The sequence below is a fragment of the Taudactylus pleione genome, unplaced genomic scaffold (genome assembly GCF_031769625.1).
Source record: "Taudactylus pleione unplaced genomic scaffold, aTauple2 ptg000762l, whole genome shotgun sequence".
In the NCBI taxonomy this organism is placed as follows: Eukaryota; Metazoa; Chordata; class Amphibia; order Anura; family Myobatrachidae; genus Taudactylus; species Taudactylus pleione.
Window position 1 is genome coordinate 414,744 of NW_028285164.1, and position 144,179 is coordinate 558,922.

The 144,179-nt window shown below is 47.2% G+C and overlaps 4 protein-coding genes across 6 annotated transcripts; 2 read left to right on the plus strand and 2 right to left on the minus strand.

Annotated features, from left to right (window-relative positions):
* Positions 1-11,393: 11,393 nt before the first annotated feature.
* SGF29 (SAGA complex associated factor 29) lies at positions 11,394-18,393 on the plus strand. 2 transcript variants are annotated; one of them, XM_088457440.1, is made up of 10 exons: positions 11,394-11,492; positions 11,854-11,947; positions 14,257-14,332; positions 14,740-14,812; positions 15,211-15,275; positions 15,363-15,492; positions 15,605-15,751; positions 15,834-15,869; positions 16,158-16,320; positions 17,045-18,393. In XM_088457440.1, the coding sequence occupies exons 2-10, from the start codon at positions 11,873-11,875 to the stop codon at positions 17,159-17,161; spliced, it is 882 nt and encodes a 293-aa protein (XP_088313566.1). In that variant the 5' UTR covers positions 11,394-11,492; positions 11,854-11,872; the 3' UTR covers positions 17,162-18,393. The 2 variants fall into 2 exon arrangements, with proteins under 2 accessions (XP_088313566.1, XP_088313565.1); XM_088457439.1 differs by lacking the exon at positions 11,394-11,492 and adding an exon at positions 11,585-11,680.
* Positions 18,394-19,766: 1,373 nt separating this feature from the next.
* LOC148476873 (structure-specific endonuclease subunit slx1-like) lies at positions 19,767-43,008 on the minus strand. 2 transcript variants are annotated; one of them, XM_088457447.1, is made up of 7 exons: positions 42,936-43,008; positions 30,106-30,314; positions 27,441-27,492; positions 24,335-24,694; positions 23,787-23,914; positions 21,935-22,019; positions 19,767-20,094 (listed from the first exon to the last, which is right to left on the minus strand). In XM_088457447.1, the coding sequence occupies exons 2-7, from the start codon at positions 30,276-30,278 to the stop codon at positions 20,065-20,067; spliced, it is 828 nt and encodes a 275-aa protein (XP_088313573.1). In that variant the 5' UTR covers positions 30,279-30,314; positions 42,936-43,008; the 3' UTR covers positions 19,767-20,064. The 2 variants fall into 2 exon arrangements, with proteins under 2 accessions (XP_088313573.1, XP_088313572.1); XM_088457446.1 differs by lacking the exon at positions 42,936-43,008 and adding an exon at positions 42,884-42,918.
* Positions 43,009-43,301: 293 nt separating this feature from the next.
* BOLA2B (bolA family member 2B) lies at positions 43,302-49,987 on the plus strand. The gene is made up of 3 exons (XM_088457477.1): positions 43,302-43,529; positions 49,371-49,468; positions 49,690-49,987. Exons 1-3 carry the CDS (start codon positions 43,326-43,328, stop codon positions 49,787-49,789), a joined length of 402 nt encoding a protein of 133 aa, XP_088313603.1. The 5' UTR covers positions 43,302-43,325; the 3' UTR covers positions 49,790-49,987.
* Positions 49,988-50,505: 518 nt separating this feature from the next.
* On the minus strand, positions 50,506-119,481 carry CORO1A (coronin 1A). The gene is made up of 11 exons (XM_088457530.1): positions 119,407-119,481; positions 117,909-118,117; positions 109,380-109,502; positions 108,683-108,812; positions 53,289-53,470; positions 52,861-52,980; positions 52,503-52,607; positions 52,123-52,268; positions 51,432-51,489; positions 51,125-51,340; positions 50,506-50,822 (listed from the first exon to the last, which is right to left on the minus strand). Exons 2-11 carry the CDS (start codon positions 118,104-118,106, stop codon positions 50,721-50,723), a joined length of 1,380 nt encoding a protein of 459 aa, XP_088313656.1. The 5' UTR covers positions 118,107-118,117; positions 119,407-119,481; the 3' UTR covers positions 50,506-50,720.
* Between the last annotated feature and the right edge of the window lie 24,698 nt (positions 119,482-144,179).

The following is a 144,179-nucleotide window of genomic DNA, read 5'->3' on the forward strand; positions in this document are numbered from 1 at the left end:
CCGAAACGGCCCGTCGGGATGGCCGGTTCTCATCTCTTGTTACACTGTCTGAAGTCTCCAGTTTTGGGTGAGTACTAATGACTATTTTCTGATGATGGCTTTCTATGCGTTTTTTCTATTAAAATTCAATATGCTTGATTGAAATGTACATGGTGGTGTGCTGGTTCCTTTAGTTTATCCTGGTGGGCAAACTTTTGGTTCTGTTGCTATACAGATATATAGATATATATATTAAAAAATGAGGCCCTGTTCGAAATTAGATCATTACATCTGCATGATAATGTAATTTCGGCTGTGGCGCGGCATGTCTGCACTTAATTCAGGTGAAAGATGATATCCTTCTTTTAAAAATCCTGCACTTCCCACTGATGAAAGCCGCACTCGCTCTCCGCTTTAACCTCTTCACTGCTGGGAAGCTATAGGGTGATGTAAACAAACCTAACAATGACTCTTTCCTTGAAAGCGGTGTCATCACAGTGTCACATCCTGCTCCCGCTCATTAACGAGCGATCCTTTCCACACGTGGGACTGCCAGTACACAGAGTGTGTCACTAATGAGCCTGTCCCTATGGAACTGTGATAGCAGCCTGGTACCCCCTGGAGACCCCAGTACAGAGCCAGTGCCCCTGCTCCTCCACTCAGGGCTGGCTCACACATTTACGCTGGGAAACCGGGTATAACTACCAGAAAACTAACTCTAGATTCAGGCATTGCTACGTGCTGTTGGTGGTTTGCGTAGCTGCGCTTCACCTGTATATTCTGTTGTAGTGCTAGTGCGCGGTAACACATGAGAAATTACAGGCTGTGTTTCAAGAAAATGACAGGAGCTGATTGGTTGGTACTTTATCACCATCCACTTTATCTCTCTCTCTCCAAGCTTTGATAAATCTCCACCTTAGTGCACCTCCAGGGATTGCAAAGATGTGAATGAGCCCCCTCCACAGCTGCGCCGTAATGACTGCAGAAAGCGGATTCAGTGCCTGGGGAATTGCAGGGGATTCTGCTGTAATTTTCCAGAGCGTTCCCTGGCTGCCATCCACTGCAAACAGACGGGCAGAAAAACATCACAAGGTGGTGAGAGGACGGAGCGGGCGTGACTAAGGCGCCGCCTTCCATGTGTAATGTTTGCTGCTGAGGTACTAAAAGTGACTGTAAGAGGCAGCCGTTATACAGACAGCACACGTGGGAAGTGTTTGTGTACTGGATGGTATTATAGGCTGATGTCATACAACAAAGGCAGCCAAGGGACCGTGAAACAGGATTCATTTGGGGACCAGTTATATCTTCCCAGTATGTCATCCAATATCCCAAACAGAAGCATTACCCCCATATAATGTTACCCCACTACAAAATCCAGGCAGTGTTATGTCCCTACCAATTACTCTTCATTAGCAGCGGGTTGCAGCCATGGTTAGCTTGTTCCCAGAGGTCTTTAGTTTAATCGCCAACAAGGCACTGTGTGGAGTTTGCATGTTCTCTCCACGTTTGGGTGGCGGTACTCAAGTTTCCACCCAAAAACATACTGGCAGGTTAATTGGCTTCTGTATCTGCGTACGTGTGGTAGAGAAAACAGATTGTAAGCTTCACTGTGTGCGCTATATAGGTAACTGGTAATAACTAATAATAAATTACATTTCCAGAGACTCGAGTACTTAAAATGATTGCTCCTGAAAATTATTATTACCAGTTATTTATATAGCACACACATATTCCGCAGCGCTTTACAGAGAATATCTTACCAATCACATCTGTCCCTGCCCCAGTGGAGCTTACAATCTATATTCCCTACCACATGCTCACACACAATGGTCAATTTTGTGGGGAGCCAATTAACCTACCAGTATATTTTTGGAGTGTGGGAGGAAACCGGAGCACCCGGAGGAAACCAACACAAGCACAGGGAGAATATACAAACTCCACACAGTTAGGGCAGTAGTGTGAATCGAACCCATGACCTCAGTGCTGTGAGGCAGTAATGCTAACCATTACACAGTCTGTGCTTTCCACATACAGGGTGCATTTCTCTGTATTATTAACGGGGGTTCTAAGTTAACATTTATCGATGAGCAGTGTCTTTAATACAAGGTAAGGTCGCCATAACCTAGTTGAGTAAACATGTTTATGTGGGGACGGCTGTGCAAAGTATAACCGATCCCCGGGCGCTGATCCAGCTCTTTTATCTGTGTTTGCTGAGTGAAAACCGGCCCCAAGGTCCTCATATGACACTTGAACAAACACAGAGGTTTAACCCTACAGAACATATTGTACTTACCTCATCGCCGAAGGATATAACTTTCTATAGGTACACGTGCTGATTGTTTTTGTATACAAACGTGTCCTGCAGCCCTGCATACCCAGCTGCTGAGTGTACACATCACACCATATGAATCATATACAGGGATCTTGTGTGACTCAGACAGGGTGTGACTGCAGATAATCTGTATAGAGGGAGCAGTATCTCCCAAATCCCCCTTCTCCTGTCCCTTTCTCCCTCAGAAGTGTCTGTCGGATAGATTTGTTTTGGACAAGCTCTTGCAATGTCAGTTTTGCTCCTAAGATTATAATAGAAGACCCTCCTCCTCCTCCTTATTGTTTGTAGTCTGATTTTTAGTCCAAAAGTTTTGCCAGGCCTCTAAATTTGCAGCATTCTTAATTTTGGCATCCAAATAACGCTCAGCTGTCCTGTTTCATGGACTTTATCCACTAAAAACAAGAGGAATGTTGGGAAAAGAGGAACATATGGGAACCCAGCTAACGGCCACCTCCTCTCCCCCGCCCAGATCACATCCCACTCTCACTACTTAGGATTTCTTCTGTGCCGCCCCCAATCTTAGGAATGCCGTCCCATGCCTCCAACCTCCCAGCCATGTCCCCGTAAGATTCATCTCTTTACTGAAACCTAACAACCCTCCTCCTAATTGCCCAATCTCTGCTTTCCCTATCTCCCCTCTCCATGACCGCCCATCCCCTGGAATGTAAGCTCTGGTGGACACGGACTCTCCCCATTGTATACACTACATTATTATGTATACTGTACTGTGCAAAAGTCTTAGGCAGGTGGGGAAAAAATGCTGCAGAGTAAGAATGCTTTCAAAATATTTTTATCAATTAAAATGCAAAGTGAATGAACAGAAGATAAATCTAAATCTAATCAGTATTTGGTGTGACCACCCTTTGCCTTCAAAACAGAATAAATTCTTCTAGGTACACTTGCAGAGAGTTTTTGAAGGAACCCGGCAGGGAGATTGTTCCAAACATCTTGGAGAACTAACCACAGATCTTCTGTGTATGTAGCTTCCTCACATCCTTCTGTCTCTTCATGTAATCCCAGACAGACTCCATGATGGTGAGATCAGGGCTCTGTGGGGGCCATATCATCATTTCGGGTTTTGGATTGCATAAATTACATGATTTTAGCTGTTTTTAAAACTTTTTATCTATTTTTTATTCAAAAAAATCCAGATCCAACACCAAAACACTTGAGGGTGGTTTGCAAAACCAAATCCAGATCCAAAACCTTGAAGGAGATACAGATCCAAAACCAAAACACTGGGGTCGGCGCACATCATCCCTAGTTTTTAATGCTATTAGCTGTGTGTTTGGGGTCATTGTCCTGCTGCAGAATACATTTGGAGCCAACCAGACGCCTCCCTGATGGTATTGCATGATGGATAAGTACCTGCATGTATGTCTCAGCATTGAGGACACCATTAATCCTGACCAAATCCCCATCTCCATCTGCTGAAATGTCGCACCAAACTTGACGAGGCAAGGCCAATTGCAAGTGGGTCATATGTAAGTGACCCCCCCTCTGTGGATTCCAAGTGTCAAATTTGTTGCCCAAGGCTAGTTAACCCTTGCACATCTACAGCTACTTATTCATATGTACAAAATCTGGTCCCTGTGCCCACTTTACCACCCTATTTCATGCACAAAACCTGTGTGGGCCAAGCAAAATACAATTAAAATTAGTGTAATAGATACCATATTTTGTTTATTCAATGTAAGGTTATTGATTCTATTTGATAAAAATGTTTTAATATAACATGTTCTGAATAAGAAGCTGGAAACTGAATAAGAAGCTAACTTCAGCCTTGTCCAAACTTGCAAGGAACCTCCACCCTGCGTCACTGTTGCCTGCAGTCACTCGCTCTCGTTGTGAATGATAATACTTGTTGATCAATGGGCCCCATTGTGTGACAGATATGGAGGAGGAAGTGTGTCCTGGTGCAAACAAAACTAGCAAAGGTAAAATATGAGATATGGTAAGAACTTACCCTTGTTATCTCTATTTCTACGAAGTCCATAGGGTTCCACAGGATACCTTGGGGTATAGGCGATGGCGGCAGACATCCAGGCACCACAGAGTTAAATTTTCAGCCTCCCAGGATGCACTGGAGTCCCTCTCCTATACCCCGCCCCCGAGCCTCAGGCCACTCAGTTTCGTAACAAGCCATAGGCCGGAGCAGGAGCAAAAAAGAGAGAGAAGACAGTCTGGAACACACAAGAATCACATTCTCACCAGAAGGAGACTGAGAAACCGGTGACCAGATCAAAGCCCATCTGCAGTACAGGTGCGACAGGGCGGGAGTCCTGTGGAACCCTATGGACTTCGTAGAAATAGAAATAACAAGGGTAAGTTCTTACCATATCTCATATTTTCTACTTCAGGGTCCATAGGGTATCCACAGGATACCTTGGGGATGTCCCAAAGCAGTATCCTTTAAGGGTGGGGACGCTCCTGTGCTGTAAGGAGAATCCGCCGCCGAAAGAAAGCATCCTGAGAGGCGAAGGTATCAAAAGTATAATACCTTACAAAAATATGGACAGATGACCACGTGGCTGCCAATCACCGCTGAGGCGCCACGTCGAGCTGCCCACGAAGGACCCACAGACCTAGTGGAAGAGCTTTAATAGAGGATGGAACAGGAAGACCTGTGAATCCATCCTGCCAAAGTTAGCGTAGTGGCAGGCCAACCCTTTTTATGGAAACCAGAAAGGACAAAACCGAGAGTCTGATTTCCTAAATGGACTGGTACGGTCAACTTAAATTCTTAGCGCCCGTACCACAGCCAAATAGGCCTCACCAGCAGACAGGACTGGGGAAGTAAAGGCAAGCACTGCCCTGTTCCTAGGAAAGATGAGAAAAAGGGAGGTCTACATGACAGAGCCTCCCATTCTGAGATCCTACTGGCCCAATTAAGAGCCAGAAGGAATACAGTCCTAGCCGTAAGCCATTTGAAATCCACTGAGCCCAGTGGATCAAATGGCGGTCCTCAGAGAGCCCTAAGGACCACAGCCAAATCCCAAGGAGCCACAGGTGGAACAAAGGGATGCTGAATATAACGTACACCCTGCACAAAGGTGCGGACATCAGGAAGAGTAGCAATCCTACACTGAAACCATACTAACAGGGCAGAAACCTGCACCTTCAGGTAAGCAAGGCGAAGACCGTTATCTAAGCCCACCTGTAGGAAAGCCAACCTCTGGATATCCGGAATACCCGAGGAGCCTAGCCTCTAGGGCGACACCTGAAAGAAAGTATACCATACCTAATGGTAAATTCTTGCAGATAAAAACTTCCGAGCTCTTAGCATGGACAGAGCCCCTGTTAACTATAGAGCTGGAAAAACTCCTAGACCTTAAGAGGGCAGTCTCCACCGCCACACCGTCAAGGACAGACAACCCAGGTCTGGGTATCAGCCAGGATCCTGAGACAACAGGTCTGGGCGTAGAGGCAACAGCTTCGGAGTGTCAACTGAGAGGCTCCGAAGATCTGAGTAATAGTGCCATCTGGCCTACGCTGGAGCTATCAGCAGGAGCGTGCCTCCTTCTTGCTATTACTGGAGGAAGAAGGGATAACGGAGGGATGAGGTACACAACTTGGAAGGTCCACTGGACCTACCTACGTCTATCAGAAGAGTCATCTCTGAAAGGCTCCACTTGTTCACCAGAAGATTGAACACCTCCTGATAAAGAGGACATTTCCCTGAATGCACGTCTTGACAGCTGAGAAAGCCTGCTTTCCATCTAAGGATTCCTGAATGAACACTGCCGATGACGGCAGGGATATAGCCTTCCACCCAAGCCAGAATTCGGGACACCACTGTTAGTGTCGCCTGACTTCGGGAACCTCCTAGGTGGTTTACATAAGCCATCATGATGGCGTTGTCAGACTGTACCTGCACGGTATTTCCGTGGAGGACCTGTCCTGCATGCTGGATAACCTTGAATACTGCTCAGAGTGCTCAGATGTCTATGGGAAGCGCAAAAACTACTGGTGTCCACCTTCCCTGGAACAAGTGTGGACCAGTCACTGCTTCCCAGCCACGGATACTGCCGTCCGTCGTCAGAAGGACCCTGTCCGCAATCTCAAAGGGGGTGCCCCTTGTTTAGGTGAGCTTTCTGCAGCCACCAGGCCAGAGAGAGACAAACCTCCGGGGAAAGCCTATTGACTTTATCCTATGGGGCAACCCATCCCATCCGGAGAGGATCAAGTTCTTTAGAGTGAAGCTGGGTACTCTCCACCATGTCGAACAGCGACATCCTGGAACCCAGGAACCACATTGCCAAGTGAATAGACACTCGGCGACTCTGTAGGCAACTGCGTACCTTTGCCTGTAATGCAGAGATCTTTTCCTCAATCACAAAGATCCTCAGATGTTGGGATATGGAGCATCCTCTGTGAAGAATCAGAGAGGACCATTTCCAGTTTATCAGTCAGCCCTAACGTAGCAACACAGATATTGTCTGTTGCATATGGCACTAAAGTATCTCTGGAGACCGTGGTAACAACAGGAGGTCACTCGGATAGGGTAACAAGCGGACCCCCTGCATCCGCAGGTGGGCTGCCATAACTACCATGACCCTGGTAAACCGTGAGGTGCGGAGGCCAGACCAAGGGGCAATGCCAGAAACTGGAAATGCTTATCGACCACTGCAAACCTGAGGAAAACACTGGTGTGCTAAGAAAAGAGGGATATTCAGGTAGTCACCCTGAATATATCCAACGACACCACAAAATTCCCAGGCTCCATTGAATGATGGAATGCAGGGTCCCCCTCCCGAACCGAGGAACCCTTAAGAATCTGTTGAAGGATTCGAGGTTGAGAATGTCCTGGTAAGACCCATTGGGTGTCTGTACCAGAAAGAGGATGGAGTAATACCTCGTTCCCCTTTGGGGCAACAGAATAGGTACTATAACTCCTGCCTGGAGCATAGAGTGTAACACCCTCAAAAATTACAGGGCCTTGTCCTGAATTGACAGAAGACCTGTAACGAAAAACCGTCTGTGAGGCTTTTACCGGGAGGAGAGGACATACCTTCAAGAAAATACTTCTCTTACCCCAGTGTCCGTGGTGGTCAGACACCAGCACTGGGCGAACTGGAGAAGCCGGCCTCCAACTCTGGGGGCTCCCGAGAGGAGGCCCGTCCCGTGAGGCTGAAGGCTTATAGTCCAACTTGGGAGTAGGACGTCTTGTACTCCAAGCCTGTTCTTATGGCTGAGCAGATTTCCTGGCTACTGGCTGTCTTGGAAAGCTGTATTTTAGACTTACCCTGGCCTCACAGGGCCGAAAAGACAAAGCCCCAGACCCTGATGGGACTGTAGCCGATGGCAGACACGCAGACGTAGCTGCTGCCTGCAGGGCCACAATTGCGTCCAGACGAGGGCCAAACAGGACTTGTCCCGTAAAAGGCAAAGCATTCCAAATGGAATCTGCGTCCGCTTTCCAAGAGAACAACCACAGGGAGCGGCAAGCCGCTACTGCTGCCGAGGAGATTCTGGAAAGGAGTAGGCTATATGTAAGACCGTCTCATTATGAATGTGGCAAAGTCTCTGAGATTTTGCCACTATCCACCTGCTCTGCTGGAGAGTCAGTGTGCAGAGATCCAGTTACCTACTCAGTGTTCCATGGCTCTGGCCCCCCAGCACACGGCCATAGCCGGCCTGGAAGCCCCTCCAGCAAGGGAATATTGGATTTTAGATATATTTGCACCTTGCAATCTGGAACCTCCTTCAAAGAGGACCTGGAGGGCATGGGCAATGTAGCACTCCTCACTAGGCGTGTAACATGAGAATCTACCAGTAAAGGTAACTGCCATTCGGAAATGTATTTATCCGCAAAAGGGGTATGCAAAAGGTCAACCGTTTTTAAGGCTGGAACCGCTTACCCGGATTTTCCACGCCTCCTCTAAATGATCCACCTGACCAGATAGAGGAATTACAGTGGCAACACCCTTATCCTTAAAGAAGGCATATTTGGATTTAGCCACGGGGGATATGTAATAACCAAAGCCGCACGGACTGCCCGTAGAAGGCCAGGTATATAGACTTTAGACCCAGACTACGCCTCCTTTGCACTAAGGGGCTCGTGTCTGAAAAAGTCAATAATGTCACCGTCATCAGACGTCATGTCTTTACCCGTCTGAGACCCGAAAGGCCGTTTAGAAGGCCGAAATGGTGACTCCCCCAGTAAAACGTCCATCAGGTGCTATACCATTTGGACAATAAATTCACCCACACAGGCTCCTGTGAGACCTGGGGGGGCGAAAAACAGGATACACTGGGGTACCATCAACTGTCCAGGGATCCCTGCATGTGATGAGACCACCACAGGCTGCGATAACCCCTAAGGGGAAACGCAGGGGGCGTTGCCCACAAAGGCTGTAAGCATCTTAGCCAGCCGAGGGCGGTCTCCTTTTTTTGTGCAGACACAGAGACAGAAATGGGGATATATAATACAACATGCCCTCCATAAACCCTCAGCGTCTACATATCCCTCCGCTAACTGCACATGATATCAGTACATTATAGCTGGAAGAGGATATCCTCGTTCATGTTTCCGACATGAGTAGTGTGAACGGAGCGTATGTGACCTCCCACACAGAAAAACCACGTTTACTGTGAGGTAATAAACACCCTGCGACACCGCAACGCAAGGGCTGTAGCAGAACAGGGATAGGAAAAGGCTGACAGTCAGAAATGAAAGTACAGGCAAACAGCGCTAGCATTTAAGTCACATACAATGCACAGATAACATCCTGCATTACAAGCACTGCGATCAACTACACAGACCAGAGCCTGGTAGGAAACAGTGCTGCATACACTGACCTTAATTGAAGGAGAGGTATGCGGGGGACCCGGACCGCAATGGCATCTGTATCAGCTTCCAGCAGCGTTTGCCATCCCCAGCACATGTAGTGAGAAAATGGCCACCGAGGAGCAGAGAGAAGGCAGGGCCCGGGGGAGGAGCGCTGACACAGCCCGCTCAGACCGCTGTGGAATGGCACTGTGCAGCGGGGGAGACGCCGGCTGTGAGACAGGGAAGGCGTTCTCCCCTGGCGTACTATTAACCCCTGGGACGCCGCGCTGTACCGCACATGCTGCAGCCCGCTGTCCCTGGTGGTCTAGTGGAAGGCGCAGGATCAGTACCTGGCCCCACGCGCAGCCGGTCCCCAGGGAGCCCCCTGCCTGGGAACCAAACAGGACTGTGTTACCGGCGGGTGCCCACCGCGGGACCCCGCCGCTTACCTTGTTCCCCGTGCATCCGGCCACAGTCCAGGTAGCCGGGGATCACCGCTAGCTGTGACCCCAGCTACCTACCAGCATCCCCGGATCGGTACCGGCGTTCTGGTACCGGCGGGGTGTAGGAGTGACAGCATGGACGTCAATACTGACTGTCCTATGCTGGAGCACTCTAGTTGTGCAGCCACAGCTGCGAACAAATATTCAGGGGCCTTAAAAAGACCCCCCTCTGTACAGTGCGACTGGTCCGGCCAGGCACCTACGAAAACTGAGTGGCCTGAGGCTCGGGGTATAGGAGAGGGACCCCAGTGCATCCTGGGAGGCTGAAAATGTAACTCTGTGGTGCCTGGATGTCTGCCGCCATCGCCTATACCCCAAGGTATCCTGTGGATACCCTATGGACCCTGAAGTAGAAAATGAAGTTGCCCAGTACGTATGTACTACATGCAACAGGCTGTGGGCCTGATTCAGAGCCGCTCGTAAGCGGCCACTCGTTCGCTCCGAGCGATGTTCGCACAACTGCGCATGCGTATGGGTCGTAATGCACATGCGCCAACCAGTCAGTACGATCGGGAATCGAGCGCTCGCAAAACAGCGAGTGCTTGCTAATTTGAGTGACAGGATGAGGCGTTTGTGGGTGATAACAGGGGAAGGTGCTTGAAAACGGGGAGTGGAGATCCGAACGCAGGCGTGCCTAACGGTCAAAAGGGGGGTTTTAAGGGTGTGTATAATTAACAAAGCAGCGTCATCGACCACGTCACTTGGTTGTTTCTTAGCCTGAACTGTTCGCATGATTGCGGTAGGATAAACCTACCACAAGCACTGCGAGCAGTTCAGATGCCTTTCGATGTACTCGATTAATCAAATAAATAGCGGAGATGACGTTGGATGCGAGCGGCCAGGGGGCGTCCTTACAAAATAGCGAGCGCATGTTTTGTTCGCTCGCTCAGACATAGAGGCGTCAACAGACTGCAAAGAGCGAGCGCTCAATTTAAATAGCCGGCCCCTTTTCCTGACCGAGCGAGCGCAAATAGCGTCCGGCTCTGAATCAGGCCCTGTATTTCCTCTGCATGCAGACATAACATGGCATTGCACTGTGCCTTTAGCTGGATCCTGAGAACCATCACGGAGATTTAGAACTAAAAATAACAAAGTATTACATTAAATCTAATCTTACATGTAACTTCTCTAAAATATAATATTAACCAAAAAGAAGCCTCCATAACAATCATAAGTGGAAATGTTCTGTACAGAGGGGTCAGCTCTAGAAAATTTGGGACATCTCCTAATTTGGATCACTAAATTGGAAGCATAGGGTTCAGAATTTCCGACACGCCGTTCACCCGCTACCAAAGGCTCTGCCCCTTCATGCAGTGGAACTATAAGTTTCAGCATGCCCTGCACCCCATCCACCCGCTACTAAAGACTCTGCCATTTCATGGAGTTGAACTATAAGTCTCAGCATGCCCTGCACCCCATCCACCCGCTACTAAAGACTCTGCCCCTTCATGGAGTGGAACTATAAGTCTCAGCATGCCCTGCACCCCATCCACCCGCTACTAAAGACTCTGCCCCTTCATGGAGTGGAACTATAAGTCTCAGCATGCCCTGCACCCCATCCACCCGCTACTAAACACTCTGTCCCTTCATGGAGTGGAACTATAAGTCTCAGCATGCCCTGCACCCCATCTACAACACTACCAAAGATTCTGCCCCTAAATGCAGTAGAACTATACTGTGTAATCTGGGTGGCCCTGGCTATGTATATCGGTCAACGTTGCTCTTCAACGCGCATGCGCCCTGACGAAGTGACGTCACCCCAGAACTACATACCCGAACCACAAGCCCCGGCATGCACCGCGAGCGCCTGCCCACCCGCCGTTCCCCTGGCAACGGTGACGTCACTGCTCCGCGACGACCGGAGAACCCTGGCTTTGGTCGCTTTCCTGCTCGGTTGCTGGTCACGGTAAGAGGCCGCGTCTCCATCGCGGTGATTCCGGCGCGATATTTCGTGCGCAGCGTCTGTCACGACATAGGGGGAAGTCCTTCCCACTGCTGGCTATATAGCTGCTGCCTCTGTCGCGATATGGGTGTGGGGGAAGCTTTGCTGCTCTGTGGTTGGTGTAGGCTGCGAGCAATTTCCGCCATGGTGCTGTATGTATCGCGATATATCACGTGGGGTGCTGGATATGAATGTGTATTATATTGGGACATATGTATCTGTGTGTGTACATACACTATATTGGGGCTGCTGCTCTGTGAGTGCTGAGGAACTACACGTCCCAGCATACCCTGTTACTCATAACTCTCTTCTCATTCCCACCCAGGACTGTACAGGAGGTGAAGATGGCGCTGGTCTCTGCGGACACCCGGGTGTCAGAGTTACTCAATGAGCTGCACCAACTCATCAAACAGACGCAGGTACCGCCATACGTTCTCCTGCGCTACCCGGGGAGACGCGTTATAGCAGGGACACCTCTCATACAGCCATACGTACTGCTGCGCTACCCGGGGAGACGCGTTATAGCAGGGACACCTCTCATACAGCCATACGTACTGCTGCGCTACCCGGGGAGACGCGTTATACCAGGGACACCTCTCATACAGCCATACGTACTGCTGCGCTACCCGGGGAGACGCGTTATAGCAGGGACACCTCTCATACAGCCATACGTACTGCTGCGCTGCCCGGGGAGAGGCGTTATACCAGGGACATCTCTCATACAGCCATACGTTCTCCTGCGCAGCCCGGGGAGAGGCGTTATACCAGGGACACCTCTCATACAGCCATACGTACTGCTGCGCTACCCGGGGAGACGCGTTATAGCAGGGACACCTCTCATACAGCCATACGTACTGCTGCGCTGCCCGGGGAGAGGCGTTATACCAGGGACATCTCTCATACAGCCATACGTTCTCCTGCGCAGCCCGGGGAGAGGCGTTATACCAGGGACACCTCTCATACAGCCATACGTTCTCCTGCGCTACCCGGGGAGACGCGTTATAGCAGGGACACCTCTCATACAGCCATACGTTCTCCTGCGCTACCCGGGGAGACGCGTTATACCAGGGACACCTCTCATACAGCCATACGTACTGCTGCACTGCCCGGGGAGACGCGTTATAGCAGGGACACCTCTCATACAGCCATACGTACTGCTGCGCTGCCCGGGGAGAGGTGTTATACCAGGGACACCTCTCATACAGCCATACGTTCTCCTGCGCTACCCGGGGAGACGCGTTATAGCAGGGACACCTCTCATACAGCCATACGTTCTCCTGCGCTGCCCGGGGAGACGCGTTATAGCAGGGACACCTCTCATACAGCCATACGTTCTCCTGCGCTACCCGGGGAGACGCGTTATAGCAGGGACACCTCTCATACAGCCATACGTACTGCTGCGCTACCCGGGGAGACGCGTTATACCAGGGACACCTCTCATACAGCCATACGTACTGCTGCGCTGCCCGGGGAGACGCGTTATAGCAGGGACATCTCTCATACAGCCATACGTTCTCCTGCGCAGCCCGGGGAGAGGCGTTATACCAGGGACACCTCTCATACAGCCATACGTTCTCCTGCGCTACCCGGGGAGACGCGTTATAGCAGGGACACCTCTCATACAGCCATACGTTCTCCTGCGCTACCCGGGGAGACGCGTTATACCAGGGACACCTCTCATACAGCCATACGTACTGCTGCACTGCCCGGGGAGACGCGTTATAGCAGGGACACCTCTCATACAGCCATACGTACTGCTGCGCTGCCCGGGGAGAGGTGTTATACCAGGGACACCTCTCATACAGCCATACGTTCTCCTGCGCTACCCGGGGAGACGCGTTATAGCAGGGACACCTCTCATACAGCCATACGTTCTCCTGCGCTACCCGGGGAGACGCGTTATACCAGGGACACCTCTCATACAGCCATACGTACTGCTGCACTGCCCGGGGAGACGCGTTATAGCAGGGACACCTCTCATACAGCCATACGTACTGCTGCGCTGCCCGGGGAGAGGTGTTATACCAGGGACACCTCTCATACAGCCATACGTTCTCCTGCGCAGCCCGGGGAGAGGCGTTATAGCAGGGACACCTCTCATACAGCCATACGTACTGCTGCGCTGCCCGGGAAGACGCGTTACAGCAGGGACACCTCTCATACAGCCATACGTTCTCCTGCGCTGCCCAGGGAGAGGCGTTATAGCAGGGACACCTCTCATACAGCCATACGTTCTCCTGCGCTGCCCGGGGTGACGCGTTATAGCAGGGACACCTCTCATACAGCCATACGTTCTGCTACGCTGCCCGGGGAGAGGCGTTATACCAGGGACACCTCTCATACAGCCATACTATTCAGTTATAGGTGGAGGTCAGTATATTAAACAATAGCTAAATCTTACTTAGGGGAGGCCCTAAGATATCGGGTGGGGCCCCTGATATCACTGGGGACACAGCAATGCTGTTATCGCTCCATGTAGAGTAGGCCTTTCTTCACACTTCATCGGTGCTCCTCCGAGCTTCCTATATACGGAGAGGGGCTAAAGTGTCATCTGACCCTGGGTAAATAATATTCAATATTTAATGCCAACGAAAACTGAAGTGTTTATTGGTGTCCTCTTAACAATAATCAGGGTGATGGGTGCAGGGGTCACATGTTATCGAGGCCAAGGTAATGTCATTGCACTTTATAGTTTTGTTGTAGAGGTGACTTTATCCTGTGTTCTCAGGAGGAGCGATCGAGAAGTGAGCACAACCTGGTGAACATCCAGAAAACTCACGAGCGGATGCAGACTGAGAACAAGAGTAAGTGTGACTAGCCGTGCGCCTGCCTGTCCCACACTGTAACGCACTTTACCTGGGAATTCTCACACCTTGCTAATTACAGATTATGGTGAGAATGGAGTGTGTATGCACTTGCCGATGCCGGTACCCCCCGCTGGTCTCGTCGCTAACCAGATCGTGCTGGGTACACCTCGTTAAATGTGTCCCCAGCAATAACCCTCCTGTTTGTCTCTGGTGTATACCACAAGCTGATAGCTCTTTTCTACTGACCAGCCCTATTAAGGGAGAAATAGTTTTTATAGTTGGAATTGTCACCGTCCTGGCGCTCTACACAGTGGGTATCCTATTGAGCTGCCATATACGTGGCCTCTTCCACAAGCCTCGCCTCCTGTTGTAGCTGACTCTGCAAATGTCTCATCTCTCCTCAGTCTCTCCGTATTACCGCACCAAACTGCGCGGTCTCTACACAACCGCCAAGGCCGACGCTGAAGCAGAATGCAAGTGAGTGCTGGGGTAGATGCATAGGCTGGTAATGAGGTGTCACAGGCACAACACTGCATCCCAATACTGTCTCTCTCTAGTGCTCATTCTAGCACCTGTCACAACCCATGCAGTTCCTCTGTCCTCCCTGGGGTGTGTGTCTCTGCTCTGGTGCTTCTAGCACACTCAGCTGATGCATCAAACAGCTGAGTTAGTGTGTGCTAGAAGCACCAGAGCAGTGAGCGACGCCCCAGGCAGGAAAGAGGAACTCCACAGGTCGTGACTGGTGCAGGGTGCTAGAATGAACACTAGAATTGTGTAGGGATCTGTGGAAGCAGTGATGGAGCAGAGGTAGGCAATCTGCTGGGTCCTGGTTTCCTCCACGTGTGGCTCTTATTCCTGGTGTCTGTTCTCTCCAGCATCCTGCGCAGATCGCTGGATAAAATCGCTGAGATAAAGTCCCTTCTGGAGGAGAGACGTATAGGTGAGTGTCCCAGCATGTCCAACACGTAGGGATTCATGGCTATATTACCAGTCTGTGCTCACCCCATCACTCTTCCTCCTCCTCCAGCTGCAAAGATTGCCGGCCTTTACCATGACTCTGAGCCCCCCAGGAAGACCATGAGACGGGGCGTGCTGATGACGCTGCTCCAGCAGTCCGCCATGACGCTCCCTTTGTGGATTGGAAAACCTGGAGAGAAGTGAGTGAGGGCTTTGGGGGAGTGATCAGACCGCTAAATTCCATGGCGGTTATGCAGAGCGCGAGTGGCTGGCGCGCCTTCTCACCTGTGCTTTATGGCTTTCTCCAAACAGGCCGCCTCCATTATGTGGAGCCATCCCAGCATCCAGCGATTACGTGGCCAAGCCCGGAGACAAGGTGGCGGCTCGGGTGAAAGCTGTGGATGGAGACGAGCAGTGGATACTGGCCGAGGTGGTCAGTTACAGCCATGCCGCAAACAAGTAGGTCCCTGGTGTGGTGGTTTAGCCCTCGCCGGACGTCGCTTCCTGTGGCTCAGGCTGACCTCTCGCTCTTCTCTTCTAGGTATGAAGTGGACGACATTGATGAGGAAGGAAAAGAGTAAGTGTCAGCCAGTCTCTACATCCCTATTATCCCACCTTCAAGAACAGGTTTCCTATTGGGTAAATCAGTGGCTGAAACGTAGTCACTTGGAAGTTTAATCAGTGGTCAAACTGAGGCCACCAGCCAGGTCCTATATTTCAGCATGATCTGGCCTCTTACCCACTTGGCCAACTCCCTTTCAGTCCGTTATTTACCGTAAGCAGTGCCCTGGTGGCATTATGGTGGCGCAGATTCTGCTTGGCAGCCTATAAAAAGATTACAGCGTGTGACATCTCTCATTACTAGGCGCCACACGCTCAGTCGCCGGAGGATCATCCCCCTGCCCCAGTGGAAAGCCAACCCCGAAACTGACCCCGAGGCTCTGTTCCAGAAAGATCAACTCGTGCTGGCGCTCTACCCCCAGACCACCTGCTTCTACCGGGCTCTCATCCACACCCCGCCACAACGGGTAAGAGCAACATTCATATCTGCTTGTTCTAGGTAGCAGTCCACCTCCTATGAGACTACACCTCCCAGCATGCCTTGCAACAGTTTTAGCATACTGTAACATAACTTTGGCAGGGCATGCTGGGATGTATAGTTCCTCAGCAGCTGGAGTGCTACAGGTTGTCCTACTTCGTCAATTTAATTATCCCTGCCACACACAGTGGGAGATGGAGCGGGATATTATCATGTTTATACAGGACCAGGATTACTCGCAGGCTGCAGCTAAGGTGTTGGTGAGCCAGTAGGTGTTTAGTGGAGAGTTATGGCATAGGTAGGAGGACGCCTGATGTAACCTTAAATCTGTTATCAGCCAGCTTGGTCATGTGTAGACAGTATGGTCTCTGTCAGTCAGTGACCGTCCTCCTGTAAATGTACGATGCAGCATGCCGTATACTAGTACCCCCCCGCTCTGTCTCTCAGCGCCAGGACGATTACTCCTCCCCGCAGTTTATTCTGACACCCCCCCCCCCCCCCCACTGCTCTGTCTCTCAGCCCCAGGACAAATACTCCTCCCCTGCTCTGTCTCTCAGCCCCAGGACAAATACTCCTCCCTGCAGTTTATGCTGACCCTCCCCCTGCTCTGTCTCTCAGCCCCAGGACATATACTCCTCCCTGCTCTGTCTCTCAGCCCCAGGACATATACTCCTCCCTGCAGTTTATGGTGACCTCTCTGCTGTCTCTCTCAGCCCCAGGACGATTACTCCGTGCTCTTTGAGGACACGTCTTATGCGGATGGTTACTCTCCTCCGCTGAACGTGGCACAGAGATACGTGGTGGCCTGCAAGGAGCCAAAGAAAAAGTGAAGGAATGTTTCTACTCATTGCAGTACGGTGATGGAGCTGGTACAGCAAGGTCTGAAGTCTGTTTAGGGGTTTTTACGTTTTCATTTAATTCTTTCCGTGTAAAATCCCTGTTGTGTGACACTCGTTTTTCCCGTTTCTGTCCTCTGTGGAACTGTCAGCGATATATATACTGTAAATTATAATTTTTTTTATCCCCCCAAATCGCCCGGACATCTAGCTGCTGCGTCCATGTATTGGGGTTACCCCCAGCCCTGCGTGAGAGAGCAGGACCCTCAGCCCGCTGTTTTCGGGGTTCTGGATCTTATACCTACCAAAAATGCTGCCCTGTACGGTCCACTGTCACCCCTCACCCACATTTATTTTCCTGACCTGTCCCTTTAGTTCTCCTCTGCTTCTAGACTTACAGAAGGATCTAAGATGTGACAGGACAGTATCTGTGTATATATAATTTTTTTTCTTTGCTGCTTTTTAACTTTGTTTTATCTGTAAATATATTGATGTGAGAAGTCACTGTCACTCGTCATCACTACGGTACTGTAGGACGACTCTACAAGTCTTTGTGCAGCGAGGTGCAGAATGGGGAGTATATAAAAGGTCTCCCTGGGCCTGGACACATTCTTAAAACTCACCAAACAACTGCTGGAGCTTAAACCACTGGACCCCCCCCCCCTATCTTTGTTCCACCATCACTGTTGAGAGACTGGCTGTGGCTGATGGGGGGGCTCCGATTCCTGCCCCATCATGAAATTCTGGTACAAGGCAGGAACCAGCACTATCGGCCTAATTGTAACCAAACCAGGCAGAAGGAAAAGGGCTTGTGTGCACCCAGGACCTGCTGCTTGCACTGGATACTACAGAACTATGTACAGTTCAGCGTTACACTTGGTATAGAATACGGCTCAGTATGCTGAGGCCGAGTATAACGTCTCATAGTATACTGGGCACTACAGATGATTCAGCCCAGGAAAGTCCCCCTGTACGCTTGTCGCTGTGTTACATACTCTACAATGTGTCCACTTATCAGCCATCAGAAAAAAGGTTTTGTATGCTGTCGACTAATAGTCACTTAGGGGGGGGGGGATTGGCTTCATTGTACAATAGTTCCGCAAGGGCTGAAATGTGTATATATAGAATCAGAAGTCCTATACCTGGATGTATGGTCTAAATGTAAATTTGTTTTTTGCACATTGCTATATAAAAATCTGTCTGCAATAAAAAACATAAATACTCAACCATGACACATGCAGGATGTGTGTTTCCATCTCGCCGTATTATGTTAGGTCGGATATTTGCACAGCTTTGTCCTCTATCTCCAGCAGCGATGGTCTTGTCTGTGCCCTGGTCAGAGGCTGCTGTACTTAGTGTAAGTGGCCGGAGCCTATTTGTTTGATATGAGACAGCCTAAATTGCATGCAGCTCCCTGGCTGCAAGTGGGGTATTAATGTGACCTAGGTTTCAGCCATGGACTATCTTCTAGGCACTACCCATCGCCAAAACTAGCATAAGCACCCTGCAGCAGGAGAGCACTTAGCCTGTACTTATTAATCATATAGGCAAAGTATTGGAAATTACGTCCAGGGGCACTGCTGTGACTGGAGTGAGGACTTGTATAGATTGCTGTGCTTCCAGGTGGGATGTGTTGTAATTGATGGGAAGGGAATTCTGTGTCCACAATGTGATATATCTTCTACTTTGCCTTAGTAATGGATGTTTGTGGTGGGCAGGGATTGATGGTACAATCAGTGACCTGTATTGTCTGTTCCAGACTAGGCAAAATGCAGTTACCCCCTCACTGTACTGTAGCCACAAGTCTGCCCCTTTAAATTCAGTGGTGGCAGATTGCAGGGGGGGGGTCGTCCTAGAATATGCGGTCAGTGCAGCCACACAACAACACAAGTGTTGGGATTCTATGGCAAATGGGACATTTGTTTCCCTTATGCCGGGCATACAATTACTGGGCTGATCTTCCCGATATTGGAGGATCGCTCCGATAGCTGCACTGTGTGCGCGGTTGACCGATGTTACAATATCGGTCAGTCGGACATGCCGGATTGTCCAGCACGTCTGTCTGATGCAATATTTTGTAAGCTAAAAGTCGACCGCATCAGGTATGTGCGACCGACCAACATTTCCCGTTCCTTCCCAGGGATGGAACGTGGAAATGTCTCCTCCCCATGGGCGGAGTGCAGATTATTGGGGCCAATACACTGAGATATCTCAGTGTATGCCTCCGATATCTGCTGGGTGTCAGGCTGCCAGATAAATGGTGGTCAGACAGACGGACGTTTTATGTATCACCTGTACAGTACATTATATTAATTTCTGCACACATGCAAAACACCACTTACCATCACTGATCAATGAGACAGATCTGTGATGCTTTCATTGCCCTGGAACGATCATGAATTCATCTCACTTTCAGATATGTGCTTAAAACGTATGTATTGCCTAGGCACAGCGGAGGATGCTGGGAGGTAAGTCATTGAGAATGCAGGCTCGGAATGTAATACCCAGGGCAGGGGGTCAGCCCATACTCTCAGGTGGGTACACAAGGGTCCACTTTATACCCAGGAATAGATCCAGCTCCGAGCAGCAGAAATGACAGCACCCAACATCTATAAAATGTGACTTTATTTACTGATCACTCATTCATTAGCAGCATTATAAATAAATAGTAGCGGGAGCACATCCATACACGAGTTCTCAGCCATAATTTTTGCTTTAGTGTTTCCGGGAAGGATAAAATCTCATCCATATTGTCCTTTTAGGGAGCTGAAATCCTTATTCATCTTAAAAAAATCTATATATATTTTCTAAAAAGTTTGCTAAAAGGCCTGGTGGCCATCTTTGCTTCCCGGCAGGTGATCTGCAATCTTCCTGTAGTAGATCCACCTCTCCAGGCATCAGCTGTGTAACTCATCCACCCAGTGAGCCTGTGGGAAATAGGACAGATGGTGAGTGCTGGGTCGGCCACTAGAGGGCAGTGATACTGAATAAGAGGATTCTGCAGATTACTGCTGCAGGTTTCTGTGCAGCAATAAAACTATAACACTGTCCTTATTAATACCCAACTAGGGGCCTGATTTAGAGATGGACGCAGATCTCACAGCGCTGTATAATAATATGCTAATGCTGCAAGAGGCGGCATGTAGACGCCTCCTGCCGGCTTCTCTTGATTCGCTGCGGCATCAGTGGACGCAGCATTGTGAACATCGGTCATCTGAGTCACCCTCAGGATGGCCGGGAAATTCACGCTAGAGAAGCCGCGTTTAAGAATGCAGACACCAACTTCAGTACGCCCAGAAAATGGGGCCGACACCCCCATTTTCTGTAAGACTGCCCGTCTCCGCCTCTAACATGTCAATTATGCTGCAGCGTTTGGGGCACTGCAAGCGACATCGCAACCTCAGATCTAAAAACATTGAAGATGTACTTAAACCCGATGTTTACATACATCTCCAATTATCCATAGATTACTGGTCTGAACTGCTGTTTTAGCTAAAGGTCCGTGCCCCAAAGAGGGTGTGAGATGGGCTTCCTGGCATCCCTGCCTATACACGTACAGAGGGGCCTGATTCAGAGCCGGATGCTCTGACAAGAGCGCTCGCTCTGAATCAGGGCCGTCCCAGCTAAATTTGGAGCGGCCTCCTGGCCGCTCGCATAGCTGTGGGTGACCACCCACAGCTTATGCGAGCGGCCAAAAAGATGGTCGCGATGGTCAAGACCATCGCGACCATCGGGCTTGCGACGAGACCCTTGTGGTAGGGTCTCGTCTGCCGCAAGCCGGAGTGCTTTTGGCTCTATCAGAGCCAAAAGCACTCCCACTGACATCACTAGTGATGTCAGTGGGGCCGGCCCCAGACGGTAGGCGTTCCCATGGGAACGCCTCCGTCTGGGCAGCCACGCCCCTGGCACGCCCACCAAAGGGGGCGTGCTGTCACTCACCATTGACAGCACGCCCCCTTTGGTGCAAGACCCCGAGCGACGGCATCCCCGTCGCTCGCCGGGTCTCGCGCATGCGCACGACGGAGCAGCATCGACCATCTTGCGAGCGTACAGCGCTCGCGAGCGGGTCTGATTGAGACCCAGAGCTAGATTCACAATCTACTATTGGAGATTTCTCATCTTTAAAAGTGTCTTAAGGCCCCCATACATCAGCAATTGATTGCAGCAATCGTGCAATTTGCAATCGATTGTGTATAAAAATCTTTCCCTTTTTCAATCGATTGCAAATTGCACGATTGCTGCAATCAATTGCTGATGTATGGGGGCCTTTAGGCTGAGCTTCTCTATCTTGTAACACTATTGACGGGTTGAGCGATAAGCTTGCAGTCTCCTAGGTCACAGGTTCTCAAACTCGGTCCTCAGGACCCCAAACAGCGCATGTTTTGCAGGTCTCCTCACATAATTACTAGTGAAATAATTAGCTGCACCTGTAGATCTTTTAAAATGTGTCAGTGAGTAATGAATACACCTGTGCACCTGCTGGGTGACCTGGAAAAAATGAACTGTGTGGGGTCCTGAGGACCGAGTTTGTGAACCACTGTCCTAGGTAATGGATGTGACATGTATTGATTTATACATAAGACCATCATCAGAGATAGTACAGCTAACATAGGCCACATAGCTCTGATGTTACCTAGAACTGACCTAGAACATGGACCAGAAGATAGAACAGTTCGGTACCCAGATCTGATCTAGAACCCTGCTGTAATATGTACCAGGGACCAAAACGGAGCTACAATCTGGCTGTGGGGAGGGGGAGGTACATACCTGGGAGTTAGAGACCTCCTCCAAATCTCCATAACAGCCCTTCTTGTATCGGATCAGATCCCCCCACAGTACAGAATTCCCACAGCTGGAAGACAGGAGAGAGGAAAGATCAGTCTCCACATACTGTATACGGCCACACACAGAGATTACGCTGCCCACAGTCTGCAAGTAGATGGGACATATAAGTTGTCCACAGTCCGTCAGTGGATGGAACAGTAATGCAGTATATTAATAATGAGTAGTGACTACTTCCTACAGACTTCTAGCAAATGTTGTTGGAAAAATGTCAGTAAATGAATGGAGACCTGCTTGGGATAACCGTAGGTTTATTATACAGATTAGTATAACGGGGTAACTCAGAGCCGCTACTGCCACAAGACACTGTGTACTGAAGACTTCCCCTTAAGTAAAACACATTAGAAAGCGAATAGAAGACTTATTATAGCACTTTTTAGTTTGGTTATTAGGAAATATTTTCCCATTTCAGATATTTTATATCTGCTGCCTGACATTAAGAGCTCAATGGGGCAAATTCAATTCACCAGGGTCTGTTTCCCGGGTAACGAGCCTGGCGATATTCTAATACAGACCCGCAAATAACCTACGTACAGCCCAGAGGCAGCAGTTATTGCTCATTTCCCCAGGCTCCTACTTCATTTATAGGCTGCATTCCCATGAATACTGGTTACCTCCGCTATGTGTACAGTGTGCCTCAATGAGGTTCCAAGTTATTTGCATTCTCCGCAATATCTGATCACCTCCACTATGTGCAGAGTGCCTCATGCCTCAGCGAGATTCCTAGTTAACTGACGGGCTGCATTCTCAGCAATATCGGCTCACCTTCGCTGTGTGTATAGAGTGCCTCATACCTCAGTGATGTTCCTAGTTAACTGACAGGCTGCATTCTCAGCAATATCAGATCACATCGGCTGTGTGTACAGTGTGCCTCATGCCTCAGCGAGGTTCCTAGTTAATTGACAGGCAGCAATATTGGCTCACCTTCGCTGTATGTACAGAGGGCCTGATTCAGAGCCGGACGCTCTGAACGAGCGCCCGCTCTAAAATCATGGCGTTTTTTTTTTTTTTTATGTTGCGGCTTCTTGGCCGCTCGCATAGCTGTGGGTTACCACCCACAGCTTATGCGAGCGTCCATGATGATGGTCGCGATGGTCAAGACCATCGCGACCATCGGGCTTGCGACGAGACCCTTGCGGTAGGGTCTTGTTGCCGGAGTGCTTTTGGCTCTATCAGAGCCAAAAGCACTCCCACTGACATCACTTGTGATGTCACTCCCACTGACATCACTTGTGATGTCAGTGGGGCCGGCCCCAGACGGTAGGCGTTCCCATGGGAACGCCTCTGTCTGTGCAGCAACGCCCCTGGCACGCCCACCAAAGGGGGCGTGCTGTCACTCACCATCGACAGCACGCCCCCTTTGGTGCGAGACCCATAACGACGGCTTGGCCGTCGTTATTCGGTTCTCGCGCATGCACACAACGGAGCCGCCTCCGTCGTGCGCATGCGCTCTTGGCCAACATCGACCCGCTTCCGAGCGCTCAGCGCTCGCGAGCGGGTCTGAATCAGGCCCAGAGTGTCTCATACCTCAGTGATGTTCCTAATTAATTGACGAGCTGCATTATCAGCAATATCGGCTCACCTCCGCTGTGTGTACAGACTGCCTCATGCCTCAGTGAGGTTCTTATAGGCTGCATTCCCAGGAATATCAGTTTACCTCCACTGTTTGTACTTTACAGGTCATAAAGCATCATTAGATAGAACCGGGTTTCCTGCAATCCACTTATATGCAGGTTTTCCTGTACAGCAGCTCCTGGGCAGATTGGCAGCCCCTTACCTGGGACACAGACCCTCCACCGGGATGAGGTGTCCGGGCTCATGCTGGAGGAAGAGTTTAGCCAGACACAGGATGTGGGCGGTCAGGGAACAGCCAGGGTGGAAGCAGTGAATGGTGTCGTCTTCGCTCTGCACACGCGGAAACAGAATCGCACAATCAGTGCGCCCATTTGTTTGAGAGAAATATATTAGTAATAAGCCATCAGCAGCCGCATGTTTATTCTAAATGACCAATTGAAGCAGTTCCATCGCCTGCACAGCCAGAACTAGGAATCAGCCTATCCATTCACTAGGAAGACAGTGCCACGGGGAGGTCTCTAGTGAACCAATAGGCTTCCTCCTCTGTACGTGATTGGTCTACTTATATCAAGTTATCAGCGTGCCACAGTCTGCGTTATACTGCCCCTATCTAACATCAGGGTACCTTCTGATTGGCTGCCATGGGTAATACTACAATTTCCCTTACACTGGTTTCCATAAAGCCCCACCCATTACCACCCCCCAGCACTTCGATATATTGTACCCCTCCCCTATTGCACAGAGACCCACCTGTACTTTATTAAAGCAGACCCTGCATCGCTGGGAGGCGCTCAGTCTGTGGAGGACTTGCTCCTCGGCCGCCCCTCCCTCTCCATGACCCTTCTCTCCTTGCGGTTTAGCGATTGGCCTGGCCCTGACCTGCCCAAATGCCAGGGGCATGTGCAGGGGAGGCTGGAGCAGCGGGGGCAGCTCTCGGTGGTACTCTTGCCGAAGCCATCGCAGGGTGAGGGGCAGACGGTTCCACGGAGCCACCCGCAACATGTGATAGAGGATGGTCAGGTGGAAATCGAAGCTGGATTGTTTCTTTGTCTTGCGTGGTACGTGAGTGAGGCGGCGAGATACGTGTGGGTGCTGCCATGCCCACTCAAACTGCGGGGAGATAGAGAGAGGGGTAACCGGGCAATGGATGAAAAGCACAAGGGATGCTCTGGTTATACATAATACAACAGGGGAACACAGGTGGTTCAGGATAAATAACCGTTTTAAAAGAGGATTAAGGGCTGTATTCAATTAGTTTTGCACCCGCGGAAAAGTTTCGCCTGCCCGACTTTCATCGCATGTTTCGGATGCGGAAATTTATCGTGCGCATCCCCACTATTCGCCGTATTCAATTACAAGCCATACGAAAACGGCAAGCGGTGAATTCAGAACAGGCGAAAAGTGCTGTCAGAATTGGGGAAATCAGCCTGAACCCCCAAAAAGATGCAGAAACATTGGGGAAAAATATAGATGTGTCCGAATAGCCCTAATAAAACTGGGGTACTTAAGTTGTTTCAATAGCTTCTTATTAGAGTATTTGCACAAGTGGTGAAGAATGGCATAAAGCTGTATTTTTTGGTGAAACTAAGTAGTCCTGTCACATTTGGGGTACATGAAAATGGGTACTAGCTTATTTTAAAGTCTCTAAAGTGAAATTCTAAAAAAACTTGAAAAACGCACCTGTTACAAGCACCTGCAATCATAAAACCACCTGACCCATCCTTGCAGACCCCCAAAAAGTCTATTTTGCTAGTTTTTATGCTTGTCGCCCCAATTTGTGCTTTTTCACCCCCCAAATGAAAGTACTTTTTTGGGGTGTTCTCAAATTTTTCCCTGGGATTTTTTGACACAGTTGTCCTTTGGGGGGCTGTCCCAAGGGTTCTGAGTGGTTTCCCCACGTTTGCACCCCAAAATACAAATTTTGAACTTCTTTTCTCCTGCTATTCTTGGGCGAATCTTTTTCGCCTACTACAATGTATTGAGTTTCTGCGTAGGCGAAAACCGTCTGGAATTGAATACGGAGATAAATTCCGACCACGCCAAAAGCTGTGATCAGCGATACTTTTACGCAGAAAATGGCTTTTTGCTTCTGATTGAATATGGCCCTAAGTCTCTCCCTGTGGGCCGTATTCAATTAGAAGCGAAAAGCCAAAAGTATCGCTGATCACGGCTTTTTTCGCGTGGCCGGAACTTCTCTCCGTATTCAATTCCAGCTGGTTTTCGCCTACGCGGAAAGGCAATACAATGTAATAGGCGAAAGAGATTTGCCTAAGAATAGAAGTTCAAAATTTGTATTTTGGGGTGCAAAGGTGGGGAAAACACTCAGAACCCCTGGGACAGCCCCCCAAAGGACAACGGTTTCAAAAAATCCCGGGGAAAAATTTGAGAACACCCCAAAAAGTACTTTCAGTTTGGGGGCGAATAAGCTCAAAGTGGGGGACAAGCATCAAAACTAGCAAAATAGACTTCTTGGGGGTCTGTAAGATTGCAGGTGCATGTAACAGGTGAGTTATTCAAGTTTTTTTTAAACTTCACTTTTGAGACTTTATAATAAGCTAGCACCCATTTTCATGTACCCCAAATGTGACAAGACTACTTATTTACACCAAAATATACGGCTTTATGCCATTCTTCACCACTTGTACAAAGACTCTAATAAGAAGCTATTGAAACAACTTAAGTACCCCAAACTGTTTTATTAGGGCTATTCGGGCACATCTATATTTATCCCCAATATTAGTGCATCTTTTTGGGGGGGTTCAGGCTGATTTCCCCAATTCTGACAGCACTTTCCGCCTGTTCTGAATTTGACGCTTGCCGTTTTTGCGTGGTTTGTAATTGAATACGGCGAATAGCGGGGACACGCACGATAGGTTTCCGCGTCCAAAACACGCAATATTGGCGAAAAGTCAGGCAGGCAAAACTTTTCCACAGGTGCGAAACTAGTATCGGAGAAAGATTAAAAAGTGCGTTTTCCCGTGATCAAATTGATCTCGTGTTAAAAACGCCTATTGATCGATTCCAATTGAGCTTTTAATGTATTTTTCATTATGTTGCTGTACTACTATATTTGAAATGCATCTGCCACTCATCATTGTGACTTTGTGATTATGTTCTGTATGTGTGGGTTGCCTGTCTCACCTGTAACACTTACATAGGTATTCCAGGAATATGCACTATTTTTTTTTTTTTTTTTAAAGTGCATTTAAGCCAATAAAGTGAGTGTAGGGCTTTCAAATTAAACATCAAATGTCATATGAAACGGAGGAGCAGAGGGGAGATAAGTCCCGTAAAGATGACCCGCGCCTCTAACCCCACTGTGTGCTACATTTATGTGCAAAGGATCTAATTATTATTTCTATGTGAGGTAGGGCAGTGCCTCACACCTCAAACAGCAACCTTGCACCACTGAACCAGGTTTAATACAAATGTATAAGTCATTATCTCAATTTGCTGTCATTATGATTAGAGTCCAGTCTCTCAGGGTGGAGGGGGGGGGTATTTATTTATCATACTGTGTTTGCGCTACCTGTACTCATTGGCTACTGTGACGATTCGCCAGAATTGTTTTCTCAGGACTTGGTTATCAGTATCATCAAATTATCTCTCTGTTATTGGACTAGAAGTACTGAAGAGAAATATGGCCCTTATCTTGCAGCATTAATGCGCCATAGCTAACACACAAGACAACAGAGCGCAGATAGTATTTCCTGACATCGTTCCATCCCAAATACACCAATTACAGTGTAAGCACCAATATTACCAGCCGGGGTTCTGTGTTATGCTAATAAGATGGCAGCTACTGAGAAGAGAGCGCAGGGTTAGTGCCGCCGTCTGTACGGGCTGATTATCTTACCCGCAGGGCTGCGATGTCATTGGGAAATCCATGGACTATCATCACCATGTCCCTGTATGGGGAAGAAATGGAGATAAAGGCTGATTAAAGGGAAACTATGTTACATGTCCACATGGGCTCGCTGTGTGCTTCAATAAATGTTCTAGAAAATATTTATCTCTCCATTTACTTTCTAAAGGTGAGTACACACACATTTAACGATTTTTTTGAACGATTTAACTATAACGACGTTGTTATCGTTAAATCGTTTATAAAATCGGTCATCTTTTTGAGGTGAACGATAATCGTTCATGCGTGTTCACGTTTGTAGTTTATCGTCCATTCTGACTGTGAAACAAACGATTTTCGTTCAGAAAATCGTTCATGCTGTACAGAATGAACGATGTCCATTCACTGTATGCATGATTAAAAAATCGTTCATTAATGTAGTAACCAATGATTTTTATAAACGATTTTCGTTCACTTTTTCAAGGGAAAATCTGGACGAAAATCGTTCACTAAAATCATTGCTTACTAACCTCATTATGTGTGTATGCAGCCGTAGTCTTTGTCTGTACTGAAGTTAAATCGCTGGAGCGTTATTAATGGTGGATTCCAGCAAAGACCTTAGAGGATCTCCCAAACGCGAGCATGTTTTATTGTATATTCTGTACTGTATTTATGTATTTAATCATTTCTTATATATTCAGTTCTAATAGTTCAGTATAATGTATTCAGAGAGCGGATCTGTCCCCACACCACGGAGGCTGCCATTTTGTCAGCTGAACCAGTATGCAGCCCATTAGTATGCTAGGAATCGCTTAGGTGCTGACTAGTGTTCATGAGGCCAGTGGCAAACGCAGGATTTTAAAAGGGGGGTTTCCAAATAGGGCTGCCATCAGAAATGAAAGTATGAGGCTTCACCCTCCCCCTCCATAGACAGATGGCACCCCAGCCCCCCATACACAGACAGCACAGCCACCATGTCCATTCCCACCCCAGCACCACCCCTACATAGACAGATGGCACCCCCGACCCCCATACACAGACAGCATGTCCATTCCCACCCCAGCACCACCCCTACATAGACAGAGAGCAACCCCGACCCCCATACACAGACAGCACAGCCACCATGTCCATTCCCACCCCAGCACCACCCCTACATAGACAGACAGCACCCCCGACCCCCATACACAGACAGCACAGCCACCATGTCCATTCCCACCCCAGCACCACCCCTACATAGACAGACAGCACCCCCGACCCCCATACACAGACAGCACAGCCACCATGTCCATTCCCACCCCAGCACCACCCCTACATAGACAGACAGCACCCCCGACCCCCATACACAGACAGCACAGCCACCATGTCCATTCCCACCCCAGCACCACCCCTACATAGACAGAGAGCAACCCCGACCCCCATACACAGACAGCACAGCCACCATGTCCATTCCCACCCCAGCACCACCCCTACATAGACAGACAGCACCCCCGACCCCCATACACAGACAGCACAGCCACCATGTCCATTCCCACCCCAGCACCACCCCTACGTAGACAGACAGCACCCCCGACCCCCATACACCATGTCCATTCCCACCCCAGCACCACCCCTACATAGACAGACAGCACCCCCGACCCCCATACACAGACACCATGTCCATTCCCACCCCAGCACCACCCCTACGTAGACAGACAGCACCCCCGACCCCCATACACCATGTCCATTCCCACCCCAGCACCACCCCTACATAGACAGACAGCACCCCCGACCCCCATACACAGACACCATGTCCATTCCCACCGCAGCACCACCCCTACATAGACAGACAGCACCCCCAGCCCCCCATACACAGACACCATGTCCATTCCCACCCCAGCACCACCCATCCAAAGACAGGCAGCAATACCACCTTCCCGCTATCATGCTGATGAATGATGACTTATACCGGCACCCGCCCGCTCTCCTCATACAGAAGTGAGTGCACAACTTTACCTGCACCTACACTTTGTAGCCACCCCGGAGGACACAGTACAGTGAACACGCGCTGCTTATCCCATGTGACAGAGCAGCCTGAGAGGAGCTCCCCCTACCTGCCAGCTGCGGCCAGCCTCTCACACGCCGGAGCTATGCAGCCACGCAGAGAGTGAGTGACATACTGTACTGCGGTGGCTGCGCTGCTCCGGCGGCGATGTACACTGATCCAATATATAAAAAAATTGAAAATAGGTAGCTGTAGTAAATAGCCAGGCAGGGGGGGGTTTCTAGGTACTCGGAAACCCCCCCTGCGTGCGCGTGTGTAACTAATAAACATAAGGGTTGGTCTAATAATAGGTTACGTTCTATATAACATTAGCTGAAGCCACAAAATGGCTGCCTATAGTCTGTGTAGGCTGACTTTAAGGTGTACACAGAGTGAAGGCGGACATTTTGTGGGCTAAACCAACACTCATGAGGATGCGGCCAGTCCATTCACTAGTACATACGACGCCACGAATGCTGTCCTTCATAAATTAGATCCATTGGGCTTAGGCAATGGGTGCACTGTAACTCATACCATGCAACCTGTGAGCCTTCCAAACACATCCACATTCATACAGAGCACACGCCCTTTACAACTCCAGCACTGTCCATGTATAAAACATCACCAGCTTTGTGCGCTATGGTGCATTCCCAGTACCAGGGTCCTCTCCCGCTGGTCTTCCAGGCTCCTCCCTTGTGCTTTCCGCCATTATGCTGCTGGATGCGCCTCTCTGGATTCACCGTGAAGCCGATATAGATGCGGCCTTTGTATTTTGGGTTGGTGCAGAATAAAAGATAGACGCCGTAAAACCCCTCCACCTCCACCACCATCCTGTGTCTGTCTGTCAGCAGCAGCTCGAGGATAAACTGTTCAGGGAGCACATAAAATAAATGGTTGGCTTATGGACTTGTCACCATATATAGGCTGATAATCAGCTTCTAAGTGCCTTACAGCCCTATTTTTTACTGGATAACCTTCACCAAAGGGGGTGAGTGGGCCGATGGCTGGAGACCGTTTTCTGGACCCTGCTACTGTATGTGTGTGTGATAATATATATATATATATATATATATATATATATATAGCTAGCAGCACAGTACCACTCCCCCTGCGTGCTGGGTGTAATGCTCAGTATGCCTATATACAGCAGCACAGTACTACTCTCCTGTATGCTGGGTGTAATGCTCAGTATGCCTATATACAGCAGCACAGTACTACTCTCCTGTATGCTGGGTGTAATGCTCAGGGTACAGTACTACAACTGCATAGTGCCAATCCCCCTTGCTATTTTACCATCGATGGCCATCCCTATCTGGCTGTAAGTCAGTTTTGTGACACGCCAACCTGAACACTGTGCTGATAGGTGTAATCTTTTCAATGTCCCTGAAATAGCTTTTTCAAAAGTAGGTGAGTATGCGGCCCTGCATACTGTGTGTAATGCTCAGTGTGTATACTCTCCCTGCATGCAATGCCCAGGCTCCAGCCTCCTTAGTATGTATGGGAGGTGTGTGTATGACTGCACAGCACTACTCCCCCCCCTGCATGCAATGCCCAGGCTTCAGCCCCCTTAGTATGTATGGCAGGCGCGTGTATAACTGCACAGCACTACTCCCCTGCATGCAATGCCCAGGCTCCAGCCTCCTTAGTATGTATGGGAGGTGTGTGTATAACTGCACAGCACTACTCCTCCCCTGCATGCAATGCCCAGGCTCCAGCCTCCTTAGTATGTATGGGAGGTGTGTGTATAACTGCACAGCACTACTCCTCCCCTGCATGCAATGCCCAGGCTCCAGCCTCCTTAGTATGTATGGCAGGTGTGTGTATAACTGCCCAGCACTACTCCCCTGCATGCAATGCCCAGACTCCAGCCCCCTTAGTATGTATGGGAGGTGTGTGTATAACTGCACAGCACTACTCCCCTGCATGCAATACCCAGGCTCCATCCTCCTTAGTATGTATGGGAGGTGTGTGTATAACTGCCCAGCACTACTCCTCCCCTGCATGCAATGCCCAGGCTCCATCCTCCTTAGTATGTATGGCAGGTGTGTGTATAACTGCACAGCACTACTCCCCTGCATGCAATGCCCAGGCTCCAGCCTCCTTAGTATGTATGGGAGATGTGTGTATAACTGCACAGCACTACTCCCCTGCATGCAATGTCCAGGCTCCAGCCTCCTTAGTATGTATGGGAGATGTGTGTATAACTGCCCAGCACTACTCCCCTGTATGCAATGCCCAGGCTCCAGCCCCATTAGTATGTATGGCAGGTGTGTGTATAACTGCCCAGCACTACTCCCCTGCATGCAATGCCCAGACTCCAGCCCCCTTAGTATGTAGGGCAGGTGTGTGTATAACTGCACAGCACTACTCCCCTGCATGCAATGCCCAGGCTCCAGCCCCCTTAGTATGTATGTGAGGGGTGTGTATAACTGCACAGCACTACTCCCCTGCATGCAATGCCCAGGCTCCAGCATCCTTAGTATGTATGGGAGGTGAGTGTATAACTGCACAGCACTACTCCTCCCCTGCATGCAATGCCCAGGCTCCATCCTCCTTAGTATGTATGGGAGGTGTGTGTATAACTGCCCACCACTACTCCCCTGCATGCAATGCCCAGGCTCCATCCTCCTTAGTATGTATGGGAGGTGTGTGTATAAGTGCACAGCACTACTCCCCTGTATGCAATGCCCAGGCTCCAGCCCCCTTAGTATGTATGTGAGGGGTGTGTACAACTGCACAGCACTACTCCCCTGCATGCAATGCCCAGGCTCCAGCCTCCTTAGTATGTATGGGAGGTGTGTGTATAACTGCACAGCACTACTCCTCCCCTGCATGCAATGCCCAGGCTCCATCCTTAGTATGTATGGCAGGTGTGTGTATAACTGCACAGCACTACTCCCCTGCATGCAATGCCCAGGCTCCAGCCTCCTTAGTATGTATGGGAGATGTGTGTATAACTGCACAGCACTACTCCCCTGCATGCAATGTCCAGGCTCCAGCCTCCTTAGTATGTATGGGAGATGTGTGTATAACTGCCCAGCACTACTCCTCCCCTGCATGCAATGCCCAGGCTCCATCTTCCTTAGTATGTATGGCAGGTGTGTGTATAACTGCACAGCACTACTCCCCTGCATGCAATGCCCAGGCTCCAGCCTCCTTAGTATGTATGGGAGATGTGTGTATAACTGCACAGCACTACTCCCCTGCATGCAATGTCCAGGCTCCAGCCTCCTTAGTATGTATGGGAGATGTGTGTATAACTGCCCAGCACTACTCCCCTGTATGCAATGCCCAGGCTCCAGCCCCATTAGTATGTATGGCAGGTGTGTGTATAACTGCCCAGCACTACTCCCCTGCATGCAATGCCCAGGCTCCAGCCCCCTTAGTATGTAGGGCAGGTGTGTGTATAACTGCACAGCACTACTCCCCTGCATGCAATGCCCAGGCTCCAGCCCCCTTAGTATGTATGTGAGGGGTGTGTATAACTGCACAGCACTACTCCCCTGCATGCAATGCCCAGGCTCCAGCCCCCTTAGTATGTATGGGAGGTGTGTGTATAAGTGCACAGCACTACTCTCCTGCATGCAATGTCCAGGCTCCAGCCTCCTTAGTATGTATGGGAGATGTGTGTATAACTGCCCAGCACTACTCCCCTGTATGCAATGCCCAGGCTCCAGCCCCATTAGTATGTATGGCAGGTGTGTGTATAACTGCCCAGCACTACTCCCCTGCATGCAATGCCCAGACTCCAGCCCCCTTAGTATGTAGGGCAGGTGTGTGTATAACTGCACAGCACTACTCCCCTGCATGCAATGCCCAGGCTCCAGCCCCCTTAGTATGTATGTGAGGGGTGTGTATAACTGCACAGCACTACTCCCCTGCATGCAATGCCCAGGCTCCAGCCTCCTTAGTATGTATGGGAGGTGAGTGTATAACTGCACAGCACTACTCCTCCCCTGCATGCAATGCCCAGGCTCCATCCTCCTTAGTATGTATGGGAGGTGTGTGTATAACTGCCCAGCACTACTCCCCTGCATGCAATGCCCAGGCTCCATCCTCCTTAGTATGTATAGGAGGTGTGTGTATAAGTGCACAGCACTACTCCCCTGTATGCAATCCCCAGGCTCCAGCCCCCTTAGTATGTATGTGAGGGGTGTGTATAACTGCACAGCACTACTCCCCTGCATGCAATGCCCAGGCTCCAGCCCCCTTAGTATGTATGGGAGGTGTGTGTATAACTGCACAGCACTACTCCTCCCCTGCATGCAATGCCCAGGCTCCATCCTCCTTAGTATGTATGGCAGGTGTGTGTATAACTGCACAGCACTCCTCCCCTGCATGCAATGCCCAGGCTCCAGCCTCCTTAGTATGTATGGGAGATGTGTGTATAACTGCACAGCACTACTCCTCCCCTGCATGCAATGCCCAGGCTCCAGCCCCCTTAGTATGTAGGGCAGGTGTGTGTATAACTGCACAGCACTACTCCCCTGCATGCAATGCCCAGGCTCCAGCCCCCTTAGTATGTATGTGAGGGGTGTGTATAACTGCACAGCACTACTCCCCTGCATGCAATGCCCAGGCTCCAGCCTCCTTAGTATGTATGGGAGGTGAGTGTATAACTGCACAGCACTACTCCTCCCCTGCATGCAATGCCCAGGCTCCATCCTCCTTAGTATGTATGGGAGGTGTGTGTATAACTGCCCAGCACTACTCCCCTGCATGCAATGCCCAGGCTCCATCCTCCTTAGTATGTATGGGAGGTGTGTGTATAAGTGCACAGCACTACTCCCCTGTATGCAATGCCCAGGCTCCAGCCCCCTTAGTATGTATGTGAGGGGTGTGTACAACTGCACAGCACTACTCCCCTGCATGCAATGCCCAGGCTCCAGCCTCCTTAGTATGTATGGGAGGTGTGTGTATAACTGCACAGCACTACTCCCCTGCATGCAATGCCCAGGCTCCAGCCTCCTTAGTATGTATGGGAGATGTGTGTATAACTGCACAGCACTACTCCCCTGCATGCAATGTCCAGGCTCCAGCCTCCTTAGTATGTATGGGAGATGTGTGTATAACTGCCCAGCACTACTCCTCCCCTGCATGCAATGCCCAGGCTCCATCCTCCTTAGTATGTATGGCAGGTGTGTGTATAACTGCACAGCACTACTCCCCTGCATGCAATGCCCAGGCTCCAGCCTCCTTAGTATGTATGGGAGATGTGTGTATAACTGCACAGCACTACTCCCCTGCATGCAATGTCCAGGCTCCAGCCTCCTTAGTATGTATGGGAGATGTGTGTATAACTGCCCAGCACTACTCCCCTGTATGCAATGCCCAGGCTCCAGCCCCATTAGTATGTATGGCAGGTGTGTGTATAACTGCCCAGCACTACTCCCCTGCATGCAATGCCCAGGCTCCAGCCCCCTTAGTATGTAGGGCAGGTGTGTGTATAACTGCACAGCACTACTCCCCTGCATGCAATGCCCAGGCTCCAGCCCCCTTAGTATGTATGTGAGGGGTGTGTATAACTGCACAGCACTACTCCCCTGCATGCAATGCCCAGGCTACAGCCCCCTTAATATGTATGGGAGGTGTGTGTATAAGTGCACAGCACTACTCTCCTGCATGCAATGTCCAGGCTCCAGCCTCCTTAGTATGTATGGGAGATGTGTGTATAACTGCCCAGCACTACTCCCCTGTATGCAATGCCCAGGCTCCAGCCCCATTAGTATGTATGGCAGGTGTGTGTATAACTGCCCAGCACTACTCCCCTGCATGCAATGCCCAGACTCCAGCCCCCTTAGTATGTAGGGCAGGTGTGTGTATAACTGCACAGCACTACTCCCCTGCATGCAATGCCCAGGCTCCAGCCCCCTTAGTATGTATGTGAGGGGTGTGTATAACTGCACAGCACTACTCCCCTGCATGCAATGCCCAGGCTCCAGCCTCCTTAGTATGTATGGGAGGTGAGTGTATAACTGCACAGCACTACTCCTCCCCTGCATGCAATGCCCAGGCTCCATCCTCCTTAGTATGTATGGGAGGTGTGTGTATAACTGCCCAGCACTACTCCCCTGCATGCAATGCCCAGGCTCCATCCTCCTTAGTATGTATGGGAGGTGTGTGTATAAGTGCACAGCACTACTCCCCTGTATGCAATCCCCAGGCTCCAGCCCCCTTAGTATGTATGTGAGGGGTGTGTATAACTGCACAGCACTACTCCCCTGCATGCAATGCCCAGGCTCCAGCCCCCTTAGTATGTATGGGAGGTGTGTGTATAACTGCACAGCACTACTCCTCCCCTGCATGCAATGCCCAGGCTCCATCCTCCTTAGTATGTATGGCAGGTGTGTGTATAACTGCACAGCACTCCTCCCCTGCATGCAATGCCCAGGCTCCAGCCTCCTTAGTATGTATGGGAGATGTGTGTATAACTGCACAGCACTACTCCTCCCCTGCATGCAATGCCCAGGCTCCAGCCCCCTTAGTATGTAGGGCAGGTGTGTGTATAACTGCACAGCACTACTCCCCTGCATGCAATGCCCAGGCTCCAGCCCCCTTAGTATGTATGTGAGGGGTGTGTATAACTGCACAGCACTACTCCCCTGCATGCAATGCCCAGGCTCCAGCCTCCTTAGTATGTATGGGAGGTGAGTGTATAACTGCACAGCACTACTCCTCCCCTGCATGCAATGCCCAGGCTCCATCCTCCTTAGTATGTATGGGAGGTGTGTGTATAACTGCCCAGCACTACTCCCCTGCATGCAATGCCCAGGCTCCATCCTCCTTAGTATGTATGGGAGGTGTGTGTATAAGTGCACAGCACTACTCCCCTGTATGCAATGCCCAGGCTCCAGCCCCCTTAGTATGTATGTGAGGGGTGTGTACAACTGCACAGCACTACTCCCCTGCATGCAATGCCCAGGCTCCAGCCTCCTTAGTATGTATGGGAGGTGTGTGTATAACTGCACAGCACTACTCCTCCCCTGCATGCAATGCCCAGGCTCCATCCTCCTTAGTATGTATGGCAGGTGTGTGTATAACTGCACAGCACTACTCCCCTGCATGCAATGCCCAGGCTCCAGCCTCCTTAGTATGTATGGGAGATGTGTGTATAACTGCACAGCACTACTCCCCTGCATGCAATGTCCAGGCTCCAGCCTCCTTAGTATGTATGGGAGATGTGTGTATAACTGCCCAGCACTACTCCTCCCCTGCATGCAATGCCCAGGCTCCATCCTCCTTAGTATGTATGGCAGGTGTGTGTATAACTGCACAGCACTACTCCCCTGCATGCAATGCCCAGGCTCCAGCCTCCTTAGTATGTATGGGAGATGTGTGTATAACTGCACAGCACTACTCCCCTGCATGCAATGTCCAGGCTCCAGCCTCCTTAGTATGTATGGGAGATGTGTGTATAACTGCCCAGCACTACTCCCCTGTATGCAATGCCCAGGCTCCAGCCCCATTAGTATGTATGGCAGGTGTGTGTATAACTGCCCAGCACTACTCCCCTGTATGCAATGCCCAGGCTCCAGCCCCATTAGTATGTATGGCAGGTGTGTGTATAACTGCCCAGCACTACTCCCCTGCATGCAATGCCCAGACTCCAGCCCCCTTAGTATGTAGGGCAGGTGTGTGTATAACTGCACAGCACTACTCCCCTGCATGCAATGCCCAGGCTCCAGCCCCCTTAGTATGTATGTGAGGGGTGTGTATAACTGCACAGCACTACTCCCCTGCATGCAATGCCCAGGCTCCAGCCTCCTTAGTATGTATGGGAGGTGAGTGTATAACTGCACAGCACTACTCCACCCCTGCATGCAATGCCCAGGCTCCATCCTCCTTAGTATGTATGGGAGGTGTGTGTATAACTGCCCAGCACTACTCCCCTGCATGCAATGCCCAGGCTCCATCCTCCTTAGTATGTATGGGAGGTGTGTGTATAAGTGCACAGCACTACTCCCCTGTATGCAATCCCCAGGCTCCATCCCCCTTAGTATGTATGTGAGGGGTGTGTATAACTGCACAGCACTACTCCCCTGCATGCAATGCCCAGGCTCCAGCCCCCTTAGTATGTATGGGAGGTGTGTGTATAACTGCACAGCACTACTCCTCCCCTGCATGCAATGCCCAGGCTCCATCCTCCTTAGTATGTATGGCAGGTGTGTGTATAACTGCACAGCACTCCTCCCCTGCATGCAATGCCCAGGCTCCAGCCTCCTTAGTATGTATGGGAGATGTGTGTATAACTGCACAGCACTACTCCTCCCCTGCATGCAATGCCCAGGCTCCACCCCCCTTAGTATGTAGGGCAGGTGTGTGTATAACTGCACAGCACTACTCCCCTGCATGCAATGCCCAGGCTCCAGCCCCCTTAGTATGTATGTGAGGGGTGTGTATAACTGCACAGCACTACTCCCCTGCATGCAATGCCCAGGCTCCAGCCTCCTTAGTATGTATGGGAGGTGAGTGTATAACTGCACAGCACTACTCCTCCCCTGCATGCAATGCCCAGGCTCCATCCTCCTTAGTATGTATGGGAGGTGTGTGTATAACTGCCCAGCACTACTCCCCTGCATGCAATGCCCAGGCTCCATCCTCCTTAGTATGTATGGGAGGTGTGTGTATAAGTGCACAGCACTACTCCCCTGTATGCAATGCCCAGGCTCCAGCCCCCTTAGTATGTATGTGAGGGGTGTGTACAACTGCACAGCACTACTCCCCTGCATGCAATGCCCAGGCTCCAGCCTCCTTAGTATGTATGGGAGGTGTGTGTATAACTGCACAGCACTACTCCTCCCCTGCATGAAATGCCCAGGCTCCATCCTCCTTAGTATGTATGGCAGGTGTGTGTATAACTGCACAGCACTACTCCCCTGCATGCAATGCCCAGGCTCAAGCCTCCTTAGTATGTATGGGAGATGTGTGTATAACTGCACAGCACTACTCCCCTGCATGCAATGTCCAGGCTCCAGCCTCCTTAGTATGTATGGGAGATGTGTGTATAACTGCCCAGCACTACTCCTCCCCTGCATGCAATGCCCAGGCTCCATCCTCCTTAGTATGTATGGCAGGTGTGTGTATAACTGCACAGCACTACTCCCCTGCATGCAATGCCCAGGCTCCAGCCTCCTTAGTATGTATGGGAGATGTGTGTATAACTGCACAGCACTACTCCCCTGCATGCAATGTCCAGGCTCCAGCCTCCTTAGTATGTATGGGAGATGTGTGTATAACTGCCCAGCACTACTCCCCTGTATGCAATGCCCAGGCTCCAGCCCCATTAGTATGTATGGCAGGTGTGTGTATAACTGCCCAGCACTACTCCCCTGCATGCAATGCCCAGGCTCCAGCCCCCTTAGTATGTAGGGCAGGTGTGTGTATAACTGCACAGCACTACTCCCCTGCATGCAATGCCCAGGCTCCAGCCCCCTTAGTATGTATGTGAGGGGTGTGTATAACTGCACAGCACTACTCCCCTGCATGCAATGCCCAGGCTCCAGCCCCCTTAGTATGTATGGGAGGTGTGTGTATAAGTGCACAGCACTACTCTCCTGCATGCAATGTCCAGGCTCCAGCCTCCTTAGTATGTATGGGAGATGTGTGTATAACTGCCCAGCACTACTCCCCTGTATGCAATGCCCAGGCTCCAGCCCCATTAGTATGTATGGCAGGTGTGTGTATAACTGCCCAGCACTACTCCCCTGCATGCAATGCCCAGGCTCCAGCCCCCTTAGTATGTATGTGAGGGGTGTGTATAACTGCACAGCACTACTCCCCTGCATGCAATGCCCAGGCTCCAGCCTCCTTAGTATGTATGGGAGGTGAGTGTATAACTGCACAGCACTACTCCCCTGTATGCAATGCCCAGGCTCCAGCCCCCTTAGTATGTATGTGAGGGGTGTGTACAACTGCACAGCACTACTCCCCTGCATGCAATGCCCAGGCTCCAGCCTCCTTAGTATGTATGGGAGGTGTGTGTATAACTGCACAGCACTACTCCTCCCCTGCATGAAATGCCCAGGCTCCATCCTCCTTAGTATGTATGGCAGGTGTGTGTATAACTGCACAGCACTACTCCCCTGCATGCAATGCCCAGGCTCAAGCCTCCTTAGTATGTATGGGAGATGTGTGTATAACTGCACAGGACTACTCCCCTGCATGCAATGTCCAGGCTCCAGCCTCCTTAGTATGTATGGGAGATGTGTGTATAACTGCCCAGCACTACTCCTCCCCTGCATGCAATGCCCAGGCTCCATCCTCCTTAGTATGTATGGCAGGTGTGTGTATAACTGCACAGCACTACTCCCCTGCATGCAATGCCCAGGCTCCAGCCTCCTTAGTATGTATGGGAGATGTGTGTATAACTGCACAGCACTACTCCCCTGCATGCAATGTCCAGGCTCCAGCCTCCTTAGTATGTATGGGAGATGTGTGTATAACTGCCCAGCACTACTCCCCTGTATGCAATGCCCAGGCTCCAGCCCCATTAGTATGTATGGCAGGTGTGTGTATAACTGCCCAGCACTACTCCCCTGCATGCAATGCCCAGGCTCCAGCCCCCTTAGTATGTAGGGCAGGTGTGTGTATAACTGCACAGCACTACTCCCCTGCATGCAATGCCCAGGCTCCAGCCCCCTTAGTATGTATGTGAGGGGTGTGTATAACTGCACAGCACTACTCCCCTGCATGCAATGCCCAGGCTCCAGCCCCCTTAGTATGTATGGGAGGTGTGTGTATAAGTGCACAGCACTACTCTCCTGCATGCAATGTCCAGGCTCCAGCCTCCTTAGTATGTATGGGAGATGTGTGTATAACTGCCCAGCACTACTCCCCTGTATGCAATGCCCAGGCTCCAGCCCCATTAGTATGTATGGCAGGTGTGTGTATAACTGCCCAGCACTACTCCCCTGCATGCAATGCCCAGGCTCCAGCCCCCTTAGTATGTATGTGAGGGGTGTGTATAACTGCACAGCACTACTCCCCTGCATGCAATGCCCAGGCTCCAGCCTCCTTAGTATGTATGGGAGGTGAGTGTATAACTGCACAGCACTACTCCTCCCCTGCATGCAATGCCCAGGCTCCATCCTCCTTAGTATGTATGGGAGGTGTGTGTATAACTGCCCAGCACTAGTCCCCTGCATGGAATGCCCAGGCTCCATCCTCCTTAGTATGTATGGGAGGTGTGTGTATAAGTGCACAGCACTACTCCCCTGTATGCAATGCCCAGGCTCCAGCCCCCTTAGTATGTATGTGAGGGGTGTGTATAACTGCACAGCACTACTCCCCTGCATGCAATGCCCAGGCTCCAGCCCCCTTAGTATGTATGGGAGGTGTGTGTATAACTGCACAGCACTACTCCTCCCCTACATGCAATGCCCAGGCTCCATCCTCCTTAGTATGTATGGCAGGTGTGTGTATAACTGCACAGCACTACTCCCCTGCATGCAATGCCCAGGCTCCAGCCTCCTTAGTATGTATGGGAGATGTGTGTATAACTGCACAGCACTACTCCTCCCCTGCATGCAATGCCCAGGCTCCAGCCCCCTTAGTATGTATGGCAGGTGTGTGTATAACTGCCCAGCACTACTCCCCTGTATGCAATGCCCAGGCTCCAGCCCCATTAGTATGTATGGGAGGTGAGTGTATAACTGCACAGCACTACTCCTCCCCTGCATGCAATGCCCAGGCTCCAGCCCCCTTAGTATGTAGGGCAGGTGTGTGTATAACTGCACAGCACTACTCCCCTGCATGCAATGCCCAGGCTCCAGCCCCCTTAGTATGTATGTGAGGGGTGTGTATAACTGCACAGCACTACTCCCCTGCATGCAATGCCCAGGCTCCAGCCCCCTTAGTATGTATGGGAGGTGTGTGTATAAGTGCACAGCACTACTCTCCTGCATGCAATGTCCAGGCTCCAGCCTCCTTAGTATGTATGGGAGATGTGTGTATAACTGCCCAGCACTACTCCCCTGTATGCAATGCCCAGGCTCCAGCCCCATTAGTATGTATGGCAGGTGTGTGTATAACTGCCCAGCACTACTCCCCTGCATGCAATGCCCAGACTCCAGCCTCCTTAGTATGTATGTGAGGGGTGTGTATAACTGCACAGCACTACTCCCCTGCATGCAATGCCCAGGCTCCAGCCTCCTTAGTATGTATGGGAGGTGAGTGTATAACTGCACAGCACTGCTCCTCCCCTGCATGCAATGCCCAGGCTCCATCCTCCTTAGTATGTATGGGAGGTGTGTGTATAACTGCCCAGCACTACTCCCCTGCATGCAATGCCCAGGCTCCATCCTCCTTAGTATGTATGGGAGGTGTGTGTATAAGTGCACAGCACTACTCCCCTGTATGCAATCCCCAGGCTCCAGCCCCCTTAGTATGTATGGGAGGTGTGTGTATAAGTGCCCAGCACTACTCCCCTGTATGCAATGCCCAGGCTCCAGCCCCATTAGTATGTATGGCAGGTGTGTGTATAACTGCCCAGCACTACTCCCCTGCATGCAATGCCCAGACTCCAGCCTCCTTAGTATGTATGTGAGGGGTGTGTATAACTGCACAGCACTACTCCCCTGCATGCAATGCCCAGGCTCCAGCCTCCTTAGTATGTATGGGAGGTGAGTGTATAACTGCACAGCACTGCTCCTCCCCTGCATGCAATGCCCAGGCTCCATCCTCCTTAGTATGTATGTGAGGTGTGTGTATAACTGCCCAGCACTACTCCCCTGCATGCAATGCCCAGGCTCCATCCTCCTTAGTATGTATGGGAGGTGTGTGTATAAGTGCACAGCACTACTCCCCTGTATGCAATCCCCAGGCTCCAGCCCCCTTAGTATGTATGGGAGGTGTGTGTATAAGTGCCCAGCACTACTCCCCTGTATGCAATGCCCAGGCTCCAGCCCCATTAGTATGTATGGCAGGTGTGTGTATAACTGCCCAGCACTACTCCCCTGCATGCAATGCCCAGGCTCCAGCCTCCTTAGTATGTATGGGAGGTGTGTGTATAACTGCACAGCACTGCTCCTCCCCTGCATGCAATGCCCAGGCTCCATCCTCCTTAGTATGTATGGGAGGTGTGTGTATAACTGCCCAGCACTACTCCCCTGCATGCAATGCCCAGGCTCCATCCTCCTTAGTATGTATGGGAGGTGTGTGTATAACTGCACAGCACTGCTCCTCCCCTGCATGCAATGCCCAGGCTCCATCCTCCTTAGTATGTATGGGAGGTGTGTGTATAAGTGCACAGCACTACTCCCCTGTATGCAATCCCCAGGCTCCAGCCCCCTTAGTATGTATGGGAGGTGTGTGTATAAGTGCACAGCACTACTCCCCTGTATGCAATCCCCAGGCTCCAGCCCCCTTAGTATGTATGGAAGGTGTGTGTACACTAGTTTCCCCCCTGTGGGTGCGTGTTACTCTGAGGCTACTGTACCTGCCGATGGCTGATATACTGAGAGGAATAATAACCAGAACCTGGCACTCACCTGCCCTCTTCCTCCTGTCTCACGTCACTTCCTGGTTACAGGGCCCTCCCCCATTTCGCTTCCATGGCGACAGGACTGTCTCTACAGACGCCTGACGTACATGAGAATTAAAAAAAAAAGATGTACACGAAAACCAAAACGTATCACGACCAATATTCACATCATTTATATAGTTCCATGTAACACAGAGTAAGGAGCGGTTTGTGACCTGAGGGAATGGGAAGCATAGTCATCAGAGTAATACAGGCATTACCAGGTCAGCACAACAGAAGCCGTGCGGGGGGCTTTACGGCTCTGACTCTCCAATTGGTCCCATTTGTATCTCGTCCCGCCTTCATAGGGACGCAGCGAGGCTGCTCTATTGGACCAGGCGGTTGTCTGTCACAGGGTATGCAGATCAGGCGGCGTCTGGAGCCAATGACAAGCGGAGGAGGCGGCGCCGTCAGGTGCTGGTGCTGGTGGTGTCTGCGCAGGCGCGGAGTGGGCACTGGGCAGCAGCCGGTTACAGCCGGTGTCATCATGGCCGGGGACGGAGCGATGAGCGCGGAGACCCTGAGGGAGAAGCTGAGGCGGGAGCTGCAGGCGGAGCACGTGGTGAGGAGCAGCCATGTGACCCCCCTGCTTCCCCCTAGGAGCAGCAGTATGGCCCCTTCCAGGGGGACTACAAGCCCCAGCATGCCATGCCAGTGTGTGTGTGACTGCTACATGCATGTGTATGTTATGTATTATGTACGTGTGCTTGCTTCTGAAGTAAGGGTTGTTATGGTGACATATTTAACAAACGTGCACCCCCTGATCTCTGTGTGGCTTCCGGACTGTAGATAGTAATTAGTTAGACAATGTCTGGATAGACCCCAGATGTTAGACAGTCAATAGGTCGACAGGTACAACAGGTCGACACACTAAAGGTCGACATGTACAATTGGTCAACAGGGTCAAAAGGTTGACACGAAAATGGTCGACACGAAAATGATCGACACATTATTTTTTTTTATTATTTTTAGGGTTAGGCACTTACCAAGACTGTTAAGGTTAGGCACCAGGAGGGATGGTTAGGGTTAGGCATTTACTGTAGGGTGAGGGTTAGGTACTAGGAGGGAGGGTTAGAGTTAGTGTGAAGATTAGGGCTAAAAAATAAAAAAAAATGTCGACCTATTGACTGTCTGACATGTGGGGTCTATCCAGACATTGCCTATCTAATTGCTGTCTATCTCTCATACCACACCCTCTGTGTGTGTGTGTGTGTGTGTGTGTGTGTGTGTGTGTGTGTGTGTGTGTGTGTGTGTGTCTATATTGCTCTCTATGGGCCGTTTTCAATTAGGAGTGTAAAGTTGCGTTTGGCGAATTGCGATCGCATGACGAAGGTTTTTGCCTCATTCGCCTGCTCTGATGCGATCTTTTCGCGTACTATCTAAATGCGCGCTCCCGCTTCTCGCCCTATCCAACTGCAATACACGCGGAAACGCATACGTGCGACAATGGTGAAACCAGCGAAGAGTACAGAGCATTTTGGGGAAATCAGCCCTGCACCCCATAAAAAGCCCAATGGACACGGGAAATCAGTATAGAAGTGTATGAATAGCCCTTATACAAGGATTTGGGGCTTTTACGTTGTGTGAAAGGGATGTTCTATGCATGTTTACATATGGTGAAAAATTATAAAAAGCTAATTTTTTTTTTTTTTTAGGAAAAAATATTAGTTGTAGTTAAATTGGGGGCACATTACAGTGGGTGCTGGTATATTTTTGTGTCTAAAGTGCAGTTTAAAAAAAAATAATTTTTTTAATACACCTGCTACAGCTACCTGCAATCCGGACCCAGTACTCTGTACCCATTTTCCAACACTTATTACATTTCCACCCTAAAAATGACTTTATTAGTCAGGCGGAGCGCGTGGTGAGGAGCAGCCATAATTAGTCCTTATGGGGGTGTGCAAAGGGTTCTGAACTAAGGGTCTGATTCAGATCCGGACGCTATTTGCGCTTGCTTGTTCAGAAAAAGGGGCTGGCTATTTAAATTGACCGTTCGCTCTTTGCGGTCTGTTGACGCCTCTATGTCTGAACGAGCGAACAAAACATGCGCTCGCTATTTTGTAAAGACGCCCCTTGGCTGCTCACATCATACGTCATCTCCGTTATTTATTTGATTAATCGAGTACATCGAACGGCGTATGAACTGCTCGCTATTCTTGTGGTTGCATTTTCCTACCGCAATCATGCGAGCAGTTCAGGCTAAAAGACAGCCAAGTGACGTGGTCGATGACGCTGCTTTGTTAATTATGCACACCCTTAAAACGCCCGTTTTGACCTTTAAGCACGCCTGCGTTCGGATCTCCACTCCCCATTTTCAAGCACCTTCCCCTGTTACCACCCACAAACGCCTAATCCTGTCACTCAAATTAGCAGGCAGTCGCTATTTTGCGAGCACACGATTTCCGACCGCACTGACTGGTTCACGCATGCGTATTACAACGCATGCGCAGATGTGCAAACATCGCTCGGAACGAACGAGCAGCCGCTTACGCGCGGCTCTGAATCAGGCCCTAAGGGCCTGATTCACTACTGATCGCAATATTGCGTACGCAGTTCAACCACTACGATCGCAATGCAAACTTTGCAGCACATAAGGACGCCCACTTTACCATATTCACATCCGTAATATTTAGCAGAATATCAAAACTATCGGTACAATCGAGTACCATCGGACCCATACGCACACTTGCACAAGCCCTGACCTTACTCAGAAATTGGTAACAGCCACGCACACTATGACACCTCACACTGCGTATGGCTTTGCAGTGGCTAATTTATGCACGCACCTGAAATGGTGCGCAAACACAGTGGCACGCCTACGTACAGACTACCTTCCCCCCCCCATCGCCACCCACAAACGGCACTTCCTGTCAATCACTGCTTAGCCTCTGCTATCGCTGACCTGATCGCAGTGGCCGGCACACGCACTGTGATCGGCTGATTGCATGCGTACTAGCTACTGCGATCCAAGCTGAATCAGGCCCCAAGTCCCCTCATTAGAGTTTTTGCCCTTTTTAACACTTGCTTTGAAATGGGGACAACTTTTCGCTGGTTTCTGCCTAATGGAGTTTTTACACATGCGAACACTCCGGCAATAGGACAGCGCAATACGCACATATGCGCTAAAAACTTTGCACCTGCGAACGCTTTTCGCCAAACGTGACTTTTTGCACCTAATTGAATATGGCCCTATCTCTTTATCATCTCTATCTATCTTATCTATATCTCATATCTATCTATGGGCGCAATTCAATTGTTTTGCACGTCTAAAGTGACGGGAGATCTTCGTGTCGATCGCGCCCATGGAGGCCTGGTAAAATGGCTACACCCTACCAAAGTGCTGGGCGCATTCACGAAAAGTGCCATTTGGGTCACTTTTCGCGCATTTCAGCTCTCCACCCATGGGGAGGTGCGAGCTGAAACGTCGGCGCCGGCAGCTGTTCGCACCCGACAGGAGCATCAATTGAATAGCTCCGTCGGGCGCAAGGAGGGGCCAAAACAATTGAATTGTGCTCTATACTATCTATCTCATATCTATCGATCTAATCAGATATAGCATTAAAACCACTGACAGGTGAGGTGAATAACACTGATTATCTCGTTACAATGGCTCCTGACAAGGGCTGGGATATATTAGGCAGCCAGTGAACAGTCATTACTTGAAGTTGATGTATTGGAAGCAGGAAAAATGGGCAAGTGTATGGATCTGAGCGACCTTGACCAGGGCCAAATTGTGATGGCTATTCGCCTGGGTCAGCGCATCTGCACAATGGCAGGTCTTGTGGGGTGTTCCTGGTATGCAGTGATTAGTACCTACCAATAGTGGTCCAAGGAAGGACAATAGGTGAACAGGGTCATGAGTGCCTAAGGCTCATTGATGCATGTGGGGAGTGAAGGCTAGCCTGTCTGTATTCTAATGCTTGGCTTCTCTGCAGTTTTATGGCAAGATGCTATGCCCCCTGGTATTACTGGTAGTAGCTGTTGATGGTGCTTTATACAGTCTTATATATTACCCAGGTTTCACATATTGGTTCTGTGAAGCTGGGCACACTGAGACGACCTCGCCACGGTATGTTGTTTCCGACCAAATCTGAACGGCATATCGGCTGCATCGCTCAGTGTGTGCGGCCAATATGCGCACTCCCACGGTTGCATGTGGTATCGTCCGGTCTGCTGTGACGCACGTACAACTGGGGCCCCATTGCAGATAATGAGGGATCGTTCGTTACCTCGTTTTGATGTGTACCCAGGATCCGATATATATCGCCCCGTCAAGCCGACAAATCGGCTGGGTACATATCGATCAGTGTGTACCCAGCTTTACAGATATGCAAACCGTAGGGGTAATATGTGCGTGTTTTTTTGTTGTTGTTTTTTTTTTGTCTTCTCTACGTTTAACCCTAATTTTCCCAGTTTATAGAACCAGGTTGATATCATATAAAATAATTCTAAGTGATACTATGGAACGTTGTCAGAAGCTGATGTTTGTTATAGTTTGGGGACAGCCTCCCCCATATCTCTTTTAGGGGTCTAGTTACTAAGCAGTGTTAGGAGACAGAGTGAAAAGTGATAAGATAGTGATAAGGTACCAGCCAATCAGCTCCCAACTGTCATTTTTTCAAACACAGCCTGTGAGATGGCAGTTAGGAGCTGATTGGCTGGTACCTTATCACCATTCACTTTATCTCGTAACACAGCTTAGTGAACAGACCCCTTAGTCTTTATTCTAGAGCCCTGCACCTGTCACAACCCGTGCAGTTCCTCTATCCTGCCAGGGGTGTCGCTGTCTGCTCTGGTGTTTCTAGCACACTCAGCTGATGCAACAAGCTGCTGAGATTAAGCCGTTTGTGTGCTATAAGTTCCAGCTTGATAAAGGCCACTGCCGAAACGCGTTGCTGCTGTCTATATTACAGCCGCTGCCCACTGAGAAGTGTAACCTGCCGCATATTGGGACCCGGGAAAGTGAAACCACACGGCTGCGGTGAGGTTACCATTGAAGGGAACACACATAATAAGTTTCCTTCTTCTGGCTAATTAAAGCTGGTCTGTTTACTGTCTCAATCAGCCGGATACGTACTTTATCTAATTGTCCCATACAAGCAAACTGATTTATATTAGCTGGAGTCCAGGGGGTAAATTTACTAAAGTGAGAGTTTTTAGAAGAGATGTTGCCCATAGCAACCAATCAGATTCTACCTATTATCTTCTAGAAGGTGCTAGTTAAAGGTTAAGTAGAATCTGATTGGTTGCTATGGGCAACATCTCTTCTAAAACTCACTTCTAAAAACTCTCACTTTAGTAAATTTACCCCCGGGAGTTTAATATCAGCTGGACAGAAGTCGTGGTTAAATATCTGGGCTGTTTAATCAATAACCATATGGGACTTTACATTCCACTGCTGGACTGGTGTGTTTGCCATGTTTTTTATACACACAACAGATAACTTTGAAGTATGTAACTGTGTATTCAAATGGGAAACTGTTGCATGTAATGTAACAATTGAGCATATGAGTGTGATGGGATTGGAATACCGGCAGATGTTTAGCTGCCGGTTTCAATCCTGACTGCGCAAGCCTGACAGGAGGATAATCCCGACTGGGGCTGGGACGTATTCTAACCCTCCGCGATTTTACCAAAGATTTGAACGATTTTTGACTGCATTAAAATGAATGGAATCGTCCAAGTCTGACTGCAAACACCTCAGATGTCAGATATCTGACCATCGGGAACGTGCATCGTTCATATCGTTCATCTGACAGATATGTCAGATTTTCCTTCAGATATGAACGATTTTTTAAATCGTTATCGTTCAGATCTGAAGAAAAATCTGACCGTGTGTATGTTCCATAACAGTTAAGACGCGCCAGTCTTACCTCGATCAGTCCGGCGTCTGTCTTCCAGCGTCTGGATTAAGATAGGCGTCGGGATTTAGACCGGTGGCATTTAGTCTGCCGGTCTAATAACTGCCTCCCAGTGTGATACCCTGGTCCAGTTTTTTTACTAACTGCTAGAAGCACCAAAGCAGATAGCGACACCCCAGGCTGTAAAGAGGAACTGCAGGGGTTTCAACAGGTGCAGGGTCTTTTGTTCTAAGTATGTCTAGCACTGGAAAAAAATGTCCTTTATTTACTAAGGATGGTGGGCGGGGTCTAGTTAAAATCATCCAATCAAGTGAGCCCTAGCCCTCCTAGTAGATACTGATATCACCAGCAGCCATATATTAGCTTTGCAGGGGTGCAAGTCCAGTTGGATGACATGATTGATCAGAACTAACTCTTCCTGCTGCACAATCTTCCTCCCAGCCTCCTGGTCAGTGACCCTTCTGGTGTTCTGCACCGCGTTCACTGCCAGGCAATGTCACTTATACTGTCTAACTCCTCGTATCTCTGCCTGTTTTCTCCAGGAGGTCGAAGACACGTCACCCAACCACTGCTCTACAAGCTTCAAGGTATTAATCGTATCGCCTATGTTTGATGGAAAGCCTCTCCTGCAAAGACACAGGTGAGGGGGGGGTGCTATGCCTGCACTCATGGGGGGGGGGGGTATATTTACTAAGCCGCAGTTTTGGAGTGTTTTTGCATCTAATCTTACCCTTTTAAATCCCACGGCCTGTACCACAGACAAGCACCTCCGCTTAGTATATATGCCCCATGGGGTCTGGTAATTGCAGGCTGCACAGTGATTATATATTTGTCTTATTGACTCTTTGCTGCCACCTGCAGGCTTGTCAATAGCTGCCTGTCCGAGGAGCTGAAGATAATTCACGCCTTTGAACAGAAGACCCTGACCCCAGCTCAGTGGGAACAAGAAAAGCAGAAGTGAGAGCTGCTGATGTCGGCACTGACTGACTGATGTTACAGACCTCGTGGACTGCGCCTGCGGCCATCGTTCCGTGGACTCCAGTGTCCAGTACAAGATGCTGGTTGTCTCTGATGGACACTTTCTAGCCCCCCCTCCCCACGAATATGGAACCCACTCTTAGCAGGTTAATGAGTCCACAATAAATTTAAATTATGTTGACCATGTCTGATGTGTTTTATAATCTCACATGATACTATTGTCTTACTGTCAGTTCCCTGCACATCTCTTGTCCTACTTGGATTTCACAATCACATTAGTTTAGGATGTTTTGTCTAATGATGCAATTAAAGAGCTGAAACATTTTGGCGTTCTATCACGCCTGTCCGAGATCACCGGTGTGCCTAGACTCTACTGTCGGCACATGACCCCCCCCCCCCCCCCCCATCTACCTGTTTTCTAGATGAGTGGCTGTCTCCTTTTGGACCATTTCTTTGTAATGAAATGCAACCTGATCAACCCAGATATAGACCAAAGTCATTGTTTATTAACCCAAGTAATGCATTGCTTTTTATCACACAATTCTAAGGACAGCGTTTGGGGGCAAAAGGGGAACATAGGGGTAGCAAAAGAGAATTCCTTCAATTATTTACACCTTTCCTCCATGCTCAGAGACTGGATGGATGAGATGAATAAGAACCCGCTGTGCGTTTCTGAGCTGGGCTGACGGAATCGAGGATAAGAGTATCTCCCCTGCACTGGAATACGGTCTGTCCGCTATCCGGTTTTTCAACGATAAGAAGCCCGGGCAGGCGTTTCATGATATGTCAAAAACCGGAAATCAGCGACACCATGTTAATAATAGTGTAGCTGTTGGGAAGCTACTGTACCATTAAGTGGTATCGCCGCAGTCCGGAATGTGCTGATGAGGGCTAAGACCCCCGCCTGCGGCCATTTAACTGCTTTTCTTCTCCAACTGTGCGATCCGCTTCTCCTGTTCTGCGACCGTCGCCTTCAGCTGTTTTATCTCCTCCGTGAGCTTCTCCAGGGTGGAGTCCTGTGGGTGTAAGAAAACGGCTGTTATTCTGCAGGCGGGTCGGAAATGCCCCTTGTACCGGAAAGACTCCTATAACCATAGAGGGGCCTAGTTGTGGCAATCGGTGGAGGTGCTACTCTGATAATGGGGCATGGTGGTAAGTGGCTCCCTCTGTAGAGTAGGATAGTTAGATACCAGAGAGACACGTGACTTTTTCTTTTTACTTTTTATTCATCTATATTGGGGATTTGAGATAAGCGCTGATCTCTAAGCTGTTTTTACGTGATGGATGCTTTGGTGACCTTATATAATGTATGCCTTACCGCATTCCCTCCGTTGGATGACTGGCTGCGTTTGGGTAACCGGGTGTTTAGGATGTTTTTGGTGACTTTGAGTTCCCTGGTCTTGCTCGGGGTGTATCCATCTCGCAGTGAGATGAGCAGCGGCTCGGCATTCTTCCCCGATAACCATTCCTCTGCGGTGAGAGGTGGGTCGGGGCCCACAGTGTCCGGATACAGATCTTCCTGAAACAGGTCCGACTGCAGGAACAAGAGAGGTCACTGACCAGCGTTCACTCCCAGGTAGCGGCCTGATTGCCGATAGACACCTCCCACCTGTGTGACGTCTTACCTTCCTGGGGACGGTCATCGCTATGGGTTCACACTTCCTCTCATGCAGCTTGTAAAATCTGAAATTAAATCCGGTATTAGACCAGGGAAGTAATTTTCCTTTTATTACAGCTAGGGTCAGAGACAATCCATGCGGAGTGTTATTATAGCTCGCTACAAGGAAGCAGGGCTACTAAATTGTTCAAAGAAGCAGGGTAATATTATTCTCTACAAAGACCTAAACCTTGCACTGAGACTGGGTCATACTACTTCTTTTTTGCAAGGTGGAAGCTAGGCTCTGTTGCTAATGACCCTGGTCTTGGCAAGGTAATGATCTGGCTGTGTGTAAGGAAACTAATGGTGCTCTCAAATGGGCAAATTTGGTAGCACAGCAAATTAATTAGCCAATCCCCTTAGCAATGTAATGGGCAAACAGGGCACACGGATGCGTATAAACTAACACAGGAGCATCTTTTAGTGGAACGTCCGCCGTAGAGGTTTGGGGGTGAAATGCGTCAATGGGTGCACCAGCATGGTCTTAGTGGCAGAAAGACATGTCTGGGTGCTCACATGCCTGGGCTATGAACTGCAGGACCCAGAACTAGATGTTGTCCATATTGAGGGAGCAGCCATGACCAAGCCATAGACGTTATTGAATGGAATGGCCCCTTTGGCTCGGCTTTCCGGCAGTCGGAATGATCTGGGATACTAACCTGGCGATCTCGCACTTGCTGACTTCCAGGCCCCGTTTCGGCATATACCCCATCCCTCGCTGTGACTCTTTACTGCTGTACAGAGACAAATAGTGTACGTATGGAGCCTCGTCTGTCACCTCGAAGTACCGGATGCTGCTGTCCCCCTGTCGGATGATGTAAACGTATCATAGTTTACGGAATTGCATACAAAGGCTTCCATGTCCTGAAAGTGCTCACCCTAATGCTTCACCCCTCCCAAGCCAAACCTAATCAACCCCGTACTGTGAACCTCACGTTCCCCATTGCTTCTCGTACAGTTCCTTCTATCTCATGCTAGCCTGTGTCCAGACCAGTGGAAGATGTACACCACAGCCAAAGAGTCGCCAGAGGATAGTCACCTTTCCACCCAGGTACACGATATTGGTGTCTGGGTCGAAGAACGGAATGAGGACGCCGCTGCTTGTGTCTAGCTCTTGTAGAGTGAGAGGCTGGTCCAGAGACTTCTGTAGGCAGAGGAGAAAATGGTAATGAGTCCTGTAATGTGATTTAAACTCTCAATCTGCTGGGCTAATTCTAAAGGTTGTTGGTAGGGTCTACCTCCAGTTCTACTGTCTAGTATATAGGGCCTAACTTGTGTCACCTTGTGGCTGCCTTTATGTGACATGAAGCAATGGACCTGAGTCACTGCCTCTGTTAGGCAGCGGATATTGACTATAGAAACGTCTGTCGTTTCCCTGTATGTACAGAGTCACTCACCATGTCCCACAAGGCCACTTGTCGTTCACTCATCCGACTAAATCCTGTGGTCAGAATCTGATCGTCGGACACAAAGATGACTCGGACCGGTCTGCTGCCTTCATGGGGTTTATCCAGCTCCTGCAGGGGGTGGAGAGATCACATATGTAACTGGTATCACTAAGGTACTACCCACAGGGGTGTTACGCTACCCCCTACGGTACACTTAATGGTACCACTGTCAAATATTCCCAGCCTGGGAATTACCCAGTGTAACTGCTTTTTTAGATTTTACATTCTCCGTGTACAATATTGTGGTGACCCATTTGTCGTGTATAATGTTGCCTGGATTTCTTTCTGAGACGTGGACTTGGCGGCTATTTTGCACAGTTCTGCAGGAATCCTGCGATGCGTCGAAGTCTGCTGTGCGCCATAATCTGCGCACTCACCGCTATAATGGTCCCTGCTCTGGGTTCTATGATCCGGATCTTCTTGTCCTTGCAGGATGTGCTGATCAAACTCCCATCTCTGTTCCACGCTACGCTGTATATGAGATCAGTGTGTGTCTCATCTATAGAGATAACAGACTGCCCGCAGCCCACATCCCAGATCAGGATGACGTTATCACAGCCTGGAGAGAGGAGAATGCATTAATACACTTCCTAACATTGCATTCATTCGTCATGCTCCCTGTACACAAGTAATACTGTACACCATTCATAATCCCCATTAGCTAGTAATACTCCCTGCACACAAGTAATACTGTACACCATTCATAATCCCCATTAGCTAGTAATACTCCCTGCACACAAGTAATACTGTACACCATTCATAATCTCTATATGCAAGTTATACTCCCTGCACACAAGTAATACTGTACACCATTCATAATCTCTATATGCTAGTTATACTCCCTGCACACACGTAATACTGTACACCATTCATAATCTCTATATACTAGTAATACTCCCTGCACACAAGTAATACTGTACACCATTCATAATCCCCATTAGCTAGTAATACTCCCTGCACACAAGTAATACTGTACACCATTCATAATCTCTATATGCAAGTTATACTCCCTGCACACAAGTAATACTGTACACCATTCATAATCTCTATATGCTAGTAATACTCCCTGCACACAAGTAATACTGTACACCATTCATAATCTCTATATGCTAGTAATACTCCCTGCACACAAGTAATACCTTACACCATTCATAATCCCTATTAGCTAGTAATACTCCCTGCACACAAGTAATACTGTACACCATTCATAGTCACCATATGCTACTAATACTCCCTGAAAACAAGTAATACTGTACACCATTCAAAATCTCTATATGCTAGTAATACTCCCTGCACACAAGTAATACTGTACACCATTCATAATCTCTATATGCTAGTAATACTCCCTGCACACAAGTAATACCTTACACCATTCATAATCCCTATTAGCTAGTAATACTCCCTGCACACAAGTAATACTGTACACCATTCATAGTCACCATATGCTACTAATACTCCCTGAAAACAAGTAATACTGTACACCATTCAAAATCTCTATATGCTAGTAATACTCCCTGCACACAAGTAATACCTTACACCATTCATAATCCCTATTAGCTAGTAATACTCCCTGCACACAAGTAATACCGTACACCATTCATAATCCCTATTAGCTAGTAATGCTCCCTGCACACAAGTAATACTGTACACCATTCATAATCGCCATATGCTAGTAATACTCCCTGCACACTAGTAATACTGTACACCATTCATAATCCCTATTAGCTAGTAATACTCCCTGCACACAAGTAATACTGTACACCATTCATAATCCCCATATGTTAGTAATACTCCCTGCACACTAGTAATACTGTACACCATTCATAATCCCTATTAGCTAGTAATACTCCCTGCCCACAAGTAATACTGTACACCATTCATAATCCCTATTAGCTAGTAATACTCCCTGCACACTAGTAATACTGTACACCATTCATAATCCCCATATGCTAGTAATATTCCCTGCACACAAGTAATACTGTACACCATTCATAATCCCCATTAGCTAGTAATACTCCCTGCACAATTCTTTATCACCATATACTAGTAATACTCCATATACACTAGTAATACTGTACACCATTCATAATCTCTATATGCTAGTAATACTCCCTGCACACAAGTAATACTGTACACCATTCATAATCCCTATTAGCTAGTAATACTCCCTGTACACAAGTAATACTGTACACCATTCATAATCCCTATTAGCTAGTTATACTCCATGTACAAAAGTAATACTGTACACCATTCATAATCCCCATATGCTAGTAATACTGTACACCATTCATAATCTCCATATGCTAATAATACTCCCTGCACACAAGTAATACCTTACACCATTCATAATCCCTATTAGCTAGTAATACTCCCTGCACACAAGTAATACTGTACACCATTCATAGTCACCATATGCTAGTAATACTCCCTGCAAACAAGTAATACTGTACACCATTCATAATCCCTATTAGCTAGTAATACTCCCTGCACACTAGTAATACTGTACACCATTCATAATCCCCATATGCTAGTAATATTCCCTGCACAGAAGTAATACTGTACACCATTCATAATCCCTATTAGCTAGTAATACTCCCTGCACACAAGTAATACTGTACACCATTCATAATCTCTATATGCTAGTAATACTCCCTGCACACAAATAATACTGTACACCATTCATAATCTCTATATGCTAGTAATACTCCTGGCACACAAGTACTAGTGTACACCATTCATAATCGCCATATGCTAGTAATACTCCCTGCACACAAGTAATACTGTACACCATTCATAATCTATATGCTAGTAATACTCCCTGCACACAAGTAATACTGTACACCATTCATAATCTCTATATGCTAGTAATACTCCCTGCACACAAGTAATACTGTGCACCATTCATAATCCCTATTAGCTAGTAATGCTCCTTGCACACAAGTAATACTGTACACCATTCATAATCCCCATATGCTAGTTATACTTCTGGCACACAAGTAATACCTTACACCATTCATAATCACCATATGCTAGTAATACTCCCTGCACACAATTAATACCTTACACCATTCATAATCGCCATATGCTAGTTGTACTCCTGGCACACAAGTAATACTGTACACCATTCATAATCGCCATATGCTAGTAATATTCCCTGCACACAAGTAATACTGTACACCATTCATAATCCCCATTAGCTAGTAATACTCCTGGCACACAAGTAATACTGTACACCATTCATAATCTCTATATGCTAGTAATACTCCCTGCACACAAGTAATACTGTACACCATTCATAATCCCTATATGCTAGTAATACTCCCTGCACACAAGTAATACGGTACACCATTCATAATCCCCATTAGCTAGTAATACTCCCTGCACACAAGTAATACTGTACACCATTCATAATCTCTATATGCTAGTAATACTCCCTGCACAGAAGTAATACTGTACACCATTCATAATCCCTATGAGCTAGTAATACTCCCTGCACACAAGTAATACTGTACACCATTCATAATCTCTATATGCTAGTAATACTCCCTGCACAGAAGTAATACTGTACACCATTCATAATCCCTAGTAGCTAGTAATATTCCCTGCACACAAGTAATACTGTACACCATTCATAATCACCATACGCTAGTAATACTCCCTGCACACAAGTAATACTGTACACCATTCATAATCCCTATTAGCTAGTAATATTCCCTGCACACAAGTAATACTATACACCATTCATAATCACATATGTTAGTAATACTCCCTGCACACAAGTAATACTGTAAACCATTCATAATCCCTATTAGCTAGTAATACTCCCTGCACACAAGTAATACTTTACACCAATCATAATCCCTATTAGCTAGTAATACTCCCTGCACACAATACTGTACACCATTCATAATCGCCATATGCTAGTAATACTCCTTGCACGCAGTAATACTGTACACCATTCATAATCACCATATGCTAGTAATACTCCCTGCACACAAGTAATACTGTACACCATTCATAATCCCTATATGCTAGTAATACTCCCTGCACACAAGTAATACTGTACACCATTCATAATCTCTATATGCTAGTAATACTCCCTGCACACAAGTAATACTGTGCACCATTCATAATCCCTATTGGCTAGTAATACTCCCTGCACAGAAGTAATACTGTACACCATTCATAATCCCTATTAGCTAGTAATACTCCCTGCACACAATACTGTACACCATTCATAATCCCTATTAGTTAGTAATACTCCCTGCACACAAGTAATACCTTACACCATTCATAATCGCTATATGCTAGTTATACTCCCGGCACACAAGTAATACTGTATACCATTCATAATCCCCATTAGCTAGTAATACTCCCTGCACACAAGGAATTCTGTACACCATTCATAATCCCCATTAGCTAGTAATACTTCCTGCACACAAGTAATACTGTACACCATTCATAATCCCCATATGCTAGTAATACTCCCTGCACACAAGTAATAGTGTACACCATTCATAATCCCTATTAGCTAGTAATACTCCCTGCACACAAGTAATACTGTACACCATTCATAATCCCCATGTGCTAATACTCCCTGCACACAAGTAATACTGTACACCATTCATAATACCCATTAGCTAGTAATACTCCCTGCACACAAGTAATACTGTACACCATTCATAATCTCTATATACTAGTAATACTGTACACCATTCATAATCTCTATATGCTAGTAATACTCCCTGCACACAAATAATACTGTACACCATTCATAATCTCTATATGCTAGTAATACTCCTGGCACACAAGTACTACTGTACACCATTCATAATCGCCATATGCTAGTAATACTCCCTGCACACAAGTAATACTGTACACCATTCATAATCGCCATATGCTAGTAATACTCCCTGCACACAAGTAATACTGTGCACCATTCATAATCTCTATATGCTAGTAATACTCCCTGCACACAAGTAATACTGTACACCAATCATAATCTCTATATGCTAGTAATACTCCCTGCACACAAGTAATACTGTGCACCATTCATAATCCCTATTAGCTAGTAATGCTCCCTGCACACAAGTAATACTGTACACCATTCATAATCCCCATATGCTAGTTATACTTCTGGCACACAAGTAATACCTTACACCATTCATAATCACCATATGCTAGTAATACTCCCTGCACACAAGTAATACCTTACACCTTTCATAATCGCCATATGCTAGTTATACTCCTGGCACACAAGTAATACCTTACACCATTCATAATTGCCATATGCTAGTTATACTCCTGGCACACAAGTAATACTGTACACCATTCATAATCGCCATATGCTAGTAATACTCCCTGCACACAAGTAATACTGTACACCATTCATAATCTCTATATGCTAGTAATACTCTCTGCACACAAGTAATACTGTACACCATTCATAATCCCTATATGCTAGTAATACTCCCTGCACACAAGTAATACTGTACACCATTCATAATCCCCATTAGCTAGTAATATTCCCTGCACACAAGTAATACTGTACACCATTCATAATCTCTATATGCTAGTAATACTCCCTGCACACAAGTAATACTGTACACCATTCATAATCCCTATTAGCTAGAAATCCTGCACAGAAGTAATACTGTACACCATTCATAATCCCTATTAGCTAGTAATATTCCCTGCACACAAGTAATACTGTACACCATTCATAATCACCATATGCTAGTAATACTCCCTGCACACAAGTAATACTGTACACCATTCATAATCCCTATTAGCTAGTAATATTCCCTGCACACAAGTAATACTGTACACCATTCATAATCACCATATGCTAGTAATACTCCCTGCACACAAGTAATACTGTACACCATTCATAATCCGTATTAGCTAGTAATACTCCCTGCACACAAGTAATACTGAACACCATTCATAATCCCTATTAGCTAGTAATAATCCCTGCACACAAGTAATACCTTACACCATTCATAATCGCTATATGCTAGTTATACTCCCGGCACACAAGTAATACTGTACTCCATTCATAATCCCTATTAGCTAGTAATACTCCATGCACACAAGTAATACTGTACACCATTCATAATCCCTATTAGCTAGTAATACTCCCTGCACACAAGTAATACTGTACACCATTCATAATCCCCATATGCTAATAATACTCCCTGCACACAAGTAATACTGTACACCATTCATAATCGCCATATGCTAGTAATACTCCTTGCACGCAGTAGTACTGTACACCATTCATAATCCCTATTAGCTAGTAATACTCCCTGCACACAATACTGTACACCATTCATAATCCCTATTAGTTAGTAATACTCCCTGCACACAAGTAATACCTTACACCATTCATAATTGCTATATGCTAGTAATACTCCCTGCACACAAGTAATACTGTACACCATTCATAATCCCCATTAGCTAGTAATATTCCCTGCACACAAGTAATACTGTACACCATTCATAATCTCTATATGCTAGTAATACTCCCTGCACACAAGTAATACTGTACACCATTCATAATCCCTATTAGCTAGTAATACTCCCTGCACAGAAGTAATACTGTACACCATTCATAATCCCTATTAGCTAGCAATATTCCCTGCACACAAGTAATACTGTACACCATTCATAATTGCCATATGCTAGTAATACTCCCTGCACACAAGTAATACTGTACACCATTCATAATCTCTATATGCTAGTAATACTCCCTGCACACAAGTAATACTGTACACCATTCATAATTGCCATATGCTAGTAATACTCCCTGCACACAAGTAATACTGTACACCATTCATAATCTCTATATGCTAGTAATACTCCCTGCACACAAGTAATACTGTACACCATTCATAATCACCATATGCTTGTAATACTCCCTGCACACAAGTAATACTGTACACCATTCATAATCCCTATTAGCTAATAATACTCCCTGCACACAAGTAATACTGTACACTATTCACAATCGCTATATGCTAGTTATACTCCCGGCACACAAGTAATACTGTACTCCATTCATAATCCCTATTAGCTAGTAATACTCCATGCACACAAGTAATACTGTACACCATTCATAATCGCTATTAGCTAGTAATACTCCCTGCACACAAGTAATACTGTACACCATTCATAATCCCCATTAGCTAGTAATACTCCCTGCACACAAGTAATACTGTACACCATTCATAATCTCTATATGCTAGTAATACTCCCTGCACACAAGTAATACTGTGCACCATTCATAATCTCTATATGATAGTAATACTCCCTGCACACAAGTAATACTGTACACCATTCATAATCGCCATATGCTAGTAATACTCCATGTTCACAGGTAATACTGTACACCATTCATAATCTCTATATGCTACTAATACTCCCTGCACACAAGTAATACTGTACACCATTCATAATTGCCATATGCTAGTAATACTCCCTGCACACAAGTAATACTGTACACCATTCATAATCTCTATATGCTAGTAATACTCCCTGCACACAAGTAATACTGTACACCATTCATAATTGCCATATGCTAGTAATACTCCCTGCACACAAGTAATACTGTACACCATTCATAATCTCTATATGCTAGTAATACTCCTGGCACACAAGTACTACTGTACACCATTCATAATCGCCATATGCTAGTAATACTCCCTGCACACAAGTAATACTGTACACCATTCATAATCGCCATATGCTAGTAATACTCCATGTTCACAGGTAATACTGTACACCATTCATAATCTCTATATGCTAGTAATACTCCCTGCACACAAGTAATACTGTACACCATTCATAATCTCTATATGATAGTAATACTCCCTGCACACAAGTAATACTGTACACCATTCATAATTGCCATATGCTAGTAATACTCCTGGCACACAAGTACTACTGTACACCATTCATAATCGCCATATGCTAGTAATACTCCCTGCACACAAGTAATACTGTACACCATTCATAATCGCCATATGCTAGTAATACTCCCTGCGCACAAGTACTAGTGTACACCATTCATAATCCCTATTAGCTATTAATGCTCCCTGCACACAAGTAATACTGTACACCATTCATAATCTCTATATGCTAGTAATACTCCCTGCACACAAGTAATACTGTGCACCATTCATAATCCCTATTAGCTAGTAATGCTCCTTGCACACAAGTAATACTGTACACCATTCATAATCCCCATATGCTAGTTATACTTCTGGCACACAAGTAATACCTTACACCATTCATAATCACCATATGCTAGTAATACTCCCTGCACACAAGTAATACTGTACACCATTCATAATTGCCATATGCTAGTAATACTCCCTGCACACAAGTAATACTGTACACCATTCATAATCCCTATTAGCTATTAATGCTCCCTGCACACAAGTAATACTGTACACCATTCATAATCCCTATTAGCTAGTAATACTCCCTGCACACAAGTAATACCTTACACCATTCATAATCGCTATATGCTAGTTATACTCCCGGCACACAAGTAATACTGTACTCCATTCATAATCCCTATTAGCTAGTAATACTCCCTGCACACAAGTAATACTGTACACCATTCATAATCCCTATTAGCTAGTAATACTCCCTGCACACAAGTAATACTGTACACCATTCATTATCTCCATATGCTAGTAATACTCCCTGCACACAAGTAATACTGTACACCATTCATAATCTCTATATGCTAGTTATACTCCCTGCACACAAGTAATACTGTACACCATTCATAATCTCTATATGCTAGTAATACTCCCTGCACACAAGTAATACTGTACACCATTCATAATCCCTATATGCTAGTAATACTCCCTGCACACAAGTAATACTGTACACCATTCATAATCCCTATTAGCTAGTAATACTCCCTGCACAGAAGTAATACTGTACACCATACATAATCCCTATTAGCTAGTAATATTCCCTGCACACAAGTAATACTGTACACCATTCATAATCACCATATGCTAGTAATACTCCCTGCACACAAGTAATACTGTAACCATTCATAATCCCTATTAGCTAGTAATACTCCCTGCACACAAGTAATACTGTACACCATTCATAATCCCTATTAGCTAGTAATACTCCCTGCACACAAGTAATACTGTACACCATTCATAATCGCTATATGCTAGTTATACTCCCGGCACACAAGTAATACTGTACTCCATTCATAATCCCTATTAGCTCGTAATACTCCCTGCACACAAGTAATGCTGTACACCATTCATAATCCCTATTAGCTAGTAATACTCCCTGCACACAAGTAATACTGTACACCATTCATAATCTCCATATGCTAGTAATACTCCCTGCACACAAGTAATACTGTATACCATTCATAATCCCTATATGCTAGTAATACTCCATGCACACAGTAATACTGTACACCATTCATAATCCCCATATGCTAATAATACTCCCTGCACACAATTAATACTGTACACCATTCATAATCCCTATTAGCTAGTAATACTCCCTGCACACAAGTAATACTGTACACCATTTATAATCCCTATTAGCTAGTAATACTCCCCGCACACAAGTAATACTGTACACCATTCATAATCCCTATTAGCTAGTAATACTCCCTGCACACATGTAATACCTTACACCATTCATAATCGCTATATGCTAGTTATACTCCTGGCACACAAGTAATACTGTACTCCATTCCTAATCCCTATTAGCTAGTAATACTCCTTGCACACAAGTAATACTGTACACCATTCATAATCCCTATTAGCTAGTAATACTCCCTGCACACAAGTAGTACTGTACACCATTCATAATCTCCATATGCTAGTAATACTCCCTGCACACAAGTAATACTGTACACCATTCATAATTCCTATATGCTAGTAATACTCCATGCACCCAAGTAATACTGTACACCATTCATAATCCCTATTAGCTAGTAATACTCCCTGCACACAAGTAATACTGTACACCATTTGTAATCGCCAAATGCTAGTAATGCTCTCTGCACACACGTAATGCTGTACACCATTCATAATCACTTAGCTAGTAATACTCCCTGCACACAAGTATTACTGTACACCATTCATAATCACTTAGCTAGTAATACTCCTTGCACGCAGTAATACTGTACACCATTCATAATCTTTATATGCTAGTAATATTCCCTGCACACAAGTAATACTGTACACCATTCATAATCACCATATACTAGTGATACTCCTTGCACGCAGTAATACTGTACACCATTCATAATCTTTATTTGCTAGTCATACTCCCTGCCCACAATCGTGTACACAGTTAGTAATCTGTATATGCTAGTAATACTCCCTGAATAGAAGTAATACTGTACACCATTCATAATCTCTATATGATAGTATTATATTACTATCATATAGTACTATTAATATTACATTTTATTTATAGGGAGCCACAAGTGTTCTGCAGTGCCATACTGAGGGCAAAATAATATAAGACAGTACTGGGTATAACAGTACAGTACAGATAGCACTCCAAATCTCCACACAGCCACTGATGCAATATGTGCAACTGAAATATTCAGCGTCAGCTGAAACCCGTAGCTGTCAGCGTGGGCGCAAATGACGGGTCTAGGTTGTCAAGAATATAACGGATGATTGGAGAACGGGCAGAGAGCCCAAGGAGGTGTACAAGAGAACTAGGTGATGAGGGGCGAGGGCCCTGCTCAGGGAGATTACAGTCTAAAGGGAAGGGGGAGACAATCGGAAGACCAGTGTAATACTCCCTGCACACAATTAATACACACTGTACACAACCCATAATAACTATATACAGGGCGAGTCTCCCATATCCAAATATTCCAAAATACAGAATAATTTTGGCATGACTGAGATAATTTAAACCTTTTTTTTAATGGTTTTTTGAGATGGTTCCATGTACACAAACTTTGCCTAAGGCACAAATGATTAAAAATATTGTATAAAATGACCTGCAGGCTGTGTGTATAAGGCGTATATAACACATAGATGCATTCTGTGTGTATATTGGGGTCCCATTCCCAAAATATTTCATTACGGTATGCAATTATTCCAAAATACAGAATATTCCGTTATCCAAAATACCCCTGGTCCCAAGCACTTTGGATATGGGAGACTCAATCTGTACTAGTAATGCTCCATGCACACACATAATACACACTGGCCCTGATTCAGAGACGGACGCTCTGACAGAGCGCTCGCTCTGACTCAGGGCCGTCCCTCTGGTTTTTTTTTTTAGCGGCCTCCTGGCCGCTCGCATAGCTGTGGGTGACCACCCACAGCTATAGCGAGCAGCCAAAAAGATGGTCGCGATGGTCAAGACCATCGCGACCATCAGGCTTGCGACGAGACCCTTGTGGTAGGGTCTTGTGTGCCACAAGCCCTGGAGTGCTTTTGGCTCTATCAGAGCCAAAAGCACTCCCACTGACATCATTTGTGATGTCAGTGGGGCCGGCCCCAGGCGGTAGGCGTTCCCATGGGAACGCCTCCGTCTGGCCAGCCACGCACTCGGCACGCCCACCAAAGGGGGCGTACTGTCACTCACCATCGGCAGCACGTCCCCTTTGTAGCGAGACCCATAGCAACGGCTTGCCCGTCGCTATCCGGGTCTCGCGCATGCGCACTGGGCCAACATCGACCCGCTTGCGAGCTGGTCTGAATCAGGCCTATTGTTCATTTATAATCACTATATACAGTGTTCAGTCTAGGTCCGGCACCAGAGCTAGAAAGGGCACACTAGCGTACGTCCAAAAAGGGGGCGCAGCCATGGGAAAGGGGTGTGTCTTTAAGACATGGCCCCTTTTCGTCATTCTTGGGGGCGTGCCCGGCACTTACAGACATGCCCAGGTGCCGCCAAGCTCTCCACTCTCAGTGAGTAGATGCTGTGATCGCTGCATTGTCATTTTTCCCGCGAGTGGGGACGGCAATAGGGCAGAGTGCATTCTGCCCTTTTGAAATCGGACAGGGCGTGGTGCCCCAATAAACAGCCTAGCGGGAACACTAATACTAGTAATACTCCCTGCACACAAGTAATACATACTATACTATGCACTAGAAATGGTCTCTGCACACAATAAATACTGCACACTAATGATATCCCATGCACATCTTATTACACACAAGTTTTACTATTCACAATCACTATATAGTGGTAATTATCCCTGCACACAATTATTACTATAGACAAGTATTGCTCCCTGCACACTAGTGATAATCCTTGTACACTGGTAATATACACTGCACACAACACAATGCTCATCGTACATTAGTGACTCTGCACAAAACTCATGCTCACTGTCTATTAGTGATACTACGCACACAACACATGCTCACTGTCTATTAGTGATACTACGCACAAAACTCATGCTCACTGTCTATTAGTGATACTACGCACACAACACATGCTCACTGTCTATTAGTGATACTACGCACACAACACATGCTCACTGTCTATTAGTGATACTACGCACAAAACTCATGCTCACTGTCTATTAGTGGTACTACGCACACAACACATGCTCACTGTCTATTAGTGATACTACGCACACAACACATGCTCACTGTCTATTAGTGGTACGCACACAACACATGCTCACTGTCTATTAGTGATACTACGCACACAACACATGCTCACTGTCTATTAGTGATACTACGCACACAACACATGCTCACTGTCTATTAGTGATACTACGCACACAACACATGCTCACTGTCTATTATTGATACTACACACACAACACATGCTCACTGTCTATTAGTGGTACGCACACAACACATGCTCACTGTCTATTAGTGATACTACGCACAAAACTCATGCTCACTGTCTATTAGTGATACTACGCACACAACACATGCTCACTGTCTATTAGTGATACTACGCACACAACACATGCTCACTGTCTATTAGTGATACTACGCACACAACACAATGCTCATCGTACATTAGTGACTCTGCACAAAACTCATGCTCACTGTCTATTAGTGATACTACGCACACAACACATGCTCACTGTCTATTAGTGGTACTACGCACACAACACATGCTCACTGTCTATTAGTGATACTACGCACACAACACATGCTCACTGTCTATTAGTGATACTACGCACACAACACATGCTCACTGTCTATTAGTGATACTACACACAAAACTCATGCTCACTGTCTATTAGTGATACTACGCACACAACACATGCTCACTGTCTATTAGTGATACTACACACACAACACATGCTCACTGTCTATTAGTGGTACGCACACAACACATGCTCACTGTCTATTAGTGATACTACGCACACAACACATGCTCACTGTCTATTAGTGATACTACGCACACAACACATGCTCACTGTCTATTAGTGATACTACGCACACAACACATGCTCACTGTCTATTAGTGATACTACGCACACAACACATGCTCACTGTCTATTAGTGATACTACGCACACAACACATGCTCACTGTCTATTAGTGACACTCTGCACAAAACTCAAGCTCACTGTCTATTAGTGATACTACGCACACAACACATGCTCACCGTCTATTAGTGATACTACGCACACAACACATGCTCACTGTCTATTAGTGGTACGCATACAACACATGCTCACTGTCTATTAGTGATACTACGCACACAACACATGCTCACTGTCTATTAGTGATACTACGCACACAACACATGCTCACTGTCTATTAGTGATACTACGCACACAACACATGCTCACTGTCTATTAGTGATACTACGCACAAAACTCATGCTCACTGTCTATTAGTGATACTACGCACACAACACATGCTCACTGTCTATTAGTGATACTACACACACAACACATGCTCACTGTCTATTAGTGATACTACACACACAACACATGCTCACTGTCTATTAGTGATACTACGCACACAACACATGCTCACTGTCTATTAGTGATACTACGCACACAACACATGCTCACTGTCTATTAGTGGTACTACGCACACAACACATGCTCACTGTCTATTAGTGACACTCTGCACAAAACTCAAGCTCACTGTCTATTAGTGATACTACGCACACAACACATGCTCACTGTCTATTAGTGACTCTGCACAAAACTCATGCTCACTGTCTATTAGTGATACTACGCACACAACACATGCTCACTGTCTATTAGTGATACTACGCACACAACACATGCTCACTGTCTATTAGTGATACTACGCACACAACACATGCTCACTGTCTATTAGTGATACTACGCACACAACACAAGTTCACTGTCTATTAGTGGTACTACGCACACAACACATGCTCACTGTCTATTAGTGACACTCTGCACAAAACTCAAGCTCACTGTCTATTAGTGATACTACGCACACAACACATGCTCACTGTCTATTAGTGATACTACGCACACAACACATGCTCACTGTCTATTAGTGACACTGCACAAAACTCATGCTCACTGTCTATTAGTGGTACTACGCACACAACACATGCTCACTGTCTATTAGTGGTACTACGCACACAACACATGCTCACTGTCTATTAGTGACACTGCACAAAACTCATGCTCACTGTCTATTAGTGATACTGCGCACACAACACATGCTCACTGTCTATTAGTGGTACTACGCACACAACACATGCTCACAGTCTATTAGTGACACTACGCACACAACACATGCTCACTGTCTATTAGTGACACTGCACAAAACTCATGCTCACTGTCTATTAGAGGTACTACGCACACAACACATGCTCACTGTCTATTAGTGGTACTACGCACACAACACATGCTCACTGTCTATTAGTGACACTGCACAAAACTCATGCTCACTGTCTGTTAGTGATACTGCGCACACAACACATGCTCACTGTCTATTAGTGGTACTACGCACACAACACATGCTCACTGTCTATTTGTGACACTGCACAAAACTCATGCTCACTGTCTATTAGTGATACTGCGCACACAACACATGCTCACTGTCTATTAGTGGTACTACGCACACAACACATGCTCACAGTCTATTAGTGATACTACGCACACAACACATGCTCACTGTCTATTAGTGACACTGCACAAAACTCATGCTCACTGTCTATTAGTGACACTCTGCACAAAACTCAAGCTCACTGTCTATTAGTGATACCACGCACACAACACATGCTCACTGTCTATTAGTGACACTCTGCACAAAACTCATGCTCACTGTCTATTAGTGACACTGCACAAAACTCATGCTCACTGTCTATTAGTGATACTCTGCACAAAACTCAAGCTCACTGTCTATTAGTGATACTACGCACACAACACATGCTCACTGTCTATTAGTGATACTACGCACACAACACATGCTCACTGTCTATTAGTGACACTGCACAAAACTCATGCTCACTGTCTATTAGTGGTACTACGCACACAACACATGCTCACTGTCTATTAGTGACACAGCACAAAACTCATGCTCACTGTCTATTAGTGATACTACGCACACAACACATGCTCACTGTCTATTAGTGGTACTACGCACACAACACATGCTCACTGTCTATTAGTGACACTGCACAAAACTCATGCTCACTGTCTATTAGTGATACTGCGCACACAACACATGCTCACTGTCTATTAGTGGTACTACGCACACAACACATGCTCACTGTCTATTAGTGGTACGCACACAACACATGCTCACTGTCTATTAGTGATACTACGCACACAACACATGCTCACTGTCTATTAGTGATACTACGCACACAACACATGCTCACTGTCTATTAGTGATACTACGCACACAACACATGCTCACTGTCTATTATTGATACTACACACACAACACATGCTCACTGTCTATTAGTGGTACGCACACAACACATGCTCACTGTCTATTAGTGATACTACGCACAAAACTCATGCTCACTGTCTATTAGTGATACTACGCACACAACACATGCTCACTGTCTATTAGTGATACTACGCACACAACACATGCTCACTGTCTATTAGTGATACTACGCACACAACACAATGCTCATCGTACATTAGTGACTCTGCACAAAACTCATGCTCACTGTCTATTAGTGATACTACGCACACAACACATGCTCACTGTCTATTAGTGGTACTACGCACACAACACATGCTCACTGTCTATTAGTGATACTACGCACACAACACATGCTCACTGTCTATTAGTGATACTACGCACACAACACATGCTCACTGTCTATTAGTGATACTACGCACAAAACTCATACTCACTGTCTATTAGTGATACTACGCACACAACACATGCTCACTGTCTATTAGTGATACTACACACACAACACATGCTCACTGTCTATTAGTGGTACGCACACAACACATGCTCACTGTCTATTAGTGATACTACGCACACAACACATGCTCACTGTCTATTAGTGATACTACGCACACAACACATGCTCACTGTCTATTAGTGATACTACGCACACAACACATGCTCACTGTCTATTAGTGATACTACACACACAACACATGCTCACTGTCTATTAGTGATACTACGCACACAACACATGCTCACTGTCTATTAGTGATACTACGCACACAACACATGCTCACTGTCTATTAGTGGTACTACGCACACAACACATGCTCACTGTCTATTAGTGACACTCTGCACAAAACTCAAGCTCACTGTCTATTAGTGATACTACGCACACAACACATGCTCACTGTCTATTAGTGACTCTGCACAAAACTCATGCTCACTGTCTATTAGTGATACTACGCACACAACACATGCTCACTGTCTATTAGTGATACTACACACACAACACATGCTCACTGTCTATTAGTGGTACGCATACAACACATGCTCACTGTCTATTAGTGATACTACGCACACAACACATGCTCACTGTCTATTAGTGATACTACGCACACAACACATGCTCACTGTCTATTAGTGATACTACGCACACAACACATGCTCACTGTCTATTAGTGATACTACGCACACAACACATGTTCACTGTCTATTAGTGGTACTACGCACACAACACATGCTCACTGTCTATTAGTGACACTCTGCACAAAACTCAAGCTCACTGTCTATTAGTGATACTACGCACACAACACATGCTCACTGTCTATTAGTGATACTACGCACACAACACATGCTCACTGTCTATTAGTGACACTGCACAAAACTCATGCTCACTGTCTATTAGTGGTACTACGCACACAACACATGCTCACTGTCTATTAGTGGTACTACGCACACAACACATGCTCACTGTCTATTAGTGACACTGCACAAAACTCATGCTCACTGTCTATTAGTGATACTGCGCACACAACACATGCTCACTGTCTATTAGTGGTACTACGCACACAACACATGCTCACAGTCTATTAGTGACACTACGCACACAACACATGCTCACTGTCTATTAGTGACACTGCACAAAACTCATGCTCACTGTCTATTAGAGGTACTACGCACACAACACATGCTCACTGTCTATTAGTGGTACTACGCACACAACACATGCTCACTGTCTATTAGTGACACTGCACAAAACTCATGCTCACTGTCTGTTAGTGATACTGCGCACACAACACATGCTCACTGTCTATTAGTGGTACTACGCACACAACACATGCTCACTGTCTATTTGTGACACTGCACAAAACTCATGCTCACTGTCTATTAGTGATACTGCGCACACAACACATGCTCACTGTCTATTAGTGGTACTACGCACACAACACATGCTCACAGTCTATTAGTGATACTACGCACACAACACATGCTCACTGTCTATTAGTGACACTGCACAAAACTCATGCTCACTGTCTATTAGTGACACTCTGCACAAAACTCAAGCTCACTGTCTATTAGTGATACCACGCACACAACACATGCTCACTGTCTATTAGTGACACTCTGCACAAAACTCATGCTCACTGTCTATTAGTGACACTGCACAAAACTCATGCTCACTGTCTATTAGTGATACTCTGCACAAAACTCAAGCTCACTGTCTATTAGTGATACTACGCACACAACACATGCTCACTGTCTATTAGTGATACTACGCACACAACACATGCTCACTGTCTATTAGTGACACTGCACAAAACTCATGCTCACTGTCTATTAGTGGTACTACGCACACAACACATGCTCACTGTCTATTAGTGACACAGCACAAAACTCATGCTCACTGTCTATTAGTGATACTACGCACACAACACATGCTCACTGTCTATTAGTGGTACTACGCACACAACACATGCTCACTGTCTATTAGTGACACTGCACAAAACTCATGCTCACTGTCTATTAGTGATACTGCGCACACAACACATGCTCACTGTCTATTAGTGGTACTACGCACACAACACATGCTCACTGTCTATTAGTGGTACGCACACAACACATGCTCACTGTCTATTAGTGATACTACGCACACAACACATGCTCACTGTCTATTAGTGATACTACGCACACAACACATGCTCACTGTCTATTAGTGATACTACGCACACAACACATGCTCACTGTCTATTATTGATACTACACACACAACACATGCTCACTGTCTATTAGTGGTACGCACACAACACATGCTCACTGTCTATTAGTGATACTACGCACAAAACTCATGCTCACTGTCTATTAGTGATACTACGCACACAACACATGCTCACTGTCTATTAGTGATACTACGCACACAACACATGCTCACTGTCTATTAGTGATACTACGCACACAACACAATGCTCATCGTACATTAGTGACTCTGCACAAAACTCATGCTCACTGTCTATTAGTGATACTACGCACACAACACATGCTCACTGTCTATTAGTGGTACTACGCACACAACACATGCTCACTGTCTATTAGTGATACTACGCACACAACACATGCTCACTGTCTATTAGTGATACTACGCACACAACACATGCTCACTGTCTATTAGTGATACTACGCACAAAACTCATACTCACTGTCTATTAGTGATACTACGCACACAACACATGCTCACTGTCTATTAGTGATACTACACACACAACACATGCTCACTGTCTATTAGTGGTACGCACACAACACATGCTCACTGTCTATTAGTGATACTACGCACACAACACATGCTCACTGTCTATTAGTGATACTACGCACACAACACATGCTCACTGTCTATTAGTGATACTACGCACACAACACATGCTCACTGTCTATTAGTGATACTACGCACACAACACATGCTCACTGTCTATTAGTGATACTACGCACACAACACATGCTCACTGTCTATTAGTGACACTCTGCACAAAACTCAAGCTCACTGTCTATTAGTGATACTACGCACACAACACATGCTCACTGTCTATTAGTGATACTACGCACACAACACATGCTCACCGTCTATTAGTGATACTACGCACACAACACATGCTCACTGTCTATTAGTGGTACGCATACAACACATGCTCACTGTCTATTAGTGATACTACGCACACAACACATGCTCACTGTCTATTAGTGATACTACGCACACAACACATGCTCACTGTCTATTAGTGATACTACGCACACAACACATGCTCACTGTCTATTAGTGATACTACGCACAAAACTCATGCTCACTGTCTATTAGTGATACTACGCACACAACACATGCTCACTGTCTATTAGTGATACTACACACACAACACATGCTCACTGTCTATTAGTGATACTACACACACAACACATGCTCACTGTCTATTAGTGATACTACGCACACAACACATGCTCACTGTCTATTAGTGATACTACGCACACAACACATGCTCACTATCTATTAGTGGTACTACGCACACAACACATGCTCACTGTCTATTAGTGACACTCTGCACAAAACTCAAGCTCACTGTCTATTAGTGATACTACGCACACAACACATGCTCACTGTCTATTAGTGACTCTGCACAAAACTCATGCTCACTGTCTATTAGTGATACTACGCACACAACACATGCTCACTGTCTATTAGTGATACTACGCACACAACACATGCTCACTGTCTATTAGTGATACTACGCACAAAACTCATGCTCACTGTCTATTAGTGATACTACGCACTCAACACATGCTCACTGTCTATTAGTGATACTACGCACAAAACTCATGCTCACTGTCTATTAGTGATACTACGCACACAACACATGCTCACTGTCTATTAGTGATACTACACACACAACACATGCTCACTGTCTATTAGTGGTACGCATACAACACATGCTCACTGTCTATTAGTGATACTACGCACACAACACATGCTCACTGTCTATTAGTGATACTACGCACACAACACATGCTCACTGTCTATTAGTGATACTACGCACACAACACATGCTCACTGTCTATTAGTGATACTACGCACACAACACATGCTCACTGTCTATTAGTGGTACTACGCACACAACACATGCTCACTGTCTATTAGTGACACTCTGCACAAAACTCAAGCTCACTGTCTATTAGTGATACTACGCACACAACACATGCTCACTGTCTATTAGTGATACTACGCACACAACACATGCTCACTGTCTATTAGTGACACTGCACAAAACTCATGCTCACTGTCTATTAGTGGTACTACGCACACAACACATGCTCACTGTCTATTAGTGGTACTACGCACACAACACATGCTCACTGTCTATTAGTGACACTGCACAAAACTCATGCTCACTGTCTATTAGTGATACTGCGCACACAACACATGCTCACTGTCTATTAGTGGTACTACGCACACAACACATGCTCACAGTCTATTAGTGACACTACGCACACAACACATGCTCACTGTCTATTAGTGACACTGCACAAAACTCATGCTCACTGTCTATTAGAGGTACTACGCACACAACACATGCTCACTGTCTATTAGTGGTACTACGCACACAACACATGCTCACTGTCTATTAGTGACACTGCACAAAACTCATGCTCACTGTCTATTAGTGATACTGCGCACACAACACATGCTCACTGTCTATTAGTGGTACTACGCACACAACACATGCTCACTGTCTATTTGTGACACTGCACAAAACTCATGCTCACTGTCTATTAGTGATACTGCGCACACAACACATGCTCACTGTCTATTAGTGGTACTACGCACACAACACATGCTCACAGTCTATTAGTGATACTACGCACACAACACATGCTCACTGTCTATTAGTGACACTGCACAAAACTCATGCTCACTGTCTATTAGTGATACTACGCACACAACACATGCTCACTGTCTATTAGTGGTACTACGCACACAACACATGCTCACTGTCTATTAGTGACACTCTGCACAAAACTCAAGCTCACTGTCTATTAGTGATACCACGCACACAACACATGCTCACTGTCTATTAGTGACACTCTGCACAAAACTCATGCTCACTGTCTATTAGTGACACTGCTCAAAACTCATGCTCACTGTCTATTAGTGGTACTACGCACACAACACATGCTCACTGTCTATTAGTGATACTCTGCACAAAACTCAAGCTCACTGTCTATTAGTGATACTACGCACACAACACATGCTCACTGTCTATTAGTGATACTACGCACACAACACATGCTCACTGTCTATTAGTGACACTGCACAAAACTCATGCTCACTGTCTATTAGTGGTACTACGCACACAACACATGCTCACTGTCTATTAGTGACACTGCACAAAACTCATGCTCACTGTCTATTAGTGATACTACGCACACAACACATGCTCACTGTCTATTAGTGGTACTACGCACACAACACATGCTCACTGTCTATTAGTGACACTGCACAAAACTCATGCTCACTGTCTATTAGTGATACTGCGCACACAACACATGCTCACTGTCTATTAGTGGTACTACGCACACAACACATGCTCACAGTCTATTAGTGATACTACGCACACAACACATGCTCACTGTCTATTAGTGACACTGCACAAAACTCATGCTCACTGTCTATTAGTGGTACTACGCACACAACACATGCTCACTGTCTATTAGTGGTACTACGCACACAACACATGCTCACTGTCTATTAGTGACACTGCACAAAACTCATGCTCACTGTCTATTAGTGGTACTACGCCCACAACACATGCTCACTGTCTATTAGTGGTACTACGCACACAACACATGCTCACTGTCTATTAGTGACACTGCACAAAACTCATGCTCACTGTCTATTAGTGATACTACGCACACAACACATGCTCACTGTCTATTAGTGGTACTACGCACACAACACATGCTCACTGTCTATTAGTGATACTACGCACACAAAACATGCTCACTGTCTATTAGTGATACTACGCACACAACACATGCTCACTGTCTATTAGTGACACTCTGCACAAAACTCAAGCTTACTGTCTATTAGTGATACTACGCACACAACACATGCTCACTGTCTATTAGTGATACTACGCACACAACACATGCTCACTGTCTATTAGTGATACTACGCACACAACACAATGCTCATCGTACATTAGTGACTGCACAAAACTCATGCTCACTGTCTATTAGTGATACTACGCACACAACACATGCTCACTGTCTATTAGTGATACTACGCACACAACACATGCTCACTGTCTATTAGTGGTACTACGCACACAACACATGCTCACTGTCTATTAGTGATACTACGCTCACAACACATGCTCACTGTCTATTAGTGATACTACGCACACAACACATGCTCACTGTCTATTAGTGATACTACGCACAAAACTCATGCTCACTGTCTATTAGTGATACTACGCACACGACACATGCTCACTGTCTATTAGTGATACTACGCACACAACACATGCTCACTGTCTATTAGTGGTACTACGCACACAACACATGCTCACTGTCTATTAGTGATACTACGCACACAACACATGCTCACTGTCTATTAGTGATACTACGCACACAACACATGCTCACTGTCTATTAGTGATACTACGCACACAACACATGCTCACTGTCTATTAGTGATACTACGCACAAAACTCATGCTCACTGTCTATTAGTGATACTACGCACACAACACATGCTCACTGTCTATTAGTGATACTACACACACAACACATGCTCACTGTCTATTAGTGGTACGCACACAACACATGCTCACTGTCTATTAGTGATACTACGCACACAACACATGCTCACTGTCTATTAGTGATACTACGCACACAACACATGCTCACTGTCTATTAGTGGTACTACGCACACAACACATGCTCACTGTCTATTAGTGACACTCTGCACAAAACTCAAGCTCACTGTCTATTAGTGATACTACGCACACAACACATGCTCACTGTCTATTAGTGATACTACGCACACAACACATGCTCACTGTCTATTAGTGACTCTGCACAAAACTCATGCTCACTGTCTATTAGTGATACTACGCACACAACACATGCTCACTGTCTATTAGTGATACTACGCACACAACACATGCTCGCTGTCTATTAGTGATACTACGCACAAAACTCATGCTCACTGTCTATTAGTGATACTACGCACACAACACATGCTCACTGTCTAATAGTGATACTACGCACAAAACTCATGCTCACTGTCTATTAGTGATACTACGCACACAACACATGCTCACTGTCTATTAGTGATACTACACACACAACACATGCTCACTGTCTATTAGTGGTACGCATACAACACATGCTCACTGTCTATTAGTGATACTACGCACACAACACATGCTCACTGTCTATTAGTGATACTACGCACACAACACATGCTCACTGTCTATTAGTGATACTACGCACACAACACATGCTCACTGTCTATTAGTGATACTACGCACAAAACTCATGCTCACTGTCTATTAGTGATACTACGCACACAACACATGCTCACTGTCTATTAGTGATACTACACACACAACACATGCTCACTGTCTATTAGTGGTACGCACACAACACATGCTCACTGTCTATTAGTGATACTACGCACACAACACATGCTCACTGTCTATTAGTGATACTACGCACACAACACATGCTCACTGTCTATTAGTGGTACTACGCACACAACACATGCTCACTGTCTATTAGTGACACTCTGCACAAAACTCAAGCTCACTGTCTATTAGTGATACTACGCACACAACACATGCTCACTGTCTATTAGTGATACTACGCACACAACACATGCTCACTGTCTATTAGTGACTCTGCACAAAACTCATGCTCACTGTCTATTAGTGATACTACGCACACAACACATGCTCACTGTCTATTAGTGACTCTGCACAAAACTCATGCTCACTGTCTATTAGTGATACTACGCACACAACACATGCTCACTGTCTATTAGTGATACTACGCACAAAACTCATGCTCACTGTCTATTAGTGATACTACGCACACAACACATGCTCACTGTCTATTAGTGATACTACGCACAAAACTCATGCTCACTGTCTATTAGTGATACTACGCACACAACACATGCTCACTGTCTATTAGTGATACTACACACACAACACATGCTCACTGTCTATTAGTGGTACGCATACAACACATGCTCACTGTCTATTAGTGATACTACGCACACAACACATGCTCACTGTCTATTAGTGATACTACGCACACAACACATGCTCATTGTCTATTAGTGATACTACGCACACAACACATGCTCACTGTCTATTAGTGATACTACGCACACAACACATGCTCACTGTCTATTAGTGGTACTACGCACACAACACATGCTCACTGTCTATTAGTGACACTCTGCACAAAACTCAAGCTCACTGTCTATTAGTGATACTACGCACACAACACATGCTCACTGTCTATTAGTGATACTACACACACAACACATGCTCACTGTCTATTAGTGACACTGCACAAAACTCATGCTCACTGTCTATTAGTGGTACTACGCACACAACACATGCTCACTGTCTATTAGTGGTACTACGCACACAACACATGCTCACTGTCTATTAGTGACACTGCACAAAACTCATGCTCACTGTCTATTAGTGATACTGCGCACACAACACATGCTCACTGTCTATTAGTGGTACTACGCACACAACACATGCTCACAGTCTATTAGTGACACTACGCACACAACACATGCTCACTGTCTATTAGTGACACTGCACAAAACTCATGCTCACTGTCTATTAGAGGTACTACGCACACAACACATGCTCACTGTCTATTAGTGGTACTACGCACACAACACATGCTCACTGTCTATTAGTGACACTGCACAAAACTCATGCTCACTGTCTATTAGTGATACTGCGCACACAACACATGCTCACTGTCTATTAGTGGTACTACGCACACAACACATGCTCACTGTCTATTAGTGACACTGCACAAAACTCATGCTCACTGTCTATTAGTGATACTGCGCACACAACACATGCTCACTGTCTATTAGTGGTACTACGCACACAACACATGCTCACTGTCTATTAGTGACACTGCACAAAACTCATGCTCACTGTCTATTAGTGGTACTACGCACACAACACATGCTCACTGTCTGCTAGTGACACTCTGCACAAAACTCAAGCTCACTGTCTATTAGTCATAACACGCACACAACACATGCTCACTGTCTATTAGTGACACTCTGCACAAAACTCATGCTCACTGTCTATTAGTGACACTGCACAAAACTCATGCTCACTGTCTATTAGTGATACTCTGCACAAAACTCAAGCTCACTGTCTATTAGTGATACTACGCACACAACACATGCTCACTGTCTATTAGTGATACTACGCACACAACACATGCTCACTGTCTATTAGTGACACTGCACAAAACTCATGCTCACTGTCTATTAGTGGTACTACGCACACAACACATGCTCACTGTCTATTAGTGGTACTACGCACACAACACATGCTCACTGTCTATTAGTGACACTGCACAAAACTCATGCTCACTGTCTATTAGTGATACTACGCACACAACACATGCTCACTGTCTATTAGTGGTACTACGCACACAACACATGCTCACTGTCTATTAGTGGTACGCACACAACACATGCTCACTGTCTATTAGTGATACTACGCACACAACACATGCTCACTGTCTATTAGTGATACTACGCACACAACACATGCTCACTGTCTATTAGTGACACTCTGCACAAAACTCAAGCTTACTGTCTATTAGTGATACTACGCACACAACACATGCTCACTGTCTATTAGTGATACTACGCACACAACACATGCTCACTGTCTATTAGTGATACTACGCACACAACACAATGATCATCGTACATTAGTGACTCTGCACAAAACTCATGCTCACTGTCTATTAGTGATACTACGCACACAACACATGCTCACTGTCTATTAGTGATACTACGCACACAACACATGCTCACTGTCTATTAGTGATACTACGCACACAACACATGCTCACTGTCTATTAGTGATACTACGCACAAAACTCATGCTCACTGTCTATTAGTGATACTACGCACACAACACATGCTCACTGTCTATTAGTGATACTACACACACAACACATGCTCACTGTCTATTAGTGATACTACGCACACAACACATGCTCATCGTACATTAGTGACTCTGCACAAAACTCATGCTCACTGTCTATTAGTGGTACTACGCACACAACACATGCTCACTGTCTATTAGTGGTACTACGCACACAACACATGCTCACTGTCTATTAGTGATACTACGCACACAACACATGCTCACTGTCTATTAGTGATACTACGCACACAACACATGCTCACTGTCTATTAGTGATACTACGCACAAAACTCATGCTCACTGTCTATTAGTGATACTACGCACACAACACATGCTCACTGTCTATTAGTGATACTACACACACAACACATGCTCACTGTCTATTAGTGGTACGCACACAACACATGCTCACTGTCTATTAGTGATACTACGCACACAACACATGCTCACTGTCTATTAGTGATACTACGCACACAACACATGCTCACTGTCTATTAGTGGTACTACGCACACAACACATGCTCACTGTCTATTAGTGACACTCTGCACAAAACTCAAGCTCACTGTCTATTAGTGATACTACGCACACAACACATGCTCACTGTCTATTAGTGATACTACGCACACAACACATGCTCACTGTCTATTAGTGACTCTGCACAAAACTCATGCTCACTGTCTATTAGTGATACTACGCACACAACACATGCTCACTGTCTATTAGTGATACTACGCACACAACACATGCTCACTGTCTATTAGTGATACTACGCACAAAACTCATGCTCACTGTCTATTAGTGATACTACGCACACAACACATGCTCACTGTCTATTAGTGATACTACGCACAAAACTCATGCTCACTGTCTATTAGTGATACTACGCACACAACACATGCTCACTGTCTATTAGTGATACTACACACACAACACATGCTCACTGTCTATTAGTGGTACGCATACAACACATGCTCACTGTCTATTAGTGATACTACGCACACAACACATGCTCACTGTCTATTAGTGATACTACGCACACAACACATGCTCACTGTCTATTAGTGATACTACGCACAAAACTCATGCTCACTGTCTATTAGTGATACTACGCACACAACACATGCTCACTGTCTATTAGTGATACTACACACACAACACATGCTCACTGTCTATTAGTGGTACGCACACAACACATGCTCACTGTCTATTAGTGATACTACGCACACAACACATGATCACTGTCTATTAGTGATACTACGCACACAACACATGCTCACTGTCTATTAGTGGTACTACGCACACAACACATGCTCACTGTCTATTAGTGACACTCTGCACAAAACTCAAGCTCACTGTCTATTAGTGATACTACGCACACAACACATGCTCACTGTCTATTAGTGATACTACGCACACAACACATGCTCACTGTCTATTAGTGACTCTGCACAAAACTCATGCTCACTGTCTATTAGTGATACTACGCACACAACACATGCTCACTGTCTATTAGTGATACTACGCACAAAACTCATGCTCACTGTCTATTAGTGATACTACGCACACAACACATGCTCACTGTCTATTAGTGACTCTGCACAAAACTCATGCTCACTGTCTATTAGTGATACTACGCACACAACACATGCTCACTGTCTATTAGTGATACTACGCACACAACACATGCTCACTGTCTATTAGTGATACTACGCACAAAACTCATGCTCACTGTCTATTAGTGATACTACGCACACAACACATGCTCACTGTCTATTAGTGATACTACGCACAAAACTCATGCTCACTGTCTATTAGTGATACTACGCACACAACACATGCTCACTGTCTATTAGTGATACTACACACACAACACATGCTCACTGTCTATTAGTGGTACGCACACAACACATGCTCACTGTCTATTAGTGATACTACGCACACAACACATGCTCACTGTCTATTAGTGATACTACGCACACAACACATGCTCACTGTCTATTAGTGGTACTACGCACACAACACATGCTCACTGTCTATTAGTGACACTCTGCACAAAACTCAAGCTCACTGTCTATTAGTGATACTACGCACACAACACATGCTCACTGTCTATTAGTGATACTACGCACACAACACATGCTCACTGTCTATTAGTGACTCTGCACAAAACTCATGCTCACTGTCTATTAGTGATACTACGCACACAACACATGCTCACTGTCTATTAGTGATACTACGCACACAACACATGCTCACTGTCTATTAGTGATACTACGCACAAAACTCATGCTCACTGTCTATTAGTGATACTACGCACACAACACATGCTCACTGTCTATTAGTGATACTACGCACAAAACTCATGCTCACTGTCTATTAGTGATACTACGCACACAACACATGCTCACTGTCTATTAGTGATACTACACACACAACACATGCTCACTGTCTATTAGTGGTACGCATACAACACATGCTCACTGTCTATTAGTGATACTACGCACACAACACATGCTCACTGTCTATTAGTGATACTACGCACACAACACATGCTCACTGTCTATTAGTGATACTACGCACAAAACTCATGCTCACTGTCTATTAGTGATACTACGCACACAACACATGCTCACTGTCTATTAGTGATACTACACACACAACACATGCTCACTGTCTATTAGTGGTACGCACACAACACATGCTCACTGTCTATTAGTGATACTACGCACACAACACATGATCACTGTCTATTAGTGATACTACGCACACAACACATGCTCACTGTCTATTAGTGGTACTACGCACACAACACATGCTCACTGTCTATTAGTGACACTCTGCACAAAACTCAAGCTCACTGTCTATTAGTGATACTACGCACACAACACATGCTCACTGTCTATTAGTGATACTACGCACACAACACATGCTCACTGTCTATTAGTGACTCTGCACAAAACTCATGCTCACTGTCTATTAGTGATACTACGCACACAACACATGCTCACTGTCTATTAGTGATACTACGCACAAAACTCATGCTCACTGTCTATTAGTGATACTACGCACACAACACATGCTCACTGTCTATTAGTGACTCTGCACAAAACTCATGCTCACTGTCTATTAGTGATACTACGCACACAACACATGCTCACTGTCTATTAGTGATACTACGCACAAAACTCATGCTCACTGTCTATTAGTGATACTACGCACACAACACATGCTCACTGTCTATTAGTGATACTACGCACAAAACTCATGCTCACTGTCTATTAGTGATACTACGCACACAACACATGCTCACTGTCTATTAGTGATACTACACACACAACACATGCTCACTGTCTATTAGTGGTACGCATACAACACATGCTCACTGTCTATTAGTGATACTACGCACACAACACATGCTCACTGTCTATTAGTGATACTACGCACACAACACATGCTCACTGTCTATTAGTGATACTACGCACACAACACATGCTCACTGTCTATTAGTGATACTACGCACACAACACATGCTCACTGTCTATTAGTGGTACTACGCACACAACACATGCTCACTGTCTATTAGTGACACTCTGCACAAAACTCAAGCTCACTGTCTATTAGTGATACTACGCACACAACACATGCTCACTGTCTATTAGTGATACTACACACACAACACATGCTCACTGTCTATTAGTGACACTGCACAAAACTCATGCTCACTGTCTATTAGTGGTACTACGCACACAACACATGCTCACTGTCTATTAGTGGTACTACGCACACAACACATGCTCACTGTCTATTAGTGACACTGCACAAAACTCATGCTCACTGTATATTAGTGATACTGCGCACACAACACATGCTCACTGTCTATTAGTGGTACTACGCACACAACACATGCTCACAGTCTATTAGTGACACTACGCACACAACACATGCTCACTGTCTATTAGTGACACTGCACAAAACTCATGCTCACTGTCTATTAGAGGTACTACGCACACAACACATGCTCACTGTCTATTAGTGGTACTACGCACACAACACATGCTCACTGTCTATTAGTGACACTGCACAAAACTCATGCTCACTGTCTATTAGTGATACTGCGCACACAACACATGCTCACTGTCTATTAGTGGTACTACGCACACAACACATGCTCACTGTCTATTAGTGACACTGCACAAAACTCATGCTCACTGTCTATTAGTGATACTGCGCACACAACACATGCTCACTGTCTATTAGTGGTACTACGCACACAACACATGCTCACAGTCTATTAGTGATACTACGCACAAAACTCATGCTCACTGTCTATTAGTGATACTACGCACACAACACATGCTCACTGTCTATTAGTGATACTACGCACAAAACTCATGCTCACTGTCTATTAGTGATACTACGCACACAACACATGCTCACTGTCTATTAGTGATACTACACACACAACACATGCTCACTGTCTATTAGTGGTACGCATACAACACATGCTCACTGTCTATTAGTGATACTACGCACACAACACATGCTCACTGTCTATTAGTGATACTACGCACACAACACATGCTCACTGTCTATTAGTGATACTACGCACACAACACATGCTCACTGTCTATTAGTGATACTACGCACAAAACTCATGCTCACTGTCTATTAGTGATACTACGCACACAACACATGCTCACTGTCTATTAGTGATACTACACACACAACACATGCTCACTGTCTATTAGTGGTACGCACACAACACATGCTCACTGTCTATTAGTGATACTACGCACACAACACATGCTCACTGTCTATTAGTGATACTACGCACACAACACATGCTCACTGTCTATTAGTGGTACTACGCACACAACACATGCTCACTGTCTATTAGTGACACTCTGCACAAAACTCAAGCTCACTGTCTATTAGTGATACTACGCACACAACACATGCTCACTGTCTATTAGTGATACTACGCACACAACACATGCTCACTGTCTATTAGTGACTCTGCACAAAACTCATGCTCACTGTCTATTAGTGATACTACGCACACAACACATGCTCACTGTCTATTAGTGATACTACGCACAAAACTCATGCTCACTGTCTATTAGTGATACTACGCACACAACACATGCTCACTGTCTATTAGTGATACTACGCACAAAACTCATGCTCACTGTCTATTAGTGATACTACGCACACAACACATGCTCACTGTCTATTAGTGATACTACGCACAAAACTCATGCTCACTGTCTATTAGTGATACTACGCACACAACACATGCTCACTGTCTATTAGTGATACTACACACACAACACATGCTCACTGTCTATTAGTGGTACGCATACAACACATGCTCACTGTCTATTAGTGATAAAACGCACACAACACATGCTCACTGTCTATTAGTGATACTACGCACACAACACATGCTCATTGTCTATTAGTGATACTACGCACACAACACATGCTCACTGTCTATTAGTGATACTACGCACACAACACATGCTCACTGTCTATTAGTGGTACTACGCACACAACACATGCTCACTGTCTATTAGTGACACTGCACAAAACTCAAGCTCACTGTCTATTAGTGATACTACGCACACAACACATGCTCACTGTCTATTAGTGATACTACACACACAACACATGCTCACTGTCTATTAGTGACACTGCACAAAACTCATGCTCACTGTCTATTAGTGGTACTACGCACACAACACATGCTCACTGTCTATTAGTGGTACTACGCACACAACACATGCTCACTGTCTATTAGTGACACTGCACAAAACTCATGCTCACTGTCTATTAGTGATACTGCGCACACAACACATGCTCACTGTCTATTAGTGGTACTACGCACACAACACATGCTCACAGTCTATTAGTGACACTACGCACACAACACATGCTCACTGTCTATTAATGGTACTACGCACACAACACATGCTCACTGTCTATTAGTGACACTGCACAAAACTCATGCTCACTGTCTATTAGTGATACTGCGCACACAACACATGCTCACTGTCTATTAGTGGTACTACGCACACAACACATGCTCACAGTCTATTAGTGATACTACGCACACAACACATGCTCACTGTCTATTAGTGACACTGCACAAAACTCATGCTCACTGTCTATTAGTGGTACTACGCACACAACACATGCTCACTGTCTATTAGTGACACTCTGCACAAAACTCAAGCTCACTGTCTATTAGTGATACCACGCACACAACACATGCTCACTGTCTATTAGTGACACTCTGCACAAAACTCATGCTCACTGTCTATTAGTGACACTGCACAAAACTCATGCTCACTGTCTATTAGTGATACTCTGCACAAAACTCAAGCTCACTGTCTATTAGTGATACTACGCACACAACACATGCTCACTGTCTATTAGTGATACTACGCACACAACACATGCTCACTGTCTATTAGTGACACTGCACAAAACTCATGCTCACTGTCTATTAGTGGTACTACGCACACAACACATGCTCACTGTCTATTAGTGGTACTACGCACACAACACATGCTCACTGTCTATTAGTGACACTGCACAAAACTCATGCTCACTGTCTATTAGTGATACTACGCACACAACACCTGCTCACTGTCTATTAGTGGTACTACGCACACAACACATGCTCACTGTCTATTAGTGGTACGCACACAACACATGCTCACTGTCTATTAGTGATACTACGCACACAACACATGCTCACTGTCTATTAGTGATACTACGCACACAACACATGCTCACTGTCTATTAGTGATACTACGCACACAACACAATGCTCATCGTACATTAGTGACTCTGCACAAAACTCATGCTCACTGTCTATTAGTGATACTACGCACACAACACATGCTCACTGTCTATTAGTGATACTACGCACACAACACATGCTCACTGTCTATTAGTGATACTACGCACACAACACATGCTCACTGTCTATTAGTGATACTACGCACAAAACTCATGCTCACTGTCTATTAGTGATACTACGCACACAACACATGCTCACTGTCTATTAGTGATACTACACACACAACACATGCTCACTGTCTATTAGTGATACTACGCACACAACACATGCTCATCGTACATTAGTGACTCTGCACAAAACTCATGCTCACTGTCTATTAGTGATACTACGCACACAACACATGCTCACTGTCTATTAGTGGTACTACGCACACAACACATGCTCACTGTCTATTAGTGATACTACGCACACAACACATGCTCACTGTCTATTAGTGATACTACACACACAACACATGCTCACTGTCTATTAGTGATAGTACGCACACAACACATGCTCATCGTACATTAGTGACTCTGCACAAAACTCATGCTCACTGTCTATTAGTGATACTACGCACACAACACATGCTTACTGTCTATTAGTGGTACTACGCACACAACACATGCTCACTGTCTATTAGTGGTACTACGCACACAACACATGCTCACTGTCTATTAGTGATACTACGCACAAAACTCATGCTCACTGTCTATTAGTGATACTACGCACACAACACATGCTCACTGTCTATTAGTGATACTACACACACAACACATGCTCACTGTCTATTAGTGGTACGCACACAACACATGCTCACTGTCTATTAGTGATACTACGCACACAACACATGCTCACTGTCTATTAGTGATACTACGCACACAACACATGCTCACTGTCTATTAGTGACTCTGCACAAAACTCATGCTCACTGTCTATTAGTGATACTACGCACACAACACATGCTCACTGTCTATTAGTGATACTACGCACACAACACATGCTCACTGTCTATTAGTGATACTACGCACACAACACATGCTCACTGTCTATTAGTGATACTACGCACACAACACATGCTCACTGTCTATTAGTGATACTACGCACAAAACTCATGCTCACTGTCTATTAGTGATACTACGCACACAACACCTGCTCACTGTCTATTAGTGATACTACACACACAACACATGCTCACTGTCTATTAGTGGTACGCATACAACACATGCTCACTGTCTATTAGTGATACTACGCACACAACACATGCTCACTGTCTATTAGTGATACTACGCACACAACACATGCTCACTGTCTATTAGTGATACTACGCACAAAACTCATGCTCACTGTCTATTAGTGATACTACGCACACAACACATGCTCACTGTCTATTAGTGATACTACACACACAACACATGCTCACTGTCTATTAGTGGTACGCACACAACACATGCTCACTGTCTATTAGTGATACTACGCACACAACACATGCTCACTGTCTATTAGTGATACTACGCACACAACACATGCTCACTGTCTATTAGTAGTACTACGCACACAACACATGCTCACTGTCTATTAGTGACACTCTGCACAAAACTCAAGCTCACTGTCTATTAGTGATACTACGCACACAACACATGCTCACTGTCTATTAGTGATACTACGCACACAACACATGCTCACTGTCTATTAGTGACTCTGCACAAAACTCATGCTCACTGTCTATTAGTGATACTACGCACACAACACATGCTCACTGTCTATTAGTGATACTACGCACAAAACTCATGCTCACTGTCTATTAGTGATACTACGCACACAACACATGCTCACTGTCTATTAGTGACTCTGCACAAAACTCATGCTCACTGTCTATTAGTGATACTACGCACACAACACATGCTCACTGTCTATTAGTGATACTACGCACAAAACTCATGCTCACTGTCTATTAGTGATACTACGCACACAACACATGCTCACTGTCTATTAGTGATACTACGCACAAAACTCATGCTCACTGTCTATTAGTGATACTACGCACACAACACATGCTCACTGTCTATTAGTGATACTACACACACAACACATGCTCACTGTCTATTAGTGGTACACATACAACACATGCTCACTGTCTATTAGTGATACTACGCACACAACACATGCTCACTGTCTATTAGTGATACTACGCACACAACACATGCTCACTGTCTATTAGTGATACTACGCACACAACACATGCTCACTGTCTATTAGTGATACTACGCACACAACACATGCTCACTGTCTATTAGTGGTACTACGCACACAACACATGCTCACTGTCTATTAGTGACACTCTGCACAAAACTCAAGCTCACTGTCTATTAGTGATACTACGCACACAACACATGCTCACTGTCTATTAGTGATACTACACACACAACACATGCTCACTGTCTATTAGTGACACTGCACAAAACTCATGCTCACTGTCTATTAGTGGTACTACGCACACAACACATGCTCACTGTCTATTAGTGGTACTACGCACACAACACATGCTCACTGTCTATTAGTGACACTGCACAAAACTCATGCTCACTGTATATTAGTGATACTGCGCACACAACACATGCTCACTGTCTATTAGTGGTACTACGCACACAACACATGCTCACAGTCTATTAGTGACACTACGCACACAACACATGCTCACTGTCTATTAGTGACACTGCACAAAACTCATGCTCACTGTCTATTAGAGGTACTACGCACACAACACATGCTCACTGTCTATTAGTGGTACTACGCACACAACACATGCTCACTGTCTATTAGTGACACTGCACAAAACTCATGCTCACTGTCTATTAGTGATACTGCGCACACAACACATGCTCACTGTCTATTAGTGGTACTACGCACACAACACATGCTCACTGTCTATTTTAGTTACACTGCACAAAACTCATGCTCACTGTCTATTAGTGATACTGCGCACACAACACATGCTCACTGTCTATTAGTGGTACTACGCACACAACACATGCTCACAGTCTATTAGTGATACTACGCACACAACACATGCTCACTGTCTATTAGTGACACTGCACAAAACTCATGCTCACTGTCTATTAGTGGTACTACGCACACAACACATGCTCACTGTCTATTAGTGACACTCTGCACAAAACTCAAGCTCACTGTCTATTAGTGATACCACGCACACAACACATGCTCACTGTCTATTAGTGACACTCTGCACAAAACTCATGCTCACTGTCTATTAGTGACACTGCACAAAACTCATGCTCACTGTCTATTAGTGATACTCTGCACAAAACTCAAGCTCACTGTCTATTAGTGATACTACGCACACAACACATGCTCACTGTCTATTAGTGATCCTACGCACACAACACATGCTCACTGTCTATTAGTGACACTGCACAAAACTCATGCTCACTGTCTATTAGTGGTACTACGCACACAACACATGCTCACTGTCTATTAGTGGTACTACGCACACAACACATGCTCACTGTCTATTAGTGACACTGCACAAAACTCATGCTCACTGTCTGTTAGTGATACTACGCACACAACACATGCTCACTGTCTATTAGTGCTACTACGCACACAACACATGCTCACTGTCTATTAGTGACACTGCACAAAACTCATGCTCACTGTCTATTAGTGATACTGCGCACACAACACATGCTCACTGTCTATTAGTGGTACTACGCACACAACACATGCTCACAGTCTATTAGTGATACTACGCACACAACACATGCTCACTGTCTATTAGTGACACTGCACAAAACTCATGCTCACTGTCTATTAGTGGTACTACGCACACAACACATGCTCACTGTCTATTAGTGGTACTACGCACACAACACATGCTCACTGTCTATTAGTGACACTGCACAAAACTCATGCTCACTGTCTATTAGTGGTACTACGCACACAACACATGCTCACTGTCTATTAGTGGTACTACGCACACAACACATGCTCACTGTCTATTAGTGACACTGCACAAAACTCATGCTCACTGTCTATTAGTGATACTACCCACACAACTCAAGCTCACTGTCTATTAGTGACACTGCACAAAACTCATGCTCACTGTCTATTAGTGATACTACGCACACAACACATGCTCACTGTCTATTAGTGGTACTACGCACACAACACATGCTCACTGTCTATTAGTGATACTACGCACACAACACATGCTCACTGTCTATTAGTGACACTGCACAAAACTCATGCTCACTGTCTATTAGTGATACTACGCACACAACACATGCTCACTGTCTATTAGTGACACTGCACAAAACTCATGCTCACTGTCTATTAGTGGTACTACGCACACAACACATGCTCACTGTCTATTAGTGATACTACGCACACAACACATGCTCACTGTCTATTATGACACTCTGCACAAAACTCAAGCTTTCTGTCTATTAGTGATACTACGCACACAACACATGCTCACTGTCTATTAGTGATACTACGCACACAACACATGCTCACTGTCTATTAGTGACACTGCACAAAACTCATGCTCACTGTCTATTAGTGGTACTACGCACACAACACATGCTCACTGTCTATTAGTGACACTCTGCACAAAACTCAAGCTCACTGTCTATTAGTGATACCACGCACACAACACATGCTCACTGTCTATTAGTGACACTCTGCACAAAACTCATGCTCACTGTCTATTAGTGACACTGCACAAAACTCATGCTCACTGTCTATTAGTGATACTCTGCACAAAACTCAAGCTCACTGTCTATTAGTGATACTACGCACACAACACATGCTCACTGTCTATTAGTGATACTACGCACACAACACATGCTCACTGTCTATTAGTGACTGCACAAAACTCATGCTCACTGTCTATTAGTGATACTACGCACTCAACTCAAGCTCACTGTCTATTAGTGACACTGCACAAAACTCATGCTCACTGTCTATTAGTGATACTACGCACACAACACATGCTCACTGTCTATTAGTGACACTGCACAAAACTCATGCTCACTGTCTATTAGTGATACCACGCACACAACACATGCTCACTGTCTATTAGTGACACTCTGCACAAAACTCATGCTCACTGTCTATTAGTGATACTCTGCACAAAACTCAAGCTCACTGTCTATTAGTGATACTACGCACACAACACATGCTCACTGTCTATTAGTGATACTACGCACACAACACATGCTCACTGTCTATTAGTGACACTGCACAAAACTCATGCTCACTGTCTATTAGTGATACTACGCACACAACACATGCTCACTGTCTATTAGTGACACTGCACAAAACTCTTGCTCACTGTCTATTAGTGACACTGCACAAAACTCATGCTCACTGTCTATTAGTGATACTACGCACACAACACATGCTCACTGTCTATTAGTGACACTCTGCACAAAACTCAAGCTCACTGTCTATTAGTGATACCACGCACACAACACATGCTCACTGTCTATTAGTGATACTACGCACACAACACATGCTCACTGTCTATTAGTGACACTGCACAAAACTCATGCTCACTGTCTATTAGTGATACTACGCACACAACACATGCTCACTGTCTATTAGTGACACTGCACAAAACTCATGCTCACTGTCTATTAGTGGTACTACGCACACAACACATGCTCACTGTCTATTAGTGATACTACGCACACAACACATGCTCACTGTCTATTAGTGACACTCTGCACAAAACTCAAGCTTACTGTCTATTAGTGATACTACGCACACAACACATGCTCACTGTCTATTAGTGATACTACGCACACAACACATGCTCACTGTCTATTAGTGACACTGCACAAAACTCATGCTCACTGTCTATTAGTGGTACTACGCACACAACACATGCTCACTGTCTATTAGTGACACTCTGCACAAAACTCAAGCTCACTGTCTATTAGTGATACCACACACACAACACATGCTCACTGTCTATTAGTGACACTCTGCACAAAACTCATGCTCACTGTCTATTAGTGACACTGCACAAAACTCATGCTCTCTGTCTATTAGTGATACTCTGCACAAAACTCAAGCTCACTGTCTATTAGTGATACTACGCACACAACACATGCTCACTGTCTATTAGTGATACTACTCACACAACACATGCTCACTGTCTATTAGTGACACTGCACAAAACTCATGTTCACTGTCTATTAGTGGTACTACGCACACAACACATGCTCACTGTCTATTAGTGACACTCTGCACAAAACTCAAGCTCACTGTCTATTAGTGATACCACGCACACAACACATGCTCACTGTCTATTAGTGACACTCTGCACAAAACTCATGCTCACTGTCTATTAGTGACACTGCACAAAACTCATGCTCACTGTCTATTAGTGATACTCTGCACAAAACTCAAGCTCACTGTCTATTAGTGATACTACGCACACAACACATGCTCACTGTCTATTAGTGATACTACGCACACAACACATGCTCACTGTCTATTAGTGACACTGCACAAAACTCTTGCTCACTGTCTATTAGTGATACTACGCACTCAACTCAAGCTCACTGTCTATTAGTGACACTGCACAAAACTCATGCTCACTGTCTATTAGTGATACTACGCACACAACACATGCTCACTGTCTATTAGTGACACTGCACAAAACTCATGCTCACTGTCTATTAGTGGTACTACGCACACAACACATGCTCACTGTCTATTAGTGACACTCTGCACAAAACTCAAGCTCACTGTCTATTAGTGATACCACGCACACAACACATGCTCACTGTCTATTAGTGACACTCTGCACAAAACTCATGCTCACTGTCTATTAGTAATACTCTGCACAAAACTCAAGCTCACTGTCTATTAGTGATACTACGCACACAACACATGCTCACTGTCTATTAGTGATACTACACACACAACACATGCTCACTGTCTATTAGTGACACTGCACAAAACTCATGCTCACTGTCTATTAGTGGTACTACGCACACAACACATGCTCACTGTCTATTAGTGGTACTACGCACACAACACATGCTCACTGTCTATTAGTGACACTGCACAAAACTCATGCTCACTGTATATTAGTGATACTGCGCACACAACACATGCTCACTGTCTATTAGTGGTACTACGCACACAACACATGCTCACAGTCTATTAGTGACACTACGCACACAACACATGCTCACTGTCTATTAGTGACACTGCACAAAACTCATGCTCACTGTCTATTAGAGGTACTACGCACACAACACATGCTCACTGTCTATTAGTGGTACTACGCACACAACACATGCTCACTGTCTATTAGTGACACTGCACAAAACTCATGCTCACTGTCTATTAGTGATACTGCGCACACAACACATGCTCACTGTCTATTAGTGGTACTACGCACACAACACATGCTCACTGTCTATTAGTTACACTGCACAAAACTCATGCTCACTGTCTATTAGTGATACTGCGCACACAACACATGCTCACTGTCTATTAGTGGTACTACGCACACAACACATGCTCACAGTCTATTAGTGATACTACGCACACAACACATGCTCACTGTCTATTAGTGACACTGCACAAAACTCATGCTCACTGTCTATTAGTGGTACTACGCACACAACACATGCTCACTGTCTATTAGTGACACTCTGCACAAAACTCAAGCTCACTGTCTATTAGTGATACCACGCACACAACACATGCTCACTGTCTATTAGTGACACTCTGCACAAAACTCATGCTCACTGTCTATTAGTGACACTGCACAAAACTGATGCTCACTGTCTATTAGTGATACTCTGCACAAAACTCAAGCTCACTGTCTATTAGTGATACTACGCACACAACACATGCTCACTGTCTATTAGTGATCCTACGCACACAACACATGCTCACTGTCTATTAGTGACACTGCACAAAACTCATGCTCACTGTCTATTAGTGGTACTACGCACACAACACATGCTCACTGTCTATTAGTGGTACTACGCACACAACACATGCTCACTGTCTATTAGTGACACTGCACAAAACTCATGCTCACTGTCTATTAGTGATACTACGCACACAACACATGCTCACTGTCTATTAGTGGTACTACGCACACAACACATGCTCACTGTCTATTAGTGACACTGCACAAAACTCATGCTCACTGTCTATTAGTGATACTGCGCACACAACACATGCTCACTGTCTATTAGTGGTACTACGCACACAACACATGCTCACAGTCTATTAGTGATACTACGCACACAACACATGCTCACTGTCTATTAGTGACACTGCACAAAACTCATGCTCACTGTCTATTAGTGGTACTACGCACACAACACATGCTCACTGTCTATTAGTGGTACTACGCACACAACACATGCTCACTGTCTATTAGTGACACTGCACAAAACTCATGCTCACTGTCTATTAGTGGTACTACGCACACAACACATGCTCACTGTCTATTAGTGGTACTACGCACACAACACATGCTCACTGTCTATTAATGACACTGCACAAAACTCATGCTCACTGTCTATTAGTGATACTACGCACACAACACATGCTCACTGTCTATTAGTGGTACTACGCACACAACACATGCTCACTGTCTATTAGTGGTACGCACACAACACATGCTCACTGTCTATTAGTGATACTACGCACACAACACATGCTCACTGTCTATTAGTGATACTACGCACACAACACATGCTCACTGTCTATTAGTGACACTCTGCACAAAACTCAAGCTTACTGTCTATTAGTGATACTACACACACAACACATGCTCACTGTCTATTAGTGATACTACGCACACAACACATGCTCACTGTCTATTAGTGACACTGCACAAAACTCATGCTCACTGTCTATTAGTGATACTACGCACACAACTCAAGCTCACTGTCTATTAGTGACACTGCACAAAACTCATGCTCACTGTCTATTAGTGATACTACGCACACAACACATGCTCACTGTCTATTAGTGACACTCTGCACAAAACTCATGCTCACTGTCTATTAGTGACACTGCACAAAACTCATGCTCTCTGTCTATTAGTGATACTCTGCACAAAACTCAAGCTCACTGTCTATTAGTGATACTACGCACACAACACATGCTCACTGTCTATTAGTGATACTACGCACACAACACATGCTCACTGTCTATTAGTGACACTGCACAAAACTCATGCTCACTGTCTATTAGTGATACTACGCACACAACACATGCTCACTGTCTATTAGTGACACTGCACAAAACTCATGCTCACTGTCTATTAGTGGTACTACGCACACAACACATGCTCACTGTCTATTAGTGATACTACGCACACAACACATGCTCACTGTCTATTATGACACTCTGCACAAAACTCAAGCTTTCTGTCTATTAGTGATACTACGCACACAACACATGCTCACTGTCTATTAGTGATACTACGCACACAACACATGCTCACTGTCTATTAGTGACACTGCACAAAACTCATGCTCACTGTCTATTAGTGGTACTACGCACACAACACATGCTCACTGTCTATTAGTGACACTCTGCACAAAACTCAAGCTCACTGTCTATTAGTGATACCACGCACACAACACATGCTCACTGTCTATTAGTGACACTCTGCACAAAACTCATGCTCACTGTCTATTAGTGACACTGCACAAAACTCATGCTCACTGACTATTAGTGATACTCTGCACAAAACTCAAGCTCACTGTCTATTAGTGATACTACGCACACAACACATGCTCACTGTCTATTAGTGATACTACGCACACAACACATGCTCACTGTCTATTAGTGACTGCACAAAACTCATGCTCACTGTCTGTTAGTGATACTACGCACTCAACTCAAGCTCACTGTCTATTAGTGACACTGCACAAAACTCATGCTCACTGTCTATTAGTGATACTACGCACACAACACATGCTCACTGTCTATTAGTGACACTGCACAAAACTCATGCTCACTGTCTATTAGTGGTACTACGCACACAACACATGCTCACTGTCTATTAGTGACACTCTGCACAAAACTCAAGCTCACTGTCTATTAGTGATACCACGCACACAACACATGCTCACTGTCTATTAGTGACACTCTGCACAAAACTCATGCTCACTGTCTATTAGTGATACTCTGCACAAAACTCAAGCTCACTGTCTATTAGTGATACTACGCACACAACACATGCTCACTGTCTATTAGTGATACTACGCACACAACACATGCTCACTGTCTATTAGTGACACTGCACAAAACTCATGCTCACTGTCTATTATTGATACTACGCACACAACACATGCTCACTGTCTATTAGTGACACTGCACAAAACTCTTGCTCACTGTCTATTAGTGACACTGCACAAAACTCATGCTCACTGTCTATTAGTGATACTACGCACACAACACATGCTCACTGTCTATTAGTGACACTCTGCACAAAACTCAAGCTCACTGTCTATTAGTGATACCACGCACACAACACATGCTCACTGTCTATTAGTGATACTACGCACACAACACATGCTCACTGTCTATTAGTGACACTGCACAAAACTCATGCTCACTGTCTATTAGTGATACTACGCACACAACACATGCTCACTGTCTATTAGTGACACTGCACAAAACTCATGCTCACTGTCTATTAGTGGTACTACGCACACAACACATGCTCACTGTCTATTAGTGATACTACGCACACAACACATGCTCACTGTCTATTAGTGACACTCTGCACAAAACTCAAGCTTACTGTCTATTAGTGATACTACGCACACAACACATGCTCACTGTCTATTAGTGATACTACGCACACAACACATGCTCACTGTCTATTAGTGACACTGCACAAAACTCATGCTCACTGTCTATTAGTGGTACTACGCACACAACACATGCTCACTGTCTATTAGTGACACTCTGCACAAAACTCAAGCTCACTGTCTATTAGTGATACCACACACACAACACATGCTCACTGTCTATTAGTGACACTCTGCACAAAACTCATGCTCACTGTCTATTAGTGACACTGCACAAAACTCATGCTCTCTGTCTATTAGTGATACTCTGCACAAAACTCAAGCTCACTGTCTATTAGTGATACTACGCACACAACACATGCTCACTGTCTATTAGTGATACTACGCACACAACACATGCTCACTGTCTATTAGTGACACTGCACAAAACTCATGCTCACTGTCTATTAGTGGTACTACGCACACAACACATGCTCACTGTCTATTAGTGACACTCTGCACAAAACTCAAGCTCACTGTCTATTAGTGATACCACGCACACAACACATGCTCACTGTCTATTAGTGACACTCTGCACAAAACTCATGCTCACTGTCTATTAGTGACACTGCACAAAACTCATGCTCACTGTCTATTAGTGATACTCTGCACAAAACTCAAGCTCACTGTCTATTAGTGATACTACGCACACAACACATGCTCACTGTCTATTAGTGGTACTACGCACACAACACATGCTCACTGTCTATTAGTGACACTGCACAAAACTCATGCTCACTGTCTATTAGTGGTACTACGCACACAACACATGCTCACTGTCTATTAGTGGTACTACGCACACAACACATGCTCACTGTCTATTAATGACACTGCACAAAACTCATGCTCACTGTCTATTAGTGATACTACGCACACAACACATGCTCACTGTCTATTAGTGGTACTACGCACACAACACATGCTCACTGTCTATTAGTGGTACGCACACAACACATGCTCACTGTCTATTAGTGATACTACGCACACAACACATGCTCACTGTCTATTAGTGATACTACGCACACAACACATGCTCACTGTCTATTAGTGACACTCTGCACAAAACTCAAGCTTACTGTCTATTAGTGATACTACGCACACAACACATGCTCACTGTCTATTAGTGATACTACGCACACAACACATGCTCACTGTCTATTAGTGACACTGCACAAAACTCATGCTCACTGTCTATTAGTGATACTACGCACACAACTCAAGCTCACTGTCTATTAGTGACACTGCACAAAACTCATGCTCACTGTCTATTAGTGATACTACGCACACAACACATGCTCACTGTCTATTAGTGACACTGCACAAAACTCATGCTCACTGTCTATTAGTGGTACTACGCACACAACACATGCTCACTGTCTATTAGTGATACTACGCACACAACACATACTCACTGTCTATTAGTGACACTCTGCACAAAACTCAAGCTTACTGTCTATTAGTGATACTACGCACACAACACATGCTCACTGTCTATTAGTGATACTACGCACACAACACATGCTCACTGTCTATTAGTGACACTGCACAAAACTCATGCTCACTGTCTATTAGTGATACTACCCACACAACTCAAGCTCACTGTCTATTAGTGACACTGCACAAAACTCATGCTCACTGTCTATTAGTGATACTACGCACACAACACATGCTCACTGTCTATTAGTGACACTCTGCACAAAACTCATGCTCACTGTCTATTAGTGACACTGCACAAAACTCATGCTCTCTGTCTATTAGTGATACTCTGCACAAAACTCAAGCTCACTGTCTATTAGTGATACTACGCACACAACACATGCTCACTGTCTATTAGTGATACTACGCACACAACACATGCTCACTGTCTATTAGTGACACTGCACAAAACTCATGCTCACTGTCTATTAGTGATACTACGCACACAACACATGCTCACTGTCTATTAGTGACACTGCACAAAACTCATGCTCACTGTCTATTAGTGGTACTACGCACACAACACATGCTCACTGTCTATTAGTGATACTACGCACACAACACATGCTCACTGTCTATTATGACACTCTGCACAAAACTCAAGCTTTCTGTCTATTAGTGATACTACGCACACAACACATGCTCACTGTCTATTAGTGATACTACGCACACAACACATGCTCACTGTCTATTAGTGACACTGCACAAAACTCATGCTCACTGTCTATTAGTGGTACTACGCACACAACACATGCTCACTGTCTATTAGTGACACTCTGCACAAAACTCAAGCTCACTGTCTATTAGTGATACCACGCACACAACACATGCTCACTGTCTATTAGTGACACTCTGCACAAAACTCATGCTCACTGTCTATTAGTGACACTGCACAAAACTCATGCTCACTGTCTATTAGTGATACTCTGCACAAAACTCAAGCTCACTGTCTATTAGTGATACTACGCACACAACACATGCTCACTGTCTATTAGTGATACTACGCACACAACACATGCTCACTGTCTATTAGTGACTGCACAAAACTCATGCTCACTGTCTATTAGTGATACTACGCACTCAACTCAAGCTCACTGTCTATTAGTGACACTGCACAAAACTCATGCTCACTGTCTATTAGTGATACTACGCACACAACACATGCTCACTGTCTATTAGTGACACTGCACAAAACTCATGCTCACTGTCTATTAGTGGTACTACGCACACAACACATGCTCACTGTCTATTAGTGACACTCTGCACAAAACTCAAGCTCACTGTCTATTAGTGATACCACGCACACAACACATGCTCACTGTCTATTAGTGACACTCTGCACAAAACTCATGCTCACTGTCTATTAGTGATACTCTGCACAAAACTCAAGCTCACTGTCTATTAGTGATACTACGCACACAACACATGCTCACTGTCTATTAGTGATACTACGCACACAACACATGCTCACTGTCTATTAGTGACACTGCACAAAACTCATGCTCACTGTCTATTAGTGATACTATGCACACAACACATGCTCACTGTCTATTAGTGACACTGCACAAAACTCTTGCTCACTGTCTATTAGTGACACTGCACAAAACTCATGCTCACTGTCTATTAGTGATACTACGCACACAACACATGCTCACTGTCTATTAGTGACACTCTGCACAAAACTCAAGCTCACTGTCTATTAGTGATACCACGCACACAACACATGCTCACTGTCTATTAGTGATACTACGCACACAACACATGCTCACTGTCTATTAGTGACACTGCACAAAACTCATGCTCACTGTCTATTAGTGATACTACGCACACAACACATGCTCACTGTCTATTAGTGACACTGCACAAAACTCATGCTCACTGTCTATTAGTGGTACTACGCACACAACACATGCTCACTGTCTATTAGTGATACTACGCACACAACACATGCTCACTGTCTATTAGTGACACTCTGCACAAAACTCAAGCTTACTGTCTATTAGTGATACTACGCACACAACACATGCTCACTGTCTATTAGTGATACTACGCACACAACACATGCTCACTGTCTATTAGTGACACTGCACAAAACTCATGCTCACTGTCTATTAGTGGTACTACGCACACAACACATGCTCACTGTCTATTAGTGACACTCTGCACAAAACTCAAGCTCACTGTCTATTAGTGATACCACACACACAACACATGCTCACTGTCTATTAGTGACACTCTGCACAAAACTCATGCTCACTGTCTATTAGTGACACTGCACAAAACTCATGCTCTCTGTCTATTAGTGATACTCTGCACAAAACTCAAGCTCACTGTCTATTAGTGATACTACGCACACAACACATGCTCACTGTCTATTAGTGATACTACGCACACAACACATGCTCACTGTCTATTAGTGACACTGCACAAAACTCATGCTCACTGTCTATTAGTGGTACTACGCACACAACACATGCTCACTGTCTATTAGTGACACTCTGCACAAAACTCAAGCTCACTGTCTATTAGTGATACCACGCACACAACACATGCTCACTGTCTATTAGTGACACTCTGCACAAAACTCATGCTCACTGTCTATTAGTGACACTGCACAAAACTCATGCTCACTGTCTATTAGTGATACTCTGCACAAAACTCAAGCTCACTGTCTATTAGTGATACTACGCACACAACACATGCTCACTGTCTATTGGTGATACTACGCACACAACACATGCTCACTGTCTATTAGTGACACTGCACAAAACTCTTGCTCACTGTCTATTAGTGATACTACGCACTCAACTCAAGCTCACTGTCTATTAGTGACACTGCACAAAACTCATGCTCACTGTCTATTAGTGATACTACGCACACAACACATGCTCACTGTCTATTAGTGACACTGCACAAAACTCATGCTCACTGTCTATTAGTGGTACTACGCACACAACACATGCTCACTGTCTATTAGTGACACTCTGCACAAAACTCAAGCTCACTGTCTATTAGTGATACCACGCACACAACACATGCTCACTGTCTATTAGTGATACTACACACACAACACATGCTCACTGTCTATTAGTGACACTGCACAAAACTCATGCTCACTGTCTATTAGTGACACTGCACAATACTCATGCTCACTGTCTATTAGTGATACTACGCACACAACACATGCTCACTGTCTATTAGTGACACTCTGCACAAAACTCAAGCTCACTGTCTATTAGTGATACCACGCACACAACACATGCTCACTGTCTATTAGTGATACTACGCACACAACACATGCTCACTGTCTATTAGTGACACTGCACAAAACTCATGCTCACTGTCTATTAGTGGTACTACGCACACAACACATGCTCACTGTCTATTAGTGACACTCTGCACACAACACATGCTCACTGTCTATTAGTGACACTCTGCACACAACACATGCTCACTGTCTATTAGTGATACTACGCACACAACACATGCTCACTGTCTATTAGTGATACTACGCACACAACACATGCTCACTGTCTATTAGTGATACTACGCACACAACACATGCTCACTGTCTATTAGTGACACTCTGCACACAACACATGCTCACTGTCTATTAGTGGTACTACGCACACAACACATGCTCACTGTCTATTAGTGGTACTACGCACACAACACATGCTCACTGTCTATTAGTGACACTCTGCACAAAACTCAAGCTCACTGTCTATTAGTGATACCACGCACACAACACATGCTCACTGTCTATTAGTGACACTCTGCACAAAACTCATGCTCACTGTCTATTAGTGACACTGCACAAAACTCATGCTCACTGTCTATTAGTGATACTCTGCACAAAACTCAAGCTCACTGTCTATTAGTGATACTACGCACACAACACATGCTCACTGTCTATTAGTGATACTACGCACACAACACATGCTCACTGTCTATTAGTGACTGCACAAAACTCATGCTCACTGTCTATTAGTGATACTACGCACTCAACTCAAGCTCACTGTCTATTAGTGACACTGCACAAAACTCATGCTCACTGTCTATTAGTGATACTACGCACACAACACATGCTCACTGTCTATTAGTGACACTGCACAAAACTCATGCTCACTGTCTATTAGTGGTACTACGCACACAACACATGCTCACTGTCTATTAGTGACACTCTGCACAAAACTCAAGCTCACTGTCTATTAGTGATACCACGCACACAACACATGCTCACTGTCTATTAGTGACACTCTGCACAAAACTCATGCTCACTGTCTATTAGTGATACTCTGCACAAAACTCAAGCTCACTGTCTATTAGTGATACTACGCACACAACACATGCTCACTGTCTATTAGTGATACTACGCACACAACACATGCTCACTGTCTATTAGTGACACTGCACAAAACTCATGCTCACTGTCTATTAGTGATACTATGCACACAACACATGCTCACTGTCTATTAGTGACACTGCACAAAACTCTTGCTCACTGTCTATTAGTGACACTGCACAAAACTCATGCTCACTGTCTATTAGTGATACTACGCACACAACACATGCTCACTGTCTATTAGTGACACTCTGCACAAAACTCAAGCTCACTGTCTATTAGTGATACCACGCACACAACACATGCTCACTGTCTATTAGTGATACTACGCACACAACACATGCTCACTGTCTATTAGTGACACTGCACAAAACTCATGCTCACTGTCTATTAGTGATACTACGCACACAACACATGCTCACTGTCTATTAGTGACACTGCACAAAACTCATGCTCACTGTCTATTAGTGGTACTACGCACACAACACATGCTCACTGTCTATTAGTGATACTACGCACACAACACATGCTCACTGTCTATTAGTGACACTCTGCACAAAACTCAAGCTTACTGTCTATTAGTGATACTACGCACACAACACATGCTCACTGTCTATTAGTGATACTACGCACACAACACATGCTCACTGTCTATTAGTGACACTGCACAAAACTCATGCTCACTGTCTATTAGTGGTACTACGCACACAACACATGCTCACTGTCTATTAGTGACACTCTGCACAAAACTCAAGCTCACTGTCTATTAGTGATACCACACACACAACACATGCTCACTGTCTATTAGTGACACTCTGCACAAAACTCATGCTCACTGTCTATTAGTGACACTGCACAAAACTCATGCTCTCTGTCTATTAGTGATACTCTGCACAAAACTCAAGCTCACTGTCTATTAGTGATACTACGCACACAACACATGCTCACTGTCTATTAGTGATACTACGCACACAACACATGCTCACTGTCTATTAGTGACACTGCACAAAACTCATGCTCACTGTCTATTAGTGGTACTACGCACACAACACATGCTCACTGTCTATTAGTGACACTCTGCACAAAACTCAAGCTCACTGTCTATTAGTGATACCACGCACACAACACATGCTCACTGTCTATTAGTGACACTCTGCACAAAACTCATGCTCACTGTCTATTAGTGACACTGCACAAAACTCATGCTCACTGTCTATTAGTGATACTCTGCACAAAACTCAAGCTCACTGTCTATTAGTGATACTACGCACACAACACATGCTCACTGTCTATTGGTGATACTACGCACACAACACATGCTCACTGTCTATTAGTGACACTGCACAAAACTCTTGCTCACTGTCTATTAGTGATACTACGCACTCAACTCAAGCTCACTGTCTATTAGTGACACTGCACAAAACTCATGCTCACTGTCTATTAGTGATACTACGCACACAACACATGCTCACTGTCTATTAGTGACACTGCACAAAACTCATGCTCACTGTCTATTAGTGGTACTACGCACACAACACATGCTCACTGTCTATTAGTGACACTCTGCACAAAACTCAAGCTCACTGTCTATTAGTGATACCACGCACACAACACATGCTCACTGTCTATTAGTGATACTACACACACAACACATGCTCACTGTCTATTAGTGACACTGCACAAAACTCATGCTCACTGTCTATTAGTGACACTGCACAATACTCATGCTCACTGTCTATTAGTGATACTACGCACACAACACATGCTCACTGTCTATTAGTGACACTCTGCACAAAACTCAAGCTCACTGTCTATTAGTGATACCACGCACACAACACATGCTCACTGTCTATTAGTGATACTACGCACACAACACATGCTCACTGTCTATTAGTGACACTGCACAAAACTCATGCTCACTGTCTATTAGTGGTACTACGCACACAACACATGCTCACTGTCTATTAGTGACACTCTGCACACAACACATGCTCACTGTCTATTAGTGACACTCTGCACACAACACATGCTCACTGTCTATTAGTGATACTACGCACACAACACATGCTCACTGTCTATTAGTGATACTACGCACACAACACATGCTCACTGTCTATTAGTGATACTACGCACACAACACATGCTCACTGTCTATTAGTGACACTCTGCACACAACACATGCTCACTGTCTATTAGTGGTACTACGCACACAACACATGCTCACTGTCTATTAGTGATACTACGCACACAACACATGCTCACTGTCTATTAGTGACACTCTGCACAAAACTCATGCTCACTGTCTATTAGTGGTACTACGCACACAACACATGCTCACTGTCTATTAGTGGTACTACGCACACAACACATGCTCACTGTCTATTAGTGGTACTACACACACAACACATGCTCACTGTCCACTAGTAGTCTTGACACAATTCACTGTCCACTAGTGAAACTCTGCACACAATTCATGCTCACTGTTCATTAGTAATAACAACACATGCTCACTGTCCAACAGCGATATTCTCTACACACAGTTTGTGCTCACCGTCCGCTAGTGATACTGGGGCACATTTATTATTCAATATTTGAAGTAAAATCCCTGAAAACACACAGTCCTCTAACAACTTGTACTCACCATCCACTAGTGATACTGTCCTCTAACAACTCTTGCTCGCTGTAAACTAGCGATACTCTCTGCACCCAACACATGCTCTCTGTAAAATGATGATACTCCCTGCACACACAACTCATGCTCACCATGATAATCACTAGATATACTTGCTGTACACTAATAATTCTCCCTGCACACAACTCTGGCTCGCTGCACACTAGTCATACTCACGTGTCACATATAATACTTCCTAAGACACATCCAGCTGTATGTATGTTTCGGATCACACAGTTGGGATAAGGATGACATCATACAGGTCACACAGTTGGGATAAGGATGACATCATACAGGTCACACAGTTGGGATAAGGATGACATCATACAGGTCACAGAGTTGGGATAAGGATGACATCATACAGGTCACAGAGTTGGGATAAGGATGACATCATACAGGTCACAGAGTTGGGATAAGGATGACATCATACAGGTCACACAGTTGGGTTAAGGATGACATCATACAGGTCACACAGTTGGGTTAAGGATGACATCATACAGGTCACACAGTTGGGATGATGACATCATACAGGTCACACAGTTGGGATAAGGATGACATACAGGTCACACAGTTGACAGTTGGGATAAGGATGACATCATACAGGTCACACAGTTGGAATAAGGATGACATCATACAGGTCACACAGTTGGGATAAGGATGACATCATACAGGTCACACAGTTGGGATAAGGGTGACATCATACAGGTCACAGTTGGGATAAGGGTGACATCATACAGGTCACACAGTTGGGATAAGGATGACATCATACAGGTCACAGAGTTGGGATAAGGATGACATACAGGTCACACAGTTGGGATAAGGATGACATCATACAGGTCACACAGTTGGGATAAGGATGACATCATACAGGTCAAACAGTTGGGATAAGGATGACATCATACAAGTCACAGAGTTGGGATAAGGATGACATCATACAGGTCACACAGTTGGGATAAGGATGACATCATAAAGGTCACACAGTTGGTATAAGGATTACATCATACAGGTCATTGGGATAAGGATGACATCATACAGGTCACACAGTTGGGATGAGGATGACATCATACAGGTCACACAGTTGAGATAAGGATGACATCATACAGGTCACACAGTTGGGATAAGGATGACATCATACAGGTCACATAGTTGGGATAAGGATGACATCATACAGGTCACACAGTTGGGATAAAGATGACATTATACAAGTCACACAGTTGGGATAAGGATGACATCATACAGTTTACAGTTGGGATAAGGATGACATCATACAGGTCACACAGTTGGGATAAGGATGACATCACACAGGTCACACAGTTGGGATAAAGATGACATCACACAGTTAGGATAAGGATGACATCATACAGGTCACACAGTTGGGATAAGGATGACATCATACAGGTCACACAGTTGGGATAAAGATGACATCATACAGGTCACACAGTTGGGATAAGGATGACATCATACAGGTCACACAGTTGGGATAAGGATGACATTATACAGGTCACACAGTTGGGATAAGGATGACATCATACAGGTCACACAGTTGGGATAAGGATGACATCATACAGGTCACACAGTTGGGATAAGGATGACATCATACAGGTCACACAGTTGGGATAAGGATGACATCATACAGGTCACACAGTTGGGATAAGGATGACATCATACAGGTCACAGAGTTGAGATAAGGATGACATCATACAGGTCACACAGTTGGGTTAAGGATGACATCATACAGGTCACACAGTTGGGATGATGACATCATACAGGTCACACAGTTGGGATAAGGATGACATACAGGTCACACAGTTGACAGTTGGGATAAGGATGACATCATACAGGTCACACAGTTGGAATAAGGATGACATCATACAGGTCACACAGTTGGGATAAGGATGACATCATACAGGTCACACAGTTGGGATAAGGGTGACATCATACAGGTCATAGTTGGGATAAGGGTGACATCATACAGGTCACACAGTTGGGATAAGGATGACATCATACAGGTCACAGAGTTGGGATAAGGATGACATACAGGTCACACAGTTGGGATAAGGATGACATCATACAGGTCACACAGTTGGGATAAGGATGACATCATACAGGTCAAACAGTTGGGATAAGGATGACATCATACAAGTCACAGAGTTGGGATAAGGATGACATCATACAGGTCACACAGTTGGGATAAGGATGACATCATAAAGGTCACACAGTTGGTATAAGGATTACATCATACAGGTCATTGGGATAAGGATGACATCATACAGGTCACACAGTTGGGATGAGGATGACATCATACAGGTCACACAGTTGAGATAAGGATGACATCATACAGGTCACACAGTTGGGATAAGGATGACATCATACAGATCACATAGTTGGGATAAGGATGACATACAGGTCACACAGTTGGGATAAAGATGACATTATACAAGTCACACAGTTGGGATAAGGATGACATCATACAGTTTACAGTTGGGATAAGGATGACATCATACAGGTCACACAGTTGGGATAAGGATGACATCACACAGGTCACACAGTTGGGATAAAGATGACATCACACAGTTAGGATAAGGATGACATCATACAGGTCACACAGTTGGGATAAGGATGACATCATACAGGTCACACAGTTGGGATAAAGATGACATCATACAGGTCACACAGTTGGGATAAGGATGACATCATACAGGTCACACAGTTGGGATAAGGATGACATTATACAGGTCACACAGTTGGGATAAGGATGACATCATACAGGTCACACAGTTGGGATAAGGATGACATCATACAGGTCACACAGTTGGGATAAGGATGACATCATACAGGTCACACAGTTGGGATAAGGATGACATCATACAGGTCACACAGTTGGGATAAGGATGACATCATACAGGTCACACTGCATTTTGTCTCGTCCTCCCTCCTTTGTGCCCACTTTGTACCTGCACTCAGCAGTATATTTTGGGCAGTTGGGTGCCAGAGGACGATGCCCACTCTCTTAGTGTGCCCTTCCAGGGTGACCAGAGGCTCTGTGATGGAGCGGGTCAGTCCTCCATCTGGGATCTCCCATACCTGGGGGATAAAGGAAGGTGTGAGTAAGAGGCACATACAGCATGTGACAGCAGCAACCCCTCTTCTCACTTACTGTAATGGTGATATCTTGTGCAATAATGAGAAATGCTCTCCTGGTATCTGAGGGGCACTGATGAGATCAGTAGCTGGAGGGTGTGCTGATCCTTGTAGTGCCATATTGGAGAATCTTTGGGGTGACTTCAACTGAGTTGACTCTCAGTTTAGAAATATAAATTTATGACCCATAGTAGGTGCTGTTATGTAGCGTAGGACCACCAGAGCAGAGACGCCTTGCCGTGGCTGGTGGCTTACTATATGTTTGCAAATGTATATAACTGAGATCTCTATTATCATGAAGGATGTACATCTCCTTTGCTGGTCCATTATGGAGTGCTGGGGGAGGTTTTTTTTCGCCTCTCCTGGATATAACTCCATCGATTATAATCTCGTTCGCAACTATCCTATAAGTCACATAGGTGCACTGTTTTCCAGCCCCCGCAACAATACCCTCAGACATAGCATGTTGCCCCCTCTGCCCAGTGGAAGGACGAGATGGGGCATTCTTACCATAACACTGCAGTCTTCTGAGCCGCTGGCAATGACGTTATCATTATGAGGACACCAGTCAATATCCAGTACCGGAGCTGTGTGACCACAAACCACGGGCTGAGATTTATCCAGCCGACCGGTCTGCAGAGAGAAGGCACATGGGCAGGTTTATGGAAAGGACATCAATGTAATAATCTCCAACTTTGTAACAACCATGAATTTATCAGCCACCTACAGCACCCATCAGCCATTGGATCCATGCCGGCTTATTATCGGAGTAACTCCTTAAGGTGGAACTACAGATGGGGATGCAAGCTGCCAGTGTGCTGGTGAGTGCAATCACTGGGGCCATCATTCGTCACCTACCAAAAGTCATGTGTTTACTGACATCATGGAGCACAGAGGTCTTGGGTGCAATTCCCACTATGGTCCTATCTGTGTGGAGTTTGTATGTTCTCCCAGTGCTTGCGTGGGTTTCCTCTGTTGGCTATGTTTCCTCCCACACTCCAAAAGTTTAATTGGTACCCAAAACAAAATTATCCAGTGAGTGTGCGCGCACATGTGGTAGAGAATATAGAGTGTAAGCTCCACTGGAGCAGGAACTGGTGTGAACGTGCAAACCAGGGCCCGATGGCCTAAGGACCGGCTTGAGGAGGGGTGAAGGAAAAGACCCCCGCCCTCCACCCAATGGCTCCGAAATCATTAAGATTTCACGGAGCCGGAAGGGTAGGAGACGTGTATGGGCCGGCGGCGGCTTTGCTCGGCCGAAAAGAGACAGGTGTGCCGCGAGGCCAGCCCTCGTGACTCGTGGCATGCCCCCTTGCATTTACCACGCCCCCTCTACACAGAAGTGCAGGGCGGACTGCCAGGGCTGATATACAGCCCCAGTCCGTCCGTGGTGCAAACTATTCTCTGTAAAGCGCTGGGAATATGTGTGCACTCTATAAATAATTAGTAATGAATAAGAGACTACTACCCAATCTATAGATGCTTTGTTAAAGAAAAAAAACTTGCAAGATAGATGGGTTTTACAATTGTTTGTTATAATATCCGCCACTGGGGGCACTGTTTACGTGTTTAATATAACTGTGGTATGTGATACTATTCCAGCGAAATGAGGTTATCTGTGTGCAATACTCAAAGTTTAAGTTTATATATTTAAAGAGAGTGGCTGAAGATAATATTGTAACTGTATATTTGCTAATCATGTGGTTACAGTGCGAATGTGGACTCTGCAGAGCATCTCAGCTTTTATGCAGCTTTGCACGCCTGCAGAGCATTCCCCATGTACAGCCAGAAATACACAGTCATTGCAGGTTCTGCAGGCATGCTAGTGGCAGGGTTGTGTGATGAGCTGCACGGGAAGTGCGGAGGCAGATGCTCTGCAGAGATAGTGATGGAGGTGTGATGCTCACACTTGTTCCTCCCCTCACTGTGCAGGGGGAAAGTGTCAAAAAAAGAAAAAAAAATGTAAAGACCAAATAAGGTAAAGATTGAGCTGTGGTGTCACACACTTCCCTTATTACCGGCTGCAAGATGCACAGTGAGATAATACTGAGATGAGCCACCAGCAGATCTGGCCAGGAGGGCCTGCTGGGGAAGTCACACTATCTTGTACTATAGTAACACAATACTCTGCAATATGGCAATAGCTAATGATTTTGTGGTGTTGCAGGACAATAAAGATTTCCTTCTTCCTAACAAGCAGAGCCCTGTGGGCCACATTAGAACCCTCTGGTAACTTTACTGCCTGCAGAGACGCTAATGTACTAATACATGTGCATGCATTGCAGAGACTGCCCACAGTGACCCAGTCATGCCATGTACACCGTCCTCCTATGGGTTTCCCAGTCACAGGAACTCTGGTTATTTAATTCCTTGTTTCTCTCCCCAGTTCACTTTTTATATGTTGGTCATGAGACGTTCTAGCCCCCTGAGGAAGTCACACCCCCCATCTCACAGACAGCAAGGGTGTCACGGGGATACACAGAGACCATTGTGATTATATCACTGCTCAGCTACTGTGAGTGCGACCTGGGCTGTGTGAGTGTGTACTGTATGGGTGCTGTGCCGGCTGTGATGGTGTGTGCATGGCCAGGTCCTGGACTGTGTGTGTAAGTGTGTACTGTACGTGTGCTGTGCCGGCTGTGATGGTGTGTGTATGGCCAGATCCTGGACCATGTGTGTGAGTGTGTACTGTACGGGTGCTGTGCCGGCCGTGATGGTGTGTGTACTAGTGTCTGCATGCCCCAGCTATTGCACTGCGAGTAGTGTGACCTGGGCTGTGTGAGTGTGCACTATACGGGTGCTGTGCCGGCTGTGATGGTGTGTGTATAAGTGTGTACTAGTGTCTGCATGCCCCAGCTATTGCACTGCGAGTAGTGTGACCTGGGCTGTGTGAGTGTGCACTATACGGGTGCTGTGCCGGCCGTGATGGTGTGTGTATGAGTGTGTACTAGTGTCTGTGTGCCCCAGCTATTGCACTGCGAGTAGTGTGACCTGGGCTGTGTGAGTGTGTACTGTACGGGTGCTGTGCCGGCCGTGATGGTGTGTGTATAAGTGTGTACTAGTGTCTGCATGCCCCAGCTATTGCACTGCGAGTAGTGTGACCTGGGCTGTGTGAGTGTGTACTATACGGGTGCTGTGCCGGCCGTGATGGTGTGTGTATAAGTGTGTACTAGTGTCTGCATGCCCCAGCTATTGCACTGCGAGTAGTGTGACCTGGGCTGTGTGAGTGTGCACTATACGGGTGCTGTGCCGGCCGTGATGGTGTGTGTATAAGTGTGTACTAGTGTCTGTGTGCCCCAGCTATTGCACTGCGAGTAGTGTGACCTGGGCTGTGTGAGTGTGTACTATACGGGTGCTGTGCCGGCCGTGATGGTGTGTGTATGAGTGTGTACTAGTGTCTGCATGCCCCAGCTATTGCACTGCGAGTAGTGTGACCTGGGCTGTGTGAGTGTGTACTGTACGGGTGCTGTGCCGGCCGTGATGGTGTGTGTATAAGTGTGTACTAGTGTCTGTGTGCCCCAGCTATTGCACTGCGAGTTGTGTGACCTGGGCTGTGTGAGTGTGCACTATACGGGTGCTGTGCCGGCCGTGATGGTGTGTGTATAAGTGTGTACTAGTGTCTGTGTGCCCCAGCTATTGCACTGCGAGTAGTGTGACCTGGGCTGTGTGAGTGTGTACTATACGGGTGCTGTGCCGGCCGTGATGGTGTGTGTATAAGTGTGTACTAGTGTCTGCATGCCCCAGCTATTGCACTGCGAGTAGTGTGACCTGGGCTGTGTGAGTGTGCACTATACGGGTGCTGTGCCGGCTGTGATGGTGTGTGTATAAGTGTGTACTAGTGTCTGTGTGCCCCAGCTATTGCACTGCGAGTAGTGTGACCTGGGCTGTGTGAGTGTGCACTATACGGGTGCTGTGCCGGCTGTGATGGTGTGTGTATAAGTGTGTACTAGTGTCTGCATGCCCCAGCTATTGCACTGCGAGTAGTGTGACCTGGGCTGTGTGAGTGTGCACTATACGGGTGCTGTGCCGGCTGTGATGGTGTGTGTATAAGTGTGTACTAGTGTCTGCATGCCCCAGCTATTGCACTGCGAGTAGTGTGACCTGGGCTGTGTGAGTGTGTACTGTACGGGTGCTGTGCCGGCCGTGATGGTGTGTGTATGAGTGTGTACTAGTGTCTGTGTGCCCCAGCTATTGCACTGCGAGTAGTGTGACCTGGGCTGTGTGAGTGTGCACTATATGGGTGCTGTGCCGGCCGTGATGGTGTGTGTATGAGTGTGTACTAGTGTCTGCATGCCCCAGCTATTGCACTGCGAGTAGTGTGACCTGGGCTGTGTGAGTGTGCACTGTACGGGTGCTGTGCCGGCCGTGATGGTGTGTGTATAAGTGTGTACTAGTGTCTGTGTGCCCCAGCTATTGCACTGCGAGTAGTGTGACCTGGGCTGTGTGAGTGTGTACTATACGGGTGCTTTGCCGGCCGTGATGGTGTGTGTATAAGTGTGTACTAGTGTCTGTGTGCCCCAGCTATTGCACTGCGAGTAGTGTGACCTGGGCTGTGTGAGTGTGTACTGTACGGGTGCTGTGCCGGCCGTGATGGTGTGTGTATGAGTGTGTACTAGTGTCTGCATGCCCCAGCTATTGCACTGCGAGTAGTGTGACCTGGGCTGTGTGAATGTGTACTGTACGGGTGCTGTGCCGGCCGTGATGGTGTGTGTATAAGTGTGTACTAGTGTCTGTGTGCCCCAGCTATTGCACTGCGAGTAGTGTGATCTGGGCTGTGTGAGTGTGCACTATACGGGTGCTGTGCCGGCCGTGATGGTGTGTGTATAAGTGTGTACTAGTGTCTGCATGCCCCAGCTATTGCACTGCGAGTAGTGTGACCTGGGCTGTGTGAGTGTGTACTATACGGGTGCTGTGCCGGCCGTGATGGTGTGTGTATAAGTGTGTACTAGTGTCTGTGTGCCCCAGCTATTGCACTGCGAGTAGTGTGACCTGGGCTGTGTGAGTGTGTACTGTACGGGTGCTGTGCCGGCCGTGATGGTGTGTGTATGAGTGTGTACTAGTGTCTGCATGCCCCAGCTATTGCACTGCGAGTAGTGTGACCTGGGCTGTGTGAGTGTGTACTGTACGGGTGCTGTGCCGGCCGTGATGGTGTGTGTATGAGTGTGTACTAGTGTCTGTGTGCCCCAGCTATTGCACTGCGAGTAGTGTGATCTGGGCTGTGTGAGTGTGCACTATATGGGTGCTGTGCCGGCCGTGATGGTGTGTGTATGAGTGTGTACTAGTGTCTGCATGCCCCAGCTATTGCACTGCGAGTAGTGTGATCTGGGCTGTGTGAGTGTGTACTGTACGGGTGCTGTGCCGGCCGTGATGGTGTGTGTATGAGTGTGTACTAGTGTCTGTGTGCCCCAGCTATTGCACTGCGAGTAGTGTGACCTGGGCTGTGTGAGTGTGCACTATACGGGTGCTGTGCCGGCCGTGATGGTGTGTGTATAAGTGTGTACTAGTGTCTGCATGCCCCAGCTATTGCACTGCGAGTAGTGTGACCTGGGCTGTGTGAGTGTGTACTATACGGGTGCTGTGCCGGCCGTGATGGTGTGTGTATAAGTGTGTACTAGTGTCTGCATGCCCCAGCTATTGCACTGCGAGTAGTGTGACCTGGGCTGTGTGAATGTGTACTGTACGGGTGCTGTGCCGGCCGTGATGGTGTGTGTATAAGTGTGTACTAGTGTCTGTGTGCCCCAGCTATTGCACTGCGAGTAGTGTGATCTGGGCTGTGTGAGTGTGCACTATACGGGTGCTGTGCCGGCCGTGATGGTGTGTGTATGAGTGTGTACTAGTGTCTGCATGCCCCAGCTATTGCACTGCGAGTAGTGTGATCTGGGCTGTGTGAGTGTGCACTATATGGGTGCTGTGCCGGCCGTGATGGTGTGTGTATGAGTGTGTACTAGTGTCTGCATGCCCCAGCTATTGCACTGCGAGTAGTGTGATCTGGGCTGTGTGAGTGTGCACTATATGGGTGCTGTGCCGGCCGTGATGGTGTCTGCATGGCCAGGCCCTATTGTACCTCAGTGTCGCCATGCAACAGATCAGATTGATATCATCATCGGGCCCGAATGATGGGATGTACGCTAATACCGTCCCTGCTGCGGCTTTGGCAAAAATATGCAACATCGCAGCCGCAGTGAATTGTATTGAGACCGGCTTCTCCACAAATCCAATGGCGACTGGACCCGAGAACCTGGAACCATTTTTACGGGACCATTCTTAAAGTTACAAAGAAGGTCACCACTCCCCCAAACGCTCCCCGACTGCCAATCACACTGTAGCCAAATATTTGCTGCGACCGCCGTCAGTAATGTCACTCGACACATGCGCAGATCACCTATAATTGCTCAAGTGCGTGAACATCAGCATAGTACAGTGTGTATGTGTGTATATATGTGTATATATATATATATATATATATTCGTGCTTAATGGTACAACAAGCACCTCAGCTAAATGACCAGATCCTCTGCAAAGATTGATTTGTGCACAATTACGCCACTAACCCCGACAGCTGGAGAGCGGCAGGTTGGTCAGGCCAGTTCTATATCAATACATTTGTTATTCCATGAAAGGGCATTTTCACATTTATTCCCTTTTCCTTGGATTGTCCCTGTATGTAACAATCATAAATGACACTAGCTGTAGCACAGTACACATATAGGAGGAAATAAAATAGCCAGGGAGATACAGGCATCATGCAATTCCGCCGAGGCTGTCTTTTAAATTAATACTGTTTTAAAAGACAATGGCCAGACTCGCCGAAATTGCACCTTGCAGGCTGTTACATTTGCCCCCATTGTGTTCCCCAGTCCGCCAGTTAATATACATGAAATACATACAGTCAGGTGCATAAATATTGGGACATTGACAGAATTTTCATATTTTGGCCTCTATTCACCACCACAATGGCTTTGAAATGAAACAAACAAGATGTGATTTACCTGCAGACTTTCAGATTTAATTTGAGGGTAATTACATCCAAATCGGGTGAACGGTGTAGGAATTACAACGGGTTCTATATGTGCCTCCCACTTTTTAAGGGGCCAAAAGTAATGGGACAAACTAAACAATCCTAAATCTAACTTTCACTTTTTAATGCTTTGTTGCAAATCCTTTGCAGGCAATTACAGCCTGAAGTCTGGAACGCATAGACATCACCAGATGCTGGGTTTCATCCCTGGTGATGCTCTGCCAGGCCTCTACTGCAAATGTCTTCAGTTCCTGCTTGTTCTTGGGGCATTTTCCCTTCAGTTTTGTCTTCTTCAAGTGAAATGCATGCTCAATCGGATTCAGGTCAGGGGATTGACTTGGCCATTGCATAACATTCCACTTTTTAGCCTTACAAAACTCTTTGGTTGCTTTTGCAGTATGCTTCGGGTCATTGTCCATCTGCACTGTGAAGCGCCGTCCAATGAGTTCTGAAGCATTTGACTGAATATGAGCATATAATATTGCCCAAAACACTTCAGAATTCATTCTGCTGCTTTTGTCAGCAGTCACATCATCAATAGATACAAGGGAACCAGTTCCATTGGCAGCCATACATGCCCACGGCATGACACTACCACCACCATGCTTCACTGATGAGGTGGTATGTTTTGGATCTTGAGCAATTCCTTTCCTTCTCCATACTCTTCTCTTCCCATCACTCTGGTACAAGTTGATCTTTGTCTCATCTGTCCACAGGATGTTGTTCCAGAACTGTAATGGCTTTTTTAGATGTTGTTTGGCAAACTCTAATCTGGTCTTCCTGTTTTTGAGGCTCACCAATGGTTTACATCTTGTGGTGAACCCTCTATAATCACTCTTGTGAAGTCTTCTCTTGATTGTTGACTTTGACACATATACACCTACCTCCTGGAGAGTGTTCTTGATTTGGCCAACTGTTGTGAAGGGGTTTTTCTTCACCAGGGAAATAATTCTTCTGTCATCCACCACAGTTGTTTTCTGTGGTCTTTTGGTGTTGCTGAGCTCTCTGGTGCATTCTTTCTTTTTAAGAATGTTCCAAACAGTTGATTTGGCCACACCTAATGTTTTTGCTATCTCTCTGATGGGTTTGTTTAGATTTTTCAGCCTAATGATGGCTTGCTTCACTGATAGTGACAGCTCTTTGGATCTCATATTGAGAGTTGACAGCAACTGATTCCAAATGCAAATGTCACACCTAGAATCAACTCCAGACCTTTTACCTGCTTAATTGATAATGAAATAACGAGGGAATAGCTCACACCTGTCCATGAAATAGCTTTTGAGTTGATAGTCCCATTACTTTTGGCCCCTTAAAAAGTGGGAGGCACATATAGAAACCGTTGTAATTCCTACACCGTTCACCCGATTTGGATGTAATTACCCTCAAATTAAATCTGAAAGTCTGCAGTTAAAGCACATCTTGTTTGTTTCATTTCAAAACCATTGTGGTGGTGAATAGAGGCCAAAATATGAAAATTCTGCCAATGTCCCAATATTTCTGCACCTGACTGTATATTTAGTAGCTGCATGACAATCCCAATATGTAGCTTTCATAATGACCCCATCTGGTCGGCGCCTCCTCCTTATTTTTCTATTGTAATAATGTAATCTGAGCTGTTCATTAATGGACGTTATGTCTTTCATTCACTCCATTAGTTTGGGCCCACTTGGCTGCAGTAGATAAATGCATCATGATGGGACTGGCCCGTCTCTACAATGCCCGTGAGTGCCTCCTTTATGTTCTTACTGCTTGCATCTGATATTGTTAGTCCCATCTGCCTGGCAATAGTCCTAATACACCATCCTAATTGCTGAAGTCTATGTAGATCTATTTATTTTGCATGTTCGTGTAACTTTTCACCTGTATCAGCTTACTCTACATCCTGCCACCAAACCACAACATCCTGAGACGCGCAGAGCCCCCTGCAGTACGTGATACACCAAGGAACAGCTCTACATACTCAGAAGTACGCTCGGGCCCGGTCGGCCACCCAGCGGGAGGTGGCCAAGCCCGCTTACCCACCTTAGAGAGAGGCAAGACCATGAACGCGCCTCCTCCGCTGGCCTCCACCACGATAGCCAGGAACTTGGGGTTGACGGCGCAGAAGTTGCTGTCCCAGGTGTTCTGAGACACTCGGATGTCATCGTAGCACTGGTCGGCTTTCACCGGTTGTCCAAAAACGTGGCGGAACTTACTGCTGCGGACAACCTTCCGGCTCATGATGAGGGCTCCTGGGGCGGATGGGAGACAGCGACAGTAGACATGAGTGGGGAGGGGGATGAGAGGGTACAGGGCTAAGATACAAGAGATACTGATAGCTAGAGTAATGGTGGAGAAGACACTGCCGGGACGGATCAGGGGGCTAATAGGAGATGTGCTGTAATTTTTTGTTTTTGTGGAATAATCTGATAAGTAGACGACTAACGATGGTGATTCGTTTATCCATTTCTACAGGAGGTTTTTGTCTCTTAGTTATCTTTTTTTCTGCGATGGAGTTTTATGTCTCTTGTACAAGGATACAATGTTGTAACAATGTAGGAAACCTAACGGCGGTCCTGGGGGCCCAGTTACATAGCAATGACATATGGTGCATACACACGGTCAGATTTTTCTTCAGATCTGAACGATAACAATTTTAAAAATCGTTCATATCTGAAGGAAAATCTGACATATCTGACATGTTTGAGCGATGCGCGTTCCCGATGGTCAGATAACGATATCTGACATCTGATGTCTTTGCAGTCAGTTTTGGACGATTTCAGTCATTTTAATGCAGTCAAAAATCGTTCAAAGCTTTGGTCAAATTGTTTTGCAAAATCGGTCAAATCGTTGGTCAAATTGTTCAATTGTTCATCTGGCACATCTGACCGTGTGTATGCTCCGTAATGCGGGAGCTCAGATAGTGAGCTCTTCCAATGCAATTGACACATGCCATCTCAAACCCCTAGTTCACAAGTAGATAGTTTAGGGGGCAAAAATTATATCTTACTTCAAAAGGGAATACAAAAGTTTAGAACAATGATTTGCATATAGTCTTGTAATCAGTCGGAGGGGTGGGGAGCTTATACAATACCAAATATAGCCCAAACACAAAATAAGGGGGCAAAATTATCTTTATAAGACGGGTGAGGCAGACCGGGCAGAGATGAGGGAAGAGGAGATACAAGGAAAATCACAGCCAGGGGCAAAAAGTATAGTGAGCAGATATGACAATGCTTAATGCAAATGTCCGGACAACCCCCCTTTCCTCCATCACAGTCTCTCCCGGACCCCCCTCTCTGCTGAGGACCCTGCATGACACTCATTCTATCTCATCAGTGGCCTCCTTTGCCCGGTATTTGCCCATCTATGTGGCTGCTTTCTCCGGGACCTCAGGAGGTGTCTCTTGCTCTGTCCCTTGATCCGACCTGGGTCACGTCAGTCCTGTATCACAGCTGTTACCCTGGCCCAGGTCCCAGAGGGACTGTCACAGAGCTGCCTCTGATTCCGCCCTGCCCTGCTGAGTGCCACTCTGCCCTACCTGTGTCTGCCGAGTGAGGTCTCCCTGATGCTGAAGCCGGGTGTCAGTGACAGCTGCCTGCCTTCTGTATGAAAGTTCTGCTTTTCCGAAACATATTCTGCAAGACAGAGGAGGGGGGAGGGCAGGAAACTGACTGGGTGTCCTTTCTTCCTCTCCAGCAGGGGAGGGGTTAACTGAGCACTTTACTGCAGGTCCTCACCCAGGGACGCGGTTAAAAGAAGGACAGCACAACGCTGTCCAGCGAAGGGTTACGGAATGGAAAGGGCGTTCATTAAAACTAGAATCGTTTCTTGCTCCTGGTTAATGGGACAGTGTCCCATCTGTGTTCGCCTGTCAAGGGGTTAACGAGATAAGCGGCAGGGAGACCACGTTGACGTGTCACCAGAAACGACAAACGTAGATGTGCGCTTTTAGGTGTCAGACTTCTCCCAGTGATGGGATAAATGTCGCTGTAATACAGGTGTTCACTGGGAGCATCCTGTGGTAAATCATCGCTTACTCTTACCCAACAGTAACAAGTGCCTGAGGCCAATGGTGTGTCATGCTGGGACACTGGGATGACAATAACATACCCGTGTGACAATAAATTATTGATTGCTGTGTAGGATGCAGCTTGTGCGCACTTACAGCGAGAGGGCAAACGCTGAGTAACAGGCTGTATACATGCTCATGTAGTGTGTGACACCCAGCTCTGTGCGCGCTTACAGCGAGAGGGCAAACGCTGAGTAACAGGCTGTATACATGCTCATGTAGTGTGTGACACCCAGCTCTGTGCACACATACAGAGAGAGGGCAAACGCTGAGTAACAGGCTGTATACAGGCTCATGTAGTGTGTGATACCCAGCTCTGTGCGCGCTTACAGCGAGAGGGCAAACGCTGAGTAATAGGCTGTATACAGGCTCATGTAGTGTGTGACACCCAGCTCTGTGCGCGCTTACAGCGAGAGGGCAAACGCTGAGTAACAGGCTGTATACAGGCTCATGTAGTGTGTGACACCCAGCTCTGTGCGTGCTTACAGCGAGAGGGGAAACGCTGAGTAACAGGCTGTATACAGGGTCATGTAGTGTGTGACACCCAGCTCTGTGCGCGCTTACAGCGAGAGGACAAACGCTGAGTAATAGGCTGTATACAGTCTCATGTAGTGTGTGACACCCAGCTCTGTGCGCGCTTACAGCGAGAGGGCAAACGCTGAGTAATAGGCTGTATACAGGCTCATGTAGTGTGTGACACCCAGCTCTGTGCGCGCTTACAGCGAGAGGGCAAACGCTGAGTAACAAGCTGTATACAGGATCATGTAGTGTGTGACACCCAGCTCTATGCACGCTTACAGCGAGAGGACAAACGCTGAGTAATAGGCTGTATACAGGATCATGTAGTGTGTGACACCCAGCTCTGTGCACGCTTACAGCGAGAGGGCAAACGCTGAGTAACAGGCTGTATACAGGATCATGTAGTGTGTGACACCCAGCTCTGTGCGCGCTTACAGCGAGAGGGCAAATGCTGAGTAACAGGCTGTATACACGATCATGTAGTGTGTGACACCCAGCTCTGTGCGCGCTTACAGCGAGAGGGCAAACGCTGAGTAACAGGCTGTATACAGGATCATGTAGTGTGTGACACCCAGCTCTGTGTGCGCTTACAGCGAGAGGGCAAACGCTGAGTAACAGGCTGTATACAGGCTCATGTAGTGTGTGACACCCAGCTCTGTGCACGCTTACAGCGAGAGGGCAAACGCTGAGTAACAGGCTGTATACAGGGTCATGTAGTGTGTGACCCCCCAGCTCTGTGCGCGCTTACAACTAGAGGGCAAACGCTGAGTAACAGGCTGTATACAGGCTCATGTAGTGTGTGACCCCCCAGCTCTGTGCGCGCTTACAGCGAGAGGGCAAACGCTGAGTAACAGGCTGTATACAGGCTCATGTAGTGTGTGACACCCAGCTCTGTGGGCGCTTACAGCGAGAGGGCAAACGCTGAGTAACAGGCTGTATACAGGCTCATGTAGTGTGTGACACCCAGCTCTGTGCACGCTTACAGCGACAGGGCAAACGCTGAGCAACAGGCTGTATACAGGGTCATGTAGTGTGTGACACCCAGCTCTGTGCGCGCTGACAGCGAGAGGGCAAACGCTGAATAATAGGCTGTATACAGGCTCATGTAGTATTTGACACCCAGCTCTGTGCGCGCTTACAGCGAGAGGGCAAACGCTGAGTAACAGGCTGTATACAGGCTCATGTAGTGTGTGACACCCAGCTCTGTGCGAGCTTACAGCGAAGGGGCAAACGCTGAGTAACAGGCTGTATACAGGCTCATGTAGTGTGTGACACCCAGCTCTGTGCGCGCTTACAACGAGAGGGCAAACGCTGAGTAACAGGCTGTATACAGGCTCATGTAGTGTGTGACACCCAGCTCTGTGCGCGCTTACAGCGAGAGGGCAAACGCTGAGTAATAGGCTGTATACAGGCTCATGTAGTGTGTGACACCCAGCTCTGTGCGCGCTTACAGCGAGAGGGCAAACGCTGAGTAACAGGCTGTATACAGGCTCATGTAGTGTGTGACACCCAGCTCTGTGCGCGCTTACAGCGACAGAGCAAACGCTGAGTAATAGGCTGTATACAAGCTCATGTAGTGTGTGACACCCAGCTTTGTGCGTGCTTACAGCGACAGGGCAAACGCTGAGTAACAGGCTGTATACAGGCTCATGTAGTGTGTGACACCCAGCTCTGTGCATGCTTACAGCGACAGGGCAAACGCTGAGTAACAGGCTGTATACAGGCTCATGTAGTGTGTGACACCCAGCTTTGTGCACGCTTACAGCGAGAGGGCAAACGCTGAGTAACAAGCTGCATACAGGCTCATGTAGTGTGTGACCCCCCAGCTCTGTGCGCGCTTACAGCGAGAGGGCAAACGCTGAGTAACAGGCTGTATACAGGCTCATGTAGTGTGTGACACCCAGCTCTGTGGGCGCTTACAACTAGAGGGAAACGCTGAGTAACAGGCTGTATACAGGCTCATGTAGTGTGTGACACCTAGCTCTGTGCGTGCTTACAGCGAGAGGACAAAGGCTGAGTAACAGGCTGTATACAGGCTCATGTAGTGTGTGACACCCAGCACTGTGCACGCTTACAGCGACAGGGCAAACGCTGAGTAATAGGCTGTATACAAGCTCATGTAGTGTGTGACACCCAGCTTTGTGCGCGCTTACAGCGAGAGGGTAAACGCTGAGTAATAGGCTGTATACAGGCTCATGTAGTGTGTGACACCCAGCTCTGTGCGCGCTTACAGCGACAGGGCAAACGCTAAGTAACAGGCTGTATACAGGCTCATGTAGTGTGTGACACCCAGCTCTGTGCACGCTTACAGCGACAGGGCAAACGCTGAGTAACAGGCTGTATACAGGCTCAAGTAGTGTGTGACACCCAGCTCTGTGCGCGCTTACAGCGAGAGAACAAAGGCTGAGTAACAAGCTGTATACAGGCTCATGTAGTGTGTGACACCCAGCACTGTGCACGCTTACAGCGAGAGGGCAGACGCTGAGTAACAGGCTGTATACAGGCTCATGTAGTGTGTGACACCCAGCTCTGTGCGCGCTTACAGCGAGACGACAAAGGCTGAGTAACAGGCTGTATACAGTCTCATGTAGTGTGTGACACCCAGCTCTGTGCACGCTTACAGCGTGAGGACAAAGGCTGAGTAACAGGCTGTATACAGGCTCATGTAGTGTGTGACACCCAGCTCTGTGTGCGCTTACAGCGAGAGGGCAGACGCTGAGTAATAGGCTGTATACAGGCTCATGTAGTGTGTGACACCCAGCTCTGTGCGCGCTTACAGCGAGAGGGCAGACGCTGAGTAATAGGCTGTATACAGGCTCATGTAGTGTGTGACACCCAGCTCTGTGCGCTCTTACAGCGAGAGGGCAGACGCTGAGTAATAGGCTGTATACAGGCTCATGTAGTGTGTGACACCCAGCTCTATGCACACCTTACAGCGAGAGGGCAAACGCTGTGACATAGGCTGTATACAGGCTCATGTAGTGTGTGACACCCAGCTCTGTGCACGCTTACAGCTAGAGGGTAAACACTGAGTAATAGGCTGTATACAGGCTCATGTAGTGTGTGACACCCAGCTCTGTGCGCGCTTACAGTGAGAGGGCAAACGCTCAGTAACAGGCTGTATACAGGCTCATGTAGTGTGTGACACCCAGCTCTATGCACGCCTTACAGCGAGAGGACAAACGCTGTGTCATAGGCTGTATACAGGCTCATGTAGTGTGTGACACCCAGCTCTGTGCACGCTTACAGCGAGAGGGTAAACACTGAGTAAAAGGCTGTATACAGGCTCATGTAGTGTGTGACACCCAGCTCTGTGCGCGCTTACAGTGAGAGGGCCAACGCTCAGTAACAGGCTGTATACAGGCTCATGTAGTGTGTGACACCCAGCTCTGTGCGCGCTTACAGCGAGAGGGCAAACGCTGAGTAACAGGCTGTATACAGGCTTATGTAGTGTGTGACACCCAGCTCTGTGCGCGCTTACAGCGAGAGGGCAAACGCTGAGTAGCAGGCTCTATACAGGCTCATGTAGTGTGTGACACCCAGCTCTGTGCGCGCTTACAGCGAGAGGGCAAACACTGAGCAACAGGCTGTATACAGGGTCATGTAGTGTGTGACACCCAGCTCTGTGCGCGCTTACAGCGAGAGGGCAAACGCTGAGCAACAGGCTGTATACAGGCTCATGTAGTGTGTGACACCCAGCTCTGTGCGCGCTTACAGCGAGAGGGCAAACGCTGAGCAACAGGCTGTATACAGGGTCATGTAGTGTGTGACACCCAGCTCTGTGCGCTCTTACAGCGAGAGGGCAAACGCTGAGCAACAGGCTGTATACAGGGTCATGTAGTGTGTGACACCCAGCTCTGTGCGCGCTTACAGCGAGAGGGCAAACGCTGAATAATAGGCTGTATACAGGCTCATGTAGTGTGTGACACCCAGCTCTGTGCGCGCTTACAGCGAGAGGGCAAACGCTGAGTAACAGGCTGTATACAGGCTCATGTAGTGTGTGACACCCAGCTCTGTGCGCGCTTACAGCGAGAGGGCAAACTCTGAGTAACAGGCTGTATACAGGCTCATGTAGTGTGTGACACCCAGCTCTGTGCGCGCTTATAGCGAGAGGGCAAACGCTGAGTAATAGGCTGTATACAGGCTCATGTAGTGTGTGACACCCAGCTCTGTGCGCGCTTACAGCGAGAGGGGAAACGCTGAGTAACAGGCTGTATACAGGCTCATGTAGTGTGTGACACCCAGCTCTGTGCGCGCTTACAGCGACAGGGCAAACGCTGAGTAATAGGCTGTATACAGGCTCATGTAGTGTGTGACACCCAGCTCTGTGCACGCTTACAGCTAGAGGGTAAACACTGAGTAATAGGCTGTATACAGGCTCATGTAGTGTGTGACACCCAGCTCTGTGCGCGCTTACAGTGAGAGGGCAAACGCTCAGTAACAGGCTGTATACAGGCTCATGTAGTGTGTGACACCCAGCTCTATGCACGCCTTACAGCGAGAGGACAAACGCTGTGTCATAGGCTGTATACAGGCTCATGTAGTGTGTGACACCCAGCTCTGTGCACGCTTACAGCGAGAGGGTAAACACTGAGTAAAAGGCTGTATACAGGCTCATGTAGTGTGTGACACCCAGCTCTGTGCGCGCTTACAGCGAGAGGGCAAACGCTGAGCAACAGGCTGTATACAGGCTCATGTAGTGTGTGACACCCAGCTCTGTGCGCGCTTACAGCGACAGGGCAAACGCTGAGTAGTAGGCTGTATACAGGCTCATGTAGTGTGTGACACCCAGCTCTGTGCGCGCTTACAGCGAGAGGGGAAACGCTGAGTAACAGGCTGTATACAGGCTCATGTAGTGTGTGACACCCAGCTCTGTGCGCGCTTACAGCGACAGGGCAAACGCTGAGTAATAGGCTGTATACAGGCTCATGTAGTGTGTGACACCCAGCTCTGTGCGCGCTTACAGCGAGAGGGGAAACGCTGAGTAACAGGCTGTATACAGGCTCATGTAGTGTGTGACACCCAGCTCTGTGCGTGCTTACAGCGACAGGGCAAACGCTGAGTAATAGGCTGTATACAGGCTCATGTAGTGTGTGACACCCAGCTTTGTGCGCGCTTACAGCGAGAGGGTAAACGCTGAGTAATAGGCTGTATACAGGCTCATGTAGTGTGTGACACCCAGCTCTGTGCTCGCTTACAGCGAGAGGGGAAACGCTGAGTAACAGGCTGTATACAGGCTCATGTAGTGTGTGACACCCAGCTCTGTGCGCGCTTACAGCGACAGGGCAAACGCTGAGTAATAGGCTGTATACAGGCTCATGTAGTGTGTGACAACCAGCTCTGTGCGCGCTTACAGCGACAGGGCAAACGCTGAGTAACAGGCTGTATACAGGCTTATGTAGTGTGTGACACCCAGCTCTGTGCGCGCTTACAGCGAGAGGGCAAACGCTGAGTAGCAGGCTCTATACAGGCTCATGTAGTGTGTGACACCCAGCTCTGTGCGCGCTTATAGCGAGAGGGCAAACGCTGAGTAATAGGCTGTATACAGGCTCATGTAGTGTGTGACACCCAGCTCTGTGCGCGCTTACAGCGAGAGGGGAAACGCTGAGTAACAGGCTGTATACAGGCTCATGTAGTGTGTGACACCCAGCTCTGTGCGCGCTTACAGCGACAGGGCAAACGCTGAGTAATAGGCTGTATACAGGCTCATGTAGTGTGTGACACCCAGCTCTGTGCGCGCTTACAGCGAGAGGGGAAACGCTGAGTAACAGGCTGTATACAGGCTCATGTAGTGTGTGACACCCAGCTCTGTGCGTGCTTACAGCGACAGGGCAAACGCTGAGTAATAGGCTGTATACAGGCTCATGTAGTGTGTGACACCCAGCTTTGTGCGCGCTTACAGCGAGAGGGTAAACGCTGAGTAATAGGCTGTATACAGGCTCATGTAGTGTGTGACACCCAGCTCTGTGCTCGCTTACAGCGAGAGGGGAAACGCTGAGTAACAGGCTGTATACAGGCTCATGTAGTGTGTGACACCCAGCTCTGTGCGCGCTTACAGCGACAGGGCAAACGCTGAGTAATAGGCTGTATACAGGCTCATGTAGTGTGTGACAACCAGCTCTGTGCGCGCTTACAGCGAGAGGGGAAACGCTGAGTATCAGGCTGTATACAGGCTCATGTAGTGTGTGACACCCAGCTCTGTGCGCGCTTACAGCGACAGGGCAAACGCTGAGTAATAGGCTGTATACAGGCTCATGTAGTGTGTGACACCCAGCTTTGTGCGCGCTTACAGCGAGAGGGTAAACGCTGAGTAATAGGCTGTATACAGGCTCATGTAGTGTGTGACACCCAGCTCTGTGCGCGCTTACAGTGAGAGGGCAAACGCTCAGTAACAGGCTGTATACAGGCTTATGTAGTGTGTGATACCCAGCTCTGTGCGCGCTTACAGCGAGAGGGTAAACACTGAGTAATAGGCTGTATACAGGCTCATGTAGTGTGTGACATCCAGCTCTGTGCGCGCTTACAGTGAGAGGGCAAACACTCAGTAACAGGCTGTATACAGGCTCATGTAGTGTGTGACACCCAGCTCTGTGCGTGCTTACAGCGAGAGGGCAAACGCTGAGTAACAGGCTGTATACAGGATCATGTAGTGTGTGACACCCAGCTCTATGCGCGATTACAGCGAGATGGCAAATGCTGAGTAGTAGGCTGTATACAGGATCATGTAGTGTGTGACACCCAGCTCTGTGCACGCTTACAGCGAGAGGGCAGACGCTGAGTAACAGGGTATATACAGGATCATGTAGTGTGTGACACCCAGCTCTGTGCACGCTTACAGCGAGAGGGCAGACGCTGAGTAACAGGCTGTATACAGGATCATGTAGTGTGTGACACCCAGCTCTGTGCGCGCTTACAGCGAGAGGGCAAATGCTGAGTAACAGGCTGTATACAGGCTCATGTAGTGTGTGACACCCAGCTCTATGCAGGCTTACAGCGAGCGGGCAAACGCTGAGTAATAGGCTGTATACAGTCTCATGTAGTGTGTGACACCCAGCTCTGTGCGCGCTTACAGCGAGAGGGCAAACGCTGAGTAATAGGCTGTATACAGGCTCATGTAGTGTGTGACACCCAGCTCTGTGCGCGCTTACAGCGAGAGGGCAAACGCTGAGTATCAGGCTGTATACAGGATCATGTAGTGTGTGACACCCAGCTCTGTGCGCTCTTACAGCTAGAGGGCAAACGCTGAGTAATAGGCTGTATACAGGCTCATGTAGTGTGTGACACCCAGCTCTGTGCGCGCTTACAGCGAGAGGGCAAACGCTGAGTAACAGGCTGTATACTGGATCATGAAGTGTGTGACACCCAGCTCTGTGCGCGCTTACAGCGAGAGGGCAAAACGCTGAGTAACAGGCAGTATACAGGATCATGTAGTGTGTGACACCCAGCTCTGTGCGCGCTTACAGCGAGAGGGCAAACGCTGAGTAACAGGCTGTATACAGGATCATGTAGTGTGTGACACCCAGCTCTGTGCGCGCTTACAGCGAGAGGGCAAACGCTGAGTAACAGGCTGTATACAGGATCATGTAGTGTGTGACACCCAGCTCTGTGAGCGCTTACAGCGAGAGGGCAAATGCTGAGTAACAGGCTGTATACAGGATCATGTAGTGTGTGACACCCAGCTCTGTGCGTGCTTACAGCGAGAGGGTAAACGCTGAGTAACAGGCTGTATACAGGATCATGTAGTGTGTGACACCCAGCTCTGTGCGCGCTTACAGCGAGAGGGTAAACGCTGAGTAACAGGCTGTATACAGGATCATGTAGTGTGTGACACCCAGCTCTGTGCGCGCTTACAGCGAGAGGGCAAACGCTGAGTAACATTCTGTATACAGGATCATGTAGTGTGTGACACCCAGCTCTGTGTGCGCTTACAGCGAGAGGGCAAACGCTGAGTAACAGGCTGTATACAGGCTCATGTAGTGTGTGACACCCAGCTCTGTGCGCGCTTACAGCGAGAGGGCAAACGCTGAGTAACAGGCTGTATACAGGGTCATGTAGTGTGTGACCCCCCAGCTCTGTGCGCGCTTACAGCGAGAGGGCAAACGCTGAGTAACAGGCTGTATACAGGATCATGTAGGGTGTGACACCCAGCTCTGTGCACGCTTACAGCGAGAGGGCAAACGCTGAGTAACAGGCTGTATACAGGCTCATGTAGTGTGTGACACCCAGCTGTGTGCATGCTTACAGCGAGAGGGCAAACGCTGAGTAACAGGCTGTATACAGGCTCATGTAGTGTGTGACACCCAGCTCTGTGCGCGCTTACAGCGACAGGGCAACCGCTGAGTAATAGGCTGTATACAAGCTCATGTAGTGTGGGACACCCAGCTTTGTGCGCGCTTACAGCGAGAGGGTAAACGCTGAGTAATAGGCTGTATACAGGCTCATGTAGTGTGTGACACCCAGCTCTGTGCGCGCTTACAGCGACAGGGCAAACGCTGAGTAACAGGCTGTATACAGGCTCATGTAGTGTGTGACACCCAGCTCTGTGCACGCTTACAGCGACAGGGCAAACGCTGAGTAACAGGCTGTATACAGGCTCATGTAGTGTGTGACACCCAGCTCTGTGCACGCTTACAGCGAGAGGGCAAACGCTGAGTAACAGGCTGCATACAGGCTCATGTAGTGTGTGACCCCCCAGCTCTGTGCGTGCTTACAGCGACAGGGCAAACGCTGAGTAATAGGCTGTATACAGGCTCATGTAGTGTGTGACACCCAGCTCTGTGCGCGCTTACAGCGAGAGGGCAAACGCTGAGTAACAGGCTGTATACAGGATCATGTAGTGTGTGACACCCATCTCTATGCGCGCTTACAGCGAGAGGGCAAATGCTGAGTTATAGGCTGTATACAGGATCATGTAGTGTGTGACACCCAGCTCTGTGCACGCTTACAGCGAGAGGGCAGACGCTGAGTAACAGGGTATATACAGGATCATGTAGTGTGTGACACCCAGCTCTGTTCACGCTTACAGCGAGAGGGCAGACGCTGAGTAACAGGCTGTATACAGGATCATGTAGTGTGTGACACCCAGCTCTCTGCGCGCTTACAGCGAGAGGGCAAATGCTGAGTAACAGGCTGTATACAGGCTCATGTAGTGTGTGACACCCAGGTCTATGCAGGCTTACAGCGAGAGGGCAAACGCTGAGTAATAGGCTGTATACAGTCTCATGTAGTGTGTGACACCCAGCTCTGTGCGCGCTTACAGCGAGAGGGCAAACGCTGAGTAATAGGCTGTATACAGGCTCATGTAGTGTGTGACACCCAGCTCTGTGCGCGCTTACAGCGAGAGGGCAAACGCTGAGTATCAGGCTGTATACAGGATCATGTAGTGTGTGACACCCAGCTCTGTGCGCTCTTACAGCTAGAGGGCAAACGCTGAGTAATAGGCTGTATACAGGCTCATGTAGTGTGTGACACCCAGCCCTGTGCGCGCTTACAGCGAGAGGGCAAACGCTGAGTAACAGGCTGTATACTGGATCATGAAGTGTGTGACACCCAGCTCTGTGCGCGCTTACAGCGAGAGGGCAAACGCTGAGTAACAGGCAGTATACAGGATCATGTAGTGTGTGACACCCAGCTCTGTGCGCGCTTACAGCGAGAGGGCAAACGCTGAGTAACAGGCTGTATACAGGATCATGTAGTGTGTGACACCCAGCTCTGTGCGCGCTTACAGCGAGAGGGCAAACGCTGAGTAACAGGCTGTATACAGGATCATGTAGTGTGTGACACACAGCTCTGTGAGCGCTTACAGCGAGAGGGCAAATGCTGAGTAACAGGCTGTATACAGGATCATGTAGTGTGTGACACCCAGCTCTGTGCGCGCTTACAGCGAGAGGGTAAACGCTGAGTAACAGGCTGTATACAGGATCATGTAGTGTGTGACACCCAGCTCTGTGCGCGCTTACAGCGAGAGGGCAAATGCTGAGTAACAGGCTGTATACAGGATCATGTAGTGTGTGACACCCAGCTCTGTGTGCGCTTACAGCGAGAGGGCAAACGCTGAGTAACAGGCTGTATACAGGCTCATGTAGTGTGTGACACCCAGCTCTGTGCGCGCTTACAGCGAGAGGGCAAACGCTGAGTATCAGGCTGTATACAGGATCATGTAGTGTGTGACACCCAGCTCTGTGCGCTCTTACAGCTAGAGGGCAAACGCTGAGTAATAGGCTGTATACAGGCTCATGTAGTGTGTGACACCCAGCCCTGTGCGCGCTTACAGCGAGAGGGCAAACGCTGAGTAACAGGCTGTATACTGGATCATGAAGTGTGTGACACCCAGCTCTGTGCGCGCTTACAGCGAGAGGGCAAACGCTGAGTAACAGGCAGTATACAGGATCATGTAGTGTGTGACACCCAGCTCTGTGCGCGCTTACAGCGAGAGGGCAAACGCTGAGTAACAGGCTGTATACAGGATCATGTAGTGTGTGACACCCAGCTCTGTGCGCGCTTACAGCGAGAGGGCAAACGCTGAGTAACAGGCTGTATACAGGATCATGTAGTGTGTGACACACAGCTCTGTGAGCGCTTACAGCGAGAGGGCAAATGCTGAGTAACAGGCTGTATACAGGATCATGTAGTGTGTGACACCCAGCTCTGTGCGCGCTTACAGCGAGAGGGTAAACGCTGAGTAACAGGCTGTATACAGGATCATGTAGTGTGTGACACCCAGCTCTGTGCGCGCTTACAGCGAGAGGGCAAACGCTGAGTAACAGGCTGTATACAGGATCATGTAGTGTGTGACACCCAGCTCTGTGTGCGCTTACAGCGAGAGGGCAAACGCTGAGTAACAGGCTGTATACAGGCTCATGTAGTGTGTGACACCCAGCTCTGTGCGCGCTTACAGAGATAGGGCAAACGCTGAGTAACAGGCTGTATACAGGGTCATGTAGTGTGTGACCCCCCAGCTCTGTGCGCGCTTACAGCGAGAGGGCAAACGCTGAGTAACAGGCTGTATACAGGCTCATGTAGTGTGTGACACCCAGCTCTGTGCGTGCTTACAGCGAGAGGGCAACCGCTGAGTAATAGGCTGTATACAGGCTCATGTAGTGTGTGACCCCCCAGCTCTGTGCGCGCTTACAGCGAGAGGGCAAACGCTGAGTAACAGGCTGCATACAGGCTCATGTAGGGTGTGACACCCAGCTCTGTGCACGCTTACAGCGAGAGGGCAAACGCTGAGTAACAGGCTGTATACAGGCTCATGTAGTGTGTGACACCCAGCTCTGTGGGCGCTTACAACTAGAGGGCAAACGCTGAGTAACAGGCTGTATACAGGCTCATGTAGTGTGTGACACCCAGCTCTGTGCGCGCTTACAGCGACAGGGCAACCGCTGAGTAATAGGCTGTATACAAGCTCATGTAGTGTGTGACACCCAGCACTGTGCGCGCTTACAGCGACAGGGCAAACGCTGAGTAATAGGCTGTATACAAGCTCATGTAGTGTGTGACACCCAGATTTGTGCACGCTTACAGCGACAGGGCAAACGCTGAGTAACAGGCTGTATACAGGCTCATGTAGTGTGTGACACCCAGCTCTGTGCACGCTTACAGCGACAGGGCAAACGCTGAGTAACAGGCTGTATACAGGCTCATGTAGTGTGTGACACCCAGCTCTGTGCACGCTTACAGCGACAGGGCAAACGCTGAGTAACAGGCTGTATACAGGCTCATGTAGTGTGTGACACCCAGCTCTGTGCGCGCTTACAGCGAGAGGACAAAGGCTGAGTAACAAGCTGTATACAGGCTCTTGTAGTGTGTGACACCCAGCACTGTGCATGCTTACAGCTAGAGGGCAAACGCTGAGTAACAAGCTGTATACAGGCTCATGTAGTGTGTGACACCCAGCTCTGTGCGCGCTTACAGCGAGAGGACAAAGGCTGAGTAACAGGCTGTATACAGGCCCATGTAGTGTGTGACACCCAGCTCTGTGCGCGCTTACAGCGAGAGGGCAAACGCTGAGTAACAGGCTGTATACAAGCTCATGTAGTGTGTGACATCCAGCTCTGTGCGCGCTTACAGCGAGTGGGCAAACGCTGAGTAACAGGCTGTATACAGGCTCATGTAGTGTGTGACACCCAGTTCTGTGCACGCTTACAGCGAGAGGGCAAACGCTGAGTAACAGGCTGTATACAGGCTCATGTAGTTTGTGACACCCAGCTCTGTGCGCGCCTTACAGCGAGAGGGCAAACGCTGTGTCATAGGCTGTATACAGGCTCAAGTAGTGTGTGACACCCAGCTCTGAGCACACTTACAGCGAGAGGGTAAACACTGAGTAATAGGCTGTATACAGGCTCATGTAGTGTGTGACACACAGCTTTGTGCTCGCTTACAGTGAGAGGGCAAACGCTGAGTAACAGGCTGTATACAGGCTCATGTAGTGTGTGACACCCAGCTCTGTGCGCGCTTACAGAGACAGGGCAAACGCTGAGTAATAGGCTGTATACAGGCTCATGTAGTGTGTGACACCCAGCTTTGTGCGCGCTTACAGCGAGAGGGCAAATGCTGAGTAATAGGCTGTATACAGGCTCATGTAGTGTGTGACACCCAGCTCTGTGCGCGCTTACAGTGAGAGGGCAAACGCTCAGTAACAGGCTGTATACAGGCTCATGTAGTGTGTGATACCCAGCTCTGTGCGCGCTTACAGCGAGAGGGTAAACACTGAGTAATAGGCTGTATACAGGCTCATGTAGTGTGTGACACCCAGCTCTGTGCGCGCTTACAGTGAGAGGGCAAACACTCAGTAACAGGCTGTATACAGGCTCATGTAGTGTGTGACACCCAGCTCTGTGCGTGCTTACAGCGAGAGGGCAAACGCTGAGTAACAGGCTGTATACAGGATCATGTAGTGTGTGACACCCAGCTCTATGCGCGCTTACAGCGAGAGGGCAAATGCTGAGTAATAGGCTGTATACAGGATCATGTAGTGTGTGACACCCAGCTCTGTGCACGCTTACAGCGAGAGGGCAGACGCTGAGTAACAGGGTGTATACAGGATCATGTAGTGTGTGACACCCAGCTCTGTGCACGCTTACAGCGAGAGGGCAGACGCTGAGTAACAGGCTGTATACAGGATCATGTAGTGTGTGACACCCAGCTCTGTGCGCGCTTACAGCGAGAGGGCAAATGCTGAGTAACAGGCTGTATACAGGCTCATGTAGTGTGTGACACCCAGCTCTATGCACGCTTACAGCGAGAGGGCAAATGCTGAGTAATAGGCTGTATACAGTCTCATGTAGTGTGTGACACCCAGCTCTGTGCGCGCTTACAGCGAGAGGGCAAACGCTGAGTAATAGGCTGTATACAGGCTCATGTAGTGTGTGACACCCAGCTCTGTGCGCGCTTACAGCGAGAGGGCAAACGCTGAGTAACAGGCTGTATACAGGATCATGTAGTGTGTGACACCCAGCTCTGTGCACTCTTACAGCTAGAGGGCAAATGCTGAGTAATAGGCTGTATACAGGCTCATGTAGTGTGTGACACCCAGCTCTGTGCGCGCTTACAGCGAGAGGGCAAACGCTGAGTAACAGGCTGTATACAGGATCATGAAGTGTGTGACACCCAGCTCTGTGCGCGCTTACAGCGAGAGGGCAAACGCTCAGTAACAGGCAGTATACAGGATCATGTAGTGTGTGACACCCAGCTCTGTGCGCGCTTACAGCGAGAGGGCAAACGCTGAGTAACAGGCTGTATACAGGATCATGTAGTGTGTGACACCCAGCTCTGTGCGCGCTTCCAGCGAGAGGGCAAACGCTGAGTAACAGGCTGTATACAGGATCATGTAGTGTGTGACACCCAGCTCTGTGAGCGCTTACAGCGAGAGGGCAAACGCTGAGTAACAGGCTGTATACAGGATCATGTAGTGTGTGACACCCAGCTCTGTGCGCGCTTACAGCGAGAGGGCAAACGCTGTGTAACAGGCTGTATACAGGATCATGTAGTGTGTGACACCCAGCTCTGTGTGCGCTTACAGCGAGAGGGCAAACGCTGAGTAACAGGCTGTATACAGGCTCATGTAGTGTGTGACACCCAGCTCTGTGCACGCTTACAGCGAGAGGGCAAACGCTGAGTAATAGGCTTCATACAGGCTCATGTAGTGTGTGACCCCCCAGCTCTGTGCGCGCTTACAGCGAGAGGGCAAACGCTGAGTAACAGGCTGTATACAGGCTAATGTAGTGTGTGACACCCAGCTCTGTGGGCGCTTACAACTAGAGGGCAAACGCTGAGTAACAGGCTGTATACAGGCTCATGTAGTGTGTGACACCTAGCTCTGTGCGTGCTTACAGCGAGAGGACAAAGGCTGAGTAACAGGCTGTATACAGGCTTATGTAGTGTGTGACACCCAGCACTGTGCACGCTTACAGCGACAGGGCAAACGCTGAGTAATAGGCTGTATACAAGCTCATGTAGTGTGTGACACCCAGCTTTGTGTGCGCTTACAGCGAGAGGGTAAACGCTGAGTAATAGGCTGTATACAGGCTCATGTAGTGTGTGACACCCAGCTCTGTGCGCGCTTACAGCGACAGGGCAAACGCTGAGTAACAGGCTGTATACAGGCTCATGTAGTGTGTGACACCCAGCTCTGTGCACGCTTACAGCGACAGGGCAAACGCTGAGTAACAGGCTGTATACAGGCTCATGTAGTGTGTGACACCCAGCTCTGTGCGCGCTTACAGCGAGAGGACAAAGGCTGAGTAACAAGCTGTATACAGGCTCATGTAGTGTGTGACACCCAGCACTGTGCACGCTTACTGCGAGAGGGCAGACGCTGAGTAACAGGCTGTATACAGGCTCATGTAGTGTGTGACACCCAGCTCTGTGCGCGCTTACAGCTAGAGGGCAAACGCTGAGTAACAAGCTGTATACAGGCTCATGTAGTGTGTGACACCCAGCTCTGTGCGCGCCTTACAGCGAGAGGGCAAACGCTGTGTCATAGGCTGTATACAGGCTCAAGTAGTGTGTGACACCCAGCTCTGTGCACGCTTACAGCGAGAGGGTAAACACTGAGTAATAGGCTGTATACAGGCTCATGTAGTGTGTGACACCCAGCTCTGTGCGCGCTTACAGTGAGAGGGCAAACGCTGAGTAACAGGCTGTATACAGGCTCATGTAGTGTGTGACACCCAGCTCTGTGCACGCTTACAGCGAGAGGGCAAACACTGAGTAACAGGCTGTATACAGGCTCATGTAGTGTGTGACACCCAGCTCTGTGCGCGCTTACAGCGAGAGGGCAAACGCTGAGCAACAGGCTGTATACAGGGTCATGTAGTGTGTGACACCCAGCTCTGTGCGCGCTGACAGCGAGAGGGCAAACGCTGAATAATAGGCTGTATACAGGCTCATGTAGTATTTGACACCCAGCTCTGTGCGCGCTTACAGCGAGAGGGCAAACGCTGAGTAACAGGCAGTATACAGGATCATGTAGTGTGTGACACCCAGCTCTGTGCGCGCTTACAGCGAGAGGGCAAACGCTGAGTAACAGGCTGTATACAGGATCATGTAGTGTGTGACACCCAGCTCTGTGCGCGCTTACAGCGAGAGGGCAAACGCTGAGTAACAGGCTGTATACAGGATCATGTAGTGTGTGACACACAGCTCTGTGAGCGCTTACAGCGAGAGGGCAAATGCTGAGTAACAGGCTGTATACAGGATCATGTAGTGTGTGACACCCAGCTCTGTGCGCGCTTACAGCGAGAGGGTAAACGCTGAGTAACAGGCTGTATACAGGATCATGTAGTGTGTGACACCCAGCTCTGTGCGCGCTTACAGCGAGAGGGCAAATGCTGAGTAACAGGCTGTATACAGGATCATGTAGTGTGTGACACCCAGCTCTGTGTGCGCTTACAGCGAGAGGGCAAACGCTGAGTAACAGGCTGTATACAGGTTCATGTAGTGTGTGACACCAAGCTCTGTGCGCGCTTACAGCGAGAGGGCAAACGCTGAGTATCAGGCTGTATACAGGATCATGTAGTGTGTGAAACTCAGCTCTGTGCGCTCTTACAGCTAGAGGGCAAACGCTGAGTAATAGGCTGTATACAGGCTCATGTAGTGTGTGACACCCAGCCCTGTGCGCGCTTACAGCGAGAGGGCAAACGCTGAGTAACAGGCTGTATACTGGATCATGAAGTGTGTGACACCCAGCTCTGTGCGCGCTTACAGCGAGAGGGCAAACGCTGAGTAACAGGCAGTATACAGGATCATGTAGTGTGTGACACCCAGCTCTGTGCGCGCTTACAGCGAGAGGGCAAACGCTGAGTAACAGGCTGTATACAGGATCATGTAGTGTGTGACACCCAGCTCTGTGCGCGCTTACAGCGAGAGGGCAAACGCTGAGTAACAGGCTGTATACAGGATCATGTAGTGTGTGACACACAGCTCTGTGAGCGCTTACAGCGAGAGGGCAAATGCTGAGTAACAGGCTGTATACAGGATCATGTAGTGTGTGACACCCAGCTCTGTGCGCGCTTACAGCGAGAGGGTAAACGCTGAGTAACAGGCTGTATACAGGATCATGTAGTGTGTGACACCCAGCTCTGTGCGCGCTTACAGCGAGAAGGCAAACGCTGAGTAACAGGCTGTATACAGGATCATGTAGTGTGTGACACCCAGCTCTGTGTGCGCTTACAGCGAGAGGGCAAACGCTGAGTAACAGGCTGTATACAGGCTCATGTAGTGTGTGACACCCAGCTCTGTGCGCGCTTACAGAGAGAGGGCAAACGCTGAGTAACAGGCTGTATACAGGGTCATGTAGTGTGTGACCCCCCAGCTCTGTGCGCGCTTACAGCGAGAGGGCAAACGCTGAGTAACAGGCTGTATACAGGCTCATGTAGTGTGTGACACCCAGCTCTGTGGGTGCTTACAGCGAGAGGGCAAACGCTGAGTAATAGGCTGTATACAGGGTCATGTAGTGTGTGACCCCCCAGCTCTGTGCGCGCTTACAGCGAGAGGGCAAACGCTGAGTAACAGGCTGTATACAGGATCATGTAGGGTGTGACACCCAGCTCTGTGCACGCTTACAGCGAGAGGGCAAACGCTGAGTAACAGGCTGTATACAGGCTCATGTAGTGTGTGACACCCAGCTGTGTGCACGCTTACAGCGAGAGGGCAAACGCTGAGTAACAGGCTGTATACAGGCTCATGTAGTGTGTGACACCCAGCTCTGTGCGCGCTTACAGCGACAGGGCAACCGCTGAGTAATAGGCTGTATACAAGCTCATGTAGTGTGTGACACCCAGCTTTGTGCGCGCTTACAGCGAGAGGGTAAACGCTGAGTAATAGGCTGTATACAGGCTCATGTAGTGTGTGACACCCAGCTCTGTGCACGCTTACAGCGACAGGGCAAACGCTGAGTAACAGGCTGTATACAGGCTCATGTAGTGTGTGACACCCAGCTCTGTGCGCGCTTACAGCGACAGGGCAACCGCTGAGTAATAGGCTGTATACAAGCTCATGTAGTGTGTGACACCCAGCTTTGTGCGCGCTTACAGCGAGAGGGTAAACGCTGAGTAACAGGCTGTATACAGGCTCATGTAGTGTGTGACACCCAGCTCTGTGCACGCTTACAGCGACAGGGCAAACGCTGAGTAACAGGCTGTATACAGGCTCATGTAGTGTGTGACACCCAGCTCTGTGCACGCTTACAGCGAGAGGGCAAACGCTGAGTAACAGGCTGCATACAGGCTCATGTAGTGTGTGACCCCCCAGCTCTGTGCGTGCTTACAGCGAGAGGGCAAACGCTGAGTAACAGGCTGTATACAGGCTAATGTAGTGTGTGACACCCAGCTCTGTGGGCGCTTACAACTAGAGGGCAAACGCTGAGTAACAGGCTGTATACAGGCTCATGTAGTGTGTGACACCTAGCTCTGTGCGTGCTTACAGCGAGAGGACAAAGGCTGAGTAACAGGCTGTATACAGGCTCATGTAGTGTGTGACACCCAGCACTGTGCACGCTTACAGCGACAGGGCAAACGCTGAGTAATAGGCTGTATACAAGCTCATGTAGTGTGTGACACCCAGATTTGTGCACGCTTACAGCGAGAGGGTAAACGCTTAGTAATAGGCTGTATACAGGCTCATGTAGTGTGTGACACCCAGCTCTGTGCGCGCTTACAGCGACAGGGCAAACGCTGAGTAACAGGCTGTATACAGGCTCATGTAGTGTGTGACACCCAGCTCTGTGCACGCTTACAGCGACAGGGCAAACGCTGAGTAACAGGCTGTATACAGGCTCATGTAGTGTGTGACACCCAGCTCTGTGCGCGCTTACAGCGAGAGGACAAAGGCTGAGTAACAAGCTGTATACAGGCTCTTGTAGTGTGTGACACCCAGCACTGTGCATGCTTACAGCGAGAGGGCAGACGCTGAGTAACAGGCTGTATACAGGCTCATGTAGTGTGTGACACCCAGCTCTGTGCGCGCTTACAGCTAGAGGGCAAACGCTGAGTAACAAGCTGTATACAGGCTCATGTAGTGTGTGACACCCAGCTCTGTGCGCGCTTACAGCGAGAGGACAAAGGCTGAGTAACAGGCTGTATACAGGCCCATGTAGTGTGTGACACCCAGCTCTGTGCGCGCTTACAGCGAGAGGGCAAACGCTGAGTAACAGGCTGTATACAAGCTCATGTAGTGTGTGACATCCAGCTCTGTGCGCGCTTACAGCGAGTGGGCAAACGCTGAGTAACAGGCTGTATACAGGCTCATGTAGTGTGTGACACCCAGTTCTGTGCACGCTTACAGCGAGAGGGCAAACGCTGAGTAACAGGCTGTATACAGGCTCATGTAGTTTGTGACACCCAGCTCTGTGCGCGCCTTACAGCGAGAGGGCAAACGCTGTGTCATAGGCTGTATACAGGCTCAAGTAGTGTGTGACACCCAGCTCTGAGCACACTTACAGCGAGAGGGTAAACACTGAGTAATAGGCTGTATACAGGCTCATGTAGTGTGTGACACACAGCTTTGTGCTCGCTTAATGTGAGAGGGCAAACGCTGAGTAACAGGCTGTATACAGGCTCATGTAGTGTGTGACACCCAGCTCTGTGCGCGCTTACAGCGACAGGGCAAACGCTGAGTAATAGGCTGTATACAGGCTCATGTAGTGTGTGACACCCAGCTTTGTGCGCGCTTACAGCGAGAGGGTAAACGCTGAGTAATAGGCTGTATACAGGCTCATGTAGTGTGTGACACCCAGCTCTGTGCTCGCTTACAGTGAGAGGGGAAACGCTGAGTAACAGGCTGTATACAGGCTCATGTAGTGTGTGACACCCAGCTCTGTGCGCGCTTACAGAGACAGGGCAAACGCTGAGTAATAGGCTGTATACAGGCTCATGTAGTGTGTGACACCCAGCTTTGTGCGCGCTTACAGCGAGAGGGCAAATGCTGAGTAATAGGCTGTATACAGGCTCATGTAGTGTGTGACACCCAGCTCTGTGCGCGCTTACAGTGAGAGGGCAAACGCTCAGTAACAGGCTGTATACAGGCTCATGTAGTGTGTGATACCCAGCTCTGTGCGCGCTTACAGCGAGAGGGTAAACACTGAGTAATAGGCTGTATACAGGCTCATGTAGTGTGTGACACCCAGCTCTGTGCGCGCTTACAGTGAGAGGGCAAACACTCAGTAACAGGCTGTATACAGGCTCATGTAGTGTGTGACACCCAGATCTGTGCGTGCTTACAGCGAGAGGGCAAACGCTGAGTAACAGGCTGTATACAGGATCATGTAGTGTGTGACACCCAGCTCTATGCGCGCTTACAGCGAGAGGGCAAATGCTGAGTAATAGGCTGTATACAGGATCATGTAGTGTGTGACACCCAGCTCTGTGCACGCTTACAGCGAGAGGGCAGACGCTGAGTAACAGGGTGTATACAGGATCATGTAGTGTGTGACACCCAGCTCTGTGCACGCTTACAGCGAGAGGGCAGACGCTGAGTAACAGGCTGTATACAGGATCATGTAGTGTGTGACACCCAGCTCTGTGCGCGCTTACAGCGAGAGGGCAAATGCTGAGTAACAGGCTGTATACAGGCTCATGTAGTGTGTGACACCCAGCTCTATGCACGCTTACAGCGAGAGGGCAAATGCTGAGTAATAGGCTGTATACAGTCTCATGTAGTGTGTGACACCCAGCTCTGTGCGCGCTTACAGCGAGAGGGCAAACGCTGAGTAATAGGCTGTATACAGGCTCATGTAGTGTGTGACACCCAGCTCTGTGCGCGCTTACAGCGAGAGGGCAAACGCTGAGTAACAGGCTGTATACAGGATCATGTAGTGTGTGACACCCAGCTCTGTGCGCTCTTACAGCTAGAGGGCAAATGCTGAGTAATAGGCTGTATACAGGCTCATGTAGTGTGTGACACCCAGCTCTGTGCGCGCTTACAGCGAGAGGGCAAACGCTGAGTAACAGGCTGTATACAGGATCATGAAGTGTGTGACACCCAGCTCTGTGCGCGCTTACAGCGAGAGGGCAAACGCTCAGTAACAGGCAGTATACAGGATCATGTAGTGTGTGACACCCAGCTCTGTGCGCGCTTACAGCGAGAGGGCAAACGCTGAGTAACAGGCTGTATACAGGATCATGTAGTGTGTGACACCCAGCTCTGTGCGCGCTTCCAGCGAGAGGGCAAACGCTGAGTAACAGGCTGTATACAGGATCATGTAGTGTGTGACACCCAGCTCTGTGAGCGCTTACAGCGAGAGGGCAAACGCTGAGTAACAGGCTGTATACAGGATCATGTAGTGTGTGACACCCAGCTCTGTGCGCGCTTACAGCGAGAGGGCAAACGCTGTGTAACAGGCTGTATACAGGATCATGTAGTGTGTGACACCCAGCTCTGTGTGCGCTTACAGCGAGAGGGCAAACGCTGAGTAACAGGCTGTATACAGGCTCATGTAGTGTGTGACACCCAGCTCTGTGCACGCTTACAGCGAGAGGGCAAACGCTGAGTAATAGGCTTCATACAGGCTCATGTAGTGTGTGACCCCCCAGCTCTGTGCGCGCTTACAGCGAGAGGGCAAACGCTGAGTAACAGGCTGTATACAGGCTAATGTAGTGTGTGACACCCAGCTCTGTGGGCGCTTACAACTAGAGGGCAAACGCTGAGTAACAGGCTGTATACAGGCTCATGTAGTGTGTGACACCTAGCTCTGTGCGTGCTTACAGCGAGAGGACAAAGGCTGAGTAACAGGCTGTATACAGGCTTATGTAGTGTGTGACACCCAGCACTGTGCACGCTTACAGCGACAGGGCAAACGCTGAGTAATAGGCTGTATACAAGCTCATGTAGTGTGTGACACCCAGCTTTGTGTGCGCTTACAGCGAGAGGGTAAACGCTGAGTAATAGGCTGTATACAGGCTCATGTAGTGTGTGACACCCAGCTCTGTGCGCGCTTACAGCGACAGGGCAAACGCTGAGTAACAGGCTGTATACAGGCTCATCTAGTGTGTGACACCCAGCTCTGTGCACGCTTACAGCGACAGGGCAAACGCTGAGTAACAGGCTGTATACAGGCTCATGTAGTGTGTGACACCCAGCTCTGTGCGCGCTTACAGCGAGAGGACAAAGGCTGAGTAACAAGCTGTATACAGGCTCATGTAGTGTGTGACACCCAGCACTGTGCACGCTTACTGCTAGAGGGCAGACGCTGAGTAACAGGCTGTATACAGGCTCATGTAGTGTGTGACACCCAGCTCTGTGCGCGCTTACAGCTAGAGGGCAAACGCTGAGTAACAAGCTGTATACAGGCTCATGTAGTGTGTGACACCCAGCTCTGTGCGCGCCTTACAGCGAGAGGGCAAACGCTGTGTCATAGGCTGTATACAGGCTCAAGTAGTGTGTGACACCCAGCTCTGTGCACGCTTACAGCGAGAGGGTAAACACTGAGTAATAGGCTGTATACAGGCTCATGTAGTGTGTGACACCCAGCTCTGTGCGCGCTTACAGTGAGAGGGCAAACGCTGAGTAACAGGCTGTATACAGGCTCATGTAGTGTGTGACACCCAGCTCTGTGCGCGCTTACAGCGAGAGGGCAAACACTGAGTAACAGGCTGTATACAGGCTCATGTAGTGTGTGACACCCAGCTCTGTGCGCGCTTACAGCGACAGGGCAAACGCTGAGCAACAGGCTGTATACAGGGTCATGTAGTGTGTGACACCCAGCTCTGTGCGCGCTGACAGCGAGAGGGCAAACGCTGAATAATAGGCTGTATACAGGCTCATGTAGTATTTGACACCCAGCTCTGTGCGCGCTTACAGCGAGAGGGCAAACGCTGAGTAACAGGCTGTATACAGGCTCATGTAGTGTGTGACACCCAGCTCTGTGCGCGCTTACAACGAGAGGGCAAACGCTGAGTAACAGGCTGTATACAGGCTCATGTAGTGTCTGACACCCAGCTCTGTGCGCGCTTACAGCGAGAGGGCAAACGCTGAGTAATAGGCTGTATACAGGCTCATGTAGTGTGTGACACCCAGCTCTGTGCGCGCTTACAGCGAGAGGGCAAACGCTGAGTAACAGGCTGTATACAGGCTCATGTAGTGTGTGACACCCAGCTCTGTGCACGATTACAGCGACAGGGCAAACGCTGGGTAATAGGCTGTATACAAGCTCATGTAGTGTGTGACACCCAGCTTTGTGCGCGCTTACAGCGAGAGGGTAAACGCTGAGTAATATGCTGTATACAGGCTCATGTAGTGTGTGACACCCAGCACTGTGCGCGCTTACAGCGACAGGTCAAACGCTGACTAACAGGCTGTATACAGGCTCATGTAGTGTGTGACACCCAGCTCTGTGCACGCTTACAGCGACAGGGCAAACGCTGAGTAACAGGCTGTATACAGGCTCATGTAGTGTGTGACACCCAGCTCTGTGCACGCTTACAGCGAGAGGGCAAACGCTGAGTAACAGGCTGCATACAGGCTCATGTAGTGTGTGACCCCCCAGCTCTGTGCGCGCTTACAGCGAGAGGGCAAACGCTGAGTAACAGGCTGTATACAGGCTCATGTAGTGTGTGACACCCAGCTCTGTGGGATCTTACAACTAGAGGGAAAACGCTGAGTAACAGGCTGTATACAGGCTCATGTAGTGTGTGACACCTAGCTCTGTGCGTGCTTACAGCGAGAGGACAAAGGCTGAGTAACAGGCTGTATACAGGCTCATGTAGTGTGTGACACCCAGCACTGTGCACGCTTACAGCGACAGGGCAAACGCTGAGTAATAGGCTGTATACAAGCTCATGTAGTGTGTGACACCCAGCTTTGTGCGCGCTTACAGCGAGAGGGTAAACGCTGAGTAATAGGCTGTATACAGGCTCATGTAGTGTGTGACACCCAGCTCTGTGCGCGCTTACAGCGACAGGGCAAACGCTGAGTAACAGGCTGTATACAGGCTCATGTAGTGTGTGACACCCAGCTCTGTGCACGCTTACAGCGACAGGGCAAACGCTGAGTAACAGGCTGTATACAGGCTCATGTAGTGTGTGACACCCAGCTCTGTGCGCGCGTACAGCGAGAGGACAAAGGCTGAGTAACAAGCTGTATACAGGCTCATGTAGTGTGTGACACCCAGCACTGTGCACGCTTACAGCGAGACGACAAAGGCTGAGTAACAGGCTGTATACAGTCTCATGTAGTGTGTGACACCCAGCTCTGTGCACGCTTACAGCGTGAGGACAAAGGCTGAGTAA

Excerpts from the sequence above, each read along its gene's own strand:
- SGF29 (XM_088457439.1), top strand. The coding sequence starts at position 11,613 with ATGGGTGTGGGGGAAGCTTTGCTGCTCTGTGGTTGGTGTAGGCTGCGA. Across the intron at positions 15,752-15,833 it reads TACAGCCATGCCGCAAACAA|GTATGAAGTGGACGACATTG; the intron begins GTAGGTCCCTGG and ends CTTCTCTTCTAG. Across the intron at positions 16,321-17,044 it reads TCCACACCCCGCCACAACGG|CCCCAGGACGATTACTCCGT; the intron begins GTAAGAGCAACA and ends TGTCTCTCTCAG.
- LOC148476873 (XM_088457447.1), bottom strand. The coding sequence starts at position 30,278 with ATGGTGGTGGAGGTGGAGGGGTTTTACGGCGTCTATCTTTTATTCTGC. Across the intron at positions 24,695-27,440 it reads ATGACATCGCAGCCCTGCGG|TTTGAGTGGGCATGGCAGCA; the intron begins GTAAGATAATCA and ends ATCTCCCCGCAG. Across the intron at positions 20,095-21,934 it reads AGGAGGTCTCTAACTCCCAG|GCTCACTGGGTGGATGAGTT; the intron begins GTATGTACCTCC and ends TATTTCCCACAG.
- BOLA2B (XM_088457477.1), top strand. The coding sequence starts at position 43,326 with ATGCAGATCAGGCGGCGTCTGGAGCCAATGACAAGCGGAGGAGGCGGC. Across the intron at positions 43,530-49,370 it reads AGCTGCAGGCGGAGCACGTG|GAGGTCGAAGACACGTCACC; the intron begins GTGAGGAGCAGC and ends TGTTTTCTCCAG. Across the intron at positions 49,469-49,689 it reads CCTCTCCTGCAAAGACACAG|GCTTGTCAATAGCTGCCTGT; the intron begins GTGAGGGGGGGG and ends TGCCACCTGCAG.
- CORO1A (XM_088457530.1), bottom strand. The coding sequence starts at position 118,106 with ATGAGCCGGAAGGTTGTCCGCAGCAGTAAGTTCCGCCACGTTTTTGGA. Across the intron at positions 109,503-117,908 it reads TGGTCTTGCCTCTCTCTAAG|ACCGGTCGGCTGGATAAATC; the intron begins GTGGGTAAGCGG and ends TTCTCTCTGCAG. Across the intron at positions 52,981-53,288 it reads GAGCAGGGACCATTATAGCG|GAGCTGGATAAACCCCATGA; the intron begins GTGAGTGCGCAG and ends CACCCCCTGCAG.